The following is a 137,463-nucleotide window of genomic DNA, read 5'->3' as shown; positions in this document are numbered from 1 at the left end:
CATTGCCTGTGTCATGCAGCCCAGAGGGGATGGTCAGGGACAGCAAGGCGTGAACAACAGGGTGCTGGGGTCCAGCAGTGCATTCCATGCTTGTGCTTGTGAAGGAGAGGGGGGCTGCTCAGTCCCCAGCCCCTGGCTGCAGCCTCACGGCCAGCACACACCCGTGTTTCTGGGTGCAGTTACGGCGTAGCAGTTCAATGGTGGGTTAAGGTGTTTTTCTCTGTTCTTACAAGCTAAAAACCTCTTTTTACTGCTTATATAGATTCACCTTTGTTAAGGTTAGCTGATTTTTCTAACTAGAGTATCCAAATATTGTAGGAGGAGCAGCACTGGGCCGGCACAGCCCTCACTGCCCGGTCCGGGAGTGAATCCCTCCCTGTCTTAGGGAGCTTTTGCCATTAGGTTGGTCCCCAAAGGAGGGTCAGGAGTGTTTAGGTAGGAATGCCTTTCCATATTACACTTCAGGCTCTGGAGGACACCCAGAACCTGGGAGACCACAAAGGCAATCCTGCTAGCACTGAGTGGCCGAGGCTGGAGGGCAGCAGCGCGGTCCCACAGCACGGGGTGCGTCTCTTCTTCAGTCCCGAGACAGGGGAAGTTCCTGTGTGTAACTTGTATGGAAGACACAAGCCATGACTTCACTGTTTGTGTTTGATTCCTTTCCAACATGATGTAAATGGTTTATGTTTCAAGAGCCTGTGTTCAGTCCTGGTTTCCTTCTCACGGCACCATCCGTCAGCGTTTCCCTCCTGCCCTCAGGTTTTGCTGAGGAGCTGCCACCGAATGTGTTGGGGTTTGATGGCTTGTAGCTCACTGAAGGAAGCAGCTGGGGTTCATGTTTGCTCTTCCCCTTGGGGCACACTGAGGGATTTTTCACTGAAATGGCAGTTAAGTGCAGAGGGTTTAGGTGGCAGTGGGGTGTGATTACTTTCAGCTGCAGCAGAAGAGGGCAATCAGTTTGCATTTAAGCCACCTGGGATGTGGGTGATTAAAATGTGAGCTGGGTCAGGGGGTGGGTGCTGGCAGCCTGCTGGGGGCTTGCAGGTTAAAAGGCTTCATTTAGCCCCTGTGTTGGGTGATGCCTGCTCTGCTTTCAGAATCCTTGTAGTGGCAGCCCAGCCTGGGCAGCCTTTCCAGCAGCTCAGGGTGAGGGCACAGGGCAATCCCTCCCGTGGGACACCCACCAGGGCACCGGCGGTGTGAGGAATGTGGAGCAGCGATTGCAGCCAAGGGACAGACAGCAACAGCAGCTGCTGTTTCCTCAGGACTTCAGCCTGGCCAAATGGAAATCCTTGGGAGTGTGTGGATGGAACAGCCTCTAAATCAAAGGTACTGAGCTCTGTGAGGGCTCTGCACAGCGTGTGGTGAGTGGGTTCCACTGAGTTCTGCAGCCTCGAGCTGCCAGTCTCTGCTCCCCAGTAATGAGTGATGGAACAAGGGGAGATGGGCTCAAGTTCTGCCTGGGAAGGTTGAGATTGGAGCTGAGGCAGAACTGTTTCCCTGAGAGGGGTGTCAGCCCCTGTGCCAGGCTGCCCAGGGAGCTGGGGGAGTGCCCAGCCCTGGAGGGATCCCAAAGCCCTGGAGCTGAGGTGCTGAGGGCCGTGGATCAGTGCTGGGCTGGGCAGGGTGAGGGGAGGGCTGGGTGACAGCAGCTTCAGGGGCTTTTCTGACTGAAATGATTCTGTGATTCTATGGAGGTGATCCCTCAGCATCCCCAGCTACTGCTTCAGAGCACAAAGCCCAGCTGCACCCTCGTGTCCCTGTAGCCCTGGCTGGGTTGAGTCTCACCACGAGCAACAGCAGCAGCCAGGGAAAACCTTCCTGTGCCACCCCAGAAACCTTTCTGCTTAAAGAAGGGCCAATCCTGATGTGTGCAAAGCAGAGGCTGGTGCCCAGGCTCCCCTGTGTCTTTCAGCTGTCACAACACAGCGATGGGGCCGGCTGTCCTGCTGGGAAGGGCTGAGCAGAGATGGTTCCCAAGCACTGAGGCTGGGAGCAGCAGGAATTAATGTAAACCAAAGGCGTGGCCAGCCCCTGAGCCCCGTGGCTCCCAGACTGCAGAGGGCTCCGGTGCACACTGAGGCTGGGGAAGTTCATATCAGTGTGGGAACCTCTAGGGGAAGGGCATTTCATCTGACTTTTAGCCACATAATAAGCCAGGCCTCCTACAAGCACATCCATTGCCTTATAAGAAACAATCACATCTTGCTTAAATACCTGTAATGTTTTGTATCCCTGAGAAAATGGGCTGCACCTGTCAATGAAAAGCATCCCAGGACTGCTGCAGTTGTGACTCCTGGTGCTGCTGTTGTGAGCTGTGGCACCTCTGATGGCAGAATCTGCTTGGAGACGTGGGAGCATGTGTGTGCAGAGCTCCTCTCACAGCAGAGCCAGACCCTTCCCAGGAGCAGACCTGGGTATTTACTCTCTCAGCTTTGCTGGTATCTGTGTTTTCACTTGCCTCTTGTAACCAAGGAACTAACTTGAAATGCCTTTTTTCTTCACCCCCCCCTCCCCCTTCTTTTAAAGACACTTTTATGGATGTGGTGACACAACAAGGACGTTACTCAGTGTGCAAAGGCAGGCAGGAGAGTAATTGTGAATCAAAAGATGTTTGAAATAGAAAGGTGCTTTCCCCTGGGGTATCTAAGGCTGCCAGGAAAGCAAGTTTACCCTTTTTGCTAGGTTAATTAAAGCAGAGCATGAAAGACAAAAGCAACAATATGTCAGAGGTCCTTGAGCTCCAGGGCTGCTGTCCTTCAGCCAGGGCCCCCAGAGCAGAGAGAGGCCACTCACACACGTGTGTCTGAGCAGAGACCCAGGCAGAGCCTTCCCCCTGAGCCCCCCACAGAGCCCTGGCTGTGGCCAGCACAGACAGAAGAGAAGCCCTCAGTCGTGCTTCCCGGCAGTGCCACAGGCTGCTGCTGGTCAGGATGCATTCACTTTGTCATTCTAAGATCCTTTTGGTTCATTACTTCAGAAAGCCCCCATTGAAGCCCAGCACCATGCTTCATTTGGCACAGAGCAAAGGGTTGGGGGGTTCCTGCTCATTGTGAGCTGCAGCCCTGGGGGGGTCCAAGTCTCTCTGACCTTTGGCCGCTCACATTCACTCGCCCTGTTGGAAAAACGTTTGGTTTCTGCCCTGAGCTGTCAGAGGCTGCAGGGGATTCTGTTCCTGCAGCCTGCTCACCTCCCAGCACTGATGGGATGCCTGCCCTGGGCTCACTGGGGCTGAGGGCTGCCTTTTGAGGCAAGAATGTAAGTTTCTATGAGGCTAGACAAGCTCAGTAACAGCCACTGACACCACAGCTGCAGCTCCTCTCTCAATGGCTTGTTCTCAGTCTTGTGCCCTTGGAGACTTTTTCTGGTGTAGCCTGGGCCTTCCTTGGCAGGCACAGACCTGCTGACCCCTGTCTTTGTTATATATATGTAGAGCTACATACCTATAGGTCTATATTCAGCAAGAGCCCTCAATGTCACCACTGCTGGGGTCAGGGATTGGGAAGCACATCTGCACTGAGCTCCTGGCTCAGCATGAGCAGCTGGAGAGCCCCTGGGCTCCTCTTGCCACAGCACCAAGCAGCCAGCCCACTTGGTCCTTCAGAGCAACATTAAACCTGGTCAGTTAAGTGTTGTTACAGAAACAGTGACTTAAAGCAAAGGCTTCTTCCCCTAGATGTTGCTGTTTTCCCTGCCAGCCTGTGGCTGCAGCTCCCCTTCAAGCTGTGCTGACATCCACACAACTGGACTTCCAAAGGGCTTTGGCTGGGGTTTGTTTTTCAGGACCAGTTGTAAACATAAAACCTCCCTGAAACATTTTCTGTTTCTCCATAAGCTCTTCCAGGTTGTGGTTTTATCTATAAACACCCACATTTGCTCCAGCTCAGACATGCAAACCACTGACATCATGACATCATCCAGGCTGGCCATGCTCAGGGTCCCCACCACCTCCAACCTTTGTCCAGTGTCTTTTTAACAGCCAGTGGTGTTAAGCCCAGGGCAGAAGGGTGGTCACACAGAGCACCCTGCCCTGCAGCCACTGTGTTTTGGCCAAGGCTTGTCCCTGTGTGGTGGTGGTGGAAAGGAGAGGTCTGGAAAGGTGAGTACCAAGCAGAACCATGAGGTGTAACTGAAATACTGAGACCTTCTAAAAGAAGCTGAGCCCAAGGTCTGGCCTTTCAGCACAGCTTAGTCACAGGAAGCAGCTGGCAGATGTTGTTCAGTGGGAAGTTGTGCTGAGCTCAGCCAGCTGAGCTTCCCCAGCCAGGGGAGACCTGGAAAACCAGATGAGATGTGGGGAGCTCCTGATGAGCTGTTGGCCTCAGCCTGGGCAGTGGCACTGGCATTGCTGATGGTGGGAGGAGGCATTGGGTGCTCCTCAGCCCCACAGCCACTGCTGGGGTTGGGCAGGGGTGTCCTGTAGGGCCCTTTCTCCAGGGAAAGGAAGGAATGGGGGTATGTTGAACAGCCACCTTGGCTGGGCACCTGGGAGGTGGGTGAGCAGCAGTAGCACTCTGGCCAGCAGCAGCAGGAGGGTGCTCACAAGCTCTTTGGGACTCGAGTGCAGCAGCCCAGGAGAGCCTGCACGAGGAAGGCACTGGGGCACTAACCTGTAGCTCATGTTTTGCTGCTGCTTCTATTTGTTCATCATCAGGGATCTCCTGAAAGCCCCTCTGAGAGGAGCCAGAGGTTTTTGGCTTCAGATTGGAAATCAGACCTTCTGTCTCCCCTGGTCACCTGGAGACATTTCCAGTGCTGGAGCCAGGAAGGAACTGAGAGCTCATTAACTGGGGAGCAGCAGGCATTTATGGAGGTTGTTTGTGTCTCTTATTAACAATAACACTTCAACCCCTCCTGCATCTCAAGGAGCAGTTGGTCACCCTGTCACAGCACCTGTGTTTTGCAGCCTCTCCAGTCTTACCCAAGTGCTTCTGTCAGGACCAGATGATCTCAGCTGGGGAATTTGAATCCCCAAAGAGCCAGAGGAGCCACCAGTCCATCAGCTGCAAGGACCAGGGAGGGATGTGGTCCCACCAGTGACCCGAGGAGGCACCAAAGTCCAGGAAGAGCTCACAACATCCCTTTGTGCTTCCTCAGCTCACAGTAAGAGACGGGGTTTTTATTCACTTGTTCTGCAAAGCTCTAGCTCTTTCCAGAGCAGGAAAGCAAAAGGAGAGCAATAAGCTGCCTTGTTCCTTGGTTGTACAGCTGCTACCAAGGCATGGCATGATTTGCTCACCCAGAGCAAGCTTTTTCTGTTGGGAAATTAAATACAGCTGTTTCACATGTGTGTTAGAGAAGGGGAGACAGAGAGAGGGGCCCTGCAGAGCCCAAGCCAGGGCTGACACGGGCACTGCTGCCTGGCCAGGGCTCCTCAGGTGCTGCCCTGCCTTTGTGCTGTAGGGAAAGCTGAGCACCACTGCATGTAAATATTTACCCCCCAAATAGCTGCATGCCTGCATGAGCTCTGCTGCCACCTGCAGTGACTCACGGTTACAGCCCCACACACAGCGTTGGCAAACAAGCCCCGTGCTGGTGTCACACAGCTGGATGTGAGCAGGGAGGGGGAAGCAGAGCCCTGCTGCCTCCCAGCTTACACCTGGCTCCCAAGGATTTGCAGCCCCAAGGTTGCAAATGTCATTTCAAACCTGGCATGTCCTGCACAGAAAGACTGGGGTGCCCACACTCCACCGTGAGATGTGGCTCCCCACAATGGGCATGAGCAGAGACAAAACCCTATAGAAACTGCCTGCCATTGGTGGCCTCTGCACTCCTTGGCTGGTCCACAGCTTCTCCAGCAACCCCCTGACTGCTCATCAGCCTGGTGCTGGGTCGCTGGCTGGGGCCAGGGCAGCCTGGCTGGGGACCCAGGAGAGTGCGTGAGCTGGGACAGCGTGGTTTGTCTGCAGACCCCAGCCCAGGGCTGCTCCTCACCCAGTGGTCACAGTTGCTGGTTCTAACATCAGTTACTGGTTCTAATATCCCTCTGTGGCTTGCTGGTGCCCTCTGCAGTTGTTTCCTCTTATTGTAAGGCCACCACTAACCCACATCCCTCAGCTTCACAGCTCCATGGCTTTGGGATCCCTCCAGCGCTGGGAACTCCACCATGGCCCTGGGCAGCCTGGCACAGGGCTGGACAACCCTTTCTGGGAAGAAATTCATCCTTATCCCCAATCTCAGCCTGCCCTGGGGCAACTTGAGGCCGTTTCCTCTTGTCCTGTCACTTGTTAGTTGGGAGCAGAGACCAAATTCCCCCTGGCCACAGCCTCCTGTCAGGGAGCTGAGAGTGAGCAGGTCTCCCCTCAGCCTCCTCTTAGCCAGGCTGAACACCCCCAGCTCAGCTAGACTATTTCTACAAAATTACATCTTTTGATCATCTCTCAAGAGAAATACAATCCAGGGAAATCCATTTCAGTGGTGGGAGTGATCTGAAAGAGCTTCTCAAGAAGCTGAACAAGCTGCAGACATCCCATGCTTGGTTTTGTCTGGGTGTCACTAACACAAACTCCTTTGTGTAATGTGTTGAAAGCAACTGGCTCTTCAGAGCTTGGAGACTCCCTCCAGGCAACAGAAACTTGTCTATAAAAGCCTAGCTCACAAGCTGTGGCAATCGCTGTGCCTGAGCAGGAGCCAGCAGCTGCAGCTCAGACAGGAGCTGTGATGGAAACCCTCAGGAACAAAATCCAACCCTCAGGGAGGCTGTGTAAGGCTCTGCTGGACATGTCCACAGGCAAAGAACCCATGGGGCTGAGAGCTTCAGTGCCTGAAGCAGCTGAAACCAGCACTGCTGCTGGAGAGATAAGGCTGTGGAGTCCCATGATGGCACTGCAGAACCTTTCAGCCTCCTCTAGCCTGATCTGTCTGGGCTTCCAAGGGCCTGTGTGCAGAGATCCTGGGCAGCAAATGGGCACCTGTAGCCCTCAGCCTTGTGTCTGCAAATCTCTGCCTTGTTTTATTTCAATGCAGAAGCTGTTTGTTTCAATGCAGGGTGATTGGAAATGGGCTGAGCCTCTGACAGCAGGACTTGGAGCCATTTTGTGCTGGGCCAGGAAATGGAACGGGATAACCCTCTTGGGACCAGCTTTGCAGAGAAATAAAGCCAATCATCACCATTTCCCTCCCCCAGAAAAGCCTTTTCCTTTTCCCAGGGTTGTTTCTCATGATGTCTTGAAGGATACACTTACACTGAAATTGGAACAGGGCTGGTGTAAGTGGAGCAGCAGTTCCCCCTCAGAGGCTGCGGGACTGGGGAGGAGGCTTTGCTCGTGGTCAATGGGCATCTGCAGTTGTGCCCAGCAGTGGTGTGGGGATGGGCACAGCCCTCCCTCCCTCACACTCACTTTCATCCCATGCAAACCAGCTTAGCAGAAGCTTCCTCTGGGACATATCGCTGCAGTGGGAGCTGATCTCTCCAACAGCTGCCTCCAGGCTGTGGCAAAAGGGAACAGGAAAAGCAGTTGCATTTTTGGGGCAGCCTCTAATCCCTTCCCAGAAGCAGCAGTGAGAGCCTCTGCCATCAGGCACTGCCTTCGTGGCTTTCCCTCCAGCACAGACACCCTTGCCCTTTGTTGTGTGATTTGGGTGCTCAGGGGATGCTTTAGGGCTATTTCCCTCCTGTCAGTGTTTGCTGGGAGCAGTGGATAGCCAGGTGTGTTGGGATGAAAGCTCTGTGCTTATTTCAGTGTAAAGCAGCTGGAACCAGCACCCCTGCCTGTGCTTCCTTGAAGTGGTGCCTCTGCTTCCACAGCAACAGTGTCAGGGTGAGCTGGCCTGGCAAACAGAGCAGTTCATCAGAACAAGGTGCTCTTCTTTTTCTCTACGTGGGAGGAGATCCATCAGGAAGAAGCTGCAACAGCTTGTGCAAATGCCAGGGAAATGCTGAATTGTGCCAGGGAAATATTAACTTTCTGCTTTAAAAATACCAATCATTTGTTATCAAGTGGGAAAGAGAATCCACTCAGTTTCTAGGCACATCACATCATGTGGACGTGGGTTATTCAGCCCATTTCAAGTGGCATCTTCGTGTCCTGCCTGAGGATATGACACTAATACTGAACCACTGACTACAGCCACAGCCTAAAATTTGGGTGATACAAATCCAGATCAGTCTTCAAGTATAATATTCTTGAGGAGAGCTTTGGCCACCAAAGGGTTGAGGGTGTTTTTCTTCTTTGCTGGAGTCTCACACTTGTAAACTGACCTCTCCCATCTAATTCCCCACAGGATGGGTGTGAGAGATGAAACCTGGGTGTTCTGGCATGGCAGGACACACAGACAACACCAGGTGAGTCAGTGCTGGTCTGAGGTGCCTGTCAGGAGCAAGGGGTGAAAGGTTTCTGAGAAGGTGTCTGGGAAACACGTGAAATGTGGGACTGGAAGATAAAGCAACAGCTCTGAGGGACAACTGCTGGGTCTCAGGGCAGCTTTCAACCAGGGCCAGCTGGAATCCTGATAAAGAATGTTATCTTGGCCCCCATATATTTACATCCTGGAACCATTATTAAAGAGCCCACAAAACGCAAAGAGAAACAGCAAAGACAAGCAGCCTTGGAGCTGTGGTGCCCCTCGCCAGGAGCCTGTGTGCTCTGGGTTTGGCTGCTTGGCTTCACTTGGAAGCAAAAGGAATTGATTTTAAGGAATGGGAAGGGGGGAAGAAGAACATGAGCACAGAGGGCAGGTGCAGGGGAGGCCATACAAACAGTGTGAGGGAGGCAGGCTGAGAGACAGCTGGCCTGGAGAAGGCTTTAGGGAGACTTCCCCATACATGAAGAGAGCTTGTAAGAAAGATGGAGAGAGACTTTTTTACCAGTGCCTGAAGTGATGGGACAGGGGGAACAGTTTTAAACTAAAAGAAGGGAGATTTAGATTAGCTCTAAGGAAGAAATTCTTCCCTGTGAGGGTGGTGAGGCCCTGGCACAGGCTGCCCAGAGAGGCTGTGGCTGCCCCATCCCTGGAGGGGTTCAAGGGCAGTTGGATGGGGCTGGGAGCAGCCTGGGCTGGTGGAGGGTGTCCCTGGCAGGCGCTTGGACAAGATGATGGCTAAAAGGTCACTTCAGCCCAAACCCTTCTGTGATCTTGTCTCAGCACTCCCCCTCGTGGGAAAACATTTCCAAACTACTTCTAGCTCTGCCCAATTCCCTCTCACCTGAAACCATTCATAACATACCCCGTGCTTTTGCTTTTGCCTCTTGAAAAACAAACAACAGAGAAGTCAGATTGCTTCTACTTACCAGAAACAAAGTCAGTTTGGGGTTAGTTTTAAAGTGGAAATAAGAGACTCTTCTGTATGAAGTATAACCCTCATTTAAACTGCCTTTGTGCAGCCTTGCAGGTGCTGCCTCAAAGCCATTTGGACACGCTGCACAAGTCTGACAGAGCAAGGAAGGAAAGCAGAAGTGGCAAGGAGCAGTGTGAGCCTCACAGTACGTCATGGTTTAGCAATTCCATCGTGTCTGGAAGAAGAGTCTTATCAGAAGTGCTGGGCTGATGCTGACAAGTAACTACACAGGGTAAGTCCTTTGTACTGAACTGCTGAGTGCATTTGCTGAAAGGACAGCTTGGCATGGTGACCAGCCAACCCCCCTGTTACAGAGTGAACAGTGGGGCAGACAGACATTGCTCTTGTTGTGTACTTCTGTTTTCATGGCATGGCACAGCTAAACTGGGAATCTCATCACGGGAACACAGCTCCACCTGCTTTTCATAGAAAACAAGCTCTTTGACAGAAGAAATGAGCGTTTAACAAGACTCCCCAAGTGGGAAAAAACCCCAAAGACTCCCAAAAATCAGTAGAACCAGCCAAAGGACCAGCAAACACACCAACCCAAAAGAAACAGTGTAAAATGCATGGTTTAGGGTAGCTCCTGAGAGCCCACTGCAGCAGGAGGCTGAAGCTGCAGAGTTTAGGTTTTGCCCAAATTAGGATTAAAAAAAACACATTAAAACTTGGTCCCTGGGCCCTTTGTTTATTTTGGAAATAGCACCAAGTGTTGAGTCTCCCAGGCAAACACGGAGAGCTGGTTCCCTTCACATCCTGCTGAATACCTGAGCTCAGGGACGTAGCACTGTCCCACATTTAAGCTTCCATCTAATTGCACTTCACAGAAGCAGCTGCAGAAAGTGGCACTCGAGGACACTTGGACTTCCCTCGAGGTGAACTCAGAGTCAGCACCGAGAGCACAAAGGCTTTGGAAACTTTCATTGGAGTAACTGAAGTTACAAAAGGCATTTGCATACACATGTGAGAACCGAAGGAAGGGAGGGGGTTCTTCTCTCCTCCCTCCCCTCCTCCCCTTTGGTTTTCTAAGCTAACTTTGGCACTGTGAGGAGGGAGATTCCACACTCCTGTTGGCACAGCTGTGACATGTGTCCATACAAGGCTTCACAAAGGGGAAAACCTCCCCCTGCTCGTCATGCACAGCACCCCTGGAGCCCATCCAGTCGTTCCTTGCCTCTGGGAAAGCTTTATTGTCAAAATGGTTACAAATCCCTGAAGTCTCAGCAGATGTTTGCACTGAACCCCAAGCATTTCCCACCGTTTAACCAAGCACAAGCCCACGAGAGGAACTGCTGTTTCAGGCAGGAACAGCTCCCCCAGGCTCTCACACCCACTGCAGGGGAGAACTGCTGTGCAGCACACCCCTGGGGCACCCACACAGTGCCAGGGCCACGAGGCGGGTGGCAGCAGCCTCTCCCCCTGCACACACACTTATCCCCAAGGCCTTACCATGAGGAGGAGAACAGCTGAGTGAGAAACATCTGCCTCTCTTCAGGGAAAGGTAAACCCATGGTGAAACACAGCTGCAATGGAAACTGACCCAAGGGAACTTCCCCAGGGAGAAGACACAGGACAGCTGCTGACAGGGTGGGTGCCCAGAGGAGGTCAGTGAGGGAGCAGCAGGAAGCTGAGGAATGAATGCAGGCCCGAGGGGTTCTCTCACCTTCCCCCTTGCAGGCAAGTCATGAGAAAAAGAAGGATCACACCAGCAAGACCTTGTCCCCAGGAAAACATCCTCATTCCCCTCAGGGTAATGATAAAGCAAAGGCTCCAGAATCAGAAACTTGTGCTTGCCAGGGCAGAGGGCACAAATGTTCAGCAGGAATAGTGTCCTGCTAAAAACCCCACATTGCTCCAGTCCCTCTCTTCTAAACTCTGAATTCACAGCAGCTCTGATGTGTTTATCACCCATGAAAAAGTTAAACCTGAGGCTGAAGAGGATCAACTCCTGAACTCAGAAGCATTTCAGTGCAGGAATCTGGTTTATTTTTACAGCACAGTGATTGAAACAATGTAGAAATTTGGCTTGCAAAACTGAATTGGTATCACAATGTCTATCAGAAGGCAACACATATGGGTTGGGTTGGTTCTCATCATAAAATATACCTCTGGACAGCAGAAATTACAACCTCTTGATGCTAGAGACTTCACTTTATCTTAGAGACTAAACCATGATAACTGAAATCCATATTATAAACATTTTCCTTTAAAAAAGCAACGTGGAAGATAAAAAAAACTCAAGTGTTCCACGCAAGGCCTTGGTTATTCTTGTTTTCTCTTGTTTTTTAAACAAAGGTGTCTTAAGAAATGTATCAAAAGTGGCAACTCTGGGGGTTCTGCAGCTCCTAGTCAGGCTCTGTTACACACTGCTCCACGATTTCACGCAGGTTTGGGTTCTCCATGGCAGCTGCTACTCTCTCTTTGTCGTTGATTTGCTTGTTGACTGCAAAACATCACACAAAATTCAAGTGAGGAGCAGTTTCCAGTGGCACTTTACACCCACTGCAAGGGTAACAGGAGCTGCAGTGCAGCCTCCCCAAACCCAGCAACCAGCCAGCTCACAGGCAAGAAAACGGCCGGTGGCAGCACGTTGGGCCAACCCTGTGCCCAGTTCCCTCGGGCAGAAGGTATCTTTGTATCACACCCAAACCTGGCATCTGTGCAATGGCTGATAAAGCCCCAGATGGGCAGGGACCTCAGGTGCATGGCCTGGAAGGAGAAGGTTGTGCCAGACACAACAGAAGGACAAGGAGACAAGAAGAGGGTGCTCATGAGCCAGGAGACAGAGGATTGACAGGGAACGGGGAGCAGAGCAAGTGAAAGCTCAGTCACAAAAAACAACCATCAGAAACCAGACATTTTTGTTACTTGTCTGTTTTAGGAAGAGAACATCAGATGCTCTAATGGCATGTCTTGAAATGAAGAGTGAAATGTGTGAGGAATTAGTAGCCCAAGTGCTCCAGGTTCAGTTTCTGGTCACTTGATCAAAAAGAACCAATTTCCCCCAAAGATACCCAAGAACCAAAGAGCCTGGGGCATGGCCTGCACAAAGGCTGCAACAGTTGTTTGAGGCAGTGAGTGGCCAGAGCTCTGAAGGAAACTTCTATGTCCTTTATTTTAAACACTGACTGAGAAACACCTATTTTTGTTACAATGATGTCAAGACAGAGAGATAACCAGTCAGTTCTTCAAGTTAATTACCCAACAGCAGCTTCTGGGTATAAACACCATCTAAGAACTGTGGGGGGTTTGTTTAAAAACCCAGAACAAGCAGCAGCAGCCAGTGTTGACAGCACTTGAGACAGCCTCAGCTACCTGCTCTCTATTCCAAAGCTTTAACCATCCTTTTCAGAAATGAATACAGCAAAGGTAGGAGAAGGACTTGTCAGAACCAAGACTCACTCGTAAGCTCTACTTACTGTCTTCTTCAGTGGAATGGGTACCTTCAGATATGTAGATTTCCAGCTAGAGGAGAGATGGTTAGTGTTAGATGCATACATCAGCAGTTCAACACACTCATCACTGAAGGAAAAACAAAGTGTACAGCACACAAACAATGCCCTGAATTCATCCTCCCAAAAATGCTCACAGACAACAGGAGGGAAGCAATGCCAAGGGCTGATGGTGGATTTCGCTGCAGCACAACCACAAGAGCATCAGCTCTCCCATGTCAGAGAGGCCCCTATAATCTTACTTCAAAACTCTGGAGGCATTCATCCCTAACACCAGCAGCTCTCCTGAAAGCCTGATTGCACTGAGGCTCCTGGCAACAGTGGAGAACTGGCACTGCTTTTCCAACATGCTCTCTGCAGGCTGCAACTCTGGAGCAATTTGTTTAGAAGCCACTAGAAATGCAAGTGCCACTTTCACAAGCTAAGCACTCTTCTGAAGACATCCTAAGGAAGAGACTCCTAGCAAGATGTTCCTATTAAGTCTTGCTCAATGATGAGAAGCACAGATAGTCTATGTGGTAATGGCAGTGTAATGCAGCACCTACTTCCTGCATGGAAACAGATTGTAAGACCAGAATCTAAACAGGCTTAAATGTCCCTCCTGCATTTAACAGGCCTGGCAAAAACGACATCAACACCATCCACAGGCCGAGCTGCAGGGAGGCCCCATCAACCTGAGGGACCAAAGGAAAACCAAGGAAACAAATCCTGTGCCTTGTATCTTATCTTGCTGAAGCTGAACCTATTTGTCACCATGTGTCCAGCACAACAAACCACTGTCTACCTAATTTTCTGGTAATTCAGGTCTTGCTTTACACTGTTGAGCTGGAAAGGTGAGGCCAGCAACTCCAAAACCAAAACAAAGCCCCAAATCAACACCAGAAATCCTTGGCTAATTAATTTAGGCTTTAAAGTACTTCAGGCAAAAAGGTCTACTGCTCCTGCTCAGACCCACAGAGCTTTCTTTAAGGATGTGTCACCCCTGTTTTCTGCTGAGTTTCTCCCACTCCAGCAGCAGAGCCAGGGCTGCCCCTGGTAGGGACAGTACAGTGGGCAGGTCCAGGCCTCTGTGCCATCTGAGGCACAGGGTGTAAAGAGATTCCCTCCATGCAGTTTCAGTTCTGAATTCTGCAGTTCCTCTAAACCCCAGTGACCTTGTTCTGAAGGTTTCACTTCCCAGATGATGCCTACATCAAGCAGTGGAGCTGCCCTTCATCGGTCCCTAACTGACACCCAGGTGGTTCTCTTGGTGTCAGGGCTGGTTGCCACTGGGACAGCTCTCAGACATTCCAAATGGCACAGCAGAGTCAGGAACTCTTCATGTCTTACATTTATGATGCCTGGAAATCTGGATTTGAAAACACCTTCTTCCACCAAGCAAGGACCTGAATGGCAGCTGCCAAGGGGATCCCCTTCAACACCAGCTACTGCAGTGAGAAAGGGTGCTTTGGGAAGGGAAGGAATAACCCAAGTACTTGAGAGTGACTTGACCCTGCAGCAGATGCTCTTTTAAAGAGATCTGGGCACGTATTCCTGTCATTTAAAGCAAGTTCCAGGACAGATACTTTACCTTGTGTCTAAAAGGCAAACATCTCTGAAGTTTTATTCTTAAACAAAGGCCTGTTTAAAGAAAACAGAGAAGAGATTTGTCTTGTAAGATTCAAGGTTTGAGGTGCATTTTCATGGAATCCCTGTTTAACAGTCAAAACCCTTCTGTGGAACAGCACAAGAACCTGTGCCTCAGAGGGCACAGCGTGCTGCTAGCAGCTGCACAGGCAGGCACCAAGGACCTGGCTGCCACTGCAGTGCTGAGAAGATGATTAGCACCGAGTTTAAGAGCTGATGTGCACAAGGTCTGAGCCTTCACCCACTTACCAGGCTGCTCCTACCAGGGTTAAACTGGAAATCAATTATTCCTGCTGGCCATGCTAATGCTTTACAATCTATACTTTCTGCATAAAGCTGCAGAGGTTTGTTTGGGCAGAGACACCTCTTCATTACATCAAATACTTATTTTCCTTTAAGTCTTTAAAGCAGCCTGAGAAGTCTCAGTATTGGTAAGTAGTGGTAAAGGTTGCTAACTCTGGTCCCCTTGAACAAACCATTTCAGAGAGCCCAGATGTGCTTTTTCAGGTGGAATCTCACCATAAATAATGGGGGGGGGGAGGGAAAATAAGCCAGTGTGGATTCTCATTCAGCTGAACTGCTTTCCAACCCCCAACAGCTCACAGCTCTCTCTGGGATGGCATGGGAGGTTTGTTTGGTAAACATGTAGGAATGGAGAAGAGCCCACAAGCTCAGGCAAAGGTGATGGAGACAAGCATCAGGTTTCAACCTTTTCTAAACTGCCAAGCTCTCAATTTAACATTAATAAACTATGTGGAGAACATAGAGGAGTTTAACTTAAGACTGATGTCACTCCAACAACCTGAAGTTCACTTTGTGCCCACAGTTACAGATCAACACGAGAGAAATCTTACCTATGAGAGTAGCCAAAGAGCAATGAGGTACTGTGGGTGTAAACCTGATGATAACCAGATACTCATCTTCACCTATCTCTTGCACTTCCACACAGCTTTCTGTCACCACTTCCAGTTCTTCTAAAGTATTGGGCTTCTCTGGGTCCCGGATAGTACGGATTATGTCTAAAGCAGAGGACAAGTGGCCAGCAATGAAGCAGCTCTCCTGAAGCAGCAGCCCATGAAGCAGTGCATTAAGACAGCTCCCTCAGCACCCTCCTTCTCAGGATCCTAACAGTGACCGTGGTACGTGCCCCACAGCCCCATGGCCCCCCACCACCCCTCCTCACAGCCCCATGGCCCCTCATTACCCCTTCTCACAGCCTCCTGCCTCATGACCCCTCCTCACAGCCTCATGACCCCTCATTACCCCTCCTCACAGCCCCATGGCCCCTCATTACCCCTCCTCACAGCCCCATGGCCCCTCACGACCCCTCCTCACAGCCCCATGGCCCCTCACGACCCCTCCTCACAGCCTCCTGCCTCACAACCCCTCCTCACAGCCCCACGGCCCCTCCTCACAGCCCCATGGCCCCTCACGACCCCTCCTCACAGCCCCACGGCCCCTCATTACCCCTCCTCACAGCCCCACGGCCCCTCATTACCCCTCCTCACAGCCCCATGGCCCCTCATTACCCCTCCTCACAGCCTCCTGCCTCACGACCCCTCACGGCCCCTCCTCACAGCCCCATGGCCCCTCACAACCCCTCCTCACAGCCCCACGGCGGCCCCTCCTCACAGCCCCATGGCCCCTCCTCACAGCCCCACGGCCCCTCCTCACAGCCCCACGGCCCCTCATTACCCCTCCTCACAGCCCCACGGCCCCTCACGACCCCTCCTCACAGCCCCACGGCCCCTCACGACCCCTCCTCACAGCCCCACGGCCCCTCCTCACAGCCCCGACCCCTCACGGCCCCTCCTCACAGCCCCCCACCACACAGCCCCTCGGCCGCCCCAGGGACGACCCTTGGAACCTGCACCCGCTCCGCGACAGTCACCGTAAACCTCGAGCGCCTTGTCCTGTTCCATGGCCTGGCTCCGAGGAGCATGGCAGCCCCTACGCAGCCCGGAGTACCACAGCACCCTGCTGAGCGTGTGCGACAGCAGCCCCAGCACCAACGACATCCTCCCGCTCCGCCATGGGAGAGCGCGAACCGCACCGGCCCCTCGCGGCCACCGTCCCGGCAGCCGACACTTCCGAGCCGGGGGCGGGGCCGAGCGGAGGGGGCGGGGCCACAACGGGGGCGTGGTCTGTCAGGGGCGTGGTCAGTGTACGGATGCCCCGCCCCGGGGGCGTGGCCAGGTCCCGTCCCGTCCCGTCCCGTCCCGTCCCCACCGTGGGCGGCCGGTTGCTGACTGTTCCCCTGAGAGGGGTGTCAGCCCCTGTGCCAGGCTGCCCAGGGAGCTGGGGGAGTGCCCAGCCCTGGAGGGACCCCAAAGCCGTGGGTCAGTGCTGGGCTGGGCAGGGGGAGGGCAGGGATTGGGCTCCAGCAGCTCCAAAGGCTTTTCCACTCAACTAGTTCTATGGTTGCGTGACCTTGTCACGACATCCAGCCCCACAGCCCAGGGTGGGGAGCAAAGGGCTGGTGCTGAGGCTCCTCTCAGCACAGGGCTGGGCTCAACACCTGCAGCCTCACCACCACACGGCATCCAGCTCCCCAGCCTTGCACTTTTGCCCCAAAAGCTGAGGGTTTGGGAGGCAGGACCCAGAGCAGCCACCCCCTGCAGCTGAGCAAGGAGAGGAGGGGCACAGGAGCCCAGCCAGGGGGGTGTCAGTCTCTTCTCAGCCATGAGCCACAGGACAAGGGGAAAAGGGGCTGCAGCTGCCCCAGGGGAGGTTGAGGCTGGAGCTGAGGCTGAGCTGTTCCCCTGAGAGGGGTGTCAGCCCCTGTGCCAGGCTGCCCAGGGAGCTGGGGGAGTGCCCAGCCCTGGAGGGATCCCAAAGCCCTGCAGCTGAAGTGCTGAGGGCCATGGGCCAGTGCTGGGCTGGGCAGGGTGCGGGGAGGGCTGGGACTGCAGCAGCTTCAAGGCCTTTACCAACCAAAACCATTCTGTGATTCGAGCTGCCGTCATGATTCCCTTTCCAAGCCAGAGCGCCGAGATTTAATAGAAAGAGACCGCTTGGGCAATGGGAACGCGTGGCGAATTTGCTGCAGACTTCAAGCAGGTTTCAAGCTTCTTCAGACGGCTCATCTGTGCGCAGAACCACGCTCCCAGCTTCTGCGCTGAACACAGGCGAACGGAGCAGTCGCCTGCCTTGGTGCCAGCGGCTGCCGGGAGTTGAGGTGGCGGCGGCAGCAGCCCGGGTCCTGCCCGCCGGGGCTCACAGGGCTGCAGCTCCCAGCCCTTGCTGCAGCCCGGGCTCACGGGGACTGCAGCTCCCGGCCCTTGCTGCAACCCGGGCTCACGGGGACTGCAGCTCCCGGCGCTCCCCGCAGCCCGGGCTCACGGGGACTGCAGCTCCCGGCGCTCCCCGCAGCCCGGGCTCACGGGGACTGCAGCTCCCGGCTCTCCCCGCAGCCCGGGCTCACGGGGACTGCAGCTCTCGGCTCTCCCCGCAGCCCGGGCTCACGGAGACTGCAGCTCCCGGCTCTCCCCGCAGCCCGGGCTCACGGGGACTGCAGCTCCCGGCGCTCAGCGCAGCCCGGGCTCACGGGGACTGCAGCTCCCGGCTCTCACAGCAGCCCGGGCTCACGGGGACTGCAGCTCCCGGCTCTCACAGCAGCCCGGGCTCACGGGGACTGCAGCTCCCGGCGCTCCCCGCACTCGGGCTCACGGGGACTGCAGCTCCCAGCCCTTGCTGCAGCCCGGGCTCACGGGGACTGCAGCTCCCGGCCCTTGCTGCAACCCGGGCTCACGGGGACTGCAGCTCCCGGCCCTTGCTGCAGCCCGGGCTCACGGGCACTGCAGCTCCCGGCGCTCAGCGCAGCCCGGGCTCACGGGGACTGCAGCTCCCGGCGCTCAGCGCAGCCCGGGCTCACGGGGACTGCAGCTCCCGGCGCTCAGCGCAGCCCGGGCTCACGGGGACTGCAGCTCCCGGCGCTCCCCGCACTCGGGCTCACGGGGACTGCAGCTCCCGGCGCTCCCCGCAGTCGGGCTCACGGGGACTGCAGCTCCCGGCGCTCCCCGCAGTCGGGCTCACGGGGCGCTGGGAGCTGTAGTCGCGGCGCTGGTGAGCGCTGTCAGCTGCCCGGAAGGAAGCGCAGCCCCGCCGCAGCCGCGGTGCGGGGGATGGAGGGGACGCGGGGGATGGAGGCGGCGCTGCGGGAGCTGCGCGTGCTGCTGTCGCCCCTGTCGCGGGGGGCGCGGGGCTGTCTGCGGGACGCAGCCCGGGCCCGCCTGAGCAAGGGCCAGGACGCGCTGGGCACCCTCCTCCGCCCCGGGGGGATCTACCTGGAGTCCCTGGTGCCGAGCGGGGGCGGCCGGGCGCGGGGCAGCGTCCTCCCCGGAGCCTGGGCTGAGTAAGTGGCAGGGGAAGGGGTCCCGGGGGGCTGCGGGAGGCTGAGCGGCACTGGCGAGCCCTGCCTGGAAATGGGCAGCTCTGCGCTTCAAACGCCGTCGCTGGAGGGATGTTGGTTCGTGCCTGTTTGTTTGTTTAGCTGTGGCTGTGTTCGTTACAGTAGTTCATAACCAAAACGTGACGTTAACCTGGTCTCGTCAGTTCGCTGGCGTGAAGTGTGGTGATGCAGGTAGCGTGAAGTGTGGTGATGCAGGTGGCGTGAAGTGTGGTGAGTGCCCTGTACACATCAGGGGCGAGCTCAGCCATCACACGGGATGGTCTGAATTGGCTTCGGTAGCTTTTAATGCTGAGTCAAAACCACAGGCACGTGTCAGTTCTAAACGTCTGCGGGGTCAGGCAACACCAACACTGGCAAAGATTGGTGTGGAGACAAAGACCTGAAGAGTTTCAGCCTGAGCAATGCAGAGGCAAAGCATATGGCAATGGGCAATATGCTCTGCTTCTCCCTAGCTGGCCATGCTGGTGTTGCCCCTCCTACAAGAAGCCCTGAAGCAGAGCATTACTCACATGGTATGTGCCAAGAGAGAAGCACACAGGGACAGAACAGCCCCGTGTTTCTGAGAGAAAGAGAAGTGGGGATTCCCCAAGCACTGCCTTACATTGCAGGCTCTGCTAGGAGTGAAGTATGTTCTCATGTTGGGATGGGAGGGTGCAGGGGCAGAGCCTTTGCTGCAGAAGATTATCACTGCCAGAGCTGTTCAGTGTGTGAAATGTGGAAAGAGAGTCAAGTCAATAAACAAGCTGCATGTTATCTCTTCAGCTTCGTGTGGGAGAATGGAGGTGATGGTGATCTGCAGGCAGACAAGACGAAAATACTGGCTCTTAGTAAAAGTCATGAACTGTTTGTCTATGAATTCACTCTGGAAGATGGAAAATACAACCCCATTCCCCTGCACAGCTGTAAGGAAGAAACACTCAGAAAGCTCCTTGAAGTTAAAAACATCAGTGAGTAAATCTCAATGTGTGTTCTGTACTGGAATTGTTACAGGTCTGGTTCTGCTTCACCTGGTGAAACAAATGGAGGCTGTGGGACTGAACACTGGGAGAGTGCCCAACACACCCCTGGTGACTTGGCCAGTAGCAGTGTTAATGAACCTGAAAAGCAGCAGTAATGTTTCTGCATTCAGAGGCTGTTGTTAGAGGGAATTAGGCTGCTGCAGGGTCAGGTGTCTGGATGACACCAAGTTAAAAATACACTTCAGTAAAACATATGGATGCAGCCCTTGTGCCTCAGAGTTTCCCTTTAACCTTGGAACTAATGGGAAGAAAGCAGAGACAGGGCAGCTCAGTAACCCTGCACAGACTGATTATGTATTCAACCTTGTATTCTGTGAACAGTTAGGAGTGCACAGCCCTGTGCACACCCAGACCTTTGTTGTTTTACATGTTCTCAAGCATGTGAACTCTTCCTTGCTGAGGTATTTCTGCTCCCAAGGATTGGAGCTTTTGTTTTCAGCTCTGACTGAAATATTATGTGGTGATGACCTTTTTTTTGTGTCCCTCCCAGCATTGTCACTTGAAAGGCCTGCAGTGTTTTGGGAAGCTGTGTGTCATCAGTGTGCCTGGCACAAAAAGTGAGAGTTAAACCAAAACACCACACACCCCCCATGCCAGCTGTCAATCAGATGGCAGCAGAAGCCATGAATTTGAGCTGTAGGTTTCTAGAGGTGTCTTTACACATCAAAAGCACCAGATTGATATAATCCTGAAATGTCTTTGCATTTACAGGTCTCTCTTCAGTCTCCTGCTTGAGGATACTGTCTTTTGGAAACAACAAGTGCATACTTCTGCTCAATAAGTTTATTGTTGTGCATCTTACCTTCCCTGGAAGAGCCTCCCCCTCAGAGACCTGTGACTGCTTTACCCTTGATTTGTCCCCTCAAGCTGTGGAAAGAATAACAGACACACACTTCTGCAGGGGGATCCTGTTCCTGTTGGACAGCTGTGGCTGGATCTGTATCCTTTGCAGTAGAAGCTGACCTCTGAGTGTAAACGCTCTGGAAGAACAAAGTTGGGTTTTGTGACTGTCAAGGTTAAGCAGAAATTCCTTGAAATAATTTCAGGCACCTGTTTTGAAGCTGGATTCAGTGGAGGGGAATGAGCAGGGAAGTGGCAGTTGTTGTGGTAAGAAGTGCTGTAGCCATATATCAAATGCAGTTTCTCCATGTGCCAGGGGAAGTCTGTTTCACGCTGGAGCATTTCTGGGACGTGGCTCTGTGTGTAACAGCCTTTCGCTTGCTCTCACCAGCCTTTTGTTTCTTAGTTCCTTTAGAGATTACCTAGAGGTGTGGAGGGGATCAGGGCTTGGATCAGGTTTTCTGACAGGTATGTAAAATGAAATGCAGCAGGGTGAGGTCACATTTTCATCCTCATTGTGTAGCCACCAATATGTGTCCCAGTACAAGGTATAAACGAGCTCTTTGGAGGTGGCACAAGTTGCAACCTGAGCTTGGACTGCTCTTGTGGGACACCCAGTTGTAAGTGGTGTGTTGTGCAGAGATTGGCTCAGGCCACAAAGCTGACAGAGGTTCACCAGCGTCCCCTTCCATGTCGTGTCTTGTCAGTTGGACACTGGGGCCTGCTGTTTTCTTTGACCTTGTGTAAAGATGTGTTTGACTCTTTTGATGGTGCAAATCTGGCAAACATCAACGTGGGCCTCTGCCAGGGAGAGGTGCAGGGTGAGGACAGGAGCCCAGCCATCCCATCCCCTCTCACTGCCCTGAGAGTGTCGCATGACCTCAGTGTTGCTGTCGTCATCAGTTCCTCCAGCTGCGCCCTCTCTGTGGATCTAAACATCTACTTCAGGTAGGTTGGCAGCAGGATTCCTAAATGGAAGTTGTGAGTACAACTGACATGAAGAAGTGCCCGATCTTGATGCCAGAGCAGCTGAGGTGCTGTCAGCATCTGAGTGCTGGCTCTGTGGTTGAGTGGAAGTTTCATGTTCAAAGACTGCCCATTGGTTTTGTGCTCCAGTTTGTGCTCTGTCACTGCAACACATAGGAAGGCTTTGTGTTTTCTCTAGAAAGATGAGGTTGCTGACAGTGCCAGTGCTGGTTTGTAGCACCCCTTAGGAATACTCTACTGTATGGGATTGTTAAACTACCCCAATACAGCTTTACTGATTTTACTTGATAAATTAGGACTAGGTGGTAATTTAAGGTGGTGTCCACCTCAGTTAAGTAGCACTGGGTTTGGATGGCTTACCTGGATACACCTGTGCAGATGCTGTTGGTCTGAGAGAAGCTGCTTCACTGGAATTGAACATGAAGGAAAGAAAATCTTAAATCACCTGAGGGAGGTAAAATTCCCATTTCTTCCTTTACAGACAGTTCCCTGAGCATTTGCTCTGTAAGAGAGATTGTGAGAAGCTTCCAGTGAAGCCTCCTGAGGGGCTTGATGAGGATGAGCTTGCTTGTTCTGACTATAGCATGGAGCTTTTGCCGTTGCCTTTCCGCACTGACAGGTACGTAATGGTGGTGCTCTCCAAAGCAGGGTGCAGTGACAGTGCTCTAAAGCAGGGTGTAGTGACAGTGCTCTCTAAAGCAGGGTGTAGTGACAGTGCTCTAAAGCAGGGTGTAGTGACAGTGCTCTCTAAAGCAGGGTGTAGTGACAGTGCTCTCTAAAGCAGGGTGCAGTGACAGTGCTCTGAAGCAGGGTGCAGTGACAGTGTTCTCTAAAGCAGGGTGTAGTGACAGTGCTCTAAAGCAGGGTGTAGTGACAGTGCTCTCTAAAGCAGGGTGTAGTGACAGTGCTCTAAAGCAGGGTGCAGTGACAGTGTTCTCTAAAGCAGGGTGCAGTGACAGTGCTCTAAAGCAGGGTGCAGTGACAGTGCTCTCTAAAGCAGGGTGTAGTGACAGTGCTCTCTAAAGCAGGGTGTAGTGACAGTGCTCTAAAGCAGGGTGTAGTGACAGTGCTCTCTAAAGCAGGGTGTAGTGACAGTGCTCTAAAGCAGGGTGCAGTGACAGTGCTCTCTAAAGCAGGGTGTAGTGACAGTGTTCTCTAAAGCAGGGTGCAGTGACAGTGCTCTAAAGCAGGGTGTAGTGACAGTGTTCTCTAAAGCAGGGTGCAGTGACAGTGCTCTAAAGCAGGGTGTAGTGACAGTGTTCTCTAAAGCAGGGTGTAGTGACAGTGCTCTAAAGCAGGGTGTAGTGAGTGCTCTCTAAAGCAGGGTGGGCTTTGCTGTTTCACATCATCGATTCAGAAGGTGCTGTGAGTAAAACCAGCTCATTCTGCTTTAAGTCTTTGGTGTTAGGGAAAGGACCAAGGCAGCTTTACATGTGTCATCAAACAGCTTCCCAAGGGAAGTCAGTGTTTAAGGGGTTACTTTTAGTTTGACCCAGTATTGCCAGGTCTTTGTGTTCCAGGTACTTGTCAGTTTGTTGCATGTTTAGCACAGATGTGGGCTTCCAAATGGTTTCTGTCCAGGTAAAACCTCCTAACTGTGTTGTGACCCTTAGTGTCAGAGGCCCTGATACTAATAAACTTGCTGTAAATGTGGCAAACCTTCAATTCAGGAATTAATTTAGTTCTGGGTTTTTTAATTGATGGGGCATTTCCTGGGAGGAAAAGAACATTTCTACTACAAATTGCCAGCTTATGGGCTTTGCCAGCTCATGCAGCTGAGACCATTCAGCTTGGCTGCAAACACTGGTTAAACAGCACCAAAACAGGACATGTTGAGGTTAAAATGCAAGGTGTTAGATGGAAGCCATAGGCTTCAAATGGCATTTAACTGAGGAAGCTTTACAGATGTATTGACCTGTGTTGTTCTTGGGGTAAAAGCTGATACTGTGGGTAACCTCCCTCTCCATGCCAGGTCCTGGAAGGCACACTTATCCTCGCTCTGTGATACAGTAAGGAGAAGAAAACCAGGTTCTCCACATTTGGTGAACGACTTCAACTTGCCTTGGTATCATTTTTTCACCCATCTTGAAGGTCATGGTCCTGACATCTGTGAAACTCCTGAGCAGACGATGGTGTTTGTTCCACGGGCTGTTACGTGGGCCCTTGCCCAGCCAGTACAAAGCAGTGCCACCAACCTCAGCAGTGCAGCACAGCAGTGGAAACAAATCACCACAGGAGCACCACGAGAAGTGGTGAAACTGGAGTGTAAGCTGGTCACTGGAGTTAAAGCCTTGTTTGTAGTGTCAACAGATGAGAAAGGATTGACTCTTGTTCTCTGGGACTTGGAGTCGCAGGGTGTGAGCCGCTACGCCTTTGGCAGAGAGAGCGTGTCTGTGGATTGCAGTGAGGAGCTGCCCTTGTGTCTGCTTCTGACAGGTGAGGGCTGCTTTGTGGGGCTTCATTATCTCCTGTACTTCTCTTCCCTGTCTGCCTGGCTGCTGTTGGTTGCATTGCTGGACCGTTCTTGCTGGGCTGAAATCCAGGTGGAGCCCGTGCAGCTCAGCATCGTGGAAGAGAAGCAGTGGGTGGAAACGTTGCCCACTGATACACTTTTAACCATGGATTGGTTCTTTTATCTAGAGCATGGCCTCTCCTTGGTGCTGTTTGGTTTAAGCCAAGAGGAGTTTTTGAGCAGACTGATGATCTATGGCAGCGCTGGGGTCGTGGATTCTGTCTGTCACCTCAACGGCTGGGAGCGCTGTTCCATCCCCATGCACGCTCTGGAGGTGAGGAAACCTGCTTCATGCCTTGCAGGGAACAGGAATTCTCCTTCCATGTGCTTCAGCAATGTTAGTGGTGCTTTTAGACACAGCTAAAAGCGTGCCTCAGTGACCTAGGGGCAAAAAGTGGTGGCTAAGTGATGGAATAAACAGTAAAACAGTCAACTAACCAGGTGAGTAACCCCAAAAGGAAACACAGCAACAAAGTGAATGCACCTTCCAAAGAGTCAAAGATTGAAGCACTGCTCAAAACCCCCCCTTAATTGGACCCAAAATCATGGTTTTGCCAACCTCTGCAGCACCTTTTGTCCTTACAGCTGGGTGTTTGGTTTGATCCCAGCACCCTTGTAGAGCCATGAGGAGAGCTTCAGGCTTCCAGAGCCCTTAACAAGGGGTGATTCATTGCTTTTCATGTACTAGACCAGAAATCAAATCTCCTTGTGTCAAGTTCTACCTTGAGTAGTACTTTTGTTTAAAGAAACTAGTGTTCCAGAAGCCTGTGGCTGTGCCACAGCCTGTCCATGCCCTCACTCAGCACACCCTGCCCGTGTCCTCAGCTGTGTTCAGAGGAAGGGGCTTAGATCAGGACGCTGGGTAGGGTTCCTTTGGGCTTATTTGAAGGGTGTGATGGAAAGTGAATTGATGGAGGGATGCTCTCAGCAGTTTTCAGTTGCTGTAAACCAAAGTCCTGAGTCTTAATGGACTTTATATCCCAAATGTGTAATGAGTTGCCAAGTTAACCTTTTGTTTCTGAACACCCTGGGCAGGGTTTCTGCAGAGCCCATTAAAGGAGAGTGCTGAGCAGCTCACCTTGCTGCTTCAGGCTACAGGTGTAGCACACACAGTTTAAATGTCTTCCTTTTCTCTGTGTGGTCACTCTGTCACTGAGTATAAAGTGAGAATAAAAGCAGGAAGAGTAGAATAGGTGTTGTTAGAGCACAAGCATAATTGTTCTGCTGCATGTTTGTCTAGGCAGGTCTGGAGAACCATCAGCTAGACACAGTAGACTTGTTTTTGAAAAGCAAAGAAAGTCTTCTCAAGCTGTCTGCACCCTGCTCTGGACCTGAACAGGCTGCTGAGACCCTGTCCCAGTCATACCTCAAAAGTAAGTGAAATACTTCCAGCTCTGCAGAGGTTTGACCTGAACTTGCTGTCTGTGGCTCTGTGTTTGTGTAAAACAGACTGACTTGCCTGTGCTCACGTGTGTTTGGATGGTATTGCAGCTTCTGTGCTCCTGGGGAGTAAGAGAGAAACTGTGCATAAAGGTTCTGCTGTGTTCTACTGTTAGCAGCACTTGGTGTGAAGGCTGAGTGTGTTTCGTGTGGTGTTTGACACCTTGGAGAAGATCATGGTTCTAACCTCAGTTTTACATGTCTGATCAGGCCCAGACTGCAGATGCTTTAACTTTTTATGTCAATATGACAGATTTGGAAGAGCTGAGGCCAGCCCTAAACTTGCTGTGCTCAGCAATCAAGGAGAGTGACATGGAGCCTCACAGCAAACACTTTTCTGAGCAGCTGCTGAACCTCACCTTGGCTTTCCTTAGCAAGCAGCTTGAAGACATTTTTGTGCACACAGAGGGTAAGATGGCTTGTTCTGAATCACACCTGGTGATGTAATGGGTTGTTGTTTAGGTAAGTAACAACAGCCAGGTTTTGTTAACTAAAAGCCTGAATTTGCCTGTAATCAACAAAACCAACGTGCCAGAGTGAAGTGAATGAAAGAGATTGTCTGAAGGGAAATTAATCTGAATACAGGGTCTGCCTGAGCCCAAACAGCTCCAGTCAGGCTCTCAGGTCAGAGGGGATACTGTCACCAGGATTAGTTGGGGATGCATAAGAGTGTCAGAATGGGTCTGTTGCTGGACACTTGCTGGTAGCACAGTGACATGGTTGGAGTTCAGTCCTCAGTGGCTCCTTTTCTCAGGGTATTCTGCCATAAATACATGGCTGTGGGATGGGAAAGGCCAGCTTAAGAAACTGAGCCTACAAGGTTATTTTTGATGTGGAACACTCCCAGGTGTGAGGTGCTGTGAGGCAGCACAGCCACACATCCCAGGGTAACCCCAGGGCTGGCACACAAGCAAGAAGCTGCAGGCTGGATGTGGGGCTGCATGGCTGCTTGCACTGGCACAGCTGCTGAAGTGTTGCTTTTTAAACCACAGCCTAGAAGGTACAAGAACTACTCTTACCAGCTGGTGTGTATTAGTGAGGTGTTAACATGACAGAATTCCAGAGGACAGTTGGGCTTAGCTGGAGAGCATGGAGATAAGTCCCAGCACACTGTGCTGTCCTGCTGCTTGGGTCTGGGCTACTGTCCCAGTCTTGCTTTTTAGGCTGTGGACCACCAAGCTGTTGCAGCAGAATGGATTTCTGACAGTAGAAGGTGCAGAGCATTAACTGTTAATGGGTTCTTTTCTACATGATTGTTAGTAGCCTTTGTTTCTTACTATAGGGATGCTCTGTTTCCAAGTCTCTGCCTTTTCAATGGAACTCAACAGACTAGTAATTAGTTGGATTAATTAAGATCACAGTTCTCACTTACTTGCCCCTGAAGGGGAAAACACATCAGTAAGGACAGGGGGAGGTGCCTGGAGCACTGGTGGGGCTGTGGGGGGAGGTCTCTGGAGCACTGGTGGGACTGTGGGGGGAGGTCCCTGGAGCACCGGTGGGACTGTGGCCGTATCCTGACAGTGTGCTGGTGGTGCTGGGCAGTATCAGTGCCTGTGCAGCTGTGAGTGCAGCACAGGGCTGATGGGCTCTTTCCTGTGGTGTGTGCTCTGTTTGTTAGTCAGGGGAATGCATTCAGCACTGTTAAAGATGCTGGTGTGTTCATTTGTGCTGTCTCGGATGCTCTCGACAGAACCTGATGGATTCCTGCAGAAGGGGGCAGATGTTTTAAGTGATTACATTATCAAACTCAGAAAATTTCTGAGGAAGTATCCACAAGTCAGCACAGTGCACACAGCCTGTGATCTTGGGGAGGAGCTGCCTGCGATAGAGGAAAGTCACGTGTGGGAAAAGCTGACACCAGAGGTAAGAAGGAGTCACTTGTTTTCTGCTGCTGTTATTGAGGAAACTGATAACAAGGGAATGTCTCTAAATATTGCAGGGAAAAAAAACCCAACCTAGGGATTACAGAGATGGGAACACTTGCAGATTCATGGCATCAGTTTGTTCCAATTTCTTTCCCTTTTAGGAAGTCATTGCTGATGCCATCTTGAGCAACAAAATGCCAGAGGCCCAGACCTTCTTCAGGATGCATCAGCACCCTGCTCAAAGTCTCCAGGAGTTTATTCAGACAGGTTTGAATCTGGTCTATGACCGTCTTCTGAAGGACAACACCAGAGAGGCCTCAGAGCTGCTAAGGAATATGGTGAGGGGTGGTCACTAAGCATGCTGATCCTTCCTAACACTGCTCTGTGACTGATGAAATCAGTGAACACTTAGAGTATGGGGACATTTAGGTGTCTTAGGCTTGTAGTGAGTCTACCACATACATGTATTGCAGTGAAAATTAACTTGTTTTAAAGAGCTGCTTCGATCACTAATGCCTCCAGGTGCTGAGCAGAGCCTGTTCATGAATGGGCATTGACTGATGTCATCATTGGCAATGTGTCAAGCTGATTCTGGCAAGTCAGGTGTTCAAAGGGACACTTTATGTCCAAGCACGCTGGAAACATCACACAGGCATCTTCAGTAACTGGGGAGGTGAATACCACAAGCGTGCTTGTGAAGGGTTGTGTGCTTTGGGAGGAGAGGAGAGGCATTAGTTCTGAGTGTACAGCTGCATTGGTACAGTCTGCATTCAATGAGAGTCTTCTTTTTCTGTTAGGGCTTTGATGTGAAGGAGGAATTGCATAAGATATGTTTCTACACCCTTGATAAACACATCCGAGATTTGTTGGTAAGTGTAGAAAAGGTTTTCTTTTGCCTGGCTGATGTGTCTTTATGCTGAGAGAACACACTTTCCTGCTGGGAACAAGCAGGTTTTGTCCCTGCATCCTTGCAGCATAGTTGCTGAGACATGTCACTGACATGCCCATGTTCCTTTCTACTTGCAAATACAGATTGGTTAAAGTGTCAGTTCTTCGTTCTGGCTCTGGTCTAGTCCTCCTCTGTTTGCACACAGTAGAAAGTCTTGTCCCTCTTGTAACTTAAATGCATCGAACCCAATGCTTGCAGCATTTCTCTCTCCAGCTGGTGAGCTCTTGACCTTGTGCTCGGGGGTAACACTGTGATTTGAATTCAAGGTGAAAGTGTTGCAAGAAGAAAACTATTTTTCTCAACAAGAGAAGAAACTGATTGAGTTTGTGCATCAGGTGGAAAGCTCTTACTCAGGATCCTTCCAGGACAAGAAGGAGATTCAGTGTCTTCCCAGGTAATGTGAGTTGTCAGATTTAATCATTAATCAGTGATGCTAGTAGGATTTAAAATGTGCCAACTTTTGCACTCTGTGTGATTTACTGCACTGACAGCTGCAATCTTCTGTATTTCAGTACTTTCACACTGCTCTTCACTTGCAGAAATCAGGGTCAGTGTGGGACTGATCCCTTTTCTCACCAAAGTGGCAGTTGCTGGTATGTGCTCTCCAAGGCTAAGTCCTGACATGCAGCTGTCAGTGTAGCAGAGGTCTTCTGTTCATGTCATCATCACCACAAGTGAAGCATTTTTAATAACAAATGACATTACTGGAGCTACAAATCACAGAGTCTGGAAGGGAAACACGTTCTGTTGGAACAGATGCTCTCTTTTTGTTACGTGAGATCCATAATACAGCGAGCTAAAGTAACCTAAAACCCCTCAAATTTTCATTACCCTGTTACCAAAAGTATTTGCTCTGTCAGTTTTGGATGAATGAGGTTGTTCCTTGCTCACTGCTGTCACGTGCCCTCTCCAGCTTCTAGCTGAAGTGAATCCCTCTGCCCCTTCCACAAGTCTCTTCCAAATGGACCGGCAGCATTTGCTGACCCTTTCATCATCATCTGTTTGTTAGGTTGTGGACTGTTTGAGTACCAGAAAATGCCCTAATGCAATCCTTCATTGCAGCTTCAAGAACTGGAGAAAGCACCAGGACTTTTCCAGCCACACAGACGTTCTGGACTCGCTGTTGAGTCGTGACAGACGCGGGGTTCACAGCAGCAGGGTCAGGGTGATGTTTGACTGGGCTCAGTGGTGGGATGAGCATCTGCAGGAGATGATTCTTCTCCCCAGAAAGCCACGCCAAGGCAAGTGTTCTGCTGCTAAGGGCTTCAAAGGAATTGTGCATTAGGAGCCTGTGTTTGCCAGAGTGTGTTGCAGTTGTGTAGGAGTGGCACTGATGGGGCTGTGTGCTGGCACAGTAGGTCACTTGCTTCTCATCAGGGAGAACGGGAGCACAGTGTGCTCTCATCTTCTGGCAGGGATCTGTGCTTTTCCTGTAGAGAGCAGTTTGGAATGAACTGAAAGGGGCTTGTCTCATGTGTGGCCACCTGTAAATGTTGTACTCTGCTATCAGCACCAAGATGCACCTGTTTAAAGAAAGGTCTGTATTTCCCTGGGTGCTCTGTGCCTCTGCTGGCTTCATCACTTTGCCTTTCCAAAACAGAACTCAAGACGTGTAATCCTGAGGTTCTTTGGATGCACTTGACAGCCCAGCATGATTGGCCTAATATCTGTTCATGGATTGAAGAGTCTGAGCCCAACCAGACTTTGAGTGGACAAGCAACCTGGCCCCCTCTCACTGCAGACATTGTTGACCAGAACACGTTGTGTAGCAGCTACATGAGACACGACATATTAAACAAGCTGGCTAGGTATGTGCCCTTCATTACACTGAATTCCTGGCCTATGTGAAGCCAGAGAGCTAAGGAAGCACGTGTTCCTAACATCTTGGATGAGTATTGATTGTTGTGTTGGATTTGTTGCCCTTTTCTGAAACAGCACAAACCCATTTGTACGTTTTAGTCTTCTCCTCGCACTTGCAGTTGCCTGGAAACAGTCAGAAACATGACAGCAGCAGCAATCCTCCATCAGCCCTTTGGTCTTCCCTGGGGATCAAGTTCCTGATGCCCATTTTAATGCAAAGGAGAAAATTCTAAACACAGAGCCATCCACTCCTCAGTGTCCTCGCTCCTCCTCCATGTATTTCACTCCACCACCCATCTTCAGTATCTTCTCTGCAGTGAACTGTAGTAACCACAGTGTTGTTTGAGCACTATCAGATGTGTTTTGGCATGTTGTGTTTGTCTCAGCAGTGATGTAATCCCCTGGGGGGGAAAGGTCTGTTGACCTTCCAGGTCATTTTGAAGTGGAAACACCCCTCAGAGCCAGAGATAACTGATCAGTGTGTGTGCTTATTCTCTTTTCTGATAGGAATGGGATTTTTGTCCCTTCTGAGTTGGAAGATTTTGAACTCCTCCTCCAAAGGCTGTCTTACCTTGGGGGAGTGCTGCAGAATCCTCACCCTGTCCCAACATACAGTGCTGCAAGTGGTTTGGACTTCCACAGTCGTTTTGTGCTTCACTGTTTAGAGCATAACTTGCAGTATCTGTTATACACTTACTTGGACTATTACAGGTATGAACACTGGTCATCCCTCCAGTCTCATGCAGGTTTCAGTAACAAAACACAGTTTTAGTAGTTGGCAGTAAGAGTTTTCCTCAACCCTTCCAGTTTGGTGAGAAAAGACCACTTGGGTCACAGCAGTGTCACTGAAGCTGTGGAGCAGCCTGTTGGCTGCCATGCTGCCTTTTGAAGCTCTGTCTGGTTGTCTTGTCAATATTAATTGGTCTGTCAGTCATCAAAGGAAACAGTTATAGTTGCAATTAGCATGTCAGAAGGAATACAGTCTTAAATGAGCCAAGAAAACTTGTCTTCAGAAGGCGACTTGAGCACAAGTCTGAGTTGACACGTTCAAATAAAGAAGTGGCTGGTTTGCAGCTAAATGAGGATTTGAAGGAGGAAGGTGTTGGAACTGTGTGGGCACTTCCCACTTAATGAGTGCTTTGCAATTACAGTTTCTTAGCTGTAACTCCAGTGTAACAGTGTAAAGAAGGGAGAAGCAGACCAGAAAAAAAGGCAGTGGGTTTTGGTTGCTGTTGTTTCTTGGTTGGTTGTGTGGTCACACTTGATTTGTGTAGAATATTTAGGCTATGCAGAGTGGTGGTGGTGAGCCCAGTCCCTCCTTTGCAAAGTGTTTGAGGTTGTCAGGTCTGGAAACTGTTGCTTTGATTCATGGAGGCAATGCAAGCACAGAAGTATCATTCTAAAGGAGGGAGCTGTCAGAGATCCCATGTCAGGAAAAGCTGTAGAAGGGAAGGGTGATGTGATCTGCCTCTTTCATAAGACAGGATGAAGTGAGTCACTGTAACACCAAGTCAGAGGCTAATTCACTTTTAATGCAGTATTATACTGTGGCAGAGGGTGGTTACAAATACTGTGTTTTCACTATGCTGCTGCTCATCTTATTTCCAGGTTGACTCCTTCAAACTGCCCCATTTTGGATAACAAGGAGTTGCACGAAGCACATCCCTGGTTTGAATTCCTTGTGCAGTGTCGTGGTGTTGCCAGTGCCCCACAAGGTAGGAGCCTGCCTGCCCTCCCTCAGGAGCTCAGCTGCTGGTGCTGCTGCTGGCTGAGTGTTTGGCTCAGCTGGGTTTCATTCTCTGCTCTGCTGCTGACTCTTTTTAGACCATGGCAAATGGTTTCTGTGTGAATCGGTTCCTCATCTCTGAAATGCAGCTTGTAATTGTTGCTTAACCTGAGCATCAAGGTCTGGAGGCTGTGGATGGGTGAGAAGTATTGTGTGTATGATCATCATTGCCTCCAATTCAGTTGTGTTCTCAACAGCTTGAACAGAAGGAGGGTTCATTAGCAAAATGCATCCACTATAAAAATCAAATCTTGCTCTAGTCCCTGTGCTGGATTTTGACTTTTCCACCCCTTGGATTTTGTGTTTGCTTTGGTTTCTTTTTCACATTGTCATTGAAAATCAGCAGAGTTTGTGCCCTTAACTCATTTCACTTTGGTTTTTAAAACATTTCATCTTGTGCAGAGTTACCTGTGAACAAATATTAACAATAAGCCCAGGTGAAGCTTTCTGCAGAAGGTGGGATCAGTACAGGAGAAAGAATTGAACCAAGTCAGTGCTAAACTGTGAGACCCAACACAAAGCAATCCATGTAGGTAAAACTGAGGCTTGAAATCAGGTGAAGCTTGGTACAGTCTTGAGCAGCTTTTCTGTATTTGTGAGTGAATTGAGGAAAATCACTATTGAAAACACGAACCAGACAGTTCAGCATCTGCCGTGCTTGTGGGACAGTTCTGGTGCATGGTTTAGTGCTTTTATCTTGTTTTAACATGAAAATAAACCTCACTGGGGTTTTTTTTCTTTCAAGATCCAAAGATGATTTTTCAGGCTAGTCTGGCAAACGCTCAGATCCTGATTCCCAGCAATCAAGCCAGTGTGAGCAGCATGCTGCTGGAAGGACGAACGCTCTTAGCACTCGCCACCACCATGTATGCAGCTGGAGGCATTGATCAGGTACTGTGTGCCACAGAGTGCTGAGAGGCCTCTAGGGAAGTTCCCACATGGTGTTGAGAACTCAAAGGAATGCATTCATTGAAAACAGATTCACTTATGCCAACATATAACCTCTTCTCTAATAAAAGCCTGGTGAGTTGGGCAGCTGGAGGTTGCATGGGTTGGGAAGAGCAAGGCACAGGGGCTGTGAGCTGGGGTGTTTACCTCCCTTGTAACAGCTACAGCTGAGAGTTTTTACAGGTCAAACAGTTTTAGTTTGACAGCCTATTTTCAATAAGCTTCAGTTCTTCTTTTAAAGGAGAACTGCTCAATGAGCCACGTGCTTGAACAGAATTTATTGGTAAGGAGAGCTTTCTGATGCCAGCCCAGTAACCTAAAACATCAGATACCATTGAACATGTGCCTAATGAAAGTATTTTACAGGACAAAATGGTACTCTGTGTTGCTCACTGTATATCAAGTACCCATGAGGTAGTTGGGAGCATTCAGAGATTGTTTTGTTATCACCTGAGTGCAGTTTCTTCTTCCTAATGACTTAATTTTGCCTCCTTGCAACGTAGGTTCTTCAGAATGAAGACATGGAAAAACCACTGAAGAAAGTTGACCCACAGCTCTTAAAAATGGCATTGACTCCTTACCCCAAACTCAAAGCTGCTCTTTTTCCCCCATGTACTTCTCATGGGATTTTGCCACCTGACATCTCTCTTTACCATCTTCTCCAGGTACACAAAATGCTTCTCAGTATTGGGCAGAGCAAAAGTCAACTCAGAGAAGCTTGTTTTCAGCTAAAGCCTGGAGGGTGGGGGCTGCATGATGTCTTTGTGGAATCCTTCATTTGGACCTGAAGTTTTTGGCTTTGTTCTGAACAGCTTGTTAAAATGGTACCTAAATACCATGAGTCTGGCTTCCTCCCTCCCATGGGATAATGTCCCATGGGGTGTGAGGACACACTTCTGGGCAGGTGCCTTCAGGTCTGTGGTGTGAGATAAACTGGCAGCTGGAAGAAAGGCCACAAATTATTCATTGTTCAGCAAGTGTTACCTTTGCTAAGGTCCTAGTTTAGCACTTGTGTTCTGTCCCTGTTTCCTTAGGCCAGGTCTTAGGTCTTTCCTTGCTCTTGTTTGTGTTCTGAGCCTGCAAAGCAGATAAACTTGTGCCTTTGAGAGAGAAGTGCACCAGGTACATCACTGCTTGGCAGCAGCACAGGCCATTCCTCACTCTCTGCTGCTCTGGCTGACTTGAATAGTCTGTGGTTTAGTCTGATGGGAAAATCTTAAGCTCTCTTAATGTATTTTGTTTCTGCTCTTCCAGTCATTAGTGCCCTTTGATCCCAAGAAGTTATTTGGCTGGCAGTCAGCAAATACTCTTGCAGTATCAGGTATGTTAAAGTTGTGCACATTTCTAGCCTGAGCATCTGGGATAAAATACCTTCCAGTGGAATGATCTGGCAGATAAGCTCCAGTAGAATGCCACTTGTTGTGGCAGTGCTTTCCTGTAAAAGCAAGCTGAGGGCTTAAGAAGTGATGTGGAGCTGTGGCTTTACAATGGGAACTGGAATTGTGGTGGGTGTTGGGTATGCTGAGATTTGAATTAGAACAGGAGAGGCATTTGGGTGTCACCTCGTTTTGTAGCTGAAAGCCATTTTCTGTGTCTGTTTGCCAGCTTGTAACTGTGATGATATTCCTTCTAGACACATCAAGTGAGTTCCCCCACTTTTCATCCCCTGAGCTGGTGAACAGATATGCCATCATGGAGAGACTGGACTTTTTGTACTATTTGCACCACGGGCGTCCATCGTTTGCTTTTGGGACATTCTTGGTCCAGCAGTTAATAAAGAGCAAATCCCCCAAACAGCTGTAAGTCTTGTCAGAAATGACCATCAGAGAGTTCTTGTAAGTTATAACCTAGCACACAGAGTAACATTAGCCCTTCCCAAGGGGTGTGCACTGCAGTACCTGGAATGTCAGGTGTCCTGGGAGTCAGTTGTTCAGCCTAGTAGGCTAGAAATGAAGTATCACCTAAGAGAAGGTGAGCTTTGTCTTGAATTGCCTGAATAAAAGCTGCACAGTGAGAGCAAGGAATGAAGAATATCCCTGTCATATCAAGCAGGGGTTGTTTTTTCCTTCCAGGGACCTGAGCCTCTAGGGCATTCTGCAGTAAAAAATTCCCCTTTGATATTTCCCAGTGGTGACACTTCCTTGGTTAAATTAATAAACCAAAGCATTGCACTGGAGACTGAAGGAGTCAAATTAACCATCTGAAGCTTCAAAGTCATGTGTGCAAAAGGATACAGTCCAATTGCACATATTGCTGCAGTGTATTAAATTAGCTCTTATGTGTATTGAGACTTGATGACATCAGAACAAATCACTTTGAGTGTCTTGTTTGAGTAGCAGCCACTATTTATTTCTTCATTCCTATACAAATCAGATTCTCTGGTGTCCACAGCTCAGAATTGGGCAGAAATGAAAACATCCATTAGCTGAAGTACTGATAAGACTGAAGTGCTTGGTAATTCAAAAGGCAGTCAAGCACAGATGATTTTCTTTTCAGTTACTGCTGTGGAAAGGCTTCAGATAACCAATGAACCAGCCACTGCTGAAGCTTTTAGGGTCCCTTTTTGGCTTCACAGAGCCCACAGATCAGTTTCAGCTTGGGGTGCTGAGGTGCTTGGGTTGTAAACTGCAGTGAGACCTTCTGCTCTGAACCTGCTGATGGGGGGAGTTTATGACTGGTGATATCAAATGCATTGGCTTTAGTTTTTGCCAAAGATGATTCCATTGCAAGCTCTCATCCTCATCCCCACATTTCTGTGTAAGTAGGGAACTGCTGCTCTGCAAACCCCTTCCATGCTGATAAAGTCTGTGAGCTGGGTAAACCTTGTAGGCACTCGTTTGGTTCAAATTGGTTAAAAAAAAATCATGCCTGTTAATTGGTGTTGTTTTTGTTGCAGGATTCAGCAAGCAGGGCATGAAGCCTGTAGTCTGGCTCTCTCTTCCTTCAGTGTACCTTCAGTAGGAGCAGCCTGTGTGTGTTTCCTGGAGCTGCTGGGTCTCGACAGCCTCAAGCTCAGGGTCGACATGAAAGTTGCCAACAGAATTTTCAGTTACAGAACTAGAAATGAAGAATCTCAGCACACTCAGATAAGAGAATCTTTGGGTAAGGGTGTCTTTGCTTTGTTTTAGAAGGGGGTACTGTGCATTTCTTGGGAAGGGAAGCAGAGGTGGATTGAAAGATGGTGCCTGACTTCTCCAGGAGTGCAGTAAAAGCATCCTGGCCTTTGAACAGACCACAATCCTGCCCTCTTGTTCCTGCTTCTGCCTGAGGAACCTGGTGTGACAAATAAGGCAGAAAGGCATGCAGCCAGAGTTGCAGGAGTATCTAATAGCCACTGCCAAGCAGCTGCTTAAGGCTCAGTGTGCACATGGTGAGGTTCAGCCTGGTGTTGCAATGATACAACTACAGGGTTAATCAAAGGGACATTGCCACATCTCTTTTCTCTTTCATACTTGGAAGCTGTCTCAGAGCTGCAGTGAAATCAGGTGTTCAAAGCTGTAAGGAAGTTAAGTTGATCCTAGGAGTAACTTCAGAAAGATGAGTTTCACGGTGCAGGTCCACGGGTGTCCCAACAAAGGAACTGCTGGTGTGTATTTACCTTTTCCTGCTAATTCTAAAGCCATCTCTGGTGTTTAAAGCTACAAGTGGAGCTTACTTTGAAAGTAATGTGATCTGAAAGTTGGAGTTCTGTTTCAAACATCATGTAGCCACTTTGGTGCCAGACTTTGCATAATTATGGGAACATTGACATTAATAGGACTCGTTGTGCTTGTTGGTTCTGCTGCTTCTGGGAAGTTACCCCCACCCTCCTCCCAGACAGCAGAGCTGATGGTGTGTTCTCTCAAACAGTTGAAAAGTTAATAAAAGTGGCTGATGGTGATAAAGCAGCAGCAGCAGAAGTTCTTATCTCCTTAGAGGAAGCCTTTTGGGGTGCAGTTGAGCATCAAGGAATAAACAAGTGAGTAAAACATGATTTAAAGGGTTATGCTGGTGAGTTGAGACTGAGCACTGCTGCCATTTGTGTGTTCAGATAAAGAGATCCCTGTGTGCTTTGTTGCAGTGAAATGAGCAACAGTATTGGAATTTAGGTGATAGTCTTGGTATTTCAAAGCCTGTGTTGTCAGGACAGGACAGTGTCCCTGCCTTGGGGGCTGGGAGCATCTGCAGGGTGGGTGTGGAAGCTCCTGTAGCAGAATGTGACCCAGTCTGTGGTGAAGTGAAACTGGTGGTGGTGCCATTTGCAGGTGATGGATCTCAGGCTAGCTGCTAAGTTTACACATTGCTAACACCTGGTGTCAACAGCAGTTCATTGCAGCTGAAGCTCTTCAAATTCAATGCAGGACATCGAGTGAGTCTAGAAGGCAGTGGGGTCTGGTAATGCAGTTCTGCAAACTCCATGGTATTGAGCTGAGCACATCTTACCTGAAGGAGTGTGCCAAAGCCAACGACTGGCTGCAGTTCATCATCCAAGCCCAGCTGTACAGCCACCAGCCAGAGGAGGTAAGCTGTGTCTGTGTGGTTTTAAAGGAAGAGGGGGTTTATGCAGAGTGTTCTTTGTCTGCAACCTTCAAAAGGAAAGAAACCCCAAAGGTTCTGTTAGTAAGAGAGTAGCACATTGTGGAGACGAACATGTAACTGCCCCTCAGGAGCTAACTAGACACCTTCCATGATGAGCCATCAGGAGTGAGAGATATGCCAGGAATGAAAGTCTCTTAAGAGGCATTTTAGTGTTATGTAACAGGATGAGCTTCAGTATGTTCCTAGAATAATTCCCACCTACAGAACAATTATTCCTGTCCAGGTGACAAAGAGTGTTCTTAAAACAATCTCCTTTGAATAACCTTCCATGTCCTTGTCTCTGGGTATTGTGTGCTTCTCCCCACCCTTGTTCTCCCCATCCTTGTCCTTGGATCTCCCTCAGTAGAGATGCTTCTGGTTCTGTTTTCCTAGGTCATTTCTATCCTTCAGGATTTCACTCCCATTTTACAAGATCACCTGATGCTGGCACTGGAGAAGTTCTCCCTTTTGAGCCCTGGAAGCAGTGCTGCCAGCATCCCCAAGAGCAAACACACAGATAGTCTCTTCCAAATCCTTCTTCAGTGTCAAGGGAGCTCCAGCCCTTCACGTTTCCTTTTGGCTGAGGGATGGAGAGAGCATGCTCCCATTCTGAGTGTGCTAGCAGCATGTTTCCAGGTGAGTACTGATGAGGTTAAATAGTGAAGGCTGTGGGTAATTATGGTGAATGGCAGATGTGGAGGTTGAATTCATTGAGCTTGGGGGTAACTGTGAATAGTGTGATACGTAATGAAGTGATGTTTGGCTATTAGAAACCCCTCCTTTCTGCCCTTTGACAGGATGCAAACATCATTCATTGTCTCTGTGTTTGGATACTTACCACTGTGGATGACACTACCAAAGCTGAGGCAACAAACCACCTTCAGAGCTCAGCAGAGCATCACGAGTGGGATCTGCACGACCTGTCCCTTATCTGGAAAGTCTTGTTAAGGAGGCAAAAGAGCAAACCACTTCTGCATGGCTTCCAGCTCTTTTTAAAGGTAAGATAATGTCTTTTTAGTGGCATGCTTGAATGTGTCTCAAATCATCTTAGAGAGGAGATGGCCTATAGATTTCCCCCCTGGCTTGCTCTCTGTGGCCTGGGTAACCTGGGTGTGAGCCACTGAAAATCCCAGTCAAGTGAAAAAAGTCTTGGGAGGGAAGTTTGGAGATTGAGGGGAGATCTTATTAACATTTATAAATATCTAAAGGGTGGGTGTCAGGAGGTTGGGACATCCCTCTTTTCTATAGTGGCCAGCAACAGGACAAGGGGTGATGGGATGAAGCTGGGACACAAAAAGTTCCACTTAAATGTAAGAAAAAACTCTTTCATTTTTGAGGTGAGGGAGCCCTGGCACAGGCTGCCCAGAGGAGTTGTGGAGGCTCCTTCCTTGGAGGTCTTCAAGACCCATCTGGACACATTCCTATGTGACTTGCTCTAGGTTGACCTGCTTCTGCAGGGGGGCTGGACTGGATGGGCTCTGGAGGTCCCTTCCAACCCCTGTGATTCTGTGATCTAAGTTCATCCAGTTCTCAAAGATTTGCAGATTATGTATCCAAACCTACACACCATTTTCATAAGTCAGAACTTTGTTGCTCTGGTACTGAGCAAGACAGATTCTCCATTTGTTGAGGTGCTTTTAGGAAAGTTATCACCTGTCTGTGTGTTTCCCAGGACTCTCCTTTACTGTGTGTGCTGGAGATGTATGAACTGTGCATGAGCTGTAAAAAGTACAGCGAGGCCAGAACCAAACTGGACAACTTCCAGGAAAGACTCACAGAGGTAAACAAGTTTCTTTCCTCTGAATCTCATTGCAGTTGCCACCAAAATGCAAAAAAACCACCCCAACCCAGCACTTACACATCTCTGTCTACACAGCTGAGAAGGGAAGATGAGGCAGCAGCTTCAGCATTACCTGTGCAATGGCTGGAGTCACAAGCACTGTTTCTTCTTGAGTTGATGATGCAGCAATGCAGGACAGAGTATGAGCTGGGAAAGCTCTTGGAGCTGTTTGCTGCAGCAGACAACCTTCTGCTCAATGGTAAACACAACTCCCTCTGTTGGGTGACGTTACAGCTTTGACCTGAAGACCACACAAAGTGTCTTTGGAGCGACTGAAAACGTTCTAAGTGTACTGCCAGTGTTTTCATGTGGTGTGAGGGTTTTCTTGTGGGGACCTGCAGCAGTGGGGAGGTCCCTGAGTGTGGGGCTGCCTGGGAGAGTGGTGACGTGCAGGAGCTGATGAGGAGCGCTCAGATTTGCTGCAGCCGTGTTTTAGGAATTCAGAGCTGCTTTTCAGTCCCATGACAGCTTTAGAGTGTGCAATCTGCTCTGTGGGCTGAAGTAAGTGTCAGCATTCACTGAGTTTCCAAAGGCCTTGAGCTGTTTGTGTTCATCCAAGCAGGCCCTTACGTGAAGAAACTCTGGGCACTCAGTGAGACCCTGAAGGACTCCTCCGTATCGATCAGTCGTTCCATCCTGACCAGCTCCACCATGGAGAGGTTTCAGAGCGAGTGCAGGTCCATTCTGGAGCAGCTGCAGGGGAAGGGGATGTTCTCTCTGGCTCGGGAGGTGGCAGAGCTCGCTGAGCTGCCCGTGGACGGTGTTGTCACACAAGAGGTACGGTACAGCCAGCCCATGATCCTCGTGCTCCTGCTGCTGGCAGCAGTGCCACTTTCTCCTCAGCCTTCCTCAGACACAGCCTTTTCTTCACAGTTCCTCTTTTAAATGCAGTTACACCAAGCAAGTTGGCTGTAAGTGCCGAGCTGAAAAGGACAGTAAAGCTTTCCTCATCCCCCTGCTGCTTTGACTTGCCATGCAGGCAGTTTTCTTTGCCACGAAGGACAGATGAATTTGTGCCTACTGGGACAACCTCAGCTCGTTTTCTCCCTGTGCTGCCCATCCATGTGGCTTTTCTTTTTTGGAGAGATGGCTGTTTAAAAGCTCTGTGATCTTTTTTCAGGTTCTAAGAGAGCTGCATCGTTTCAGAGACACTGGGCAGTGGCACCAAAACCAGACAAGAGTGGAATTCTGGAAGAAGTGTAATGACACCTTCCTGAGGAACTCCATCTCCAGCAGAGCTGCAGCACAGTTTTACTCTGAGCAGGCAAACACAGTGTTGGAGTCTTCAGCTCACGAGAAGATGAGCAGCATCATGGAGAGACATCTGTTGCTCACCCTAGCTGGCCATTGGCTGGCCAAGGATGCCTCTGTGTCCCTGCAGGAGCTGGAGGCCCTCGAGAAGCAGCTCTGGCTGTGTCGCATCGCACGGCGAGCGACGGGCTGCAGAACGCCTCCCTCCCAGGACGCAGAGAACAGCGACCTCACCTTTGATAACTTAGCTGAGGAGTTTTCTTTTTCAAAGCTGCCTGCTCTGAACTCACCAGAGTATTTGAAACTAGAGGCTCTTGCATGCAGAGGGACTCAGCAGAGCTTGTCCGGCCCCGAGGAGGAGTCGCTGCGGTTCCTGCTCGAGGGGCTGCTGGACGAGGGCCGCGTGCACGAGGCCAGTCGTGTGTGCCGCTACTTCCACTTCCACCACAGAGACGTCTCACTGGTGCTGCACTGCAGAGCCCTGGCCTCAGGGGAGGCTGCTCTGGACAAACTGCACACAGATATTCAGACTCTGCTTGTGGCAAGAGAGGAGCCAGCCAAGAGCAGCACAGCTGAGCCGAGCAGAGTCCCGAGCGGTAAGTGACAAACTGCTCCAGCTGCTCGACAAGTCTGTTGGGTTTGGCACTGTTGGGGTTCCACTGTGGGTTCTTCCTCCTCTGGCACAGTGTTAATTGCCCCCAAAGTTTCTGCAGGAAGTAACAGTGACAGTGGGGTTAGCTCCCCATCCCTGGAGCCATTGCAAAGCTGAGGTGCTGAGAGCAAGGGCTGGGCAGGGTGAGGGGAGGGCTGGGACTGCAGCAGCTTCATTTTCCAACCAAAATGATTCTGTGATTCTATGAAATGAAGCCTCAGCCATCAGAATGTCTGCAGAACCCTTTTACTCTCTTGTGCTGAGGAATTTTGCACCTGAGATGTTGTATTGTGGATATTTTGGCTTGTTTGCATTCTGCACCCTACATCTTAAAAACAGAACCACCAAGAATCCCCAGGTACCAAGAGCTCAGTTTTCAAAGGCTGTGAAAGTATTCTGTATCTGCTAGAGACCTCTGGAGTCTTCCTCTGAGAGTGTGGCTCCTTGGTGTTATCTGCCTTTATGACAAAGGGATTGATGGTGTGTTTGTCTGCAGCATCCAGCTTAGAAGACTGGACACACATTGTGTCTCCATCTCCAGATGACCAAGTTGTTGCCAGCCTGAAGGTTCTCACAGATGAATGTGTCCATGGGAGAAACTACTGCAGACAGGTTCTCTGCTTGTATGAGCTTTCTAAGGTATGTGCCTAGTGACATTATTGATGAAACAAGGGGTGTGCATCAAGCTGGGCATGTGGAAGTTTGATCCATAGTTGTGGGGTGTAGCATCAGTGTTTTTTCAGCACTGTGTGTTCTGCCAATGTCAGTCTCATCCTCATCATCAGTCTCATCCCTTTCATCAGTACCATCAGTCTCATCCCTTTCATCAGTACCATCAGTCTCAGCACAGAGGTTCTTGGATTTGCCTGCAAAGTTTTTGTGCCTCAGCTGTTCAGAGCGAGTGCTTTAGGTCTGAGCTGCTGAGAAGCAACTGTGTGGCTGATGTGCTCCTTTTTATACCATCCATATGCTTCTCCCCTAAAGCTGGATGTCCCTCCTGCTGAGTCCAGGGTTGATCCTTGTGTTCATGAGGCACGTTTTTCAACTGGGCTGGGAGTCAAACTTGGGGTGTGTCACAGCAGAGTATTTCCAGAGCCTTACCAGCTCCTCTTCCAAATGTACCAAGCATAAAGACTAGTCCACCTTTGAGAGTTTGTGGTGTGTAGAGGAGAAGGAATGCCAAAAGTAAAACTTATGCAGTGAAACACAGTTCTTTGTTTGGGAGGCAATATTCCTGCCTGCCTTTGAGGTGGTTTAAGTGCTGGTTCAGAAAAGCAGAATCTCTCTCCTCAACAACAGCTCAGCTTCAAATACAAAGTGCTTACACAGCACCCTGATCTGGAGAGTGTTACTACTGCAGGAGTGCCTGGGAAGGCAGTGTCACCTGAGAGAAGGATGGCTTGTGTTGATGTTGTTGGCAGCGTTGCTTCTCCAGCACTCCCTCCCGCCCTGCATCAGCTCCTCAGGAAGGTGATGCACGGCAAGATCCGTCCTGTGCTGGAGTTTTAGGCATCTCCTAAGTGTCTGTGTGTTTCTTAGGAGTTGAACTGCCCCTACAGTGAAATGTCAGCCCTGGACCCCGAGAAGGTGCTTGGAGCCATCCTGTCGTTGCCACGGGCAGAGCGGTGCCGCCGGGCGCAGGCGTTCATCAGCACACAGAGGCTGCAGCCCACGGCCGTGGCAGAGCTGCTGGCTGAGCAGATCCTGCACGAGCTACTGGCTTCTGCACAGCACAGAGGTACTGAACAGCCTTGGGGCTAACAAGGGAATCTGAAACTTAAATGTCTAAGCAGTAACCAAAAGCATCTTTCCACCCGTGGTTCCAGCCCTGGGCCAGTTGGGCAGAGTTGCACTGGTTTGTTTGGGCTTTGCTCTGTTAATGTAGTTAATCTCTCCTGAACAAGTGGCATGTGTGACATAACTCCCTCTCTCTCTCTCTCTGTGGGCACAGGGCAGAAACAGGTTTTGAGCCCTGCAGCTGAGAGCCAGGCGTTCCTGCAGCTGGCCAAGCTGTGCCAGGACCACACCTTGGTTGGCATGAAGTTACTGGATAGAGTTTCCTCAGTGCCACGTGGGGAACTGTCCTGCAGTAAGTAAATGGCAGCTGGTACCTCGTGTGTTAGGGAGTTTGGAGGTGCTTGGGATCAAATCCCATGAGGGTGAGAGCTCCCAGTGCTGCTGGCAGCATCTGGCCCTCATCTCTAACTGATGTTACATGTATCTGGGTGTATGCACAGGAGGTAAGTGAGGTGCTCAAGCATTGCATCACTTTCCAGACAAAATAAGAGGAGGGTGTTTTTGTGCCACCAGCTGGGAAATGCTGTCAGTGAGATACCTGAACTCTGTGGCTCTGTGTCACATAAGGAGGATGTTGAGACTTTCTCCATGTTAATCACAGTTAGAAGTTACTTTCTCTGCCTGGTAAACAATCTGGATCTTGTGTTGCTGAGGTCCATTTCATGCTTTACCTGCCATGGAGAGGGGACACTGGGTGTAAAAGGTGCCTCAGTACCACCTTTCCAGCAGGAACCAGCAGTGGCAAACAGCTCATTGAAAAGGTTCATTGTGGGCAGCTGAACCCTGAGGGCAATGAGTGAGGGGCTGAGTTCAGTGGGAGCTGGGTGGTATTGGTGTGGGCAGAAGGTGCAAGTGCTGTTTTGTCCTGAGTGCTGAGGAGCATCTCCTTGGGCAGCTGCAGCAGCAGAAGCGTGGCTGGAGGTGGCATCAGAACCATTCCTTTAGTATCCAGCTGGAATGCTGGGAACTGGAACCCCCTTGTGAGAAAAGAAGCAAAAAACACCACCTGCCTTGTAACCCTGACACATTTGTCTTAACTTGCCCTCTGTTTTGTCTGGTGAAGTGATGTGAGGGTGAATGTCAGGATTTCCACCTGTCTGACTAAAATAAGGAAAAGACTCCAAGGGAGCAGTGTTGGGAGAGACCAAACTGTGCTGGAGGGCTCTGGCTCTCTTTGGATGAAGCCCCTGCTGCTTTGTCCAGGCAGAGGTGTAAGTGGTTTGTTTCCAAACATGCTGTAACAGTTTATGACATTAACTGTGTGTCTCTGGGGTGAACTCCTGGTGCTGAGGGTCAGGCCTGGGGCTCTGCTGTGCCTGTTTACAGCATCTGATCAGATTCCATGGAGAATGGAACATGCCAGGACGTGCTGGTTTAGCTCAGTTATGGAATTTGTGAATGGTTTTCTAACCCAGATGCAAAACCTGTGGCTTTGCTTTTGCAGAGGCAGAGCTGCCTGCTGGCAGCAGAGGGCTGAGGCATTGCTGTGTGGTTGTCAGTCAGCTGTTGGTGGAGGAGGCTGGAAGTTGTGTGTGTGTGGAATCAATGTTTCAGAAAATGATCCAAAAAGCCCAGATTTCCCCCAGATTGAGAAGCCAGGCTGAATGTGTGCTGTTAGAGAAGCTGTCACTCCTTCAGCCTGCACAGGACAGAACCACAACAGCTCAACTTCCCAACCCAGTTCTGCTGTTTGGAACTGGGAAGGTTGTGTGTCCTCTGCAGAGGCAGCATCGCTCCTGGAGAGGGGCTTGGTCATTCCTCAGCTGGATCACTGCAGTCCCTGAGCAATTCTGTTCTTCAGTTACAGAACTGCTGATTTTGGCCCATAACTGCTTCAGCTTGACTTGCCACATGGAAGGAATCACTCGAGTTCTCCAGGCAGCACGGCTTCTCACAGACGAGCACCTGGCACCTAATGAGGAGTACGGGCTCGTGGTGAGGGCTGGGGGTGCCCTGTGTCGCGCCCAGGGGCTGGGAGGGCTCCGTGTGCCCAGGAGCAGGAGCTCTGCTGGGTGCTGGGGGGTGATGAGAGCTCTGTGTCTGGCAGCAGGAGCTCTGCTGGCTGCTGGGGGGTGATGAGGGCTCTGTGTCTGGCAGCAGGAGCTCTGGGGGGTGCTCGGGGTTGATGAGAGCTCTGTGTGCCTGCAGCAGGAGCTCTGGGGGGTGATGAGAGCTCTGTGCCTGGCAGCAGGAGCTCTGCTGGGTGCTAGGGGGCTGCTCAGGGCTCTGTGTCTGGCAGCAGGAGCTCTGTTGGGTACTGAGGGGTGATGAGAGCTCTGTGTGCCTGCAGCAGGAGCTCTGGGGGGTGATGAGAGCTCTGTGTGCCTGCAGCAGGAGCTCTGGGGGGTGATGACAGCTCCATGTGCCTGCAGCAGGAGCTCTGCTGGGTGCTGGGGGGTGATGAGCTGTGCCCAGTGCAATAGTGTCATAGAATCACAGCATGGTAGAGGTTGGAAGGGATCTGTAGAGATCATCCAGCCCAACCCCCTGCCAAAGCAGGTCCCACCTAGATCAGGTCATCGGGTGTCCTGGCTGAAACCTTCCCTGCATGTTCCTTTTGGGTAAATTGTCTTTCCCCCTTGCATTAAGAAAATGGAGCAGGTTGCTTCCAAATGAAGCCTGTGTGGCTGCAAGGGAGCAGCTGGCAGAGCTGCCAGGCTGCCTCAGCTGGCCCAGCACTCAGCTCCTGCAGGCCTGGGCGCTGAGCACGCTGACACGGGTGTCTGCAGGTGCGGCTGCTCACGGGCATCGGCAGGTACAACGAGATGAGCTACATCTTTGACCTGCTGCACGAGAAGCACTACTTCGAGGTGCTCATGAGGAAGAAACTGGACCCGGTAGGTGGAAGGGGGAACCCTCAGAGAACCCTGTGGCTACACCAGGAAGGGATGTTTACACAGCAAGGTGGAACGAGCTGGGGACTGGAGTTGCTGCAGTGTAGGGAGTGTTAACACAGTTTCACAGTGAGCAATGAATTCTGGGCTTATTCTGGTTTTAGTTTAACCAGTTTTGTGTAACCAGTTCAGTGCTCCCAGAGCAGTGCTGAAGCTTTAGAGCTTGGGAATGTCACTGACAGTTTTCAGGTCCTGCTTTGGTTTTACTTCCAGTTAAAAGTTGTGTGGGTTTCTTGAAGCCATGAATGTTTGTAGCTGTCTTGTTCATGACTTACTTATGTTACAAGGATCAGGTGTGTGTAGATAAATGCAGAGGCACTGGGTTTCCTTCCCTGTCGCATCACAACACAGCCATGGCACTTCAAACCAGTGCAGGGAAACCTCAGGGAAACGGTTGCTGTGGGGAGAATTGTACCAGGGAGATTTGCTGCTGGGGACTGAAGTGTGAAGCAAAAAAAATGAGCTCTTCCAACGTTGCTGTGCTGCTGCTGCCCCGGCACAGAGCGGGACGCTGAAGACGGCGCTGCTGGATTACATCAAGCGCTGCCGGCCCGGGGACAGCGAGAAGCACAACATGATCGCCCTCTGCTTCAGCATGTGCAGGGAGATCGGGGAGAACCACGAGGCTGCTGCCTGCACACAGCTGAAACTCATCGAGTCTCAGCCCTGGGGTGAGTGGCAGCCACAAGAAACCACCGCAGTGGGTTCAAGGAGGAAGGTGTGGGGAGGTGAAATGTCATTTGGGGCCGCAGGCGTTGGCCTGGTCACGGCCATGAAACTCCCCTCTCAGGACAGAGGGGCCCGTGGCTCAGGCAGGGGCTGTTCCTGGGCTGTTGCAGTTTGCCTGCTCTGGTGTTTCACCAAGAGCTGAGATTTTTGGCTCTTGCTGTAACGTTACATCCCTGTGGTGCCACAGGCGGGGTGGACTCCTGCAGGGTTCCCTCGCTTCAGGAGGAGGCGACTGGGTTGTGCATGGAGCGTACAGATAAAGTGTTGTGGGGGGAAATGGATTGGCATCTGCACTGGGTGGGTGCTGCAGAGCTGGGAGATGCTGGGGAGCACACAGAGATGTCCCTGTGGAGCCACTGCCAGAACAGCTACTGAAACAAAACCCATGCCAAGAGACTTCCTGAATGTGCCTGGTAATAGTGCTCGTGTCCACCACAAATGCATGAGCTGGGTTCCTTCTCAGCTCTTCAGTCACCTGAGTAGGTTCCAGCAAGAGTTTCAGTCCATGAACTGAACAGGCACCAAGGTCTCTCTGCTCTTTTCTAATGCAAAATACTCTTCTAGTGTTCGTTGCCTCTGAAGCACCATCAGGGACAGACTTGGCCCAGGAGGTGTTCTTGTAACTTACTTTGTCACCTGTGTTAGTAAGTGGTGATGGTTTGGTTTTTTCCCCTTCTCTTGTTTCAGAGGAGTCTCTTCATGATGTTGCAAACTTAAAGAAACTGCTGATGAAAGCTCTGACTCTCTTCATCGATGCAGCAGAAAGTTACTCCAAGGTAAAATGAGATGGAATTGTGTGACTGCTGAACAGGGCTGGGCAGCCTCAGGAGTGGACAAAGGCAGCTGCTGTGGGGAGGGGCTGCAGGGTCCTGCTCCAGCAGAGAAGGAGCACAGGAGGTGGCTGCTGTGAGCCAGGCCCAGTCCCTGCTGCAGCCCCACCGGTAAAGCTGGTGTGTCAGTGTGGGGAGTGGAGCTTCAGGTGCCACTGGCGGAATATGATCAGTGATGCAACTGCAGCCATCTGAAAGGTGAAATCCTGGACAGCTCTGAGGCCAGTGTTGCCCTTGGGAAGTTTTGCTTTGCTGTAGCAACACGTCAGCAGCTTGTACTTGCCTTTGGTGTCTCACCCAGGACTCGTGTGTGCGCCAGTCCCTGCGCTGCCGCGGGCTCACCAAGCTCATCACGCTCCAGCTGCATTTCCTCAACACGGGGCAGAGCACGATGCTCATCAACCTCAGCACGCACAGCCTGATGGATTCCATCCTGGCCTTGCCCAGGTTCTACCAGGTGAGCTGGGCTGCCTCAGTTGCTGGCTGGGCTGCAAGGTACCCAGCTCCAGGCGCACGCTGCTGGGCTGTGCCGTGTGGCCACCGGGGACCAGCCACCCATGGCACCAAGGGGACTGCACCTTGCAGCCCCTCTGCTGGCCCACAGCTCATGCTGCAGCCCTGAATCCTGAGCTACATTGGCACCCATCACTTTGGAAATCAGAAAGAAAATGACCCACCCCAAAGCCTTGCTTAGGGCTGAAGATAACCGGCAGCATGTTGTTACCTTTGTGTTGCTCTGCAGTACAGCTGAGCTCCAGAACAGCAGCAAGAGATGGGCCACACAGAGCATCCTCCAGCACCCCCAGTACAGGAACTACCCCAAGTTGTGGGTGAGAAGCATCTGGTGCTGCTCTAACCCCAGGGCTGTTCTCTCTCCAGGCAGCGATCGTGGCTGAGGCCTACGAGTTCGTCCCAGACTGGGCTGAAGTTCTGCACCAACAAGTGATCACCAAGGGCGACTTCACTTACTTGGAAGAGTTTAAACAACAGAGACCACTGAGGCCAAGCATGTTTGAGGAGATTGCAAAGAAGTAAGTGGTTCTGTGGCCAAACTGGAACCTTCTTTTCCTTTCCACGGGCTGCTCAGAGGAGCTGCTGCGTGTTTGACAGCGCCACGTGTTACCTGTTGAAACCTTTCAGGTGAGAGTGGAGTACAGAGGGACCTGAGATCGGGGTCTGGTTTCTAGAGCACGTTGTGGCCACAGTGCTGGAGCTGCCAGTTGTGTTGAGCAGGATAAATAGGTGCCTGAGGGATGGTCTGGTTTGATGTGGATCAGAGCACAGTAAGGAACCAAGAGAACCAAATGCAGCTGCTGGGCACAACCTCCTTTAAAATGTTCCTTCTGAGCAAGGGAGTCTTACCATCTCAGTCACATGTACAATTGCTTTCAGAGTTAAACAGCACCCACCTACTGATGCTGCTCTGAAGAACCTGAAGAAGCTGCTGGCTTACTGTGATGACACCTACACCTACTACAGGCTGGCTTACGACAACAAGTTCTACGACGTGGTGAACACGCTGCTGAAGGACCCTCAGACCAGCTGCTACCTTCAGGATGTGCTGTCCAGCTAGAGCCCTGCTCAGGGAGCCTGCTGCTGCTGCCCTGGCCTCCTGCACCCTGGGGCTGGGGCCCTCAGGCACTTCCCTCCCTAACCTGCTGCCGGGGCCAGCTGTCGACATTGAAAATGCTGAGACTGTGTTAACCTCAGCTTGTGGTTTGTACAATAAATCTTACCCTTTACAAAGTTCCTGCCTAACCAGCACAGAGCCTGGCACAGCTGATGCTGAACCAGAGCTGCAGCAGCCCTGGGCCTCAGGGGCTTGGGGAGTGGTGGGTCCTAGGGCTGGGACAGAGGGAGCCAACAGCCAGCCCTGGGGCCAGGCACAACTCCTGAGCTCCTGGGCAGAGACACACCAGGCTCAGCCCTGCTTTCCTGTCTCATCAGCCTGGGTTCTAGTGCAGTGATCAAGCCTTGCACCCCTCTGCCCAGCACAAACTTGGTGTGAGATACCCCAAGAATTGGTTGCAAGGCAGCTGTAGTGAAGTCCTCAATAGTGATTTTATTAAATTAGTTGCTTTATAAAACATTGCAGATGTCATAATTGTTAACATAACAATTTGCCCAACTGTAGTAACTGTGGCAGTTTGCTAAGCAAGTTTGGGGTGTTTTTTTTTAAATGAAAGGAAATGGCCAAGTTGTGACAGACCCACCCTCCCTCCCCCAGCCTGGGAGACCAGAGCCAGACCTGCTCCTTGACACGGAAACCAGGCAAGTAACTGGTAAGGAAGAGCCAACCCCTACAGCTGCGTTAGTAGAAATCCAGGTGAACTCCAGGTGAATGAGACTAAACTTTCCCCTCCAGACCCAAGTTGTTTTTCCCACACCAGCCCCTCCTCCCTTCCCCCTCTGCTGCACAGCTCAAGCTCTAACACACGCCAAGCACCCGCGGCTCTAAGCACACCCCACGGCCTTGCTGCCAACTGCTGCTGGGCACCAGAAGGTCCCTCCAGCAGGTACAGCTGAGGCCATGTCACTGAACTGTGCTGGGAATAATACTCTGCTGTTGTGGAAGTGCCTTTCCCATGGAGGGGCTGCTGCTGTGAGGCCGAAGAACAGCAGCTGCTATCCCCACCCCTCTGGCTTTTCCCTGCAATGCAGGGGGCTGCCTGGGCTGGGCCCTGCCCCCAGCACACAGACACTGCAATTGTGATTGTAGCATTTGGCAGAATTTAAAGGAAGAAAAGTTGTGCTACATGTTTAAGGGATTATGGGCAACAGAAAGATGACAGAAGGGGAGATAAATGTCACATGAAGTCTTCAAAGTCTTGTACGTACTCTCCGTCGTATCCTCCGTAGTCAGCCAGGTCATCTTTCATCGTGGCCTTTAAACCACCTCCAGGCACAACACCTTTTTTCTTCTTTTTGGCTTTATTCTGCTTAAATAGAAAGAGCATGTTTGCTTTGAAACCCACAGTAATTTGCTGTTACTCTCATCAGAGACCTGCCCCAGTGAGCGCCACCAACAGCTGCCCTCACACGTCACCCCTCTGCACAGTCCCAGCACAGCCACGGCCTCACCCCACAGCCCCCACAGGCTCCTCTCCAAAGTGCAGTTCCTGTTAAACCAGTAGTTTCCCCCTTGCCAGGCTCCAGCGTCAATGCACCAGCACTGGACACAGAGTGTCTCTGGGCTGAAGGTGCTTCTCGTGCCTGAAGTGTCAGAGCTGAGCACAGAACCTGCCACGGGCCCTTCCACATTCACACACCACTCCTCACCGTGAGCACACTGCCCTCTGTTTCCTACCACTCCTCCCATTTCATTTCAAACATACCAATGAGTTGCACTGGATTCGTATTTGCTGCTTGATTTTGTTGCTAATGATGCAGTGAATGCCCTTGGCATCCTGACAAACAGCTGCGTGCCACCAACCACCACCTTCTGCACACCATCACCATCAGTTAAGCTGTTGCATCATCTTTCAGAACTGACCCTCTGCTTTGCATGACAGCATGAAAAAAATCTCTGCTATCTGCTGTTCAGGATGCCAGACCCTGGCAGGGCTGTGTCCCTGGCACTACACTGAAGGAGGCTGGTTCCTTTCACCACCATGCCAGGTCCAGGCAGCATAAACCTGAGCACACAGGTAAGAGTCACATCAGGACATCGAGGCTCTGCCTGTGATCCCTCCACTCAGGTGACTCCCATGGGGAAGGAGAGCTGATGCCAAACCAGTCCCAAAGGGTTTTGTTTCATCTCCTGCTGCTGCCTGTCCCAAACTCAGCCCCCTCCCGTCACTGGGCAGTGATGCTGCTGCCAGAACACGCACAGGCCTTACCTTTTCTTGTTTTTGTTTTTCACTGCATAGTACTGTCAGAGTATTCGTGATCTTTTTCAAATCATCAACTTCCACTACATCAGGGGGGAAAAAAACAGACAAATCCCTCATCAGTACTGTTGTTGGAAGGCAGTGAAACAACTCTATCATCAACATCCTCTCAAAGCTAGAAACAAGCATGTGGACTAAGTAAACCAGTAAAATACAGGTGCAGTAAACTCTATCAGTTCTGGATTAACAATGAAGGGAGCAGTGAATTCATAGTAAGTGATGAGCAGTAAATGGTCTAAGAGATTGCAAGCCCTTCACTTCAGGAGCTCTGGATCCACCTGGAATAGGATCCTGGTTCAGTCAGCCCACGGTGGGATGAGCACAGGCAGCGGCCTCACAGCTGCAGCCCCTGCACAGGGCACTGCTGGCTGCTCTTCCCTCTGTACGTGTGGATTCCACAACAGTTCATTTTGCAGTCCCACAGTTACATGAACTCCATTCTGTTATAGTTTCCTTCCAAATGAGCTACTCAAGTTATCTGGCTCAGAGGATTTTAACTGTTATTGCAGAAGCTGCTCCCAGACAGACACACAAGATGTGCATCAGCACAAAGATTCAGCCTTTTACTCTGACACGCAGAAAGAGCAACTGCTGTGAGAGCACACCAGCTGCAGCAAAGCTGGTGGGAGTGCAGTCAGGTACTAGTGAGTGAAAGGCATTAGTCCTGTTTAGTACCAACCACACAGCTCAGCCTTGATTTAACCTTTACTAACAGCGTGTTTCCAGCTCCAGCCCAGAAGGCCTTTTGCTGCACTTACATGAAATACATACGTCTCGCACTAAGGCTTCCAAGAAGCTGCCATAGTGTAAGGACTTCTCATACTGTGTAATTTTCTCTTTTAGTAGTTTGCCAAATTCCGTGAAGTCATCTTTTGAAGAGGGATTCATGGCATCTATTCCACAAGTGTTATTTACACCTGCAGGGAAAGGCAGAGGCGTTACAGACGGTAGCTGTGGTCCCCGAGAGGTGACACCAGAGGACACAGGTGACCATCTCCCACTGAGGCAGAGGTTTGCTCACCCCCTGACTCCTGCCATACACCAGCCAACAGCCTCTGTGGAGAGTTTGCTGCAAAGCTGAGAAATGTGACCCAACTGTTCCCGGTCCCTGGAGCACTGGGTGCTACAGGAAGCCCCTTGACCCAGCAGTTCCTGTCTCGAGCTCCTAAGTGCAAAGCCGAGTTGGTTCTCTGTGCCTGTAGCCAGTGCCCCCAGCCCTGAGGCACTGTGTGCTCTCAGAAGACAGGCAGAGCAGAACTTCCCCTGAGTAATAAGCTGTGTCACTCACTGTAATGAAGGAGATGCTTTCATGTGTGAAGAATGCTGCTATGAATCAGTATCTCTGCTGGTTCTGTCCAAGCACAAAACCAGATGAGCTGCTCTAAGTCTCCTTCATCTCACCATGAAACGAGCTCACTCCACAAACCTGCAGCTTTCTCAGCACTGACCTTACTGCACAGAGTGCCTGAGGCAAAGCAGGCCAGAGCTATGCCACCCTCATCCAAAGCCCCAGTAACTCTTGTGTCATAAAGCACATCCCAGCATTAAGAGACAGCACTTCTTCTATTTTCCCTTCTACACACTCATCTTTTGACCAGAAGCACCAGTAAGTTGGAAAATTTAGGCATCTTTTTCCTGTAACGCCCCATCGCCACGTGCTAAGGAAAAGCCCCTTCTGCTCTCAGGCTGCTTTGTGGTTCCTGCAGTCAGTCCCTGGCACCAGGACTGGCTGCTGGTACAGTGCATTCCAGCCTCTTTATGCCCAGTCTCTCAGCCCACACGTGCTCCCCAGCTTGTGTTGCTGCAGCAACACTGGCACAGCTCAGCACTTACCAAATGTTTCTTTTGCTAACTCAAGGTCTGACTCCTCTTGCAACTTCTTTAGCCGGAGTTTGTCTGCTAACTGTTCTTCTGGGGTGAGTTCTTTGTGTTCCTCTGGTGCCTCTAACTGCATTGAAAAACACACACAGGGAGAGCATGAGATTCCTTGCCCCTGAGCAGAGGGAGGACAGGAAGCTGAGGTGTTGCCAGTGCCACTCCATCAGCTCTCACCCCAGAACAAGTCCAACCCTGGAACCCACCCCAGCAGAGGGTCATGATGGCACATGCTCAACGAATCGTCCATTTTACAAGAAGTGGGGAGAAACACCTTTGTTCTAAGTTTTACAGCTGCATGTTTTACCATGTGGTGCACACAGAGGGAAAAGAGAGAAGCACTGTTTCAATAAATGGTTAAATGAACATTCCCCAGATGTTACTAAGAACAAGACTTAAGTTTATCAGACCAGGCCAGACCTTTACAGGTCTTCTTCAACCTCAGAAAGAAAACCCATCATCAAACTTGCCATCTAAATGTTGAGACCAGAGGAAATCAGGAGTTACCCTTTTTTTAAGCTCCTCTTGCTTTTTCTTCTGTAGCTTTTCTTTTTCTTTTATTTTTTCTGCTATTTTCTTCTTTTCTGAGACTTTTGGTTCTGTAAAACATTGAACAACACAGCTCTCCAGAGGGCTGCTGATCTTTCATTCAGCAACTATAGAAAGACTAATCAAAGCCCCAGAGCTCAGATGCTGGAAGCTGAACGTGCAGAGTTGAGACACATTTTGTCAAGGCCAAACCCACCCCTTCAGTGGTTCTGACTCTTCAGATCCACTCGAGACAAACCAGCCTCTGTCCTCACGCTTCACACAGAGCCACGTAATGCCTCTGAAGCCTTACCTTGTTTTATCTCTGTCTCCTTTACTTCCTCCTCTTCCTCCTCATCATCCCAGTTATCCTACAAAATAAGTTTTAATTAAGATCCTTTCACAGACTCTGTTTGTTTAGGTAACAGCATGAAGAACAGCAACTCCCACAGAACCTCTGGCAGCACTCACAGATCCTTTGCCCATGCAGGAGTGAGGAAGTGGGGAGGAAGTCGCAGAGCTGCACAAGGGCACGGCTCTCAAGGTGTTTCAGGGGCAGTTCTTAGCACAAAAAAGGCAGCTTTTGCTCAAAGCAGCAGAAAGCTCGTGGCAAGAGAGGTACAAAAGCAAGATCACAAACAGCCCAATCAACACCCAGAGGAAAACAGGAGTTTAGTAGCATTTCTTGTGTTACACATTCCAAGATCCTGGAATGTCCCTGGATGCACATGTAGTCCAAGCACGATGGACACAGACTGCTCAGCTGAAAGCATTCGACACCAGAGCTCAAAGCCACCACCAACCAAAGACCCCTTCCTCCCCCACTCCCTGAAACAGCAGGAAGCAGGCAGAGGAGAATGCAGGAAGCCCAGCTGTAGGCAGGGCTACAACTTCTAACAGCCAGCAGACCATGTTTTTAACTAGTCTTTGACCAACGATGGCTGCTTTTGTTACGAGCAGAACAACTATCGAAAGGCTCTTCCCACAAAGAAATCACTTCACTATTCCCAGCAGCCACGAGACTCTCGAGCAGCTGTGGTGTTTGTGGGACCTCTCTGCCTCCCCTTTTCACCTTCAGCACACTCAGGATTCTTGGCAGCCCTCAGCTGCCACCCTGCACCCCTCACACCTCACCCTGCACCTCTCAGCATGTGCCCTCAGCCAGCGCTCAGCACCCTTCCTCCTTCACCAGCCCCCAGCCCCTGCTCCTCACGGCCAGTGTACCCAGGCAGATGCTCCACAGCTCCAAACACCACACATGGTTCAACGGATACCGAGGCAGCATCATTCCCACAGAACTGACCCCTGGTGGCACCTGCAGGCCTCAGCAGCAGTCACTCTGCAGCTTCTGGCTGAGGGTTATGGGAATACATCTCCCTGTGCTAACACCACAGCCAGTTCTGGTGGATGGATCCTGCCTGGACACCAGTGCTCTCCACTCACCCTGCAGTTACGTGCTGGGCACCACATACAGTACACAACACACCACGAGTTAAAGCCAAGAAATCTGACAGGAATCTAATCTGAGTCACCTGTTTCAACTCAACTTGCAAGCTTAAGAGATTGTACCTGACAAGCCTTAAGTTTACACAAAACCCACCCAAACTGTCAGTACATCATTGCAAGTAAGCTCAAACACCTCACCTCCTGCCCCCTGTGCCTCCCACCCCACAACAGTAACACACTGGGCCCAGCAGGCTATTTGTTAATTTCTAAGGGTTGGTTAAAAAGATAGACACTGGCAGAAGAACTCAGTATTCCACTGCAACGTGCTGATCCAAGCAAGGAAGACACTGAGTACATCCACCAGCTCACTCAAGTTAATTGGCACTTGTAAGGGACGCAGCTTCCCTTCCACATTCCAAGAAGCTGACTTGAATTTGGAGCAGTATTATTTTAGCTCATATCTAATTAAGAGTTTGCTACACCCACTTCTTAAATAGCTCTTTTCATTACTGCTGCATATAGCTTGCTGCCTCATCCCTTGCCCTGTCCTTCACAGAGTTTAAGATGAAGCACTTGACAGTGCAGCCCCGAGCTGTGCTCGTGGCAGGGCCGCTCGCTGCAGCCATCCAGGCTGAGGGACACGGGGCTCCCAGCCACGCTCACTCTGAGGTTTGGGTTCCTAAACAGCAAGAGAACACGATTCATACACTGAGCAGGCTTTGGGTTTTTTCTGCTGGGGGTGGGGGGAGCATCCAAACATGCACCTGTTTATATTCTGTGCTTTATAAACTCCAGTGCACTCTCCTGGAAGAAGAGAAAGTTTAGTGCTGTATCTTTGAAGTGATCCCGAGTAATTCAAAGAGGAGAGCTTTGTTTCAAAATCCTTCCACTAAAACAGCTTAAAGCTTTGAAGTATTTTAACAATACTCATTTACACACACTTATCTACAATAAGGCTGTTGAAAACATCTTCCATTTCATGTAAATAAACCCCTGATGAGAGCAGCTCCCTCATGATTTCACATGCTCCTTCACATGTTCCTCAAACACAGGGTGACACACCACTCCTGCCAAAACCCGGGAGGCAGGAGTGGGAAGGGACAGGTACTGTAGCACTGGGCCCCCCAGCACATCCCCAAAGGCTGATAACGAGCACAGCTCGTGGTTGGGGCTTTGCTGAGCACACAATTGCCCAAGAGTAAACAGATGAAAATTCCTTGGCAGGAGGCCCATCTTCTGGGAAACTTGTGTTCGGGTAACACCGGGCAGGAGTTTGGTTACTGCTGAAATGGTAATTTTAAACCTGGGGAAGGGAAAGTTTCCCCACTTCACCGTTAACTTCATCACTAAAAACATCTTCCCAAATAAACTCGTGCATCTGAATACAGAAAACACGTCCCAGACTGTTTCATGTCAGCCTTAACACAAAGAAATCATCAGAAACCACTGTGTGTTTCTGGCTTAGACCTGGTCATTTTCCTTCTGCAGGTTCTCCTCAAGGTGGGCCCCTGAAACAATGAATCTAGAGCTGAAGCACCCACCTCCCAGCTCTGCTCTGTCACCTTCAGGGAGAGCACGCCCAAGAAAAAGAATCCCTTTATCTGCTAGACCAGTCCTACTCTCTAGGTGCAGCTCCAGTACTAAAGCCATAACCCCTCAGAAAGTCCAGCAGACACATTCTTACTGCATGTGGGAAAACTTTGTTCCTCTATTAACCCAGCCCCTGACAGCAGGAGAGTGTGAACAAACCACACTTCAGAGGCCAGCTCTCTTGGGCACCTTCTATTGTAGCAGAGGGAGTGGAGCATCTCCCTTGTGGTGAAAGGCTGAGGGAGCTGGGGCTCTGTAGCTTGGAGGAGATCTCATGAATGGTTACAAATCCATAAAGGGTGTGAGGAGGCTGGAGCCAGGCTGTGCTCAGTGATGGCCAATGACAGGACAAGGGGCAACAGGTACAAGCTGGAACAGAAGAGGTTCCAAAGAAACACAAGGAAGAATTCCTTCCCTGTTGAGGTGAGGGAGCACTGGCAGGGGCTGCCCAGATGGGCTGTGGAGGCTCCTCCTCTGGAGACATTCCAACCCAGCAGTGTGCCCTGCTCTAGGTGGTGCTGCTCTGGCAGGGGGGTTGCACTGGATGAGCTTTCCAGGTCCCTTCCAGCCCTTGGGATTCTGTGATTAGCATGTGTATCCACACACAGATGTCAATTATAGATCTATGCACATAGTTACATGCTGACCACACTCTTTACAAACGGCTGTAGCTCCTGTTTTAAGGACACCTTTACTTATCCTGCCTGCTGTAACGTGACACCTCTGATAAGTGCAGGGTGTGGGGGTTATTAAATTGAAGGAGGAACATGGACAGCTTGTGACTCTCAAAAAAACCAACCCTTAAAATTTGAAGGAATATGAACTACTTTTTTCATGGTAGTTACAAGAAGAATCCCACCCTAAGCACCAAGGACAACTGTGCTCGTGTTTTTCAGGGATTCTGGCAACACAGGCAGCAGAGTCCATAACAAACCCAGCAGGCAGCACTGCTCCCCTTCAGAGCTTCACACCCATGGCCATGCTCCAGCAAGCAGCTCATCTCCTTCAGACTGTCTAGTAAAACAACTCAGTAGCTGGATTTTAAACAAAAAGGTCTGTTTTGGTTGGCCTATTTCCACTCCTCACATTCATCAAGCACATTCCCTGTCATCACTTTGCCCACTGTCCGTAGGAATGTGGAGCACACGGAGGTTTCTGTGGCACCCACCACTCAGTCCCCTGGGAGTCTGGAACCAAGTGGGAAACAACAAGCTTTCAGGGCAGGTCTGCTTTCCCCAGCATCAGAGAACATCCAGGCAGTTAAACACCTATTCCATGCAGACACCACTCTTTGAAACATGGTAAAACTCCATTTTAAACAACACCTTAAGTAAATGTACTTTAAACGATCTGAGCACTACCAAATCTGCCCCAGCACAGTGCAGGCTGCTGTACTCTCCAGTTGTGGTGATGGGGACTGGGAGGTGTGGGGAAGTTGGAAAAGGGAGTGAAAAAGACAGGCTGCTATGAGATACAAGTGTCTGGGCAGGAGCAGAAGCACGAGTGCAGCACCGCTCTTACTAAAGCCAATCCAAATGTCTCAGCCAGCACATCATACTCAAAACTGTCAATCTGAAAGGCTACAGAAAGCAATGGGAAGCCAGTCAGTCACAGGAAAGCACCCAGACGCCTGGCAGGCAGCTGAGAATCTGATCCCCAAAGGACAGGAGATGCCTTTCAGGCTTGAAAAGCCTCTGTCTGCCTGTCTTTTTCTCCCATGGAAGACCCAAGGCATCGGGAACGAGGCTGGGGGCAGAAAGGCCTTCCCTGCGCGGGGATTAAGTGGCTCTGGGCTGAGCCAGACTCGTTTTCCACTTGGCATTTTGACTTGTCATCTGCAACCTCCCGCTGCCCTTTCAGAGCGCCGACACCCGAGAGCCGCTTCCACACAGGCCGAGCCGCCGCCTCCCCAAGGGCCCGGGGAGGCCACAGACACGTTCCCTGTCCACAGGAGTCTCCTCAACGCGTGAATCCACTCGTCCCGACGAGATGGGTGGGTTTCCCCGCCTCCCCCCGCCGCCCCTGTCCCTGCCCCGGGCCGGGCCGCCGCGGCCCCCGCACACACACGCGGCACCATATGGCAGCGGCCCACGGCGGGCCCTCGCCGCTCCCCGCCGACCCCACACAGTCTCAGCCAGCCGTCAGACCCAGCCCCTCGTCCAACCGCGCACCGCCCGACCCCGGCCGGGGCCCATCCGGCCGCACCTTCACGTCGTCCTCCTCATCCTCGCCGGCCCAGCGATCTCCGGCCACTCCCGGCACCAGCCTCTTGGCCGCCGGTTCCACCACCTCGAAACTGTCAGCGTCTGTGGAAGGGGAAGAGGGGGGTGAAGAGCGTGTGGGGGAGCTGGGGGGAGGGGGAAAAGCACCCGCGGGCCGCGGCGGCCGCTCCTCACCCCACGAATCCGCCGCCTCTGCCGCCATCTTCCCCGCCGACACCCGGCCCTGAGCCAGCGCCGGCCTTCCGCCGCCGTCCCGGCGTGCCCCGCGCGGCGCTGCCTGAGGGCGGCTTCCCGCCCACCGCGGCCGCCATGGCGCTGAGGGGAGGGGCGCGAGCGCGGCTCCCTCACGCTGCCCGTCATCGCGGCGGCTCCTCCAGCCGCAGCCCCGCGGCTATCGGGGAGTGGCAGCTGCGGGGGAAGCGGTATCGGGAGCTGTAGTTTGTGTTTCGAGCGCTTCCCACCAGTAGGGTTGGGTTTGAGAGTGGTGGCAGAGATAGAGGTTGGATGGTTTGCTGTGGGGGAATGAAGCAGGGGAGTGGTGAAATGCAGCTGGAAACAGTGTTCTGGTATTAAAAAGAGAGGGAGTGACCAGTGTTGTTGTTGTACTTGACGTGACTGTAACCATTGCTGTGGTCATCAAGGGATGCTACTTCAAATCCTACCTCAAAATCCTACCTCAAAATCATACCTCAAAATCCTACCTCAAATCCTACCTCAAAATCCTACCTCAAATCCTACCTCAAATCCTACCTCAAATCATACCTCAAAATCATACCTCAAATCATACCTCAAATCCTACCTCAAAATCCTACCTCAAATCATACCTCAAAATCCTACCTCAAATCATACCTCAAATCCTACCTCAAAATCCTACCTCAAATCATACCTCAAATCCTACCTCAAATCCTACCTCAAATCATACCTCAAAATCATACCTCAAAATCATACCTCAAATCATACCTCAAAATTATACCTCAAATCATACCTCAAATCCTACCTCAAATCCTACCTCAAAATCCTACCTCAAAATCCTACCTCAAATCCTACCTCAAAATCCTACATCAAATCCTACCTCAAATCCCTACCTCAAATCCCTACCTCAAATCCTACCTCAAAATCCTACCTCAAAATCATACCTCAAATCATACCTCAAAATCATACCTCAAATCATACCTCAAATCCTACCTCAAAATCATACCTCAAATCCTACCTCAAATCCTACCTCAAATCATACCTCAAAATCATACCTCAAAATCATACCTCAAAATTATACCTCAAATCCTACCTCAAAATCATACCTCAAATCATACCTCAAATCCTACCTCAAAATCATACCTCAAATCATACCTCAAAATCATACCTCAAAATTATACCTCAAATCATACCTCAAATCATACCTCAAATCCTACCTCAAAATCATACCTCAAAATCATACCTCAAAATCATACCTCAAATCCTACCTCAAATCCTACCTCAAAATCATACCTCAAAATTATACCTCAAATCATACCTCAAATCATACCTCAAATCCTACCTCAAAATCCTACCTCAAATCCTACCTCAAAATCATACCTCAAATCATACCTCAAATCATACCTCAAATCCTACCTCAAAATCCTACCTCAAATCATACCTCAAAATCATACCTCAAATCATACCTCAAATCATACCTCAAATCATACCTCAAATCATACCTCAAATCCTACCTCAAAATCATACCTCAAATCATACCTCAAATCCTACCTCAAAATCCTACCTCAAATCATACCTCAAATCATACCTCAAATCCTACCTCAAATCCTACCTCAAATCATACCTCAAAATTATACCTCAAATCCTACCTCAAATCATACCTCCAATCAGACTTGAGATCACAGGTGAGGCTGAAGCAGTGAGGGGTATTTCACACCCATTTCATACACAGCCACTCAGGACAAGGAAGCCAGTTAGACACACACCACTATTGTACAGACAGCCTGGGGAGTCACCCCCAAACCCAAAAACTATCCTTAAAGGTCATTTCCAACCTAAATAAATCTCTAGTTCCCCAATAAAGACAAAACCTGGGGCAGCCTGGGCTGATCCTTCACACCCTCCAGGCATGACAGAGCTTTAGCTGAAATTGACACCACAAAAAAACCAGCCTCAAACAGGGTGATCTGTGCCAGCTGACACCTCAGACTGTCCCCTGTTCTGTTCTTTGCACTGTGGCCCTGCACACAGCTTGGTCTGCAGCAGTAAAAGTCTCATCCAGAAGCTCAGTTTCTAGGTATCAGTTCCTGAGAATCACAGAACGGTGGGGGTTTGAAGGGACCTCTAAAGATCATCCAGTCCAACCCCCTGCCAAAGCAGGTCCCACCTAGATCAGGTCACACAGGAACGTGTCCATACAGCTATGTAAGAAATGGACAGAACATAGAAATAGAGACACACATACACACAGAAAAGGGGGAAACAGATTTGTTTAAAAAAGAAAATCCTATTTAAGTATGAGGGAATTCATCTAGGAGCTACCCTCACATCTGGTCTGAATGTAATTCCTTGTCTTTGCTGCCATGTCTCCTCCTTTTTCCTTAGGGAAGAAGAAGTGAGAGACACACACTGCTGAAGATGCTTTACCCATTAGAAATATTAATGCACAGTTCAAACAGAGCAAAAGGCAAAGGCCAGGAAAACACCCCCATGCTGACCACTACCCTTCCTTCAGCTGCCTCGGATTCTTCCTTTCTTAAGACTGCAGCACTACTGAGGAGCTTTTCAGTCAGCCCAGAAGGGTGTATTTCCACAGCACGCTTAAGGTAAGGTGAGCATTTGGATCACAACAGTTCAGTTTTATTCCCATTGTGTAGATGAGGACATGGAGACACAAAGGAAGAAAACCCTGCTCAGCCCAGCTCCGAGTCAGAGAGCTACAGCCTTCTGGGAAACCAAACAGTTATCACATTGGAGAAGTCCAAAGGTTTCTGCTTAGGAGGAGAAACTAACAAATCAGAGGAGAAGCTAATGAAAGAGAAGGAGCCTCGTGGTCTTTTACAAATGAAAGCCACTGGAATATGTCTCACACATTGAAAACCAGACTCAGAGCAAGACCACCTGAAATGAATCTGCTGTAACAATTGTTCTACATAAACCACAGCTGATTTTCACACACACACACAAACTGCTGCTTCTGCTGCTCTTTCAAAGGCTGAGAACTGACAGGAGAAGCATCTGAAGAGTGATACCAGCTAAAGTCAGGAAAACAGCAGCCAGAGCATAAATGTTTAATAGCAATCTTTATGGCTGTGTGTACTGGAAGTGACTGCAGAAGGAACACGGGATTTTGAGTTCTCTTCCAGTTGCATTGTACAAGATCCAGCCCAGCAGTTCAATGACATTTTTGCAAGTATCAAAAAACAATAAAGCAGAACAGTTTTGCATTACATGGTCAAGACAACCAAAACAACATCTGTGCAAGCTAAGCCTCAGCAGCCCACCCATGGCCTGCTCCCAACCACAGACCCACGCTGACCGTGCTTGGGGGTACAATTATCTGCTGTGATTTTCTACCAAACAATGGCTGCAGGCAAAGGATGCACCTGAGCCATTCCCCAGCTTGTGCAGGATGGGGCTGAAGTATCAGATGCAGATCTGATGTGAGGTGGGTTGAGTGCCAGCCCATCCTTGCTGGCAGCAGGGCACACAGTGCCACAGCCTGCAGGGTACACAGTAACACAGCAGCAGGGCACACAGGGTGACAGCCTGCAGGGCACACAGTGCCACAGCCTGCAGGGCACACAGACTCTTCCCTCCCAGAATGAGCTTAACCCAATTACTTTGCAGAGAAACATTCTTGCTGTGACCCTTCCCTTGGCTTCCACCTCCCGGCAGCTGAGCCCTCGAGCCCTCGTTGCCACAACCCCACTGTCTCCTCTTTCTTGTGTCATGGTTGGTTTTGGGCTGGATTGCTCCCAGCACACACTCACCCAGCAGCTGTGTGGGCACCAGGGCTGGCACGAGGCAGCAGGTAACAAACATGACCTGGAGGGGAAAAGGAGAAGCAGGACAGAAAACCTCCCTGTATCCCATCCCCCAGGCTGCTGGGGATGTTTCCTTTCTGGCCTTGGCTTCCTGAGCAAGTGAAGTTCTCATGCAGGCAGCGTTAACAGCCCGGCAAAGGTGAGCCCAGGAGCCATGCCAGGAGAGGAAGGCACAGGGAAGTGTCCTGGTTCCCCACACCCAGGGGAGCTCAGTGCTACTCCAGTCCTGCCCTGGCAGCAGGAGGAAGCACCGAGGCTCACGCCATCCCTGTGACAGAGGCAGCCTGGCCTCTTCCCATATAAAGTTACAAGTCCTGTCATCTGCTTCCACACACAAGTCGATTCAGCTTTAGTTAAACACTACAGGGTACTCTCTGCAATGTGATGCTGTGAGGAAGGTGGCACCAGGAGGAAGAGGGAAGGAATATGGGTTATCATTACTCGGTTGAGTGATGGTACTTTGTTTGTGGACAGCTCTCCAACAGGCCAACTCTGCTGTTAAGGGAGTTTCAGACCATGGGCCCACACGACAGGCTGATTAGATTTCCACCATCTCCACCTTCCTCATCCTCTCATTCCTGGTCCTTCCCCATCAGGGCTCGCTGCATTCCCAGCTGTGCCCATCCCACCGCTGCTGCTCCCACAGCACGGGGTGCTCCCACCCCTCCCCATCTCCGATCAGCACTGCCCTACTCTGCCTCTCCACAGCCCTGGGCTTCACACCACTCGTGCTTTGGGAGGTTTTTATCAGGTCTCGGAACGTTCAGGCTTTCTGATACACTTCAAAAGTAACGGCAAAATGTTCTCCTGCAGCGATGGAAGAGGAAATGAACCAAAGGCTGAGAGGAAGCCAACGCCACGGTGAACACTGCTCCAGCCACAGAGCCACTCGAGGGAAACAACAGACTGAACGTGTAATGCCAGAAGCATGGAAGACATAGTCTTGCTGTCAGAGCCAAGACTGCTCAAACCTACACCAGAATACAGATGGACATGTCAAATTGACAGAGTCACGGCGATCGAGCAAAAGACCACAAATGAAATCACGGAGAGCTTTGGAAACAGGATGTTGTGTTTTCTGAAAGTACACAAAGTCGGAGTAAATGATACAGCTACAAGGTCAACTGCTGCAGGTGCACAGTTCTACATTCAAGGCTCGAGCGATGCACGGAGCTGAGGCTCCCCCAGTTACCAGTGTCACAGTTCCATCCGGACTCCTGTCAGAGAGGGGGTTCGGCTCACCCTCGAGACTAACACGATGCCAACGCCACCTGATGGGTCAGAGCTTACGCCTCCTGCAAACACCGTTTGTGCCAGAAGCGTCTGACGGCTTTAGGAACTCACATTTGGAAGACTCATTCTGCAAAGGGAGCTCAGAGTGATAAATACCAGACTTGCAGCACATGAAAATATGAATATTTAATATGTTTACTAAGCAGTCTCTGTTATTTTCGTTGTGCATCTACGCAGAACTAAACCCCTCCATTTACATTCCGATTTCCCTCACTGATCTGATCATCACAACACAGATACAGCTGTAAAGTGCAATGTATGCTTTGGTTTCCTTAACTAAAGAAAGCACTTGGAGAATGGTTTTAGCCACAGACAGGACCCGGGTGTGTCGGGACACGGCTGGAACAGATGCTCGTCCCTTTCTACAGCCGGAGCAAAGCGACAAACCGCTTCCCAGGCACCGTCCCGTTGGGGCAGACTAAGGGGTGGATGTTAAAGCACTTCTGTGGTGTCAATGACTCGGAGGAATTTGGAAGAATTCCACATTAAACATGGATTCACCGTCAAAAGTCACTCGAAAGCTCAGACTTCGATTTACGTTTTAACCGACAACTGAAGAAGAGCTGGCAAACCATGTGGCAATTCAAACACAAGCTGGCCATTTCCAAAATCCATCAACATTTCCAGAGCCATCTCATCGACATCAGTCCAGGGAGGAAGGGGGGCGGGTGCAGGGCTCACACGGCTGCGCAGAAGCATATATAAAGGTAATGTTCTGTACATTTTATTTCAATAAAGACATAAGACAAACAGCGTAAAGATGCCCAGATGCCCTAAAGATAAATACATTTAAAAGATTCTCATTAAAATGAATCTGTAGTATTTCTTTCCTGCAAGCAAAATACCTTTCTTTAAATACAAAAACAATCCGTACTGTGAATTGCAAACGCTTCCACTTGTTTTGTTGGGGTTTTGTTTTGCAGAAAACCTGCCATGATGCCGCGTTGGTGTGTCTGATGAGTAAGGATTCTCCACGAAACAGGCTTTGCTCTACATGCTAATTTTCTTAAACAGTTCAGTGACACAATGTGCTAGCTACATACACAACAGATAATATAGTAAGAAAACACTCAACCTGATGAAAAGTTAAAATCTTCATTAATACACTGGAAAAAAGTTGACATAACTCATGCCTCTTAAAATCAAAAATACAAAAATTAAATGTTTTCCTAAAAAGATTTTCCTTATTTTAAGGACTCCTTTGAAAATGAAGCTGCATGTAATTTGTACAATAAAATTGTACAAGTAAACAGGTAATATACATAAAAAATTAACTGACATACTTCTCAATTATCAGTTGTCCACCTTTAATTTCCAATACTGTACTTTCTTAACAAGCATACAAAATATCAAACTTCTCTTTAGAAAAAGTGCCGTTCTGTGACATCTTTTACACAAAACCAGTCTGAGCCCGTGGCCGTGTTAATGCAGTCGAGAGGCAAAGCGTCCTAACTTCTACAAATTATAACCTTCCATAAAAACCCTCCTCAAAAGGAGATTACACCCCGTTATAAAAATATCAGCCTCCTGCCGTGCCTGCATTAGAGACCCGAGGCCATTTCCGCGCCGCGCCGAGAGCCGCCGGGCTGGGAGCGTACAGTACCGGCACCACCTGCCACACCGATTGCCACGCCGAGTGCCACAGAGCGGGGGGCCCCCCGGCCCGTGCCCATCGCCCTACAATACTGAGCCGCCGCGCAGGGTACTTCAACCTCGGAGCAAACGGGAGGCAGCGGCAATGGAATTGCATCAAACCTACGAGCGACCCAAGCGGTTGTCCCTGGGGGGCTCTGCGCCGCGCAGCACGGGCTGAGGCACTCCGTGTCCGCCGGGGCGCTTGTGCCGCTGCGAGCTGCCGTCTGTCCAGAGCACGTGCCGTCACAATGGTCTCAAAGATTCTGAACGTTAGTCACTCTCAGGTTCTTCTCATCTAGCCAGTCTCTTTGATTTTTGAAAAGGTTTCAACTACAGTAGAATATTACAGAAAGAAAAATATAAATGCAGGGTCGGTTGTCTTTTGTTTTCTTTCTAAATGAAACTTACATGGGCTAAAACTAGAGAGTATTTTTAAACAAATACACAGGCTGCAGGCAGAGGAAGCAGGAAAACGGCCATCGACGGTTTCATAAAAAACTAACAAAATTGGCTATTTCCAGAAAAGCTATGAAGCGCCTCAACTAAAAGGAATGCATAATGAGATCCTAATCTAACACAGGTCAAAATGTAAAAAGGTTATAAACCTTAACAGGAAAAAAATAAAACGACTTTTACTGGCCATTCCTGTTGAAATGAGAATCTGAAAAGTAACAGAAAAGTGGCTACAAACCCACTTAGAGCACCGAACAGAGAGAAGAGTCCGTTTTCAATCTCTGTTGTATCATAAAATCCTGTGTTTCTACAGGTCAAACTGCTGGTGGCAGAAACAGAATTCTTTATAAACTGCAGATGTCCTGTACATTAAAAAAATTTCCTTGGAGTTGCACTAGTTCTAAAGACTCTTCTGTTCTAGCCTACCTACTGCGTGGTACTGCATCGCACTGAGTGTGTCCAATCTCCGATATACAAAGTCTCTTTCCGTAACCCTTGATTATTGTTGGGCACCAAAGATAAGAAAAGCAAGACGGGGTACAAAAATGCAAAATTTCAACAGTAATGGCAATGTTTTGTTTTAGTCCAAAAGGGTCCTGCATTTTCTCCCCCTTCAGCAATTAGACAAAAGGCTTTAATCGGGGGGTAGCAAGTCATGCAAGCGAAATCTGTCTCTGATGTGAGGCCGGACATCTTCGTTCTGTGGGGGGGAAGAGAAGAAAAGGTGCAGGTTTTAGGAGAACAGACACATGTCTCAGTCAGACTTCAACAGGACCCATCTCCTAACGCTGGTACTCCAACATAACGAAATACAGGCCACGAACATGCGTGGCCACAAGAGACTCAGGAGGTGACTGCGCAACGATCCACGAGCAACTTGTTTGCATTTGAGGGAGGAGACACACATCACAGCCAACCAGAGGCACCATTCCACCTAAATGCCCCCAGAGTCTCCATTTCCTTACAATGGGTGTCACAAGCCCCCGGTCCTCAATTCAAAGCACAGCTGGAAATAACAACTGTCGGTCGTCTGCTGTGTAATCAGTCCCTGGAATCACCACCCAGAGAATCCTTCTCAGAGACAGACACACAGATGGGACTTTTAGCAGCCTAAATCTCAGGGACTCAAAACCCCCCAGTCTTAAAGTGAGTGAAAATCCCTTCCAACCCCTACCACTCTGTATGATTCTCTGAAAACTCTTGAAGGAGCCAACTGACATCTCTGCGGGGCGGGTGGGGAAGAGCCACGTAAGGAGAGCACTTACCAGCTCTACAAGTTTCTCCAGAAATGGAATCAATTTTAGCAGTTCGTTGTCGTTTTTATCCATGAACCAGCTTTCTATAGGAATTCCATTGGAAAGCTACAGGAAACAGCAACAAATCTACATCACATGACTTGAACTTCGTCTGCCTAAAACTATGATCCATCAAACAGCATTTTGGGCGAAAAAGTTTCCAAGCTGGAGTTCATTAATATGCATTTCTCCTCTAAAGTCTGCACTAAAATTCACTTCCAAAGTATCTCCTCCCTTTGCATACACCACTACAAATGTTGCCACATCAAAGCTGAACTAGAAGCAGCTCTGAAAGCTCTGCTCAAGCGAGAGCGCCGGGCTGTAGAGCAAATGCTGTGCTGGAACATGCGTGGGATCTGCCTGGGGGCTGGCAAATGGGGCGAAGGCAAACAGGTCTTTGGCTTTTTGCTTCTGTAATGTAGGTGAGACTTTGGAGCTCACACTCTGCCCTTCTTTATCTGTCGAGCAGGACCGGCTGGAATGGTCACACACCAGACTGTGGGGAACGTCTAGATTAGAAAGCTTTGTGGCATTTCAGCACAAGTCACTTTCATGGTGATGTGTCATCTCAAGCAGGGGTTTGTTCTTAATCGTTTCACTAGCATTAAAAACCAAAACCTCTGATGCAGCCCAAGCACCAGACCTTGCAGACCGGTGGTTTCTTTAAAGAGCACAAGTGACTGGTTCTACAGCCTGCCACTGAGCTTGCACGTGCCCAGCTCTTCACACAAGCCAGCAGCCCCAGTGATTCGTCACAGTTGGGTTTGTGGACTGAAATACAAGCTTAAGCGCAGCGCTTGAACAGGAAGCTACAGCCCGAGCTGCGTTTGGCCCCGTACCTGGTAAGCAAAGGCTTGCGGTGAATTGTCAATGATGATGGTTTTGGAAAGATCTCTACCAAGAATGTTTAAATCCTTGATGTAGTTTCCTTGTACACAAACACAATGCTCACGGAAGAGTCGATGCCTGTGACCAGAACAAACACTAGTTAATGACACCAGTGACGGCACCTGCTTGGCACGGGGGAGAAGTGAACTCTGCCACTTTACCCCAGTGCTTTCCTAGTAAAGAACTGATCCCTTTTCTTCCATTCCCCTTTGAGCTTTCTGCCAATAACATCCCCAGTTAAGGTAATTCTGTACTAACCCAGGCAGTTGGTTGTATTTAACCCAAATAGCTCAACTCACATTAACAAACATCAGTCAAGAGGGGCCTTGCTTGCTGACCATTTTTGCTGGTGGATTGACAAAAGGACCCAAGACACCGAGATGGTTTTGCAAGGCCCCACGATCAGAGACTACTTGTGCACGGGAGCCAGTTTATTTGGTGTGTTGCTCTGGTTTTGTTGTGGCTGTTCCAGCACGCTGCCTCCTGCACCGCTGCATGCCAGGACACAGCATCTGAGGAAACGCTTCCTTCTTCGCGGTACCTCTGCTCGCAATTAACCTATTTCAGTTATTAGAGCTTGAAAAAAGCCTCGAGGCCAAAACATTCCATCAACTTCTTCCTTTGCAATTAGTCTGCTCCCTTTTAATTTATTACAGAAGAAATGGATGGAGAGACTACAAGGAGTCAGATTAAAAACCCAGCAGGAGTACAACTCACGTTTCATGGGACATCATTTTCAAACAGACTGTAAACCAGACAGGTTGGGAATCTCACACAGTCGTGTTACAAGGCAGCTCCTTTAGGGCTGCTTATGCTTTTCATTGAAGTGTTTAGAAGCTGTTCATAGTGTGCTCAATTTCATAATGGGGTTGAGTTCCCAATGTTGCCAGGGAGGAAAACAAGCTGCTGCCTCGGCAGCGAATGAATTTATCTATAGAGCCTGAGTCACACGTGTGGAGGGCCTGACAGGCACACCTTTAGGCTCATGTCAAAGCTCATTATGCCTCCACGTCAGTGGCACATGAATCACAGCTAAATCCATCCTGGGCATCAATCTTTCTGCAAATCCCTGGAATATTGTCTGTTTCATTGTCTTTTCCTGTTCCTAATGCGGTTAAAGCACAGTCCTGATTCAGATGTATTTGGCTCTACGAGAAAGGTTTTGAACGCTGGGGCCACACACTTGCGCTGGGTCTCTGTGAGGATCTTGTCCACCCATCCCGTTTGGCTGTGCCCCTCAGCCAGGCTCAGATATCCCACAGACTCACAGTTCAGTTTTGTTTGCCCATTCAAAACGCAGCCAGCTACAGGTAACAAGGATTCTGAGGTACCTGCCACAGGCTGCCAGAAGACTGCTTCTGGATGGAAACTAGGGAACAGTCTAATCTTTATGTTCTTAAGGAAAATGAGATATGATCTCCCTTAAAACTACCAAGTGAAAACAATGGCTGCAACTCCCATCTCGGTCCCAATGGTTAATTTGGTTATGGATGAACAGAAAATGGAGTTTTCACTGAAGAATACTTGAGAGCAATCTAATACTCTGATCATTTTCTTTATTCCTCACATGTATTCCAAAGCAGCTACACCACCTTTTGATCCCCATGAGGTCATTGTCTGTGTGCAAGCCCAACGTGCCAAAGAGGATGAGTTTATCTTACTACCAGGGCCAGAACTCAACCACTTCATTGCCTTTTTGTTCACACTCTTAGATCAGACAAAACCCACGCTGCAGTAACCAACATCATCACTCTCTGCACCACATTTGCAAGGAAGCAGTTGGCTCACACCAGCTGCATTCACAATGTTCTATCTTTACCTGACCAGTTGCTTTTTAGGGTCTAATATGTTCAATAACTTGTCTGCATACACCTTCTTAGAAGCAGTAAACAGAATGATCTGTGGATTAAAGGGGAAAAGTAGTTATTTTCTATATAAATACACAAATATAATTAAAAAGCCAAATCCCAAGGTAGCACCTGGTTGGTTTTACCTCATAAATCTGAGACATACGTTCCAGGAACTCTCGGAAGAACGGCCTTAACCGGACATACACCTGCGGCAGAGACGGACGTGAGTAAACGTGCAGAACACTCCAGCACTCACCTGCACTACCCAAGTATTAGTTTGCAAAGATTAGGTCAAAAAGAGCATTAGGAATGAAGCAAACACCCAATATTAACTTCCTACAGGATAACAACTCAATTGAAGCGATTTGACATGAGCTGCAGCTCAGGCAGCCATCGGTGGAAGCGCCGGATGACAAAGACTGGCTTAAATAATTCACTGGGAAACTTGATGGAATTCAGAATCATTTCAGCCAACACACAGAAGTTGGCCAATCTCTAAAGAACAAATGAAACCAGTTGCTTTGACTAAATCTTTTGAATTAGTTGTCACCAGCTGGGCAGCATCAGTTCAGTTACCAGACAAGGTGTGTGCCAGCACCTAAGCTAAATCACCTCAATAACCTTCTTCCACCAAGACTTACACAGTGACTATGGGGGTGTCAGAAGGGATTTAAAAAGCCAAGGCTTCAGCTGCTTCCAAATTCCCATACATGTGAATGCCACCAGCACAGAACTGCACACACACAAAAGTGACTCCCTGTAAAACACTAGATTTGTGAGAAGGGACACCAAGTTAGGAGACTGAACTGGAAATACAAGAGTGAGGCTCCCAGGGAGGCACCTGCAGGAATGTGAAGCTTCAGGGCAGCAGCCCAGCACCAGGGCAGATGTGAGGGCACGTGCCAGGCACTGCTCTGTTGCCTTGGTTCAACACTCCAATTCAGAATTGAATGATGGCCTGGTGGGGTGTTTGGCACAGGTCTGGACTCAACCTAAACCCACAGCAATGACACATGCTGAGAGGTGAGAACAACAGCCTTATGCTCTGCTCACCTTTCCTTTGGTTCAGAGATTGCCCACATACAGAATTACAGAGCTTGATTTCAAAGTAACAAGCCTCTGTTACGGAAGAAACACAGATGTCACTCCAGAGACCGCCTCCCACAAGCTCTCCTGGCAACCAAAGCAGTAAGCTGAGGTACCTGCTGCTGTTTCAGCTGCCACTCATATAAACACAAACTTTTTGTATAAAGCTTGTTGTTCCTTCTCAATCTGGACTGAACTGCATTGGTCACAATGGCCAGTTAAAAGTATTCTTTAAATCGTTCAGGGAGATGAGGGAGCAGTTCTGGCTGTCTGGGCTCCTCACGTGTGCTCACTCTGATTTGCTTTTTAGTCTGTGGCTAATTGCAGCATCTTTGCAACATGTTCTGTTTTACATGACTGCCACACAGTTACCAGTGTGCATCTACCTTCATGTCATATCTATCTTAGTACCAGACTTCCTGTAAGAAGCTCACAAGGGAATGCAAACAAGAAATCCAGGGAAGAGAGTTTCTCTCTAGAAAGCACACACATATGTGATTCAATCATTCAATCATGTCACCCCCTGGTCTGCTTTTACTGTTTGTGACACTGGCACAACACAAGGCAACCACATTCCAGAACAGCTTTCAAGGATGACACAGATCAAAGGGAATTATTCTAGGACAGATCTGTTAAGACACATTCAGCTGAAGTACTGAGTGAAAACATCTGCCTTTTCACCATGGGCTGCTAATGCATTTCTTCCTAAGACAAGCTGCTTACCTATTACATAAAGTAATACACAAAGGATGGAGCCTACAGCCTGCAGTTTGGGAGCTGAATGTTTCCTTGTTTCCCAGTCAGAGTGAGGTAAGGTATTCAAGAAAGCTTCAGCTTTGCAAAGACTGTTTGTTTACTCCAAACTTAAACACTGGCTAATGTAGAGGATTTTTTTCAACCACAAAACACAATCAAACTGATATTGATTGCCTCAAAAGCCTGATGTAACTAAACCCAACTGTACCCACTTCACAGGCTCTTTATTTCAACCCAGAAAGCAGTGAGTGACTTGTGCAGGAGTTTCAGACCCCCTGTATGTCAGTGCTGGAATCACACGGGCACTTCTGAGTTTGCAGAACACTGCTCTGTGCTCAGACACCACAAATGTCTTTTGTACATCTCCAGGTAAGTTGTGAGCAAACGAGTTCCTATTTTTGGAAACCTTTCTTTAAAAACCAGGCTATCACTGAAACAAGCACCAACAGCACCGAGCACAGGCCAGTGCAGTTTGGCTGTATTTTCTAACAGACTCTCCTGAACCCGAGGCAACCTGGTTCCTACTGTCACAGCATCCTACAAGGGCCAGTTCTGGAGCACCTTTTTGAGAAAGTGCCTGGTTTATGAGCACAGTTACTGCAGGAGCACTGGCTCCGTGCCTCATGTAAGAACACGGAAATGCCATGAACCCAGGCTCACATTTGCTGTGTCAGTCAGACTTGATGTGAGAAAGATCAGCTGTTCAGTAGGAAAGTGGGCACTGAACTAAGTTCTACTCTTTCTTAGAAATTAATTAATGGATAATTGTCTAATATTTCTGGCAAATCTACAGGAATGTGTTACCTACTGTGATACTAATGGAAAACAGCGTCACAAACATCTCTTCTGCATCTGGCATTGCTTTCAGTGGGTCCTGTTATGCAATACTTTATATATAGTAACTTGATGACTTCTACTTTGGTCAGACAGCTTAGTGCCTGCTTGTCTGTTGCCAGTTGAAATGACTTTCAAAACGAAATGGAGATGTGAAATTAGCACAGGCCCCTACCAGAGGTGATGGGCAAATTGATAAGCAAAAGAAATACGCTGTGAGAGCTGACAAACAGCTAGTCACTGACTAAAAAAGCTGTGAAGGGTATGAAATACCAACAAAGCCATTTTCAGCTTTCATCACAGGAGGAGTTCACCTGTCCTTTTGCACATTACACCCTAGTTAAAGGTGAACTTAACTGTATCCTTAAAATATTTGTCTTGCTTACTACCTGTTACCTAGTAAGAGGTGAATGTTTTGTCAGTATCTGATGTAAAAGCAGCCAAAGAGAATACAGTGATCAGAAGAGTGTGCTTGAAGACAGTGTCCTACTTTCTCAAGCCTGCAAGAAGCTGTTGTCCCTTGGCAAAGCCAGGCTACAACAGCCTGGGTCAGTGCAGCATCTTTGGCAGTTGCTGGAAGAGTTCCTCCTTCCCATGCTGGCTCCTCTATGGTACATCCAAGTAACACACACAACCAGCAACAACCTACACCTGGCAGTCTCCACAAGACGACCAAAAATCACTCCAAGTACCCAGCAGAAGAGGTAGAACCTGCACTGACAAGTGTACAGCAAGACTAAGGACTGAGGCAGAGATAGTGTTGGGTGCTGGAGGTGTCCTCCAGACAGGAGGAAGCACCCAGTCAATGCAGGTTGGTTTGCCCTGCCAGGGAAGGAAGCCAGCAGCCCATGAGCAGCTGTGCCTGGGGAAGGCCCTTGGCTGAGCCTGCAGTGCTCTGCCTCTGCCTGCTGGCAGGAGAGTGGCTGCTGCTGGGGCACTTGTGCTCTGCACTGACTGCTCACAAGTGGGACCAGTGACCGACAGCGCTCCACAGCACCTCCCACAGAGGACAACACACTGTGTGCATCCAACACCTGCACTTTATAACCCAGACACTTGTTCCATGACAGAGTTACTTATCTCTCTTCAAACAAGGTAACAAACACACTCAGCAGGAATTCCTATGTTAAAACAAAACAACCTGTGTGTTTCCATGTGTGCTGATTACCTGGTAAATGACGTCTTGAAAAAGAACTGGAAAAGTGAGTGCAGCATCTTCTAACTCATTTAGACTACAGTGCACTAATGTTTCATCCTATTGAAAAAAACAGAAGATGGTTAAAAAGAAAGACAAGACTGTGAAAAGAATGCTGAAACAGAAGCCATTGTCTGTATTATTATGTCTATTTTAAGCTTTATTTAGTCTGGAAGACTTATTTGTGTGCAAGTGCTGCCAAGATTGCAGAACAATTCCTAGAGTGCATTATACATTGCATTATTCTTGCATCCAAAAAAACCCCCAACATAGAATTGCATGTTAGGGGCATAAATTTAAGAAGGTATTTTCATTTTGTAGGTTGTCCTGTGACTGAGTTCAAATCTGCATCTGCCACTTTGACCAATCTGTCCATTCACACAACCACGAGAGCACACGTGCATGGGAAAATGATGCTCCTGATGCCATTAGCAGGGTCTGAAACCACCTTCAAAACACAGAGACTGAAGGAAATTACTATAAACACATATTTTGCATGAAGATGTTTAAAAGTGGATTTGTGTACTCTGTGAGTAAGAGTGTTCTAGAGAATCAAAGATCCGTTCTTGATCAATCTTGAAGCAAGACACATGAAGCTGAACTCTCCTACGTGTTACATCTCACTTTCTGCCACGTTGGAGTTAGGAAAGCATTGTGGGGACAGACAACTCCTTGTTTGAGGTGCTAAAAAACTTGTGATGCCTTTTAATTGAAAAACCAGGATCCTAAGTATCCAACAGATCCAGCAAACACTCTGTTCTGCCCATTATTGTTTTGGCTTTCATACAACTAAACGTGCTAAAGCTTGTGTCACCAATTCAGCAAGGCCTTGTTCTTTAAAGAAAACATTTCTAATTTCAGCAACAAACAAACTGAGAGAACTGCCACATCCCCCCCTGCTTTTAGTACGTGTTTATAAAGGTATTTACCAAGTCTAGAACTAATGAGAATTCTGGTGTGCTTCTGGTTTTCAAGGGAAGAGCTGGCTTCCTGTTGAGCTGTTCTTCTGTTAGTGGTGGAACGTGTTTGATGAAATAATATCTGAAAAGAACAGAGATTCTGCTGTAGAAATACGTGTCTATTATTTAGCTGGTAATGTTGGAGCCCAACTTCATATTTCAAACATTTAAGGCTGTACAAGAAAAGTATCTTAAAATGAGAGAAAAAAATCCCAAATCAACCCCCCCCAACATACACTCTTTAGGAATTCATTATCATAATATAGAACATGTTCCAACTTAAATAAAAGTGTCTTAATCCAACACCCCAGGTGATGCACAGTCAGTATTTTCAGGACTTACGGATCAAAGACTTCCCAGTCCTCTTCGTAGGTGGCCTCGGCGTGGGCTGATGAGTAGCCACTGTCTGGAGATACTGGTGCTAAAATTCAACCAAAATGACCAAAACAAAAAATAAAACAAAAAAACCACAAGAGCTAGTCTTATTAGTGCAGTTTGAAAAAGTGACAATTTGCACTTGACACACGAGCACCTCAAACAACAGACGGGAAAACTCATCGACTGGTCAGACCAGAGGGCCAGGATGGGACCTGTGGGTCACACATCAGCCCTTCTACCCTCTGCAGGTTAAGTGAGGAGTCCTCAAAAACCTCAGCATCACTTGACTACCAAGGCTTTGAGGGTCTAAGGAGGATTTAGGTAAGTGTTTAGAAGCTGATGCCATTCACAAAGAGAAGCTGAATTTTATGGATACATTTTTCAACAGAAAAGACGTACAATGAGTCTATTGAAGAGAATGTGGAAAATTAATGCAGGATCTGTATGTTCCTCATTAATGCAGGATCTGTATGTTTCTCAGTAGTGTAGGATCTGTATGTTGCAAATCTCTCCTTGGTGATCAGCAAGTCTGGGGTGTGCATTTTCAGTGGGGGTGGGAAGGGTTCAGTATTAACAGAAGCACCTTTCTTCTGGCATCTTTGCTTTCACTGGCAGAAATATTTTGGTGTGAACTGAGTGGGGAATAGATGAGACTTGCCAAAACTGTGGTTTTGGTGCACAAAACACATTTGTCTATTAAACATAAAAATCCATATTAATACTGTTTGCATGCCCTAAGCAGATGTGAAAGGTGAACTGACAGAACATGCAGGTGCTGGGATTCCACCAGGCACACGTTTCTTACCTGTGAGTGGTGGCAGGTCACGGTCGTTTGTTTCCTCCACTTCTAAACCATTGTTGACAGTAGATCTGACCTGCACTGCTTGGCTAGTGTAAGCTGCTCCATTGGTTGATGTTGCAGTACTTGTAGTAATCTCATCTACCTGTTCCATATCAAGCTGTTTGACTATTTCTTCAGCTTCAACAGCTTGTCCGGGCGAATCTGATCCTGATGTCCCTGCAGTAAGATTTCAGTCCACTCAGAGTCACTAGGGATAGGCTGAGTTACCCACCAGAATATCAATCCTCATTCTTAACCACACACAAAAAAGGTGTCAGAGCAGTTGAAGATTTGATTCACACCACAGAAACAAAATGAAGACCATGACAAATGCCTTTATTTTTGGGACAAGCAACTTGGTATCCTTTTTTCCCCCCCTTTATAAATGAAAGGTACACCACTAGCTACTTACACCTGTGGAAAAAGTGTTCTAATGCATTGTTGTGGTTTGAACCCAACCATGCAGCCCCTCACTGACTCCTCCCCACCTCAGCAGGATGGTGTCTGGCAGCAGTAACATTTGGTCTGTACAACAGAACCAAGAGCGTGTTGCTGCTCCAAATGGGTTGCTCTTAATAAAATCCTATCATTCTTAGCTTTGACACTGTTGGCTTTTAAAATCACACTCACCATTTTTATTTGCTGGTGAAAAAAAATTGAAGACAGGAGAAAATATGGTTCCCAGTAAGGTGGTTCGTGGGGGACTGCCAGTGGTAGGGTTATCTTCTAATTTTCCATTTTGCTTTACGTGTTGGTTTGTCATTTCGTAACTCCCAGCTTCTGTAAAAGACAAGTCACCAAGTGTAAGGTCATGAAGTGTAACACCAAGCTTCTGTTTTTCACAGTTACATCCTCTCTTGCTCATGGGTCAACTTGGTCAACCAAATATTAGCCTAAGTATTTAATTTACAAACAAAGGAAACAGAGACAGCAATTTAGTACCAACAAAATGTCCACTGTCAACACAACCTTCAGTTTAACACTTCAAACTAGAAAGAGCTCTATTAAACTATGCTACAAACTAACAAACAATGGAGGTTTAAATCTGTTACATGTGCTTGATGATGGAAGACAGACTTTGAGATGCTGCACACCTTTCCCAACAAATCTGTGTCTGTGTCAGTGGGACTCGATGGGAACAAGAGAGTGTCAGGGGAGATCCAGCGGCTGAGCCACCAAACTTCACCAGATCCAGTCTATAGCTTATTATTCTCCATATATACACAGACACTGATACATGCACAAATGCAATTATGGAGTAACATAACTCTCAGTTGTTATCACAGGAGGCAAAGGATATAGAATTAAATTCATCTTCACATTACGAGACATAACATGTGGCAATTAAGGATTTCTATAAACGTGCATAAATGGTAAAGTACACCCTAGAACTAAAAATTGCCATCTCAGGGCTGGGAGCCAAGTTCTGGGACTGAAATAAAAGAGAAGTTATTTACTTCAAGGCAACAGGTCTCCGAGACGTCTGTCCATATGGAAGTAAGCAAATGTATGCTGTGCACATGAGCTGAGAACCCTTCTGTCAGCTGAGCCTGATGGAGCTGCACAAGTACTTCACGCTTCCCATCCTCTCTCTATAAAGCCTGGGGTGGCAGCTGCAGCCAGTGCCTTCACTAACAGGGAGTATTTTAACTAGGAGCATCGTTTCACAGTGACACAAGCTCCATGTGCTCTATGTGTGTATCTCAGAGCACAATTTAAGTCACTAGTTTCTCTTCCATCTTTGAGCATTCTCTGTGTGCATCACACTAAGTGGGTGCACATCCACTATCTCTATAGAGGGCAAAACCCCTTAATTAATAGTAGCAAATACTGAAAATGGGGTTCTCTTAAAGCCACGTTGCACTGACATCTGCCAACAACCCAACAGGTCATCTTGTCACATTGCCACCTTTCCATCACTGAAGTCACTCATTTGCAGCTCTACCCTCTACTCAGCTACCAATTTTGCAAGCCTTGAACTATAAAACCTTTGAGACCTCTGTCTTGCTGACAAACTTGGCAGAAACCAGACAATGCATTCCCAAGGCACTGGGGGAATGGAGAATGCAGGAGCACTGACAGGCAGCACAGTCCCACGGAGTTTTGCTTCCTTAGGAAAAGAAATCTGAAGCCCATTTAAAAAAGAAATCAGGCCTGGAACCACAGCTGACACTTTAAATGTCACTGACCATGGTATCACGTCATTATTGGAGATATTCAACAAGCAACAATTGTCACACTGATGGGCAAACACTGGAACAGGGTTATGGGATCTCCATCCTTAGAGATATCCAAAGCTGGACTGGGTACGGCTCTGAGCAGCTTGATCCAGCTGGACAGACACTGCTGTGAGGGGAGCAGGGTGCCTGGCCCTGATGACCTTTAGAGGTCCCTTCTGATCTGAATTTTTGTGTGGCTCTAGAACAGAGACCTGTCTGTGCTTGAGAAGTGCTTTCAATATCTAAGGACACCTGGGTACTTCCACAAAGGCCATGAGCTAGGAAGTCCCATTTCACTTTAGTGAGACAACAGAAGATCTAAACCAGGCAATTGTCATTGGCTTGTAAGAACAATCAGTTTTTTAGAAGTTAAATTAGTTCCAAAAGAGCAGGTCATGATCCCACGTGAAAACTGCCCTTACAGAGCCACAATGGACGTGTCTGAGAAGCGACCCAGCTGGTGCTTACAGCCGCAGAAATCTTCTGCTACTATCAGCTCAGTCTCGCTCTCACTGAAGTCAGCCACAGAACCCTGACAAACCCCCACCACTGAAGACAGGCCCTACATTAGTTACCAGCTGTGAGAGTCCTGAACCCCCCTTCAGCTGCAGCAGCACATGTACAAACCTCCATTCATTTGACTTTTCCGCCGTACTCGAGAGATCTGTTTGTTGGGCTTCTCTCCTGTCTGAGGTGTGGATGTGATCAAGTTGTTATCTATATCCCGTTCAATCCTACTTCTTTTTGCAGGATTTTCTCTTTCTTCCTTAAAATAGAAAAGGGGGAAAAAAAAAAGAAACATACTGAATAGTGCCTCTTTTCTCCACAGAACACCACCAGAAATGTCGGCTGTTAGAGGAGGTTTCACACAAGCCCATCTCCTGTCCCACTTTCAGATGCAGAATGTGCAACAGCCATCCGTCCAGCTGGAGTCTTAAACTCTACATTTAAACTGACACAGCTCAAGGTAAACAGCAAACTATCAGGAACAAAAAGTGCTCAGAACTTCTGCAGTGGAAAACTGTCTTTTAAGCATTACTTCACTGGAGAGCCAATGTATAGACACTCAGGTGCTATGGAGTTCAGCACATGGAGAGATAAGGCAAGTAAAATCATCTGAAACTTGACTTCTCTGCCTGTTAAATACACAGGAGGTAAACTGCACAACAATATCCAATATGAAATCCACCGAGTGGCTTGCTAAGCTGTACACAAGTATGTAACTTGCTGCTATTCAACCCATCCCAGACAGCACATGGCAAAACCTGGCTGTTGAAAACATGAGCAAGGGTCGTGACCCAGTGACTCCTCTCCCCCGCAGGTAAGTGGCTGCTCTTCCCCGTGGCACTCAGGTGAATGACACAGAACCAAACATTTCTGTGTATTTCCTGAGCAAATGTGTGGGCACACACCTTGGAGACAGGTTTCTTCCCCACTTTCCCCAAAGCACCTGCTACAACTTAACAGAATGGCAACCTGAGATCTAAAGCATGAGCACACAGAGCCTGCTGAAACGTAAGGTGTGAGGCAATGCACAACAAATGGAATTAAACACCAAGGTAAATAACGAGGCCACAGACCGTGAAGTTAATTACAATTCAGTTTTGGAATTATTACCTCTCTGGAGCAGCAGCTTCACAGCTTTAAAAAGGAAAGAGAAAAACAGCTTGTGTGCTCCAAAAAAAGGTAAATACATCCCTCAGAAAAATGAATCCAAAGCCTCTGCTAACGTACAGCAGCGAGAGGAAACGCCAACAAACACGGAGGGTACCGGCGTCCATACCGCAAGACAAGCGACCGCTGCTGATCTCAAAGGCTTCCTACTGGCAGTATCCTTGACCAACAACCTTGGTGAGAACATTCCAATTACCACCATTGTGAATTAATAATGTTGTATATACCATAAATCCATATAATGAGAGAAAATGGATGGCTCACTGAACTGGTAAGAGAACAGTAAGGCATTAAGGCACCGCTCATCTTCTAGGTCATTTGTTCAAACTCTCAATACCGGGGGAAAAATGAGAGGAATTAATTAGTTTCTAGAAGCCATCCGTTGGCCTTCCTCAAGTGAGCAGGGCTCTCACTCTGCTCCAAGGAAAGCAAGGGGAGAAACACTGGAAAAACCACAATGGACACAGGAAATCTGGCTGATGGCACCAGCAGAAGGATAAAGGAGTCACTGCATCTGGAGACCCCTTTCCTCCTCCAGAAGAGGAGCTGTCACGATGTGGTGTGAAAGCTCACACTGCTGAAATCAGATACAATGTTATAGTGGTACTTGGTTTGTACAGGAGCAATTTTGCTGCACAGACACAGAATCAGACACAGCTATGGTATGTACTCATACAACAAGCTGTTTGGATTCTGTGATGAATTCAGTGTAAGCTATTACTATCAGTACTTGTGCCGTGAGGAACGTGGCAATGTGACACTAACATCAACGCTCTGTTTGCTTTTAGGTATCTTCAGGAGCCTCGTGTGTGTCAAGGAATGGCCTGAACTGAGACCAGGAGTAACGACAACTTGGGGTGCAGACGTGGGCCAGCCAAAGACCAGACCTATCACCATCCACATTCAAACAGCCACACTTTGCACTCTGGTTTCACCAACTGAAGAGCTGTCAGGTTTTCCTCAGGCTCTGTTTGCTGAAGGAGTATTTCTAACCTGACACCTTTACAATACCAGACAAACGACCTACGATTACGATTGCAACTGTCAAGATACACTTGTTACGAAGACATTTCTTGCTGTGAACCCCTATAATCTCAGTGGTGATTTAGATTTCCTCATACCCACAAATGAACTACTAAGCAAGTTGTACACAGACACTATCTCAGAGTTATAACGTTTCCATGGCAGCCCCAAGACTACTTATTGAAGTCATTAGCGCTTTGGAAGACAGCCCAGCGGTATCAATATCATGCCATGCTAATGCCACTGGAACCGCTCCAAGTCCTGCTCCAGGCACAGGGGAGGACACGAGAGGAAACGGGAGAAAACTGGGGATATTTTATCCCCAAAAACCCTGGCAAGAAAAGCTATAATAAAGAAATGTAATACAAAGATTTGGGAGAGGAAGAGAAGAGGGGAAGAGAGAAAGTTAACAAACCCTGACAGCCACAAAGGAAAGAGACGTTTTCCCCTCAGCTTAAAATTCCACTGACAAACGTTTTGCTTACTTTTCAGCATCTTGGTGCAGTGCTTTTGCAGCTAAAACGTTGCACTACTGAGCTGCAATACAGAAGCTGAATGCAAAACAGAGATTTAATGAAAGAAAAAGTGGATGTAGCCATTTCTTTTTACTGAAACACTTTGTCAGTACCTCAGTGTTTGTGTGAGGGCTGATTAACACCTGCCCTGAAACAGTCAACTCCACTGTATTTTGGACAACTTAAGAATATACTGTTACTTAAACCAGAAATAATCTCAGATTCAGGTTGTTACAAGTGTTTCAACACTTAGTTCAAACCCTAGAAAGTACTTCTGAGTGTATACAGTATTTTTACTTATCATACAGTTAATCTGGAACACACTTTAACTTAATTATGACCTCTTGCCTGCCATTCCTTAACATTTACAGCTACACAACCTCAGCATCAGGACTGTTGGGATTCAGTGGAGTAGTTTTGCCTTCCCTTACAGGAAAAACACAGGTTTCTGAAGCCTGCAAGGTTAAAATCAGTCTACCAAAGTAATTTCTATATAAAATTCACTCTCAAAACGTGCATGCAACAGGTTTTATAGTCGGGAAGATTAGTAAAGTTCCCATTTCTGTCTGGAGCACGAGAGATGGGATGTCGCGGTTTAGCTCAGACGTTTGGATGGGATCCACTCAGTGAGGGCAGTGTCACTGCAATCATGCCCTGGGCAGTCAAATACCAGTTCATGAGAGTTGAGTTTGGGAGGTTTGACCTTTGCTGATTGATGGACTCCTAAACAATTTTGAATAAAACCACTGAAGACATTCAGCAAATTGATGCTTACAGACTTGCTCTTAGATGCCAGTGCTGGTACTTAGGTGCAGTACTGGTACTTCGCTGCCAGTACTAGTACTTAGCTGCCAGTGCTGGTACTTAGCTGCAGTGCTGGTACTTAGATGCCAGTGCTGGTACTTAGCTGCAGTGCTGGTACTTAGATGCCAGTGCTGGTACTTAGATGCCAGTACTTAGCTGCAGTACTGGTACTTAGATGCCAGTGCTGGTACTTAGATGCCAGTGCTGGTACTTAGATGCCAGTACTTAGCTGCAGTGCTGGTACTTAGCTGCCAGTGCTGGTACTTAGCTGCCAGTACTTAGCTGCAGTACTGGTACTTAACTGTCAGTGCTGGTACTTAACTGCCAGTACTGGTACTAAGCTGAAAAAGATACCTAGGTAATAAATCCTGTGATATACTGGACTGTCTACAGTGAGGGTTTGAGAGTCTGCTGCTTTTTAAGCAACATCTTACCTGGTAACTACCACTGCTACTTCTTGCTTTCCAGTTTTTCACACAAATGCTTTGCTTCCACCACATGACACATGGTTATTTATTCTTAAGAGAAATGGCTTTAAATGAAATGCAGCGGAATATGCTGCAATCAAAAACCAATAGAAGCCCCTGACAGCATACCTTGGGTGTGCTTCCTTTAATAAACTTCTTGATTGAAGACAACAAGCCAGTCTCATTTTTCTGTGGTTTCCCCCCGCCAACAGGTAAGCTCTCTTCCACCTCCGAGTGTTTCCTCTTCGCCCTCAAAGCACGTTGTGTGTGAATTTGGTTGGATTGCTGAGAAGCCTTCCGCGTCCTCAGCCTCATTTTCATGTGTACCACATGTAAAGCTATAAAAGGAGGAAAACAAGAATACTTAGTCATTGAGGAAATGTATTAAGTTTCAGATCATGAATTCAAACCGTTACATAACGCTGACAGTGTTCTGATGCACTAAGCTTTTACATTCATATACACAGCTTAATTTAAAGCAAAGAGAAGATCTATTTAAGTTAAAGCCTTGGCAGAAGAACAAATTAATGTAATCTGGCTGTGGATACATCTGACCATTAGATCAATGAGGTTTTTGCATAACTCTCCAATCCCAGTAGTAGGAACAAAAAAAATCTACCTGGTTTAAGATGAAAAGGATTGTATGCTGCCTGGTATCTTCAGCATCAAATGACTAGACTCAACGACTTAGGCAGTCCTTTCCAGCTCTGTGTTCCTCACAACACTGCACTTTACACCTCTACATTAAGTTTGAGCTGAGGCATAAATCTAAATTCTTGTCAAGTGTTCACAGAAGAAGAAATCATAAATGAGGCTGTGCATTCAATACAGGTGAGGATACAGCAGCTCCACAAAGGAGCTTAAGATTGATCTTCAATACAACTGCATTTGGGAATAAAATTAGGCCACAGGAAGACTCATGCAAGGGCAATATTTATTAAAGCAGAGTAAAAGGCCGTTCTGGGGAATGTGTCCCATTTGTCTCCAACCTTCAATTGGACTGCTGCTATGGTTGCATTTGTGCAGGAATACAACTGCTTTGCTGGACTGAGGGATAGGCCTTCTTCAGCTGACTGCAGCTCATGCAGGATGATCTGGATGGGACTACTCATGTGCTTAAAATAATGCACATACCGGAGCAGAAAAAAGGAACTGGCAGAAATCCATCTGACTGCAATGGCCAGAGGTACTGGTAAGAAAGGAACGTGCATTTCCTAGCAGAAGGCAGGACACAGAGCTTCTTTATCTTAGAGAAAAGCATGTGCATACCATGACAGGAATCAGTGTCTGCTTTTCTGACCATTTAGCATCTTACTGACCAACAGAGAGATCTGTAGCACTTGAAATGTAAGAAACCTCACAACAGCTGCCTTGTTTAGGAAAAGTAGACACTGTATTGGTCACAGACACAGACATACTGTGACCATAATTGCCCAAAACAGTCCAAAACCAGCACCCAGCTGCGTTTGGTCACAGGTAAGTCTCCATCTCAAACGAAAGATGTTCCAGCTAATGAAGAACAACACAACTCCTGACACTAGTTGCAGTGCTCTGTTGTGCTCTGTTGTACTCTGCAGTGCTCTATTGGAACTGCCAACAGTGAAACACTTTAATTACTCGTAATTGAAGTTTTCACCAGTGTTTTCCATCAGTGGTTGGTACAACTGCTTACAGACAGGGAACAGACACAGCAAGACTCTTAAGTGACTGAAGGAAGCACAGCAGAAGTGGACTGACGTGTGAGCTTTACAGAAAGGCAACAGGAGCCATTGCCTAAGTTTATAAAAACTGGTTCCTTATAATCTTGCGCCCTCTAGTAACAGAAGCCTTAAAACTCTGAGTCCATGGCAGTACCCTTTCATTATTAATGTCTGCAACAAAGTTTACATTTCATTTAAAAGCAGCTACCTGCATGTGGGAAAAAGTAATGCAAAGAAATAGTGAAAAGACTTTAACCCCATGTTCTGTACCTACTCCTTCCAGAAAAACACAAAGATAAAAATAACATTCCTATACAGAGGTGTAAAATAAACATGTCTGTTATCAGAACTTGCATCTTCACTTTTCCTTCTTACAGACTGCTGCCAGACTAATTCTGAGGGTATGACTTATAGTGGGAAGGACCCACAACAATAGACAGAGGCTCCTGCTGTACTTCGGCACACATCAGGAGGACCTAACTGCAAACCTGCAGAAATCATCAAACACCAATGGACAGGACGGTCCAAAGACACCTTAAAACATGTAAAGTATTTTCACTTCACAAGTACTGAGGACAGCATTATTTTTTATCAACATTGTGTGGATTAAATCGTGTACTTTAAGTTACTGTGACCTACCAAAATCATCTTATCCTAGGTGGCTGAAAAATGAACAATCACATTCAAGGTTTCCCCATGTTCTTGTATGTGGGAGATGAACTAATTTACAACCATAGCAGCAAATACAACCTGAGACAGAAGATGACCATGAAACTTTTACACCAAATAGTTCAAATAGATCAGTTTCAAGTTAAATAGTTAGCAATCTCTAGGATGAAGTGAGCAGAGGAGTGCAGAGAGCAGGGTCACAGACACTGCAACCATCCCGGCTTCAATTGTTGTCAAATGGGCATGGACAGCCCTGGCATGCTGGGCTCCCTCACACCTCTGACCTGCCTGCCAGCCCTCTGCCACCCAGAATGACTGAGCATTCTTTGTTCCAACAGGTTGAATGGATTTTGGCTTGCAGTCCTCCCTGCTGGGAAGCCCTGGAAGCCAGGCACAGGAACGGAGCAACGCAGCAGCCTATACCATAGCATGATAGTCCCTTGGGTGCAGGAAACTTTCATGTAGACCCTAACCCCAATCCCCTAACCCTAATCCTAACCTAGTCTCAAGTCAACTCAATCACAGAAACTAGTTTTCAGTCACCTGTGCTACGAACTCTCTGGAAATCATGTACTGCACAGAACTGAAAGAGTCACGGCTCTACAATGTATATGTTGAGTATATAAACACATACAACAAGTGAGGCTCTTAACTTTCATCCACCTAGTTCCACAAACTCTGCAAGGTAATAGGAGTTACACTGAACTGCTCCAAGTTGTCAATGGACAATCACTTACCATTCACAAGTTTCCTGATTTTTCTAGGCCCGAAACAAACATTAGGCAGACCAGAGATGAACCGATTTAATCTCTGGCGTTGGTGAGTATGTATTTATCCAGCAAGGAACCATTCAACTCCTCTGTGCACTACTGCCAGAGAGTTCTTTGGCTCATTTCACATCCTGGGTATCACGCCTGGGGTTATAAATATCTCTAATGGACTTAGCAACAGTCACCTGCAATCCTCCCCGAGACAGAAGTTTGCTTTCCTAGCGCTCCATACATTTGGCTCTGTGTAGTTCATACTTGAATTGTGTTTGTATTTCTTGTCTGAAACAAGCTTAAGCCAGACTACAACGCTGAACACACTCTTAAGGCAAAACCATCAAGTCTGAACATGTATGTGACTTCCTTCCTCAGCCACACAGAGCCTGGATCTGAGAGCCCCGACTGCCCGTGTACCCAGCTCTGCCGTCGCAGCCTCGGCGTGCGCTCAGCCCGGTGTCCAGCACTTGTCCCAGCTGCTGCCTGGGGACCACACCAAACAATCACAAGCAATCTCTGCACTTCTCTTTTCAGCACATCCTCTGCCAGGAACTCGTAGCTCAAACCATCTCTCCCTGTGCAATTCCTTCTCACCACGAGGAGCTGATACTGAAAAACTACCACAACATCGTGAACCCCAAGCCAGAGAAATAATTAACAGCAAATAATGATCAAAGACTCAAGCTGTGGTTCTGCACTATACACGGCATCTTTTAAGCTCTCAAAAGCCCCTTCCTTCTGAAATTCCCTCTATATTTGTAATAAACCCAGGAAGTGGGAGGAAAGAAGAAAAGAATCTCATTCTTGAAAAGAGAAACGGATGGCAGAGAGAGCAGAGTCCTCATTAAACAACTTGTGAGATGGCAAAATAAGAAACCAAGAAGCTCTTTAAGACGGCAGAAAGCAGCAGCTGAGCAAAGTGCAGCTGCAACAAACCGCTTTCCTGAGCCCTCCCCACCGAGCTGTCAGGCTCACTGCCCCGACACACCGGCGCTACTCCACGGCGCAGCTACAGCGTACCTGCAGCACAGACACTCCTGTGAATGACTCATTGCTAAATCTGAGCAGGCCCCCCTGAAATCTTCAGTGAGGGATGATTTCCTTTCCTGCACATACAGCACTACGATTCTATCTATTTTTCCCAAAACTATTAAAAGAAAAATTAGGTGAGGCACATATAATTACAGGGCTTGGGGCTCTGTAATACAGGAAGAAGTTTAAGACAGTACAGAACAATGGTGAGGAACAATAGGAAGAGATAACTGACAAGAAAATTTAGCATTATAGTGTTGAACGATTTCTACATTCAGTTTGGCACTTGGCAATGACACTGAACTGCCACCACTGAGCACTGTGCATCCCAGGCCTGAGCACCACCAGAGCTCAGGGGGATTAAGAGAACTGACCCCACTGCAGGAGCGTGACTTGGGGAGCAGCAGGAACACCTGAGCTGAACAACTTCAGTTTGTTTCTTTGTTTTTCCATCTCATCAGTTTCTCCTGCATTCAAGTGTAATGCCCAGGTCTTTCCCAGGCAGGTGCTACCAACCCCTGCTGCATCTCCCCAGCACCACAGAGGGGAATGGTAGAGCCAGCATCAGCTTATGAGCCCTCCCAGCTGCCCTCCGTGACTTTAGGAGTGAGATTCTGAGCTTTTCCCACGAGGTGAGACAGTAAAAGAAGAGGGAAGGAGGAAACTTGTGGCAGCTATGTTACTTTTTACTCTCATGGAGCTGATGATCAGTGAGGATGAAAAACTGATGCTGCACAGCAAAGCACACCAAACAAAGCTGTGGAACAACCACGGTATTCTTCTGCATGACTTCCACAGCCCTCCTTGAGACCATTTAACATAAAGACAAGCAGGCAGGCAATTTTAATACTTCTTTTAGGTATTTCTTAGCTTTTGATGAGGAGTGTCAATGCATCCTGTTTGTGTTGGAGACACAGATGGATCCATGGCCACACACACAAAGCTGTGAACTGTCACCAAATTTAACAGCTGTGACAAGCAACGGCCGGGTTGCAGCTCGTGAGCTCCCAAAGGCAGGTTCCACGTCCCACTGTCAACCAGCTCAGCTAATGCAGAACTCACTGCTGAGAAAATCTGGTCATCTCTTTCAAATGTTTCTGGACACACAAGCTGAATCACAGTAGGCAGATCCTCAGAAAGAGGAACCAGGAAGAAATACTTTACTCAACTTCTTTTTAAACAAACAATACCAGTCATATTTTGTCAGCACATTTAATCACTGCAGTGTGACCCAGATTTCAAGTGTGAAGAAACATCCCAACGAGATCATGCATTCACTGGCTGAAGTTCATCTGCATGGTACTGGTGATGCTTTAAAGAGATGGAAGACCTCTTGAATGGAGAGCCAAAGCCACCATGGAAAAACAGACAAAAAGCTGTTAAGTCTATGTCTGCTGGGAAGAGAGAAATGGGACAAATGATAGTCCTGGTGTATACCTGATATACCTGTCTGAACTCAGAGAGCCAATGAAAATGACTTACAGATAGTCTATTGCATCCAGACAGGCCCCAAAGCTCTTTGCAAACTTCAAGTACATGCTTTTTCTTAGTTCAGAGATGGACTCTTCCCCCCTCCTTGGCCTTTCTTTAACCATCTTGCTCCCTTTCCCCAGAAGATTACAGTGATTTCATGTTATTCCAGCTGATGTATTTCCTGTTTTGCAACATACTTGTCACCCTTCTCAAATCTTGAACTGGGCTTTTCTGCAACTGCTTCCCAGAGAGACAACTGTTAATAAGGAAAACCTGAGTCAAAGCAGTCTGGAGTAGTGCTCTTATGATGCAAGTAAAAGCAAAAGGCAGACAATGATTTATAGAAGCACACACACCACGTACTCCTCAAACCTTGGTGCTTGGTTACAAAACCTGGATAAATGGATAAAGAAACCACAAGCCTCATCACAACAATAGCTGGTAATTACAACCCTGAGATCCAACGCAAATGGCACCTCTAAATTTTCCCTGTTTCACTGAAAGCGCCTTTTCTTCTCCTCCCTAATTTCAGGTTACTGCGTCATTTCAATCTCAACTAAAATCACACGCAAGATCCCTGCACTTCAACCCTCTGTTTTGAACCAGGTTTCCTCAGTACCTCTGCTGTGGGCTCATAATTCTACTCTCCCAAAGCTTAAATATTCCCCAAAAAGAAACATTTTTCTTGGAAATATTTTGCCAAAGAATGGAGGCAGCTTTTTAAACCGGCCTGACAGAAACCAGCTTTCCCGTCACTTTATTTCTCTGCTCTAGAAATCACACTTCCAGGCACCGTCGTTCTGCTGTTACTCTGCTGGAGAGGCTTTGTTTTGGTTATAGTATATGCATTTGGAACTGAAAGTTTATTTTCTCCTGGCCAAGATATTCTTCTCTTTGTGACTGAGGGTACACACTTGTAATTAATTCAGCCTTTTCAGTTTAGGTCAGGCTACTAACCAAGAGAGAAAAATGGAGAGCTGGGGCGATTGTAGAAGAGTCAGTCTCAGAGAAGAACCCCGGAATCTGCTGCTGAAGAAACACACAGTTTGCAGTCTCTAATGCTGCTATGAAGGAATTTGACAGCAGTTACCCTCAGATTTTGTGGAGCTCACCAACAGCCGAGATGTTTTGGAATAAGAGTTTGCAGTGCCCGAGTTTAAACGAGCCGATCGCAAACTGCGCGGGAACCAGCCCTGCTCCTGCCGAGGTTCCGGAGGGCCCAGCTGTCTCTGGGCACATGAGGCTCTCTGGACATTTAATCCACGCTGCTAAGCACACAGGGAGCCTATTTTTGGAAGTCGTCTCCCTCTTGTTACAACCCGTGGTACAGACAGATTGTTGAACACTTCCTCAACAAACCTTCCAGGATGTTGTCTGACCACAAAAACTCCTAATGAGTTACTGTAAATTGTTAGTGCCAACCATGTTAATTATATATTTAACTAAAAAAACCAAACAAACCAAAACCCAAAGCCAAACAACAACAGAAAACCCAGAAGATTAATAAGCCTGAGTGGGTCTGTGTGACTCCTGGAGTAACTCCTATGTCCCTTATGAGAAGCCAGTAATTCCTGCAAGGTCCTCACAGAGGAGAACTGCATTTTGCTTCACTTCACCAGAAACCCTACTCTTGCTCTCTTCACTTTCATCTGCCAGGGGGATCAGAATCACCATCCCATATTGCACAGGACTTTGTCAGGCTGCTAATCTTCTAAAAAGCTAGATAAGGTTTTTGGCTGCTCCTTTGGCCTTAAAAACAGCACAGACTATTTTTACTGTAGAAGTGCTTTAAATGACAGTATGATTCTTACTGCCCTGGAAAACACTTTTCCTTGGTGCACTCTATAGCTTCACAGCCTTTAGAAATAGCCTAAGCTGTGCTCCCTGCCTTGTACAGAGCCCACTGTTGTGCTCTTCCCACAACTGACCTTCCTGATTTAAAAATCAGTTAGAAAGATCAACCAACTCTGTGGTTAAAGACAGGGAAATGCCAGCACAGTCAAGATGTTTATCAGTCACTGTCCACACGTGTTTTAAACTAAACGTTTCCCATCACAAATACGTGCTGATTTACACCTGACATTTTCACAGCCCTTCTTGGCCTGTTTCTTGCACAGAAAACTTTGTTCCTATAACTTACAGTCTCTCAAATCAATTTGCTAATTCATGCATATCCCCAAATTAAAACTGCTATCAAAAATAAATGCTGAAGCTTTGGCAGCTTTACTAACCTGTGAGTGAGATGATGTTTTTACATCTAATCTTAAAAACATCATATGCAGACATTATGAACCTGAATCTCGTTCAGTTTCAACAACTTCAACTGAGATGCAGGGACCTTCTGACCCCATGGCATCGAGGCTGTTTTACACATCTTATTTGCTTTCACTCTTGTTTTTCCCCATTTTATTTTTGGTGAAAAAGCCACAAGAAAGAACAAACCTCATCTGCTACTCAGTGGAAAGCTGCTGGTCAACGTTTCAATAACACCAAATATGACCAGCACAGATACCAGCAGCAGCCAAAGTTCTGTGAGCCAAACCTGATGTGCACACACACATTCTGTTTTGATTCCACTCCCCATCTCACCTACTTATTTCATAAGCTAATTGCATCCAGCTTGGTCTAACACAGCCCTGCCACTAGAACGTGTGAGAGGTAATGAAATAATAACTTTATGGCTGTAAAGTAGCAGACATGGTTCTGTAAACAAAGGAACTGCTCCGTTAAGTGAGAAGATCATGTTTGTCTGGTGCCTGATTTTGGAGCATTCACACCTGAGGAAAAGGTAGGAGACAGAGAACTCTGAATGCCACCACTATTGATGCTGTATGGCACAGGTTCACATGCTTAAGAAAATCCATGCAAAACCAGCCTATGTTTTAGTGTGCCTGGCAACCTGAGCCACTTAGAGACAAGAGAGGTTGTGCATCTGTATCCCAGGGAATGGGTTCATATGCTGCACTAGAAAAAGGGAATGGAATAGAAGCAGATAAAGTCCATTGAGCTCCACATTTGCCCCATAAATCTGTATCTGTGTACTGTAAAACAGAGAAATCTGCAAGAACAGAAAGTGCTGCTGTCACCTGTGAGCTTACATGGCTGTGAGATACCTTTCCAGTCATTTCCCAGTATTAGGAGCAAACCTAGCCTCTGCATCAGGAACCCCAGAGAGTGAAAAACGGCCGTGCCACATTCCAAAGCAATACAAGTTTCTTGGCAGTGGTTAATTCATTGCATTACAAACCAGCTTCATTGTTACTTGGGAGAATTTTCCAGATCCTGAGGAGACCTAATTTAAGTTAAATATCAAATTTAACACAGTTAGCTGAAATACCAAATACTTGGAAGAAAGTTAGTGGTCACCTTTGTGCCATATAGTGTATATGACAGAGCACACGAGGCTTCTCACCACAAGCATAGAAGGAAAGCTCTGTAGGTACCTTCTCATTGTGCACTGTGGGGGGTGGGTAGGGGGAGAGGGATAGAAAAGCCAGCCTGCAGCTCAGTTTGAGGAGCTCTCCAGTGCAGCAGCCTCAGCTGGTCTGGGCGCTGCCGTGCTCCTGCACCCTCCCGAGGCAGCTGTGGCACTGGCTAACCCTCCGTTTACACCGTTTTTAGGGCCACTCAGTTAACTGAAACGTTTCAACACAGAATCAAAGGCACAAGGGGTGGAATAAAAGCATACAAGTGCTGGCAGGGGAAAGGACAGCTGTAGTAGTAACCCAGCAAAGCCCAGGGCTCGGGTTAAAGCACTGCCCCGTGCTCACCCTCCTATAACTGCACAGCTTGACACAGCTGCTCAGCTGTCAGCGTGCTCTCTCCATGCACAGCCTTCTGCCACCCGGCTGGCGCTGGGAACAGCCCTAGGCACACACGGCAGAGGGCTGTTCCCTGCAGGCAGGGCACAGCGAGTCACCCTGGTTTGGAGGGAGAGAGCTGAGCAGGACACAACCTGTGCGTGTGGCGTGTGCTGGAGGCCGAGGAACGCAGCCCAGCGCATTTCACTGGCGGGTCAGCGGGACTGCAGCGGCCAGGGGACTGTCCCAGGCTGCTGTGGAACCACAGCCTCAGCTGCTCAGTAGCACCACGAGGCTGGCTTTTTGTATTGATCTGATCACTCATCCTATTCGGATTTACATTTTTCCTGTTGTTTTTCTGGCACTTTAACAAAGACCATCCAACACAAATGTTTAAAGCTACAGGATCTGGTGCCATTTTCTCACTGTACCCTTTGATGGGCTCTTTTCTTTAGCATAAACATTGGAGAGCTTTTTCTGTTGCAGGTTTTTATACAGTATTGTTTCTAGAGAAAACAAGGCTTGTGTAATGTCACTGCCCATAACTGTCTGTGTGTCTGTCAGTCCTCCCTTGGTAAACCAGACCGTTTTAGCATTCACCCTGGCTACATGCTCACACTCCTCCTTCTCTCCTTCCCTTGCCCACCTCAAGAACAGGGTCAGCTTCCCTGCCTGGAGGTGGGGACAGGACAGTCTGGAGGTATTAGAGGAGACAAGAGGGCTGGAATGTACAAAGGAACAGGAGTCTGTGGGGAAACAGACATCAATTCTGCTGCTCAAGAAAACCCACACAACTGCCTTATTTTAGGAGTGATTATCTCGTGAAGAAGAATCCTCATTTACAACACAACACAGCAAGGAGTTTTCGAAGAAAAATGCAAAGCACACCATTCATGGGGATGGTTAACTTCTTCACTGGATCCAAACTCCTACAGAGCAATATTTTCACACCTGCACCTAAAGTGGGGAATGAAAAGCTCATTCCCTCCTCATCCTTTCAGTATCTGCAGACTGTGCAGAAGCAGATGAGGAGTGTCCACTGAGCCATAGGGAAAAGAGCAGAGGTGAGCTATGGAACTCAACAGCTGAAAAAGCATCTGTCCAGACACTGAGAAAACTCTGTACAAGTTTTACCCAATTTGCTACTGATCTCTGATGGTTGACTGAAGGCTTTTAACTCTCTTTTACAGCCTTTTCACATCAGATTTGTCCCTTCTTCTGTCAAGTACTGTGTGCTTCTCCTTTCACAAGGAGCTTAATATGAAAAACAGCTTTGTAAGTGGCGTGGCATCCTCTGCCTTCTCCTACAGCAAGTGGCTGCCCAACATAAATCTGCACCACTTTTTGTAGCTTAGCTCTAGGGTGAACTTTTGGAACAGATTTTCTCATCTTTCTATACAACACAGGTTCAGAGCTTACCAAGTGGAGTGCTCTGACAGCACCCAAACTGGAAGATACGTTTCAGCTACTGAAGGACAGGGCACCTGACCAAGATAAAACCTCCAAAACTGCAAGCAACATGCAACATCCAGCCCTCAGAACCACCAGGCTCATGATACAGGTCTGCTCTTGTTGCCCCACACTATTTGACAGTACAGATGGAGACTGACAGCACTCTTCAGCTGGTTTAATAGCAGTGTGTTCAGCAGTATAGTTACTTTAGTTTAAAAATAAAAATACACTGTTGGACAAGCATCCCTCCCTGGCACTTCTGATGAAACACCAGCGACCTGCAGATGCAGGCACAGGGCTTTGCAAGTTCCCAACAACAAAGCGAAAGGAGCAGAGCTACACGTGCTCCTCTGCCCTTACAGCACCTCAACTAAAAGGGAACAGAAAATACATCAAGAGGAGAAAGAGCAATCTCCTTGAAACACCTTTTCAGCTTAGAAAGCACGGACCACTGATGACAAATGTTTATTTTCTAATATTAAACTATTTTATGGTTTGGAACCCTATCATGTTAATTGACTCAAGACATTTTTATATTAACTATTAATCTTTGAGACTGAACATTATCAAATATTTTCCAGGCATACAATAAAGCAATCTGCCATCAAAAGAGAATCATCTTCCAGTAAGTCCAACGGGGTAATTAAGCATAACAGCTCTTTACCTGAATCTCTACCTATACAGCCCGTTATTCCAACAGAGCTCCCCCAAGACTTTTCTCTTAGGGGTGTTAGCAAGCTTTATAGTCTTCAAGCAACACAAAACAAAGAAACTCCAAAACCCAGCAATTACAGTTGCTTAAGAATATTGCTCTACCTACACTCAAGTCTTTAAAGGTTTCTTCCAAATCCATCTTCTTAAGAACATATATTGAAAGCATCAATTGCACCTACTTTCTTGCTTTCTTATTTGTTAGCTCTGTCTTGATAAGCAAAATGAACAAGCTTTCCCAAGCACATTTACATTGATTTGATTACAACTGCTTGGCCTTGACAAAACTTTAAGGTGTCAAATGAGACAGGTAAGTCAATCAAATATACTATCTTTAAACCTAGCATGCACAAAGCCCCTCAAGCACCTGCAGTGTTCCTGTAAACATTGCTGCCACTTGTGCTACCCCCTTTATTTCTTGTATACTTTTTTCTCCCTCTGAAAACAAACCTTAAAACTACAGTTCATTACTTGTTTTTCTTTGTCAAACACAGAAACAACATAACTCTTTCCTATGCAGCTACTGATAAGTAGCTTTCTCTAGGCCTCTTTCTGACCCACACTGCTCCTCATCATTTCCCCAGCATACAGAGATACCCTCCCCAAACAGCAGGACGTGTCAGCATATCAGTCAGCCCTCACCTATAGGATTTATCTCCCTCCCAGGTGACAGATTTGAATCAGGTGACCAGGCATCACAGGACAGCCCAAAGGCATTATTTCACATAAAAGGAAGCCTCCTGCACCTAAATGAGCTCCCCTAGGATAAGAAAATGAGGGAAGTTCCTGTGAAAGGGAGAAAAGAGAAACAACTTAGGTAGTGCTGTCTCACACGAGAAGGGTACTGGAAAATGAAGTGAGGACAAAGGAGACTGTAGAAAGTAGCTCTTACCTCGTATCAGCTCACTGCTTCCTGCAACACTGAATGCTTCAGAAACACCAGCACTAAGATGTACACTACCCAAGAGTAAGCCTAGAGGAAACTACAAGGGATGAAGGAAAATCCTGCACCACAAGAGGTAAGAAAGAAATACACCTGTATTAAGACTCCTTGCTCCAGCACCTTCATCCCCTGTACACTACACAGAAGATACCGAGTAGCCCTGAAACTCTGGCTAAAGAAATCCCTGTTGAACTGAGTCTAAACCAGAAGCTTTACCAATACAATGCCACCTGCTAGAAACGTGAAAGACTTATTCCCTGGCAGAGCAGTGAGGGTAACAAGCCTCCTGTGAGTGCAAATGTAACTCATGCTGGCAGAAGGAACCCCTTTGTGTAGGGGTTTCACCACTAACTGGGCTGGCACTGCTTTGCCAGCAAAGCCCTTGTGGTATAGTCTAATCCTTGGGTTGAATTACCTACCTATCTCTAATTAGCACCTCCTAAAATACAGGGTGAATCAAAGCAATCATGATTTAAAATGGCCTAAAGTAAACTGAGTTATGATTTAGCTATGATTTAGACTGAATCAGTGCAGCTAAAGCTAAACTGCTTAGACCAACTGCTCTGATTTGATCGAGTCACTGTTAATAAATTAACTTAAATTAGCTATTCCTAAACACAGCCTAAATAAGGGCAGGTGCTTCTCCTTCCTACCAGGCTTTGAGAATGCCAATGTGCCCTACAGCATCACCTTCCTAGCCTTACTCTGCAGATAATGACACCCCTGCTGTGTTGCCACTGTGTGTTTATACATATAAAGTAACTTATTTATAGGTAAATTCTAATCCAAACGTTTCAGAGTACTTAGGTTTTTGTTTCTCCTGCTCATACCAGGTACGCTGGCAATGAATGGTAGATATATTTTTTAGCATTGTGCTCCAAGTAATTATGCACAGCTTATTTCCCAGATGCTGTGGAGTCAACAGCTCCTTTTAGTTAAACTTTTCATGATAATGTTAAGTTATACTGCTACAACAGATATTATGGATTCAGAACTAGAAGTGGTTTATGCCTTCTAACTAGACTCCTCCCCCTACAAAGATTCTGACTTCAGGCAGGAGTTAGGACTGTTGGAGGTAACTTCTATTTCCCTCTTTTACATGCAATTCTGGCATCCACACCACTTAGTGGACAGAGGATCCTCATTTGGTCTAATGCAACAGATTGGTGGCTTCCTAAACGCTGGCTTTAGAGTTATTTTTAGTTAGATGCACAGAAATCTGACTGATGGGGCTGGACTCTCAAAACTTTCCCCTTGGGGAGCTGTATTTTTATGTCACAATACAGTGGAGATCAATGTGGCTGCTGAGTTGATCCCATCCATGAGCACCTGCACACCTCCTTCCCTCTGTCCACAGAGCTCCATACTGCCAGCAACACTAAGCCATCAGAGAGGGAAACTGAGGCAACAAAGGCAGATCACACCTGTGAAAGTACATTTCAGGCTGATACTGAACTCATTTTCTTACCCCAGATTGTCCTGACAAGTGTTTTCCTTGGGTCATGAGGGATGATAAAAGAACTTACTATTTTCTGTAGCTAAGAGGACCTTGATCTAAGTAATTACTGAAACTGATCTGATTGGGAAGTAATCCATTCAGAACAAGTTAAGACTACCAACTGGGATGCTGCTACCTACCTCTGAGACTGATTGCTTTAGATGTGGATGATTTCACACTTAATTTTTCAAGTGCTGTTGAAAATGTCTTCACCTGTGAATGTGAAATATTTATCTTCCTGAAACACTAAATAGTGGCCATCTAGCAACTCAACATGCAAGCAACAGGTTGCTCTGGCTTTCAAGTGTGTGCATGTGAGCTTCTCCTCCAAGCAATGGGAAGAGATGCACTGCAACTAACGCTGCACTTGAGCAAATTAACCCCAGCTTAAAGCACTCGCTGGGGCCTGGCACTGCCCAAACCCTGCCTGACACTGTAAGTACAAAAAGCTTACTTTCCCTTACAGGCTCACAGCAGCATGATTCAGTTTAAACATTCTGCCTCTAAAAATTGCAATGCATTACACATTTGATTAATCAGCTATGCACTTATGGTGTGTATTTGCATTTTGGGAAGACTTAGCCGGGATGTATCAACATCAACTGAACTCTTCACATACAACAGATGAAAAACAATCTTCCATTTACAATTTACAAGAGCTTGGTGCCAACACTTTAGTGGTAATGTAAGCTGCCAGCAAATGAAAGGGTTTAATTCAGACTCAGTCCTTTACTTTCTGGGCTAATAAAGAGTAAGAGGTATCATATCTGATCTACTGTGATATGAATCAGAAGCACTTGTTGGAGAGGAATGCTTCTGAAGAAAGTGTGGAATAAGGATGCAGTCAGAGGGTGGGAGGTGGTGGAGTGGAAAGGGGGCAGCCTCTCTATCTAGGATAGTCTTACCAGTCCTACGCTGACACTATCCAAGTCCAAAAGCTGTCATACATAGAGCTGTCTCTCTCCCCTGGCAGACCAGGCTGAAAACATGTAAGTGGGGAAGAACTTGTGCAGGGTTTGAACAGGGAAAAGCTGCAAAACTGGGAAAGGCAATGTTGGGGTAATACAGTTAAACTGGCTTCAGCTGTGGTCTTGCAATGACCACGACAATTGTCTGGAACTTCCCATTATCCTTTCAAAAGGGCAAGGAGCATCCAGCTTCTGTCAGAGTATAGGTATGTCTAGAAATATAAGTTAACTTCAAGTTTCTGGTGAATTCCAGACCAATGTGACACATCCTGCTTTACAGCCTCAGGGAAGGGAGCTCTGGGGGTCATCTTCTCCCAAGCTCTGCTGCAGCTTTTCTGGCAAGCTCTTGCTCGAGTATTTCAGTTTAACTTTCAGTATTGGTTCTTACAAAAACATGCAAGTACTCCAAGCTATTACCCCACTCAAACCTATGGAAACGTTTCTTCCACAGGAATGAAATATTTGCATAGAAAACTGTCAAAAGAGAAAGTGTGAGTCTGAAGTCTTCTGCAGACACTGTTTTTGTTGGTGTCAACCTCAGCAGCATTACAAGTGATCAAAGAAAACAAAAGCCAATACAGAATGGAAAAACTTTGTAAGATGAAGACTAAGTTTCCCTTTTAAATTCGGTAGACTACTTTTGTGTTTAACTCCTTGCTGCTCCTGAGCCTGCAGTGGTGTCACCTCAGTGTGCTGGGGCATCAACACAGAGGGAGCGAGTTACCAACACCCAGGGTGGAATTCTGAAGATGGAAAACCGCCTTTACATTCTGTAAGTGCGTGTCCAGCTCCAGCATGGGGAATGTTTACACCTTTAGAGAGATGATCTCACTGTACCATTACATCCCTGGGACAGACTGACAAGTGCATTTTTTTTCCCCTCCATGAAAGAACCGTCTCAGATGAAACAGGAATGTCAGCTTAGTGCATACTCCACTGGAACGGGATCAAGTCTCAACTAAGTTCCACACAATGTTTTCAGGGGAAAAGTGGAGAATGTTTTATGGAATTTAAGCCTGGATTTGGCTTGCATCCTAGAACATACATCTTGTTATGAAAACTGCTGAAACGCTTTTAAGTGGGCAAGCCACAAGTGTCCTTGGAGCTATCCAGTCAATTGGAAGTCACACAGGCAAAACCTCCTAAAGTAGAAAAGCTTGGAATTGGAAGGGGGGGGGGGGAGGGAGGGGCAAGTAATCTTGGAATCATCTCTGTTATATAGAACTGTTTGCCTGTGCCTACAGCATGAAGTAGTTACAACTTGTTTTCTGCTATTGTCACAGATCCAATAGGTTACTCTGGCTAAATCATAATCTCTTCCTGCCTCAGTTCATCCATGTGTAAACCTGGTTCGCTAACTCTTACCTTAATGTGTCATGGGGTTTAATTAATAACACTTAGGTCTTTTAAGCCCTCTACAAACATTAACTGCTTCTTGTAACAACTCTCTGAGGTATTATTATCCCCATTTTACTGATGGAGAAATGGCAAAAGGGGTTGTGACTTGCCCAAGGCACCAGAGTAATAGTTCTACTTAGAGATCCTCTTCACAGAGTTACGGTATTGTAACAGCGGAAACTTATCATGAAAGGCAAAGTCAATAATTACAACCTCAACGTTACTTTTAAAAGTGCACTGTAAGCAACTGGGAGACTATGAAAACCCCCTACCAGAAACAATAAGGTTAGGATCAGAGCAAGCGCTACCATCATCACTGCAGAGAAAGAAACGTCCTAGGCACACCTAGGCTTGAGCTCACCAAAACAATCACAAAGAAACAGCAACATCTCTCCTCTCATGTACTCCCAGCTGCCATAAAATTGAGCAACAGGCTTGTACAGTCCTCTGTAGTAACACAGAAGCGAGCAGATAATCGATGCGGTATGCATCACGCTAATACCTCACGCCGCGGTCCCGGTATTGACAGGGAACGGCAGTAACGGGGGGAGGTGGCGGTGGTACATCACGGCCGCCCTCACGAGTGACAGCGGACAAAGTTGGTGTTACTCCCGCGTTCCCAGCCGCGCTGCCATGCCCCGCAGCAGCAGCCCTCCGCCGCCCGGGATCCCGGCCCCGGCAGCCCGCGGCGTGGCGCCGCTGCCCGGTACCCGCCGGGGAGGCAGCGGGGCCGCGGCCCCCCCCCGCCCCGGAGCCGCTGACAGGCACGGCCAGCGCTGCCGCCCCGGCGACAACAGCCAGCAACAGGCGCGTCTTGCGCTCGCCCCGCGGGAGCCGGCGCCGGGCACGGCCCGCCCGTGTGTGGCAGGGGCCGGGACGCAGCCCGCGCAGCTACGCCCCCTGAGCCGAGCCGGGCCGGGCCGGGCCGCGCCCCCGCCGCCCCTCGCTGCGCACCGCGCGGCCCCCGCCGCCGCCCGAGCGCGGGACGGAACGGGGCGGGCGGGACAGGAGATTCACCGCAGGCCTCGGCCTAGAGCGGGAGGCGGGGGGTGTCAGCGCGGGGGGGTGACAGCCGCGCCGCCCGCTCCTCCGCGGGCAGGGGGCTGGCCCGGCACGGCCGCTCCGCCGCGGCCGGGGCTGCCTGGCCTCCGCGGCCGGCGAGGGGACATGAGCGCGGAGGGACGAGGTGTCTCCGCACGCAGCGGGGCGCGGAGCCCGGCGGGCGGGCGGGGAGCCGGGGCCCGCTGCGGGGCAGGCCCTGAGGGGAGGCTCCCGCCGGTCACTCCGGAGGGGCCACCCCTTTGCCCTCCCCACCTGATCCCGGGCTGGGACCCCGCGCTGGCTGAGCCGCCGCGTCGGTTACCTGCGGATGCGGGGTGCCGGGGGAGGCGGGCCCCCGGTGTCCGGGTCCCCGGCGGCCGGGCCGAGCCGAGCCGGGCCGGGCCGGGCCGAGCCGGGCGGGCGCCGCTGTGTTTACACCGCCGCCGGAGCTCCGCGCTCCGCAGCCGCTCAGCAGCCAGTCGCCATTTCCCGCCTACCGACCTGCTACACCGCACGGAGGGACCCGGATGGGGAGAGGGGCCGCCGCGCAGGCGCAGCCCGGCCGGGGGAGGGGGGCCTGGGGCCGGCGGCGCCGGGGCAGGCCGGGAAGGAGGGAAGCGGGGGCCTGGCGCGGGGAGCTGCGCCCCGAGGCGGCGGGCGGGCGGGCCCAGAGCGGCAGGGCTACGGGAGAGGGCCCGGCCGCCTCTCCCGTGCGCCTGGGGCGCCGGGGCCGAGGGTGCCTCCCGCGGAGGAGGCGGCGGCCGCCCCGCTCCGCTCCCTTGGCGCCGGGCCGAGCCGCCCGCGCGCCCGAGGTGAGGCGAGGGGCGAGCTGTGAGGGGCAGCGCGCGGGGACGGGGCCCTGCCGGCTGGGGAGCGCCGGAGCCGGCCGGTCGCCAGCCCGAGAGCTGGCCGCCTCTGGCCCGGCTCGGTTCTGCTCCCTCCCGGAGAAGGCGGGCGCGCCGGGCAGAGCTCGGCCGCCGAGGCCAGGCAGCTCGGGGAAGCCGCCGCGGCCGGGAGGGAGCGTTTGCCGGCGGGGCGGGGGCCGCAGGAGCGTCGCGGTTGCGGGCGGGAGTAACGTTTCCCCGCGCTCGGCGGGGAGGAAGCGGCGCGGCGGAGGCGCCGGAGCGGGCTGGCTGCAGCCGCAGGGACGGGCAGGCGCGGGCCCGGGGGCAGCCGCCACACGTTCCCCTCGGCGGGGCGGCCTGGCTGGGCCCCGGGGCTGCCGGCTCCCGCCGGGGAAGCGCCTGGCCTGCCGCGCTTTGGGCTGCTGCGCTGGGCTGGCTTTCCCTTCTTTTCCAAAGCGCCGGGCGGTGCAGGTTTTGTTGTTTGCCCTGCTGTGGAGTCTAGCGTGAGGTTTTATTTCCACTTTCCCTTTTGCTTTTTTTTTTTCTCTTTTCAGTTTCTTTTGGTGTGAGATGTTGAGGCTGCTGCGTGCTGTACTGTGTGAACGGCTCTATGAAGCAGCTCGGTGGTCTCACATAGTAGAGAGGGTATAGCGAGGGTAGATTTGTGCTCTGAACCCTGCCAAACTTGTAAATGTGATTTTTCTTTCTATGGGTGACCACTTTGATTCAGGAAGCTTTTTAAACGGAGATCTTCAGTCCTCGGGTTAATGTGTGTGGTGACATCAGGATGACTTCTCAAGGCATTGCTCAAAATGACATGTTTTTACAAAAGTGATTTGTGTCCACGTTCTCGAAGTTAGCAGCAGGCAGAGCCCCACACAGGTGTTGCATCTTTTCTAATACCTGTTGACTCCCTTCTTAGCTTTTAAACCCAGATCATATTATACAAGTCCCAGCTCCCTAGTCACTCAAGATATTTATTGGCTTGTTAAATTGAACCACATTTGCTACTATGAAGCCAAGATTTGCTTTAGAATTCTACCCCAGGACACTCGAATTCTTTAGCAGAAGACATTCTAAAGCTGACTTTACTTTAGTTTCCTAAGTAAAGAGGTAATAAAAAGGCAGTAGGAACAGTCTAGTCCTCATTCAGCACAGATAGCCCAGTTTCTTTACAGCATTCAAGTACTTCTAAACACACTCATTAACCCTGGCACTTGGATGTTTTTGGTATGATCAGCTGTGAAAAAGGTTAGCTTGGACATGTTAAAACTCACTTGTTTGTCAGTCCCTTAAGAGGAACTCGAATGGCAAGATAACTTTGTGATGTCTCACAGCCCAAAAGGACATTCACTGATACTAGAAAGTGGGAGTTCTGAAAAAAAAATGGTAGGTGGAAATAACTTTTCCAAAGGCTGTAATTAGAATGAAACTGGCTGCCAGGGGAGATCATTCAGCACGATCCAATGCAAGCAGATATTTGTGTGAATACCACAGGCCTGGCGTGTTTGCAATGAAAGCCAAAAGAACATCTACGAGAGAGATCAAAGCAAATGACTTGGGATCCAAACTCACCTTCATGGGAATGAGGAGTGTGCGCTTCTGTGGCCCAGCACAGCGAAGTCTGCCTTCCACAGTGGGCTTGTGTCAGCTGGGCCTGAGCCGGGGCAGGGTGAGGGTCAGGGTTGTGAGCTTTGCCACGTGTCTGGTGGGAAGACGTGAAGGTCCAGGGTCTGCCAGAGGTATCCCACTCCCAACACCGTGCTGTGTACTGGGGGAGAGAGCACCTGCTGTACGTGTGTGAGACAGGGACACCCGGGTGCTGCACCCCAGGCATCCCAGCTCTCAGTGCCTACTCACTTCAAGGAAAAGGCTTGTGTACTGGCAGCAGCTGGATTTTCCTCTGGCAGTGGATTTCACACTGAGACACTCTAGGTGGGTGTTTGCTTCGCTTTACAGAGAAACTGAAGGAGAGAAGAGTGTGTAGTTGCCAGCGTTGCACGTTATTGAATCGGTGTACTCGGAGCGCTCATCTGACGGCCGTGCTTCGTGGTTTGTCATTCCTCAGCTCACTCCTGTGGATCCATTAGCTCTGTGTTTCTGTGCCCATTTAAAAGGATGTGCTTTAGAGCAACTGCCCTGTTGGTTGTAGGGATTGAGTGTTGGTGAGTGCACCAGTTTCTCTCGGTAACCTGTTTGCAGTATCTGCAGTTAGGGGCTACGTTTTGCATCAGGTTTAACTCCAGCTGAGGCATCCAGTGCTTCTCAGCGAGATTCAGAAGTCAGGCTCTGCTGGAGTTGTGTGTGTCAGCATCCACATGCCGGGATCAGGTCACACAGGAACTAACATCCTAAGCCTTGCCTCGTGGGCTTTGCTCTTTCAGGGGGAAAGGGTTTAATTCCCCGGAGAACTGGGGAGGGTGGAGTCTCCCAAGTGTGTCCCTGCAGATACCGCTTGGAACTCTGAGCACAGCAGCTCAGGCTAGTGAAAACAACTGTGACACAGCTGGTGGGAGCTGTGGAATTAAAACTGATCTTGTTTGGGGTTGTATTTTTAAATTTACCTGTTTCCAGTCTGTTGTTCCTTTTGCTCATCTGAAGGGAATACGTTTTGTTCAGTGGGTAAATAGAACCATGCACTTGACTTGAGTGAGAAGCAGCTAGCAGGCTCCACACACTCCTTCATGCCTACACGTCTGTGATCCAATCTGTCTGTCCAGGAGCAGCTACAGACTTTCTGTTCTCTCCCTGCTGACACTTCAGCTGAATCCACGTGCTCATGCATCCCCCTGCAGAAACAAAGGCAAGCACACATGTAAATGAACCTTTAGGTAGGTTTGATCTAGCACAGGGAGTTGTAGAAGGTTGTCAGGAAACAAGCCTCTGGGGAGAGAAACACACATCCAGGGGTGGTCAGGCCCAGCTGTAGGAAGTGACCCTGGCAATCCTGTTGTGGCTGCATGGGCAGAGCTCCATACAGGGGCAGCAATTGTGGTTTCTATATTGGCATCAAGTTCTTGCATAAATGTCATTACTCCACTTCTGTCTGGTTTGAAAATTCCACTGCATTCTCATAAATAGGTATATATGTCTCAGTTGGGTTTGGTTTTTTCCCTATTTTATTTAAACCAGTGCTGTATTAGAGCCATATGGTCTCCTTAGTCCTGGAGTCAGCTCAGAAGCTCGCTGTGCTGTTTCTCCACAGTGATATAAAGCACCCAATATCACGTTGTTTAGTTTATTGCAGGGAGATCTTTGATCCTATGAAATATCCTGGACTTTCTCTTCAAAGAAAGGTCCCAAGATACTTAAGTTTCACTTAAAGTAACGCACTTGGGTCCCAGGTTACCTAAAGTTCCACATGCATCCTGCCATAAGGCCTGCAGCTGACAGCTAGATTTATGGCATGCTGAAATCCATACTAATAGGGATACATTATAAAGTTGTCAGATACAGAGTTTCTTCCAAAGCTGGTGTTGAACAGTGAGGAACTCTGGACTTCAGAAACCTTCCTTCAAGTAAAACAGCATTTTCCAATCCAGCTTTCCTCCAACATGCCAACAAGACCGTGGGATTTGATATATTTCTATAGAAGAAAACCTTTCATACGCTCCATTACCTGGATTTCTTTGCCTTGGGAACATGGAAGAACATCCTGACAGCTGCTCATCAGTTTTGTTGATTCACTGTTTTGAGGGTGCACAGCCAGTGCTGATAATGCAAATTAATAACAGACTGCTTGTGCCAACGACTGTGGTGTTGCCACCTGAGAAACACAGCTTTAGGGTTCACACACGGGGTGTGAGAAGTCTGGCCAGCCCCGTGCCTTTCCCAGGCAAGTCACGCTGTGATTCACCATAAACGTTCAACGTGCTGTTGCAGAAATGCTTGCTCACAAGAGATCTTTTGTTCTGCAGGCTTGGGATTTGCCAGTGCTTATGATTTAGTGTGTGTGAAAATGTAAGATGATAACGTTTAATAAAGCTCATACCCTGTTGGCTACTCAGTATCTGTTTTCATCGTGTCACTTCGGTAATTAATTAGTTGATTTAGCATTGTTTAGCACTAAGCAGAATGCTCTTTGTGCCTACTAAAACTGCAAAATGTGGATGTTTCTGATTTGTTGCATGTAGAGCTGCTTTTTATGTCTGGTGAGATACTAATCAGTCTGTTTGGGCTTCCTAATGTTTAAACTAAAGCAGGTTCATCAGCGAGTCCTGGTGTTTGTGGGGTCTGGGTGGCTCTGAGAAAGCTTTGGCAAAGCCTGTTCACTGAAAACCTGAAAAATGGGACAGCTGGGACTGACTAGAATAAACGGAGTCGGTTCTTTGTTGGTGGTAGGTGCCTCCATTTCTCATACTTGCTGAAATCATCCTTCACTCTTGGCAGCAAAGTCTTCAGCTCACTGTCAATTGTTTTCCTTCCGTCGGTTACAGAGGCAGTGGGAATTCATGTAGTCATGGCTGAGGTTTTTCCCACTAAGCAAGATAAACACCCCTCCGATTTCACATTTACTAGGTTAGAAGACTGAATCAAATCATCGGAAGGGGAAAATTTAGTCTCCTTGTCTCCATCCCTCTTTTGGGCACTGAATGAACGAGAGAAGCGACAAGGCAAGCAGAAGGGAGGGAGGAAAATGACTGTGGCAGAGAGAACATCCAGGGATTCTGCTCGAGGGTTTTTTCCCCTCTCCTCAAGGAGTGAAATTTTCCCCAGCCTCAGGTTTATCTCTCAGGTATAAGGGAATACCCACATTTTAAACTGAAACAAAGGCTTCTCTGATTTTTAGCAACCTAATTGATTTGAGCTGTCTGTAATGGGGTAGCAGTTGCATAAGCTTTGAGAGTTCCTATCCCATTTGTATGCTAATGTCTCAAGTTGGATTTCTCTTCAGGGCTGGGCATAGAAACAAACCACTGCAACCACTTGCTGATCAAAAATGACTTAGGAATATGTCTTTTCTCAGTTTAACCTTGGGCAAAATATTTCTGGCATCACAGCGTTGTGAGTGCTTTTACAGCATAGCCTGCCATAATCAGGGGTTCAAAGTTTGGTTGTTCATGCAAAGCCTACAGATGTTCTGTTCTCCTGTGATTTTGCATGTGAAATCTTTAGGAAATGGGACAATTGCAAGAATTTTCCAGGTCTTTGATATGGTATCAGCTCTGGGAGTGTGAGGAATTCAGGGTGTTCCCTGGTAATTGGTTTATACCTGTGCTCTGCTTTGAACTGTAAAGTGGTGTTACTTAACTAAAACATCGGTAGGGATCACTGTGTTTAAACACAGTTCAAAGCCATTGATCCAGTAACCCTCCAGCCACTGCCTGTATTGTATTTTTAATTACCCCATTGTGCTGCTGGATGCCAAAATCTGGGGTTTGCACCTTGCCCCTAAAGAAGGAATAGCTTCAGGTGGGGCTTGGGCCCCTCACTGTCCTGCAGCAGTTTGTTTAACCCATGCAGCTTTCATGGTTCCAGCGAGTTTTGGACACAGAGAATGAGTTGGTTGCAGGTGTGTTTTTTGAACATGAGCTTCACCCAGCCCAGAGCTTCTTGGGTGACATCAGACCAAGCCTGGGCAGGCAGAGGTGCAGCTGAGGACCTGGTGTCCCAGTGGAAGTTACTGCACGTGGCTGTGAAATGGCACCAGAGGGATGGATTGCAGGGAAAACTCCCAAACCTGTGCCCATGTTGAGAACACAGATACCTTAGTGCCTTTTGAAGGATGTATGTGCTTGTTTCTCCAATGGAAACCGGTTTGCTGGATGCTCTTACTGAGATCATCCCCGAGCCCACCACCGTGCTCCTGCTGAAGCAGGATGGGAGTGGGTTCAGCCCTTCACTTTGGGTCTGTGCTGCCTCCCCTGGGCACTTGGCTTGCACGTGCCCATCTGGAGCCCCTCCTATTCCATGGAGGAGAGGAGAGTTCCCTCTCCTTTGGGAGCAGCCTCTTCCTTCCCATGACTGCAGGGGGAAACTCAGACATTACACTTGCTGAGTGCCCATAGTGTGAGCTGAAGCCTCGTACCAGCAGGGAGCTTCGTGCTGCCAACAGTTACAGCTTGTGTCTGTCTGTCCTCGCTCTCCAGATAATGAGGTTTTCATTTTATTACAACTTTCACCATGATTGTGATGAGTAGATAGAAAAATGAAGTGTAGGGAATGAAGTCCTTGGGTGATCCCTTAATAAAACTTCTGCAGTATGATGATGTATTGCAAAATGCTGCTGTGTGCGTGGTCCCTGCTGGCCCTGGCTCAGGCAGATGGCATGGCAGCTACTTCCACAGCACAAACACAAGTGGAGAATTTATCTCACAATTTACCCTGCTATTTTAAAAGAGTTTTCATTTAAAAGATATTAAAACCCTAAGTCTCATGATACAAGTGTCCTCCTCTGTCCTTAATCCCAGCTCTAACTGGGAGGATAATTTTTCTCTCTCACCCAGTTCCCTGAGCTTGCTGTGATGGTAACTTGCAGATGAAATCCTGAGTGTTTGGGAACAACCCCTCTCTCATCCTTGCACTCAGGGCTTTGTGTCTACACAACATGCCACAAAGAGGTACGAATGCATGGCTTCCAAAACAAGCAGAACAGGACCTTTCTGTTAGAGTGATGCCAGCAGTCATGGTCCTGAACACTTACATCAGGTCGGGAACGTTGCACCGTGTGCGGTTGAAGCTTTTCAGAACACACCAGTTTCTGTGCCTTTTGCCAGGTAAGATCTCCAAGCAGTGCTTTTTTAAAGCAAAACTGAAGGATAAAAATGAAGATCTCTGTCTGTGTGGAGACACTGGCATGTGATGAGCACAGCAGAGAGGGAGCAGTTCCCCGTGGGACAGGCTTGGTGTGCTCCAGCCGTGGCAGCCTCCAGCAGGGAAAAGGGAATTTGGGGTGGGGGGGAGATGATGGGTTGGAGCAGAGGGAGAAACTGAGGTTTATTAGCAAAGGTCTTTTTTTACTCTCAATGTACTGTTTTCCTCAACCTTGCAACAATGGAACATTTTTCACAGTATATGATGTGTCTAAGAAAGAATAAAGCTGTTGGCCACCCGTGTCTCACCACCTCAGACATGATGCTCAGATCTAGGCTGGGGAAAGCCAGGAGAGCAGACAGATTTTTCATGTTGAGTAGTGCTTTTCCTTTTTCCCTGTAATCTCAAGTCAGTAGGAAGCCCCTTTTCCAATACATATATTTAACCCAGTTTGGTGTGTGTTTGCAGGGTGATGTGAGGGGGGAGCTGGTGTCCTGTATAGACTGAAAGTGAGTGAAATGATCAGATACCATTCTAGAAAAAAAACCCAAAAGCAACTGAAACAACTTTCATTTCCCAGTACAGTGAAAATAAAGTGTGCCCTACAGTTGTATCAGCTGCTGCTTTCTCTCCTTTCAATTTAAAGAGCTGTATTAAAATTCACCTAACATGGCATCCAGAAGGTCCTGGCTCCTGCCAAGTACATCCAGACTGAGTTCTGGGTTAAATCCTGGCCTTTCCACACCCCCATGGCTGGAAGTTTAGGTTTTGGGCAGGGGGCAGGTGCTGGCCTGTACCACACCTCCAAGTTCCCTGCCCCGTGGCTGAGCACTCAGCAACACCAATGGTAAGGTGGCCTGAGGCACTTCAAGGTGGATGTGGGAATCGGGTGAAAAGGTTTGTTGGTCCTATTGGCTCCTCCTTTCAAGAGACTAAATGCATTGCCATGTAGATTAGAAGTTATTCATCATGTGAGCCTTGCAGGGGGACTGCAGTGAGCTGCGGCTGCTTTGGCTACCAGCAGATCCTGTTGGAGGAGATCTGGGCTGGGCCATCCCAGAAGGATGCTTTGTTTGATTTTTCTTTTAACCCAGCTCCACTGAAGGCGAGAGCCAGTTTTATTTTGAAGTCTAGCTGGTGGTTTCAGGGGAGCAGATGTTTAAGTAGCTTGCTCGCTCTGAAATCTGTCAACATTTTGTGTGCTGCTATTTCCATGGAAACAGGTATTGGCTCAGCAGAAGTGGCACAGGGATTCAAAATTACATTTTAAAAACAAAACCAGGATAGGTTAGTCACTCTTATTTTTAGTCCTGAACACCAACAGTGGTGCTGAGCAGAACCTGCTGTTGGACTGGGGCTGGTGCAGTCACTGGGCAGGTTGGGCGTTCATGGCTTGGATTAATGGTTTTTAAGTGAGCCACTATTTGACAGACCTTTGTTACAAGAACGTGTGTTTATTGCCTTTTGTTCAGCGCATGCTCTCCTACACCTGAAAGCCATCACCATCTATCACTTCTTTAGGCCTCCACCTTCCTGAGCAGCAGGGAAATAGGTATTTGAGAGCCAGGCTCCAGCCAGCTGGCAAATTACATGCTTAAAAAAACCTAGCAAGTGGCAGATGAAACACAGAACTGAGAATTTGTGAGTCTGTAATCTTTACCAGCATGTAAAACTGAAGCATCCTCCATTTTGGGGGGCTGCTTTACCTTTGAGGATGTTTCCTTTAGGAATAGCCAATTTACAGCTGAAGTTGTTAACCCAGTCCAGTGCTGCTACACCATTAACAATAGGGTTAAACCAGTGGGACTTGGTGCTTCCCAGGATAGTGTACAAAGAGCAAACCTCCCATGAAGCTGAGGATAAGGAGCTCCAGCAATTCCTGCAAAATGAAGATGCTGCTATGTGTTGTCTTACCTCTTCAGTTTGATTGAAGACACTTCTTTTCCAGTCCTGCAGCAGTGAGCTGCCTTTCTTCCCTGGGAGTCCAACGTCCCGGGTCCTCTGACACAGAGGTTGTGGCTGGTGCAGGGCTGTGGGAAGGGAGAGACGAGGGGGAGTGGAGGCAGCCGGCTCTGCGGGGAGGGAGGGGGCTGGCTGGGGGCAGGGGGAGGAGCAGGCACTGCCAGAGCCCGGCTGGGCCACCTCAGCACAGCCTGAGGGAGAAACCAGGGAGCAGGGGCCTGAGTGGTGTGGGGGGAGGAAGCAGCAGGAGCCACGTGTGTGTGAGAGAGGAGATGGCTCAAGGCAGAGCAGCAGGGCATGTGGCTCTGCAAACACAGGCACTTTCCCAAAAGAAAACAGCATGTTATTTCTTTCTTTCTTACCAAAGTGGAGTTTGTTTGACAGAAGAATTCCCCTGGGAAACAAAATTCTTTAAACGTTGGGTCACTGAGTAGTGAAGGGTAAAGTGCCTGGTGACCTAACTTAGATTCCTTAAAAGGATACCCACTAAGATCAAACTGTTTCTACATGGGCTATACTGCAGCCAAATATTTTCCCAAAAACCAGGCAAAACCAGCAGACAGCTCAGGACCAGACAGCTCAGGCTCAGAGTTTGCTGCCTGAGTCTCCTGTCTCAATTGCCTTTGTCACAACTTCTGGGGGTGCACAGGCAGCGGTGCAGCTCACTGCCACAGACACACCAGCCAGACCAGAGATGGACTTTTCTTCCAGGAGGGACACTTGCCGTCTCTTCAACATAAACTCCGTTTTCCCTTTCCCTGACTGAGTGGTAAAACTGCAAATACCAGTTTCTCAAGGAATAGAACAGAAAGCACGAGACCTAAGCCTGCTGGCTGAGACCAAATGTCCATCTGGGCTGGTATCTTGCCAGTTTACTCTTTTCTTTCAACAGCATGAAAACCATGACCTGTGCTCCCCCAGCCCCATCAGTTCTGACCTGTGTGTGCAGCCGTGGGGCTGTTTCCTGGCAAAGGGAAGTGCAGACAACTCCGTTCCTGCTCCGCCACGGCCGGGGTGACGCGCCAGGTCAGCTGCAGCAGCCGCAGGGTTGGTGCCGTCCCAGCTGAGGAGCCTGGCTCCAGTGGCACAGGGACAGCAGGGGCGCAGGGTGAGCTTCCTGCAGGCCCTTCCACAGCAGCTCAGGGCAGCCGTGGGGGAACCAACAGCTGATGGGTTGGTGAGGCCGGGGAAGCCAGGATGCTGGTTTGATTTCTATCATCGTTAGACCTAAGGAAAGTTAACACGGGACTATTCTAGATACAAGCAACAGCCAGCCTATGGCATGCAATAAACAAGAGAAGCTTTATGTAATAAGAAACTGTTCATGTATGTAATAGGTAGAGTGAGACTAATAAAATGCACTTATTTCCCAATATCTGTTATCTCACAGTTCTGTCTAGAAATGACAGGTAATGTCATTCTGAATTATGTTCAGGAGGAACCAGGTGACAGGGAAGAGCAGAATGAACAGAACCACCTTAAAGAACCCTTCCCATCCTTTACCATCCCACTCAAGATGGTAAATATACCAAAACAGTCTGCCCTGGCAGCATCCTGCTTTTGGTAGAAGGCGGGTGGGTTTGGTCTGTTGTATTCAGAAGCACTGCACTTGTACATATGGCAGAGAAGTAACTTAAAATGGTTCAATATTCTCTAAGACAAGAAGCTGAAATAAAATGTCATCATCTCTCTCCCTGTCGTGTTCCTGGGAAAGGAAAGTAACCCAGGCTGAGTCAGGGCAGGGGCAGAGGCAGACACCCCTTCACACCTATTCCACACCACAAAGCGGGGCCGTTTATTTCACACCAACAGTCACCGACCTCTGAGCAGGAGCAAGCGTGGAGGCATTGACCAAAGGGCAGCTCTTGTCACACACTTCACCTCTCATGCTTCTCAGCAGCTTTGACAGAAGCCTCCCAGGGTGGGGGCAGTGGGTCTGGCACGTGCCCTACAGAGCAGACTGACCAAAGCAGCTTGTGCACAGAGGCAGAGGCTCCACGCTGCAGCCCTAAGGAAGCTTTACCCAGCAGCCTCACCCCACCAGCTTGTCCTTACCCGTGAAAGCAGCTTCCCAGGAGTCGCCCGTGGTGCTGGGCATATTCTGCTGCACGCAGGGGCAGGAGCTGAAGCTGACTCCAGGCTTGGGAAGATCCTGGAGCATGTGCTGGTACCACTCTGCACACCACAAAAACAAGGGGTGAGGCACAGGGTGAGCTCCCCTCTCCCTCACTGCCCCCGGCAGCTGCAGTGTCAAAATACTTCTGACTTTTGCAAAGCCCTAAGTCACTCCAATTATTAAAAGTCAAAGGGAAAGAAAGCCAGAAGCCCCACATACTTCAAACAACTTAATTTATTAGAACCCATAAATGTCGCTTTCATTAGAAGAATTGAGTTAACACCTACTTCAGGGGGAAATTACATTTTAAGACAAAGAGAAAAATCATAGTACTTAAATGCAGTATTTACTGAAGACTGCTGTTCTTAGGATCCTGGCACAGGCTTGTGCTCGGTGTGTGGTATTAGTACAGGATCTAATGCTGAGCAGGTTTGGCATTTTATTTTCCCCTGGAAGAACATCCAAGCATGCAGAGGGCTGCTCCCCCATCTGCCTCCCAGAAGTATGGAGTGAAGAGCCCAAGCCTTAAAGAACAAAAACCTCTTGAGATGCATCACCACCAGGATCTGGAATTTTTATTTCTTGTCTATTTAAGACTGATTGGTAGGAGATTCCTGGAGCCAAAGAAAAAAACCCATAGTATGACAGCTGAAATTGCTGTGAAAGGTTCACCGGACTGGCATCGAGCAAACCTCAACTGTTACTTCAAACCAGAACCTGAGTACAGAGAGAAAGTACAATCACTCATGTCATAGGCCCACCATTTCTTTTCACAGTAGCCCTTTGGGAGAAGCAGGTTGGGTTAATAACCTTCATTTCCACTACTGCAGATCCACAGAACCATTTCCATAAAGTCCAGAAAGTGCTTCAACACAGAATACAAAAAGGTATCGAACTTACAAACCTTCTGCTCTAGAAAATCAAAGCATGGAACGTGTCGGATGTTCAGAGATCTGTATCCAAGGACTGAAGTGACCTGGAGTGTCAGGACATGGGAGGACTGCTCAGTGCAGCCACACACGCAGCGTCCAGCCTTACCCTGGGCTCCTCCTTCCCATGCGGGTCCTACAGAGCTGCTGCAGACTCATCTACTCTAACACACGTGCTCTCTTTAACACGTACACAAAGATTTCCTACAAGCTGTGCTGACTTATTTATGTTACCTTTGAAAACAAGCTATTGGTTACACAACTTTTCTTGGGTGTATCAAATAATTAACGTACTAATATCACCGATTTCCAGCTCTAGCTACGAGACTTGGTCGTTGTACATGAGAATTAAAAGGGTACTTGCTTCTGCAGACTCCTGTAGCCTTGCCTCACATTAAGGAAGGAGCAATTTCCTAAACACTCAGTTTCCTTTCTCAACTGACAGCTCACCTGCAAGATACAAAACCACAGCACTGGTGAGAAAAGGCGGAGTACTTCTGCTGACGGGGGTATTACTGTAGAAAAGGAGTCCCACGGCTGTACATCGTTTCCACAGTGTGTTTGTTACATGAGATACAAACTGTACAAGTCCTCCAGTTTACAAAGTTTCCTAAATTGCAGAAACAATGCAGCCTGTATTTATAACAGGGGGTTTGGATGTAGAGGTTATTACAGGTAAGGTACAGGCCGAGGAATTGGCTCAATGGAACAACAAAAAGTGTCGTTTTAATACAATTTGCCATAGTACAACTATGTATATATGTACAGAACTCTGTTACTCTGAGTATCCTCGTCACTTCTTCTCAGCTTCCTCCACAGTAAGAAATGCTGGAGTAAAATTGGTTCAGTTTTGCAGCACTTGAAGTTCCTCAGCTGGGATCTCACCCACATTCCCTGCTTCCTTCAGGCCCTAAAGGACGCCGTCGCTGAAGCGCGGTTTGCCGTAATCCACGAGGTCATTTTGCAGCTCTCTTTCTTCATCGTCTGCAATTGAAATATTGAGATCAAATCTGATGTGGTACCACTGATGAAAAACATGCCACATGCTTTCCCAGCCCCTGCTGCTAACAGGGACATCCACAGCAACCCAGCCTCGCCTGCTCATGGGGCAGGGTGGCTGTCAGAGCTCTGGGCGCACCTCAGGCCTCGCTGCTACCGTGTTCCAGCCATTGATGGACTTCAGGGCTGGCACAACTAATTAAACTCACTACTGTGATTTTAGAATCTACTTGTACAGATTTCAGACTCTAAGATGGAACTACACAGTCAACTCCTTTGGGAAGTTACACTGCCACTGTTTAACCCATCCCAGAGTCAATCCACTGTAAGACTTCACCAAGGGACAAGGGCAGAGAAGTCAGTGTGGTGCTTCTGAGGTGAAAGTAGTTCCTTCTCCCCATACTTCTCAGGTTTGAAGGACAATCCCTTCCACACAGATGTGGCACAGCACGTTTTTCAGTGGCAGGACTGTTACTAATGCAGGAGTTGACTTTGCTGTGGGTTTCCCAAACCACGATCTCGTACCTCAGGCTGGAGGGTGAGATTTGAAGACACACTTATAAAACTGTAACAGGCAGCCCTCAGCCTCCTCCAACCTCTTATCAACAGAAACCCCTGCCCTCTCTATCTTGCAAATTCTTTCCCAACCACATCAGGTTCCTCTTCACAACTGATTTACAGCTTTATCCTTGAGGAATGAAGGATGTTCCATCTTTCAGACCCACAAGGAGAGTCTTTCTCCACCACTCTACCCCATCCTGCTTCTGGACTTCTGCACCTTTTCCTCGTGAAAAGTCATACAGTTTAAAAAGAAGACCCGTGCCTTGTCAGTATAACCATTTTACTGTAGTGCAAGGAAATGCACATTCAGTATTTTCTTTTAAATGTCTTTATGTTTTAAAAGCTGTGGCAACATCTCCCACGTTTGACCTGCCACCAGTCAGGTCTCCCTGCGAGGCTCCCCAGCCTTCCTCCCTCCATGACAGCACCCAAAAACTTCCCTGTCAGTTAACGAGCTCTTCCTGCATTTCCAAGCAGTGTGCCTTTATAGAGATGCTTGTTCACAGGGAGGGAAAGCCAAGTCAGAAGTTCACCCAGTCTTTTCCTAGAGGATAAGCTGCCTGAAGCTCTCCAGCAGGTCTGTGCTCAGCAGCCGCCGGTGGGACGGGCACTGCCGGGAACCTGCTCCCGCACCAAACAGCTTCACTTCCATGTGCCTGACACACGCTTCTGTTTGGTGAGAGCCTGCTAATGCAGCGTGTGGCTATCACTTCACGTCTCTCATCCTCCACAAAAACATTCACTGCAGTACCAACAACTTTCTGACACCCCCTTGCATTTCAGGCAGGTGTGCTGCAGGCAGGAAGGCCAGGCTGGAGCCTGGCGTTCACCTCAGCCCACCTCCCCACTTCCTGGGTTTTCCTCTGATCATTTCAGTCCAAGGCTCACACATTTCTAACAGCAGCAGGAAAAACATGTTTAATTGAATTGCTTTGTTTGCACAGGCCACATGCTTTGTTCCAGCCTGATGCCAAACCATGTGATGTTTTTCTAATAGGTTTTAGATAGAAATTCAGGCATTTCCACGCCCCCCAAACAATTATAACCATCCTCCCTCCAAACTCCACAACTCTCCCCTCTCCTAGGTAATAAAGACTAAAGCAGACATTTTTATGATGCCATTCCTGGCAGTGCCACTTGCTGTGCTGCTTCACTTGGATCAAATCAAGTCAGCAAGTTCTAGGAAACAAGATAACAAAGGGCTGGGAAAATCAAGTCTGAGGTAGTAACATACTCTTCAGACTATTCTTCATTAAAAGGCTTCTAGAAGTCACTCTTTAATCTTCACCACATATTAAATGCATTCTGGCTGTACAGATATAGAGGGTTTGATCACCAAGTCCAAATGTGAAGCCACCAGAGCAGGGAGCTGCCAGGTACCACATTGGAAGGGGAGATGGCTTTATGAGGCCACTTCAAGCTCTTATGTTTCCAAGGATCCCTTGCAGAACAAGCTATGTAAGCACCATCTCTGTGGCTTTTAACAACATTACACCACTGTATCATACCCATCCTTCTCCAAGCAGCACACAGCAATATTGCTTGTGCTGCTGACACTGGCTTACAGCATACCTGATGTTAACTCTCACTCCCTAAGCCATTAGTTTCCCTGTAAAGGCCACTACAGCTAAGTATTTGTGCCAACAAGCAATGTGGGGCTGTGGCCCCTGCAGCCCCCAGCCTCCCCACTCCTGGTCAGCAGCACTGGGGCTGAGGAAAGACGAGCCCAAAGGCTGGGGGCAGTTGGCACAGATCCACTGACAGTCTCGTGGCCTTGGTTACAATGCCATGAGCTGTATTCTGAAGTTGTCAAGGAGCTGTCATGGTGAGGAGCTGGGCATCACCACTGCTTACTAAAGGCAACTGAATGAAAACACACAGAAACCCAACCCACACAACTGCTCTGCTGTGCAGAGAGGAGCTTAGACAGAGAAATACACGCCACACTTTCCTTTTGAGTCCAAGATCCCAACCATTAGGAGCAAATCTCCTGCTCCCACAGCATTGACAGAGGCAGCTGTTATGTCCTGTTGTACCTTCATGCAGAGCTGCCTCATACAAGCAAGTTGCAACCCAATAACCACCCGTCCAGGGGAACAGACGTCAGCAACCCAGAGTGACTGAACTCTGCTGCTGGTTTTGAGCAAAAGTGTACCAAAAGAGGCCACATCTTCTGGAGCAGCAGCAGAGTTCTCATTTTTATCAGCAAGTTGATTAATTGCCCTGGGTTCTGATCTATACTTTTCTTTTGCTTGTTCATGAGTTTCAAACTACCAGCCCCGCCAAGAAGTGCTTACACTGCACAGTTAAATGCATGCCCACAGAAATCAGTTGCTTTTTATCAGCTTTTCCCATTAATTATGCTTGGATACCAATTAAATACATGTCTGAAAATCTACCAGCTAAAAATTGTGGATTAACGAGGATCAAAATCAGGGTTCCTGTAGAACTTCAACTAGGTTGGGTTCCCCCCCCGCCTTTATTTTCCACTTTCCTAATCAGAAATGCTCTGTCAGTTTACATAAACATCGTCACACGTGCAAACCTCTCACAAAACATGACCAGAGCAGATGGAGAACGGCAGACAAGGTGGCACATACACAGCAGACAAGCAATGGGGAGGTGAAGCACTGAGATGCATGCAGAACAAGAGGCAGTGAACATGCAGATACAGGTGGTTATTGGGCTAGCACCAGGTTAACAAGCTCTGAAGTCTGGTTAGCAAGGAAAAACAGAAGCCTGTTGAATCTGTGTAGAATGTACAAAAATTACACTTAGGATTGCTACCAGAGCCCTCACTGCCTACCATGTGGAGGCAGGTGTGACTAAGTAGTCCAGAAGTTACCAGCATCCCCTGGCTGTGAACTGCTGTGTCCTTGCTTCCAGACAGAGAGCAAGGCTGAATTTTGAAGGTTGCCTAAAGCTTATTGATTCTGTATTTGAAAGTTGTGACCAGCTAAACACAGTGAGGCTTTACACAAATTCAACAAGTACACGCAGCGTGGATTGTATCGCAACGGGATGGAGACAAGGCCCAAGCTCACCTTGGACGTCTTCTTCTCCACCATCACCATCCTCTTCCTCATTGTAAGCCAGCTCAGCCTGTTTGTCTGCCTCATACTCACCCACGTTCCCATCATCCCCATTATAATCTGCCAGTTTAGAGCCCTGCTGCGGGTCAACAGGGGACTCATTCTCATCAAAGAACCGGCCTGTGAAGTAGGCAAAGGATTAAGTCAGAGGCAGAGAGGAAAGAAACAGGGAGATTCTACATGAAAGCAGACAGACAGCAGGTCAAGGCACAGAATCACAGAATCTTAAGGGTTGGAAGGGACCTGGAAAGCCCATCCAGTCCAACCCTCCTGCCAGAGCAGTATCAGCTAGAGTAGGTCACACAGGAACTCGTCCAGCTGGGTTTGAATGTCTCCAGGGAAGGAGACTCCACAGCCCACCTGGGCAGTCCCTTCCAGCTGGGGACTGTGGTGCTTTCAGCTGGAAGAGGAAGGGGGAGAGGGCTTGGGCCAGTCATTCAGCAGTATGCAATCATTTGGCACTTGGGTCTTGTGAAATCTGACTGCTATAGGCTTCACTCTGGAGTAGAGAGCTACAGTAAGCACCTGAATAAAAAGCTCTGCCTTTGATTACCTACCAACACTGATAAAAGTTTTCTTAAAGAGCATACAGAGGGAGTTTTTGTATCTAGACTTTTCTCCACAGGACAGAGCAGTATCTTGCTGACTTGGTACACAGTATGTCTGCAGACTGTACCACAGTGACAATGAAAAACTAGCAAAGATCTGCCTGGTGTCTCTGAGCTGCTTTTTTCCAACTACCTAATTAATCTGGCTTTATGCTCTGGTTTCTTAAGCTTTCAACAGTTTCCAAAGTGCTCCCAATCCAGTATTTTTGTCTCTCAGAGAAGAATTGACCATAGTTCCAGTAACTGAAACAATACACAAGAAAAGTGAGAACTAGCTGGAACTATGGGATGACTAGACAGTCAACCAAGCACACAAAGAAACATTAACAGTGTGATGTCAAGTTCAGAGCTGGTGTTTAATGGGATACTGGGAGATCTGCTCAAGTCCAGCGCAGTTCAGTCTCCTTGGCCACTGCTCACAGAATGCAACCCTCACTCTGCAGAGGACACAAGTCTGCAGGAGTTATGTATCAGTGGAAAAAAGTAGGACTGAAGTGTGGCACAATCTTTACGGACTGGAAACAGACTGAGGAAAAAAGCCTGCCAAGGTGGGTGCAGTTAAACAGAAACAGAAGTGCAGAACAGGATTAAAAAGGTTACAATGGACAGATGTAAAGAGTATTTAATTTCTTAAAACAAGGACAATTACCACGTGTCAGAATATAAAAATCAGGACAGAAACATTAACAGTGCTGGTCTGGATGGGGAAGAGAAGCAGAAGAGTCACCCCCAGCGAGCACAAATGTGCAGAGACAGACCTTTTGGTTATTTTCATAAAATAAGCCAGAAGAAGCTATGACCTGTTTAGAAATCAGAAGTTAATATATTATTCATTCTGTGTTATCTACTTGAGTAAGCCTTGCTGTTGTTGTTTGCATTTTTGGACACTGCATTATATACAAAGAGCAGGCAGAACCACACAATTCACACATCCGATATTGTATTATGGAGAGACAACTGAATGCACTGAACTTCCAGAACGAAAGCCAAGCCAGCAATACTGTGCCAAACAAGCACTGAATAGAGGGAAAAAGGTTAAGATATTAGAAAGAGATGACAGGAAACAGGTCAAGTGCAGGGGGCTGGGAGCTGGAGCTCAGGCTGGCACACAGAGCAGCCCTGGCCAGCTCGATTCCAGCACGGCTTCAGGATGCAGCTACTCTCTCACTACAGGGGCTCCACTCTGCTTTGAGCCTTTGCTGTTTTAGCTCAAGCTGCTTCAGACAACAGGAGGTGAGGCTGAGCACATGGTCAGGCCAGCGACTCCAGGGCCTGTGCGAGTCAGGGTGCAGGAGGTTTGGGCAGTAGGTGACAGCTCACACAGCACCAGCAGAGCGTCAGTACTGCAACATGAGGCACGTACAACGGGCTGGACATACTGAGACTCTGGGCAAGCACAGAGCAGGAGTCACAGGCAGCTGGGCCCAGCAATGCACTGATTGCTTCCTGGAACAGCTGAGCTCCAGCGTCCTGCTGGCATCCTGGATCTCTCAGATCCCTCCAAATATAAGGCACGTGTTACAGGGACTATTTGAGGCCCAGTGGAAGGCATTGTCCTGACACGAGAGCTGGTGACAGCACAGAACGCCCTGTAAGGATGTGGCTGATGCTAAAACCCACAGGTTACAGTTGCTGAAATGGACTCTGAATGGACACAGGGGGTATTGCTCAAAGCTGCATCCTTACAAACACACAGCTCTAAGCAGCCCACATGCTCAGCACTAAGGACCTGCTTACAGAACCACTTCAAGCAGCAGCATGGACAGGAGGCTTGCTGCACCCAGCTGGTTCCCAGTGCCAGGTCTGAGCACACACCGTGATGCTGCTGCAGTCGCTTCCAGGCTCTGCTTCGTTTGAAACTCACGTGCCCATCTCTGTACCTAAGAACCAAAGTTGCTTTTTAACTCTAAGCTATCAAAGCAAAAAAGGAAAACATCTATGGGGAATAAAAAAAGTTCTCCAGTTCTGAAACCAGATTTGAACCCCTGGCCAGTGCTAACAACCAGGTCATCCCTTGGGCTAATGCACAGCAACTTCTGAAGCTCTCAGGCAAGCACTGACAGCGAAAGCCACACACCACAGCTGGGCTCCTCTGCACCACAGGGATGGATTTATCAACAATGGACCTTTCCAAACAGCCACTGCTGACCAAGCTGGAAATAAATCTTCTGCAAACCTGCATTAGCTATTTCCATACATGACAGAGAAAGCCTCTCCCTCACTGTACCAATACTCTGTAAGTTATTAGCACTATGAAGGAGCAAAGGGAAAAAGACTGGCCAGTGACGATGATTGGCCTAAGAGACATTTCACATTCTGCTCCAGTCTCCACAAAGCTAGTCCCCCACGCTGTTTAATCTGTTACCAGGGAACACAGACAATCCATTTAAAAACCCCTACAACTGACTTTCAGCTGTAGTTACTCAGCCACACAAGCACACATTCCTGTTTTACTGCTTTTGAGCTCACTGCTTATGTACTGCTTTGAATACATACTTTCCAGATCATACCACTTTGACACAATCTGTTCTTGACAAATCCAGGTCGCCCACTTGTCACCCAGACTGCTGGAGAATGTGCTCAGTTACTGTGCCAGGTACCAAGGCCAGGCTGCTGGAGCTCTACAACTCCTCAGAGCCTCTTCTCATTCACTTTTTAAAGATGTGTCATCTTGCAGCATGATGGTGCCTCTCTCAAAGCTATTCATGGTTTGGAAAACATTGCAGGAAGCTTCTTAAACCCTCAGAGAAGGTCTGGCACTGTCTAGAGGATCGAGCCCCTGACCCTTTGGAGGCTACAACGGTGTGGGGCATGAAAGAGAGAACACACTGAACTTCCACATCCCTGTGCAACCCTTTATGCCAGTGCCCACCCTACAGCTATCTGCCAGCAAACCTGACTACATGCTCACAGGCCCCCTTTAACCTCTGCTTCAGTATAACTAAAACATGTTACAGGAGTAAGTAGAGCATTAGTTTGCTTCTGTTATTCAAGGAATAGTTAAGAGATTGCTAGAGAGTAACACTCTTTTCCTGTAATTGCTCCAAGCTACAGAAGTGCCAGTCAAGTTCTCCACCAGAAAAATGAACTGCAGCAACTTAAAGTGAGGCCCCCAAACTAAACCTCTTGTAACAACCATCAATTCATCGTTTCACCTTCCTGAGAGTGACCCTGGCTTTCAGGATTCTTTTCATTGATCATGGAAACTCCATGATTTATTTCAACAACACTGCTATTTCTGTACCACTGTTTATCCAATCCACAGAATTAACACAGGTTTCTGGCAGGAGGCTACAGAATCCCTCTTCTCCCAGTTCTCATGACTCTCAGGGGGCTGTTCTGATGTGGTAACTTGTCATCTCAGAGTACAGACAGACTTTAATGATGGAAACTAAAGCCTAAGTGAAAGCTCCTTAGCTGGGAGTACAAAGGAATTTAAAGTTGAAGTCATAGTAGCTTCATTATAGGAGAAAAATCTTATTTGGGTAAAAAACAAGAGATGGTGTGTCAGTGCTATGTTTTTTTTCTGACAGATGCCCCTTCCCAACCCAAATGCTAAACAATTGGAATTAGTTTGTTAAAGCTAACTAGGTGAAGGTATACCTCATCAGCCTACTCTATTGACTGCTACTTAGGAGTGCAGTACCTCCACTCATACCACAAGAAACTCATTTCAAAGTCACACTGCTGTAAGAAGATGCTAAGCCAAGTGCTGTAGGCACAACACTTCTCCACTGTCACAGGACCAGCAATATCTCAGAAACAACAGTACACAGACAGTGGCACCTGCATTTGCAAGTTCTTACCTGCTGCCTGCCCACTACACCTCAGCAGTGCTACCACCATCACACCCAACAAAACCACAGGCTGTGCTCCTGTCTGAAGGCTTCTTCCTTGAGCACACATGGAAGAAAAGGGTCCTGGAAAGCTTCCTCACACAAAAGAAGATGCTTCTGGCCAATACACATATACTACCACAAAGACTGCCCTACAGAAGGTCTGAATTCTTCCAGTGCTATCCAAATCAACATATTTAAGTGACACAGTATGAATGTGACTCAGTATTCTGTATGTATCACAGCATTGACTTCATCTATTTAAATGTGCAGGAATTTCCAAAGCCACATTAAATTCCTATAAGCAGGTAATTTTAAATGAATGAATATGAAAGATGACACATTGAGATATATCTTCTACACAGCAACATGTTATAGTTCTTTCCAGCCTTACTCCCTAGATGGCCACCCACTGTAATTGTTCCTGTTCTCCAGGCAGGAAATACTATACAGAGAAAATTCAGTGACTTTCTTAATATGTTGAAGTATATGATATTGGCCAACTTACTTTGCTTAATCTTCTGCAAGTCACTAACTCTGCTCTTTGGAATTTTTATGTGGTCTGTCTCAATTCTGTGTTCGTTCTGATTTTCCAGATTTTCTTCAAAATGTAAGTGCTGGAGAGAGTTTGGAGGGATCTGCTTCGCAGCGTCCGCGTTCCCATCGCTGTCACTGTGCAAGCCTGCAGGGTGAGCAAGCGTGTTGGGTTTTTATGTGGCTCCAGAAGAAGCCTAGCACACGTTACCACACAAAGTAATTCATCACATTTTCACACATAGTTGGTCCTGGGTTGTTCCCTTCCAGCTGGGTTTCTGCATGTGCTGAAATGGTTGAACAGTAACACACTTATGTGTGTTTTAAAATTCTCCTGCTGATCCTGCTTTCAAAAGGTACTAAGCATCATTTACTGCTGCAAGAGCTCTGATGTGAGGGGAAGGTTGCAGTAGGTCACAGAAGTTATGCTAAAGATAATCAGCAGGATCACAGGACTACATAACCAAGGAACACAGAGACTCCTGGTCCCCTAGAAATCCACATCAACCTCCCCTCGATAAACTCCACATTCACTGACCCAAGCTTTTCACTTGCTGTCTTTTGTGTCTTCTCATTAGTAAAAATCAAAATGAAGGACTACTTCAGAACAACAAAAAGAAATGAGCTATGTAAAAGACTTGACATTTGGCAACAATAAACTTTAGCTGTATATGCAGACTTGGAGCTCACCAATTCTGGTGTTCTAACCTGCTCACACATCCACTGCAAAACCCAAGGGAACCAAGAGACAGTTCCATTGCCTTCTTTCAAATAACCAATAATGGGTGTAACAAGAAACTTCAAGCTGTTTGGTTCTGTCAGAAATACATCTAATGAGTATGTCACACAATGTTTCTTTTAGCAGGACAGTATTTGGACACACCCCTTGCAGTACAGATATAACCTAATGTTCTCCTTGACTTGATCCATGAGCACTGAAGTATATTTTCTATGCATTTGTGTCCTTTCTAATGGCAACTCTTCCAAACCCTTTCACTGCAGCACTTTTAGTTCTCATGTGCTAAACCTCCCAGGCATCACCCTCAAAGTGAGCTATTCACAGAAACAGGACACTGAGCAAGTGATAGTGTCACTGTTTAATCTCTGAATATAGCTGTCTGTCAACAGAACAATCTACTCCTCGTGATATGCTGCAGCTCTAATTAGGACCCCTAACGAGGAATACTAATTTCAGTTACTCTCCTCTGTCCAGTGGAGAAGTCTTGCAATCCTTCCCTTTGAAACTTCTCTCAAACTTGGCTGAAGTTGGTTAAAGGCTCAGGAATTATTGGATGAGGGCAGGGACAAAAAGAGATGGTACAGCCAGCAGCTCCAGTGCCTTAGGAAGGCAGACAAAGAGCACACCCAATCCTGGAGCCTGCAGAAACGCTCTCTTGGGTTAGTAACCACATCAGACACAAAGGGGTTGGCCACCTACATCTAACATTCATGGCATGGCAGCAGATACTGAATGCTGAGTTTCTATAAAATGTTGACTTGTCATCTGATAATAAAAGAGTTTTACCTGGTGCCAGATTTGGAGCATGGGGCTGTTCAGTTGGAAGATTTATAACAGGTTGCTGACCTTCACTTTTAGGAGCTGACATCAGTGGCTTCTTTAAAGCTAAAACAAAATACATGGACAAAAGCATTAATGTGAGAGAGACAGACAGACACTCTCCACCAGCCCTTCTAACCATGTTGTAAACTTTTGTAGTTGTTTTCTTGTTTTTAAATCACTGATTTCTTGGGGTGGGTGGGGATTACCAGAAGCATTCAGTTCTGAGCATGAAAAGCCTCTAAAGGACAGTAAAAATTACCATATTTTACACCCCACTTGGATTTTATTACCACTGACAGATTTTAAAGCTTTGCACTCACTATGAAACACGTGGTACTCAAACAGAATACATAAGCCACCAAGAACCCAGGTGCAAAAGTATGAGAACACTTCTAACCAGTGGGAGTATCTTCAGCTTTAGCAGGGTCATTATCTTCTATTTCAGGCATGCCAGCATCTCCTCCTGGTTTGATTTTCTCTGTAAGACAAGAAGAGGATATTCTGCCTTATTAACCTTTAAGTTTGAATAATGAGCCTTCCTCTTGTGGAAGGCTCTAAGACAAGAAGAAAAGTCCCTTGTTCACAGAACAGGTTCCATATTGATAACCACGATGCTCCTTATACTGTGCTGTCAAAGTCACTGCAGGCTGCTCTGGAGTAGTGCTCCCAAAGTCCGTGCAGTCTTCAGAAAAGGACAGGAAACAGATGCACTGCTCTTGGTAGCAGATTAATAAATGTCTGCTCCAAAGAGCTGGCCAGAACAGACTCTGAACTAGTACAAAAACGTGCTGATTCTGCAGCACAAGAAGTAGAAACAAAGGGAACACATCTGCCCTTCGGAGAGGCCTAGAGAGAGGAAACAACTACCATAGTTGCTCACTGAACGCCTCCTATACAGCTCCTGACAGCCAAAGGTCCCACTGTCCCTGCTGACTGACAGCCAGAGTCTTCTCACAGCCCTTTCCACGCTCTCACCTCCAGCCACCTTCTCAGTGCAGATCCCAGCTCTCAAACAAGGTGCCCCTTCCCTAGCTCATCCCACAACACACCTCACAAGGAGTGCAGAGGCCATCTCCAGTTCACAACTGGACATGTGAGGAAGGAGATGCCAAATGAACCAACAAAGTAAACATAAAACTACATAAAACTGTGCAAGAAACTACTTTCATCAAAGGACCCAGAGGAAGGACACACCAATCTCAGGATGCCTATAAACCCTGACTCAGTACAATCACATGCAGCTGATGAAATAGTCTGAACCAAATAATTCGCTCTTCTACTTTAGAGAAACACAGGATTCTGTTTGCTAGCAAAGGACACACACAACTGACCCACTGTCTATCAGAAATGAGCAAAAAAATCTGAAATACCTTTGCCATTTGCAACATGATCTGAAGGCTGCTCACTCTTTACTATGTTTTTATCTTCTGCTTCTGGAACAGTCTTGGATACAGCCTGCTCATCATTACTGGGACTCACTTCAGTGTCTTTACTGGAATGAATTTTTTGTGTAGACTATTAAGAAAAAAAATCATAAGGAATTAATATTAAGCACATCCCTGAAAATTACAGAACAGCCTCAAATTCAAGGTTGTTGGAAGCAAAATTGCATTTATGAATTTGAGTGCAAAGACCACCAACACAAACAGCAGCAGAAGCCCTTCACATACAAACCTGAACCCTGAGGGCAGGAGAGGAAGGGGACAGAACTGAACAGAAAATGTAAAATACAGCACAGCTGTACAACATTTCTATTGGCATATGCAGCTTGTAAGTCTAATGCAAACAGGCTGAGAAATCCTTCACCTTCAGCCTCAGATCAGAGGCTTTGAAACAATTCCAAGTTGTAACAAAAGATCTGACTGAAATCTACATTAAAGCTGTCTTATTTGAAATGTTTGTAAACAGAAATGAAGTAAGGGAATGAAATTCTAAGAGAAGCAGGTTATTTCACCTGTTTGTAGGACAGGGGCCTCTATTCTCCTGGCAGCTTGCACCGTGTAATTACACCCTCGACACCATTCAAATACCATTGGTATTTGCATCACATTAGCACCTTGAGGCCTCAATAGAGATCAGGTTTGCAATAACCTATATAAAGTTGTAAGAACATAGAACCTACACTGGAGAGCTGTAAAGCAATATCCATTTATCAGGGAACAAACTGAAATCCTTAGCAATGATGTCATGGGGAAGGCTGTAGCAGAGCAAAGAAGGCTCAGTTCAACTGAGCAAAACAGGCAGATGTTCCTGTGCTATTACCCACTTGGGGTTGCTCAAGATGATGGTTCATGAAAAGTTAGGGGAGAAATGCCCAAGTCCTCCACATATTTGAAATACTGAGCCAAACAAACAGCAGACTTAAGGCTCTTCTAATTCAACAAAGACACTTGCTTAACTGCACATTACCTTTTGTTCCCGCACAACTTGGTCCATTAATTTCTTCATGTTTTCCTCATGTTGCAGTCTCATTTCCTTCATCTGCTGCCCACACTGCAGACTTGATGAGAAGCACATTATTAGTTGTATCTCATTTGTTGTATCTGCTCTCCCATAAATAAAATAAGGGAAAAAACATGAAGTGGCACAAAAAGCTAAACCTGAGATATAACTACAATAGTCTGTCCAAAAAGCCTTGTCCTGGAATGTGTATGGAGTGGAAATGGACTGAATACACAAAGAAAGCAGAAAAACAGTAAAATAATCAGAATGGCCTTGAACATATTCCTTCCAAAACCTGGAAAGCAAACTGAATGTCAAGCTTCACAGTTAATCTGCACAGAAGATGCACCACTACCCCACTAGCAGTTACTGCTACCAACTGAAATAACAGACTGAATGGCACAGCTAAGGTCCCAATTGCTCTAACAAACCACAGAGACCAACCCCATCCAGCAAAACTCCTGTCTCCCACAAATACTCAACATACCACAAATAGATTTGTGTGTGTGAAAGTCAAGTGTTTCTCAAGTGTTGATTTCCTGCATTCCTCAAAGCTTCAGAAGTAATTGTTCTTCCTGCTTCTCCACCACAAACTTAAAAGGCTGAGGGTCAACTTAAAATTTCAATATACACAATGCCTTCAGCTTCAGTTGAAAAAAAATCAAACTGCACTGTTAGAAAGACAGCAATTAGCAACCCTGGTGGCTGACAGGGCTGTGTTGAGTAAATTCTTCCATGTGTTTGTTAACTAAGATCTCCATGTTATTAAAAAATGCATTGACTTAAAATCATCCAATGCTGAACAATTACAGTAAGCCAGACTTTTCTCAGATCATGTCTCACTTTGGGAGGGAAAGAGAACACCATCACAAAACCCAGAACTTCAAAATCAAACACCTAGCTAAGTCAAAGTTACATCACCAAGTGAGTACATTCTAGTGTAAGGATTAGCAGAAATAGGATCAATTTTCACCTTTCAATAAATGCAGACCTCCATCACACAGACACAAACCAGCAGTTTTCACCAGTTATTCACATTTTTGAAGACATACCTATCATATTCCAGCCTCCTTGTAAGGTAAGTATTGTTCTTCTTGTACTCGTGTAGCTGGTCCTCCTGGCGACTGAACTCCTGCCGCAACTCTGCTAGTTGTTCTAGACCAAAAAGCAAAACCCAGCATCAGCATAGCAATAGAAGGAAAAAAGCCCCACAGCAGATACAACTTGAGCAATATTGGAAGTTGTATGTTATTTCTTCTAAAGTTTCTTAAACTAACTTGAAAAACAATGACAGTTCACTCACGTAGGCCAAACACCACTGGCCAAAACACCTACGTTGTTCTTTACCTCTTTATTCACAAGACTTAAGCAATGCTATTTCACCCATCTGCTAAAAGTCTCCTTAATTTCCCAAGAGATTCTGTTAGGAGTAACACAGAAGTACTACCAGGTTTCTTTAGAAAGGATGGTCAAACACTCTTTCTGCAATAAACACACAGAAGGTGGTACCTTCACACTGTCCAGAAAAGCAACAACATATTTCCTGTCTTCAGAAGTGATTGTTCTAGGAGTTCTTCTCCCTGCTCTTCAGGCTACAAATAATTGTCCAGCTTCCTGCTATTCTCAGATACAACTACACAGAGAAGCAGAAATGCCAAGCATGTTGTCTGCAGTCATGTTAAAATTTTGGCATTAGCCATTTTGAGGTGCTCTGAAAGCCACACAGTGATGACAGGTTGTAATCATGTCTGGACATATCAGCCTTAAAAGATGTATCCTAGACCTTTTCTAATGCACCTGAAGTGTCACAGCATTGCTGACCTAAAGTATACCGAACTGTGTATTTGGGCATGAAAATGATTCCAACATCCTGGATGTAAGCAGTGCCAGAATATGTGTTCTTTCTGCAGACAGTAGAGCCAAGTCTATGAGAGCCAGCCCTACACTGTGTATCACCCAGGTAGGTAACATACAAATAAGTTTCCCATTATGCAACGTTTCAGCATCACTTCATCTTTCATTTAAAATGTATTCTGCAGTATCTAGACAGTTAAGAACCAGACAGCTTCACAGTCTGGCAAATCACTGATGGGTCCTACATTCCTTACCTTTTAATCGATGTATGTCTGCCATTTGATACGATATGTTGTTCTGCAGCTTAATCTGAAAGAAGAAATGGGTATATATTTAGAGACAATCAGCAGGTTAGAGAAGGCTGAGACTGCAAAGACACACGTGGATTTCCTCAACAGGTTACCAGAATGACCTACACAAAGGACTTGGAAACATAAGCAAGGTATATTTAGTTATCTACCAGTGGTATCACCAACCTAAACATTCTATTTAGGCTCTCCTAACAAGGACTTAAAATTTCTTTCCAGAACGTATTCCTATCAAAAGTAGATGTTGTTAGGACGAAAATAAACACACTGCACTCTGAGAGCAGAGCAAGAGATGGTGAATCCCCAATGTCAAAGTGCTATTGTACAAAAATAAACACACAGCATCACTAGCAGAACCCTTTTTTACCCAATGTCTATTTAAAGTACAATTTAATGTGATGTTACCTAATATTCACCATGCAAGTTTTCTTTCTAAGAGAGAATCTGACATCAGTAGGCTTCCAAAACAGCTTTTAATTTGGTATTTTCAGTAAGGAAAAAATAGCGGCTGCAATAAATAAATCATGTACACAAAGTCACTAAGTAAAGCTGCTTTGCCTTGTTCTTACAGAAAGACATATGTAAAGACAAAAACCAGCAGAAATGAAGATACACATGCAGAATACACTGAGAAAGGCTGAAAAGAAACCAGGACCCTCATCAGGCAACACCGATGCCGTCATTATTTTTCTTGTAGCTTCGTGATCCATACAAACAGTAACTCTAGAAGGGGAGCTGAAACAGGGTTGTCATTCTTGGGTTACAAGGTCGGATGTCCCTCTTGGCATACCAAAATGAGGGACAGGCACACCTACTCTGGCACAGGACACACACACAGAAGCTATTTCAATTCCCACATGGATTCTGAAGCTCAGTGTCACAGTCAGTCATGCCTTCTGTCAAAACAAAGACACATGCCCTTACTTCAAGGCTTCCTCCATCCACCTCTGCCTTCCTTTTACTGAACTATTTACTTCTTTAAAACTGTTTCAGGCTACATTTTTGTGTTTGAGAGGCACTGAGTCTCCCATCTGATTCATTGTCTCGCGTATGGGTTGAGTCAGGCACTTTAACTTTAGGAACTACAGTCACACAAGGACTGCTGCAATCGTGACTTTCTGCAGAACAGAGTGTACACAGAGGCACATATCCAACAGCCCCAGCCACAGAATAGAGGCTCCTTATGAAACAGAGGGCTCCATAAAGAGCTTTGTTGGTGCCAGCCTGCAGTATCCTGGCTCAGCACGAGCAGCAACGCACACCCAGGCAGCACTGGCAGCAGCCCGGCCCCAGCACCCTGACAACAGCCAAGAGGGTTTCTGGAATGCAGAGAGGCACCACAGCCATGGCCCTCACCTACCTGAGATGTTCAGACACCTCACAAGGCTTCCCCCTCCCCCAAAAAAGAGAGAAAGGATGGCAGATGATTCAGTCTTTTGGTAAGCTGAGAACCCTGCCCCTACTGCCCTGAAAGGGGACACAAACTGAGAGCACTCAGGAGGGACACTTAAGGAGCCTTCAGGCAGCAGAGAGCCACCACCTGAGCAGCACTGACACACATGCACTGCCCACCAAGACATTTAAGGAGCTCTAGTTGCAGGATGCACAAAGAACAATAAAGCCTGTGTTGGACTTCCCACGCTTTATTTCCAAAGTGCAAGTAACTTTCTGGTGGGGGCTTCACCCTGAAGTACATGATGAAAGGAACCACCAAGCCTTTCTTTTCCAATGGGCACCCATCTCAGCAGCTCTCCTTCCAATGGGCACAGGGGAGCAGACAGAAAAAGAGGGATTCATTGAGCGTTAATGAGAACGTATCTTTCCCTATTTTGCAAAGCCCCTGACAACAATGACCAATTTTTTTCCCCATTTTCCAGAACTCAATAAATGTACAAACAAAGGAGGTCCTGGGAAGTGGCAGTGTCCTGTTTGCAAACCTTCATCTATGGGAATTCACAACCCTAAACGCCTTCCCACTGGCAGGCCTCTGCTCACCCTGTAAAACAGCTGACTTGCAATGGGCTGAGGGAGGGCTGGCTGCTTGTCAACAGGAATTTTATTTGAAGATAGCATCAGTTCTACCATATAATCTTTCATTTTGGCAATTCTGAGTTTCAGAGAAAAGTGACACAATTCCTATCCAAACCAGCTCAGCTGACAGCAAACGTCCCTCATCTGAAGGATAGACAGGGAAGAAGCTTTTTTATGATTCATGGGATCTGTTCCACCTACACATGCAAAAAACCACGCTCCACAAACCGTGGCACAAGGCCAGTTCTCTCTGAGCTGTGTCCTCCTTGAGTCTAGACCTATTTGTACTGTTCATATTTCTCAGGGGCTTCTCAGATCCTTTCCAAAGCAGTTGGGATGAATAAAAGAAGTTCTCTGCAAGCATGCCAGTGAGCTCTGCACAGGAAAAAAAGCATCAACGTTCCTGTGCATGCTGGAGTTATGTACATGCAAGGCAGCCCTTCCAGTGCTGTCTGAGTTGATCATCTTGTCATACAACTGAAAGGCTATGTAAGAAAAGGAAGTTATAAACACACTGGAGCTTATCTTTATGCCTGGCAGGACAGAGCACAGGTGGTATTTGCTCACCAATGAAGTGGTAAAATGTAAACATCCGCCTGTATTTCCCCACAAGTCCTTCCTTTATCTACTCAAGAACATCCACCAAATTGCCTGTAGCAGCAGGAGCAGATGTCCACACTCCTGTGTGCAGCTTCATGAGCCTGGGCATTCCCACGTGCTGCGGGAAAGCTCAGGAGAGCTCTTTAAAGTCTGTTTGCACAAGAGTCTATATGCCACAATTCCATGGGCTTACCATTGTTGTCAGTTGCCATCTTTGGAAGAAGCAGTGCTATCATCAAGCAATTAGCACAGTGTCAGAGATGACACTGATCAGTAACATGCAGTAAGACTGCAAGATGCACCTAACACCCCTGCTGTAAAGCTATGGTGTTGCAAATAGAGGAGCTACCAGAAAGTTTTGGCAACAAAGAACATAGCCAGCTGCTCCTAAGCATGTTTTACTAAAGGGTTTCATCCTAGGCAACACCATTTCTAGGCACCAGCTAAAGGGCAAGGCTGCATTACACAACTGGCATTGCCAGCAACAGCTTTGGGACAAGAAAGTCATGCTCCTGAGCACTGCAACAGCAAATGTGGAGCTCTGAATCCCTTCACACTGGATACCTGCCATTTGGAAGCTCTCCACCACAAATTCCTGCCATTCAATCTTTTTTTTTGAGTTTATTGCAAAAGGATGTGTAAAGCTACACAGGAAGAAAAATATATCCTCATGGTATGCTGTAAAAAAGCATGAAATACTCAGAGAACTCATGTTGTATCCTCTTCCCAAGCCCTGAGGCAACCATCGCTCCTTGTTTGCTTCCCACTAGGAGCTCTGAAAGAGGATCACTCCTCTGGCTTGTTCCAAGGCCCAGCAGACCATCATGAGCTCTTCATAGGGTGTCAGGAAAAGAGAATGAAAAGAATTCCAAAGAATTCATCAGTGGTTGTTTGTGTTTTTTTGTTCAAAAGAAGACACCAGGTCAGACCACTACATTTGCACATCAGAGCAAACAATATTCTGGTGGTGTGACTGGCTTGATAGACCTGCAGGGGGAGGGAGGAAAGAGGGGAGGGTTTGGGCTTGACTAAGCTATTGCTGAGCTAGGAGGAAGCTGCCTGCAGAAATTCAACTTGCCTCAACACTGGGAAATGCATCCTTGATTTACATGACCACAAGGCAAAGAATCTCTTGTGAAGACAAAGGAGCATAAATCAGAATGAATACCATGGTAACCACCAGAGCAGCGTCTTTCAAATGAGCTTTCTGTGAAATAAGCCTAGATCTGTTGTGATCACTTGATACCCTGGGAATTACCAGTGTTGGTGGTTTACTACAGCTCCTGCATTTCACAAATGGAGTAAGATCATTGGTAAAAAAGAGTTTGCTCAAACCCTTGCCAAATTCCGTTTTGGGAGGAAAAAATTATCAGTCAAGTCTTTTTTTGGTCAGACACTTTATGCCTACTGCTCACTGTTCCAACAGTTCTTTATTCTCTACTCTCTGTAGTCACTTAAAGGGGTTTTTCAAGGAAAAAAAAAAGCAAAAATAAGGATTGTTGTCACAGAGAATATGACAGTACCTCACATGGGAGAAAGAGAAAGGGATGGTGACTGGTTATTGGTGACATATACTGTCATTCTTGCTTATGAAGGCACATTGGACATTTTGAAAACAAGGAGAGGATATTCAAAAGCTACTGGCTCTCATAACCTTACATGGAAGCTTCTGGAACAAAGATCCAGGGCACAGACTGCAGTATGCATACAATTAACAATACTGTTAATTTGTGACGGTTACTAGTCACATCTCTCTCCCCTCCTGCTTTGCCCTGTGCAGGCTCTGAGAGCACCCAAAGACCTGACAGAGTCAAAGACCAGATTTACAGAGAACATCTCAGTGGTCAGCAGGCAGCTGCAGCTCAACAGCATCTCTTCCAGAGCTCCTCGCCAGACACCCCAGCTTAGCACTTGTATTTTCTCTCCTGGTGTCCTACAGTAAAATGCCACAGATGAAAAAAAACCACAAGTACATGTTTCTTGTATCAAAAGCAAGCCTTGCCTCAGAGCCCAAAACCTGAGAGCTTATTTGGACACCACCAGTGGAGTTTTACACATTAAAAAAATCCACTGCCCTGCGAACACAGGTTAACTCACAGGAACACTAAATGAACCTCACCTACACAAACAACAGCCACATCACAAATACCCACCTACATCACTTCCCTGGAATACTCCCAGCCCCTCTCTGCCAGTCTGCAGCTTGGAGGCAGTTTCAATGCACATACCAACCCTCGGATGACCTCCTCCAGCAATTTATCCAGCCTAGGCACCAACTCATGGGATTTACTATCCTCCAGAGCCTGAGATTGTTCCAACCCAATTCCCTGACTGACCATCTCCCAGGTTTTCAAGCTAGTATCATCTTTGGATGGTTCAATTTAACCAAAACCAAACCCTAACACTTTAGAAAACCTTTTAGTGTCTTTTACACGGGGAAGGATCTTTTTTTTAACTGCTTTGAGTTCAGCATCTCTTGCTCATCAGACTTAACTATTTTGATCTTTGTACAGAATCTTTATTTACAAATTAAACTAGCTTTTATAATATGGCAATATTTGCAATCACAAGGGTGTTGGTTGCATTTATTTCCAGCGGAGAGCACCAGTACCCAGCATGACACATCTAACCATGCTGCTTATTCCAACGTCCTAAAAGCTTGAACGTTTTTAAACTCATGTTTGCTGAACACACAAATGGCTTAATTTCAACGGTTAGGGAGGAAAGAACACGTAACTTTAACAAAAGCCAAACCAATTTGAAGGCATCTGTACTTCTGTAATGACACACAGATGTATTCAGATATCTCTGTGATACTGAAATGCTTTATCTTACACTACTCATCAAGTGTGTGAAATGAAAGGGCCAGAAATACAAACTCCACCACTAATAAGCCCGAGACTGTGACATTTCCATAAATCTTACTGTGATAAGCAGCATTCAATCAGCAGAATTATGAACTGCACACAAACAGAATGCACACTATCATATACAACTGAGTAAAAGACCTTGTCTGCTCAACTCCTCTGTGAAGAGTTGCCTGTGATGACTATGAAAGTGGAACAGCGAAAGCCCAATGCATTCACTCATTTTCCCTTCCACAACAAAAGAAATCCCCAGGCCACCACCACATAAAAGGGCAGGCTGAATTTTCTATTAGCTTGTCTCTTCGCAGCTAATGAAAATGACACGTTGTATCAGCAGCAGGCATTTTTTTTTCCCCCCAAGTATATGCTGGCTGCATAAGAACCAGGCGCTGATGTGCCAGGCATTTTGAGAGAGAGGGGAAAAATAAGCTAAGGGGTGCTACACTTTGCATTTGCTTCATTTTCCTTGAGGCCAAACAAACTGTAGTTTCTAGGCTGTGTGCAGTTTTTTGACTGATCAAAAAAGACAAAATAATAGAGGAGGAACGCTCAAAAAAAGAGAAAGATGAAATAAGAAAAACAGTTGTTTGGAGAACAGTGAGATCTCCGCGTTTGCATTGTTAGCAACACACTGCCTCTGATGACATTTTCAGCTCTTTTCTAGGACATGTTCAGAAACCCGGGAGTCCCAAATGCTCTGACAGCAACCGAAGCCAAGGCATCAGCGCTAGAAGCCAGTGCCTTCAGGGGCTTATCTCCCTCTTGTGCTGCAGCCGCCGCAGGGACACCGGCCACAGCCAGCCGAGGACAACCAATGACCCCCCGGCAGAGCCACCCCGCAGGGCGCCGAAGGACGCTCCCACCGCCCCCAGACCGGCTACACCGTCCCCTTTACCTTGCTGTCCTCGCACTTCTTCACCTGGCCGTCCCTGGCCTGCAGCTGGCTGCTCAGGTGGCTGTAGTCGGCCTCCTTTTGCTCCAGTTGCTTCTTGTGGGAATCCACCTTGCCCATGAGGTCCGAGTTCCTCTTCTCCAGGCGGCCCCGGGCCACCTCGGTCCGCTTGGCCTGGCTCTGCAGCTCCGCCACCTCCTCTTGCAGCAGGGCCTGGCGGGACGAGGCGTTCCAACAGTTGAAGGCGAGGATGGCGATCACCACCAGCAGCGCCACGAAGACGAGGGATGGCAGCCGGCCGCCTCTCCGGTTGGCCCCGAAGCCCACCATGGGGGAGGCCGCCGGGCGGGGGCTTCACCCGCTCACCGCCTCCGCCCGCACCTGAGAGGGGAGAAGCTGGGACGGAGGGCTGCGAGGCTGCTCAGGGAGCGGGGCGGCGGGCGGAGGCGCTGCTCCAGGGGGCCGGGCGCATCCCGGGAGGCCCTGAGGGCGGCGGGGGACGCTGAGGGAGAGGAGAGCGGGCTGCCCAGGGCCGCCGACGGGCCGCCGTGGCGGGGGGCAGGGCTGTGCCGTGGCAGGGGCAGGGCTGGGCAGGGCTGTGCGGCGCTGCCCTGGCTGGCCCGGGCGCCGCTCCCGCCCCGCGGGGACGGACAGGCCCGAGCGCTGCGCTGGAGCCGCCACCGCGGCCGCACCGCCCCCCGCGCCGGCCGGCAGCGGCCGCTTCCGCCACACCCCTTCCGCGCGCGCCTCTCGCGAGACAGGCCCGCTGTGCTCTCGCGAGAACACGGCTTCCCGCCGCCGGCTGCGCGCCATTTTCTGTGGGGAGTCTGGGGCGGGCGGGTGCTGGGGGGTAGCGGGTACGGCCCCGCTTTTCGCCCCGGGGCCGAGGTAATGGGCGTGAACCCGCTCTTGGCCCCGGGGCCGAGGTAATGGGCACGGCCCCGCTCTTGGCCCCGGGGCCGAGGTAATGGGCACGGCCCCGCTCTTGGCCCCGGGGCCGAGGTAATGGGCACGGCCCCGCTCTTCGCCCCGGGCCGAGGTAATGGGCACGGCCCCGCTCTTGGCCCTGGACTGAGGTAATGGGCACGGCCCCGCTCATGGCCCCGGGGCCGAGGTAATGGGCACGGCCCCGCTCATGGCCTCGGGGCTGAGGTAATGGGTACGGCCCCGCTCTTCGCCCCGGGGCCGAGGTAATGGGCACGGCCCCGCTCATGGCCCTGGGGCCGAGGTAATGGGCACGGCCCCGCTCTTGGCCCCGGGGCCGAGGTAATGGGCACGGCCCCGCTCTTGGCCCCGGGGCCGAGGTAATGGGCACGGCCCCGCTCTTGGCCCCGGGGCCGAGGTAATGGGCACGGCCCCGCTCTTGGCCCTGGGGCTGAGGTAATGGGCATGGCCCCGCTCTCGTGACTTGCGGAATCAAACTCTATAACTCAAAGAGTTATAAAGAAGGTATGTTTATTCGGCGCCGGGCGCACCCGACTCGGCAACTTGCTTCACTTATATTTGTTACAAAGTTACAAAATCATATGATGACATTATCCGCCTAGACAAAGACACAACCTGTCCCCGATTTCGCATGTAAATTAGGTCTTTTCTTCCTTTCATTTGCGTGATGTCTCCCGGTGATGGCCGGTGATGGTCTTTGGGGCCTTGGGAGATGAACGCTGATAAGTCCTGAGGCTTTCACACCCCTGATCTTCAGATATCGCTTGGCCCCTCGCAGAACCGGTTTCTGCCCTCAAGGAAGTTGGAGGACCCCGGAGGTATTGTGTGAGGAGATAAGCGTGACCTTTTACAGCTTGTGTGAATTTTGTCCTGTCTGAAAAATAAGCTTTATACTATTGTGATAAGTTAGTATAAGGTTTATTAGTACATGTTAGTATAAAGCTCTACATCACTCGGCCCCGGGGCTGAGGCAGCGGGCACGGCCCCGCTCTTGGCCCTGGGGCTGAGGTAAGGGGCATGGA

General features: G+C 48.2%; 5 protein-coding genes across 11 annotated transcripts; 1 reads left to right on the top strand and 4 right to left on the bottom strand.

The window, feature by feature from the left end:
• Positions 1-11,240: 11,240 nt before the first annotated feature.
• On the bottom strand, positions 11,241-16,475 carry CIAO2A (cytosolic iron-sulfur assembly component 2A). The gene is made up of 5 exons (XM_062000341.1): positions 16,247-16,475; positions 15,210-15,374; positions 14,300-14,349; positions 12,697-12,742; positions 11,241-11,720 (listed from the first exon to the last, which is right to left on the bottom strand). Exons 1-5 carry the CDS (start codon positions 16,371-16,373, stop codon positions 11,623-11,625), a joined length of 486 nt encoding a protein of 161 aa, XP_061856325.1. The 5' UTR covers positions 16,374-16,475; the 3' UTR covers positions 11,241-11,622.
• Positions 16,476-18,481: 2,006 nt separating this feature from the next.
• On the top strand, positions 18,482-49,609 carry SPG11 (SPG11 vesicle trafficking associated, spatacsin). Of its 2 annotated transcripts, XM_061999138.1 has the most exons (40): positions 18,482-18,709; positions 19,529-19,713; positions 20,497-20,724; positions 21,375-21,573; positions 22,094-22,231; positions 23,585-24,048; positions 24,253-24,398; positions 25,365-25,497; positions 25,818-25,973; positions 27,255-27,427; positions 27,591-27,767; positions 28,227-28,298; positions 28,645-28,772; positions 29,441-29,619; positions 29,979-30,186; positions 30,746-30,949; positions 31,847-31,953; positions 32,770-32,915; positions 33,476-33,637; positions 34,227-34,293; positions 34,606-34,771; positions 35,869-36,074; positions 36,822-36,930; positions 37,313-37,472; positions 37,923-38,165; positions 38,327-38,527; positions 39,202-39,309; positions 39,406-39,568; positions 39,932-40,146; positions 40,490-41,216; positions 41,769-41,911; positions 42,812-43,010; positions 43,224-43,361; positions 44,871-45,004; positions 45,799-45,906; positions 46,466-46,634; positions 47,380-47,468; positions 47,824-47,979; positions 48,402-48,553; positions 48,915-49,609. In XM_061999138.1, the coding sequence occupies exons 1-40, from the start codon at positions 18,498-18,500 to the stop codon at positions 49,093-49,095; spliced, it is 7,251 nt and encodes a 2,416-aa protein (XP_061855122.1). In that variant the 5' UTR covers positions 18,482-18,497; the 3' UTR covers positions 49,096-49,609. The 2 variants fall into 2 exon arrangements, 1 of the variants encoding a protein (XP_061855122.1); XR_009819018.1 differs by lacking the exons at positions 47,380-47,468; positions 47,824-47,979; positions 48,402-48,553; positions 48,915-49,609 and having other exon boundaries at positions 44,871-44,991; positions 46,466-46,555.
• On the bottom strand, positions 49,565-59,325 carry EIF3J (eukaryotic translation initiation factor 3 subunit J). 2 transcript variants are annotated; one of them, XM_061999139.1, is made up of 8 exons: positions 59,248-59,325; positions 59,057-59,157; positions 54,129-54,186; positions 53,795-53,886; positions 53,246-53,360; positions 52,171-52,329; positions 51,362-51,435; positions 49,565-50,461 (listed from the first exon to the last, which is right to left on the bottom strand). In XM_061999139.1, the coding sequence occupies exons 1-8, from the start codon at positions 59,273-59,275 to the stop codon at positions 50,330-50,332; spliced, it is 759 nt and encodes a 252-aa protein (XP_061855123.1). In that variant the 5' UTR covers positions 59,276-59,325; the 3' UTR covers positions 49,565-50,329. The 2 variants fall into 2 exon arrangements, with proteins under 2 accessions (XP_061855123.1, XP_061855124.1); XM_061999140.1 differs by having other exon boundaries at positions 49,565-50,458.
• A 5,762-nt stretch (positions 59,326-65,087) lies between these two features.
• CTDSPL2 (CTD small phosphatase like 2) lies at positions 65,088-101,399 on the bottom strand. Of its 2 annotated transcripts, none has more exons than XM_062000078.1 (13): positions 101,029-101,399; positions 83,387-83,595; positions 79,402-79,540; positions 77,186-77,335; positions 76,520-76,732; positions 75,679-75,757; positions 75,307-75,418; positions 74,351-74,437; positions 70,650-70,712; positions 70,476-70,555; positions 68,608-68,734; positions 67,739-67,834; positions 65,088-67,173 (listed from the first exon to the last, which is right to left on the bottom strand). In XM_062000078.1, the coding sequence occupies exons 2-13, from the start codon at positions 83,576-83,578 to the stop codon at positions 67,108-67,110; spliced, it is 1,404 nt and encodes a 467-aa protein (XP_061856062.1). In that variant the 5' UTR covers positions 83,579-83,595; positions 101,029-101,399; the 3' UTR covers positions 65,088-67,107. The 2 variants fall into 2 exon arrangements, with proteins under 2 accessions (XP_061856062.1, XP_061856063.1); XM_062000079.1 differs by lacking the exon at positions 101,029-101,399 and adding an exon at positions 100,168-100,239.
• An 11,199-nt stretch (positions 101,400-112,598) lies between these two features.
• Positions 112,599-136,191, bottom strand: GOLM2 (golgi membrane protein 2). Of its 4 annotated transcripts, none has more exons than XM_061999682.1 (10): positions 135,500-136,191; positions 129,053-129,107; positions 127,997-128,099; positions 126,912-127,002; positions 125,873-126,017; positions 124,900-124,980; positions 124,467-124,565; positions 122,916-123,089; positions 117,916-118,083; positions 112,599-114,295 (listed from the first exon to the last, which is right to left on the bottom strand). In XM_061999682.1, exons 1-10 carry the CDS (start codon positions 135,824-135,826, stop codon positions 114,222-114,224), a joined length of 1,317 nt encoding a protein of 438 aa, XP_061855666.1. In that variant the 5' UTR covers positions 135,827-136,191; the 3' UTR covers positions 112,599-114,221. The 4 variants fall into 4 exon arrangements, with proteins under 4 accessions (XP_061855666.1, XP_061855667.1, XP_061855669.1 ...); XM_061999686.1 differs by lacking the exon at positions 112,599-114,295 and adding an exon at positions 120,387-120,451 and having other exon boundaries at positions 118,009-118,083; XM_061999683.1 differs by lacking the exon at positions 117,916-118,083.
• Positions 136,192-137,463: the final 1,272 nt, after the last annotated feature.

The sequence above is a fragment of the Colius striatus genome, chromosome 7, assembly GCF_028858725.1.
Source record: "Colius striatus isolate bColStr4 chromosome 7, bColStr4.1.hap1, whole genome shotgun sequence".
In the NCBI taxonomy this organism is placed as follows: domain Eukaryota; kingdom Metazoa; phylum Chordata; class Aves; order Coliiformes; family Coliidae; genus Colius; species Colius striatus.
This window is presented reverse-complemented; position numbering and strand designations above follow the sequence as displayed.

What these genes read in the sequence shown, in the direction of transcription:
- CIAO2A (XM_062000341.1), bottom strand. Translation starts at nt 16,373, where the DNA reads ATGTCGTTGGTGCTGGGGCTGCTGTCGCACACGCTCAGCAGGGTGCTG. An exon ending in CTCTTTGGCTACTCTCATAG is followed by an intron (nt 14,350 to 15,209) that starts GTAAGATTTCTC and finishes TTCTTTAAACAG; the next exon opens with GCCTTTGTTTAAGAATAAAA. An exon ending in CCATTCCACTGAAGAAGACA is followed by an intron (nt 11,721 to 12,696) that starts GTAAGTAGAGCT and finishes GATGTTTTGCAG; the next exon opens with TCAACAAGCAAATCAACGAC.
- SPG11 (XM_061999138.1), top strand. Translation starts at nt 18,498, where the DNA reads ATGGAGGCGGCGCTGCGGGAGCTGCGCGTGCTGCTGTCGCCCCTGTCG. An exon ending in AGACAACCTTCTGCTCAATG is followed by an intron (nt 39,569 to 39,931) that starts GTAAACACAACT and finishes TCATCCAAGCAG; the next exon opens with GCCCTTACGTGAAGAAACTC. An exon ending in TTTGAGGAGATTGCAAAGAA is followed by an intron (nt 48,554 to 48,914) that starts GTAAGTGGTTCT and finishes AATTGCTTTCAG; the next exon opens with AGTTAAACAGCACCCACCTA.
- EIF3J (XM_061999139.1), bottom strand. Translation starts at nt 59,275, where the DNA reads ATGGCGGCAGAGGCGGCGGATTCGTGGG. An exon ending in GGAGACAGAGATAAAACAAG is followed by an intron (nt 53,887 to 54,128) that starts GTAAGGCTTCAG and finishes AATGTTTTACAG; the next exon opens with AACCAAAAGTCTCAGAAAAG. An exon ending in AAGAGGAGCTTAAAAAAAGG is followed by an intron (nt 53,361 to 53,794) that starts GTAACTCCTGAT and finishes TTTTCAATGCAG; the next exon opens with TTAGAGGCACCAGAGGAACA.
- CTDSPL2 (XM_062000078.1), bottom strand. Translation starts at nt 83,578, where the DNA reads ATGAAAATGAGGCTGAGGACGCGGAAGGCTTCTCAGCAATCCAACCAA. An exon ending in CCTAAAAAGCAACTGGTCAG is followed by an intron (nt 68,735 to 70,475) that starts GTAAAGATAGAA and finishes TTCTGGTCACAG; the next exon opens with GCATCGACTCTTCCGTGAGC. An exon ending in CGCAAGCCTTTGCTTACCAG is followed by an intron (nt 67,835 to 68,607) that starts GTACGGGGCCAA and finishes TGTTTCCTGTAG; the next exon opens with CTTTCCAATGGAATTCCTAT.
- GOLM2 (XM_061999682.1), bottom strand. Translation starts at nt 135,826, where the DNA reads ATGGTGGGCTTCGGGGCCAACCGGAGAGGCGGCCGGCTGCCATCCCTC. An exon ending in AGGAGGCTGGAATATGATAG is followed by an intron (nt 127,003 to 127,996) that starts GTATGTCTTCAA and finishes CTTCTCATCAAG; the next exon opens with TCTGCAGTGTGGGCAGCAGA. An exon ending in TCATGTTGCAAATGGCAAAG is followed by an intron (nt 124,981 to 125,872) that starts GTATTTCAGATT and finishes CTTGTCTTACAG; the next exon opens with AGAAAATCAAACCAGGAGGA.